Source organism: Corapipo altera, unplaced genomic scaffold (assembly GCF_003945725.1).
Source record: "Corapipo altera isolate COAL_440 unplaced genomic scaffold, ASM394572v1 50, whole genome shotgun sequence".
In the NCBI taxonomy this organism is placed as follows: Eukaryota; Metazoa; Chordata; class Aves; order Passeriformes; family Pipridae; genus Corapipo; species Corapipo altera.
Genome location: NW_020884889.1, coordinates 5,350,061 through 5,494,239, shown reverse-complemented (window position 1 = coordinate 5,494,239; position 144,179 = coordinate 5,350,061). Strand labels below are relative to the sequence as shown.

Below are 144,179 nucleotides of genomic sequence, written 5' to 3'. Positions count from 1 at the left end.
CCCAGAACCAAGAAGAGAGGTCAGACACAGCAATGGCTCAGCTAAGAGCACCATCTAGTGAAAAGCCACTTCTTGATGAGACTCAATCCCCTGCAAAGCTCCAACCAAACAATGACTAACTCAGCCCAGCCCAGCCCAACCTACCTCATCCCATCTGAAGCAATCGTGAGCAAGGTAGTGTGGTAACAGATAACAGCTGTCTAAAATTTTCCATAACACACACACACCAAGATCTTTAGGTCTACCCTCTTGGTTGTCCATCAATGGAACATTTCCTTGCTTGTCAACTCCAGCCTGGCAAGTCCACCTCTGCCTTCTGCTGCCATGCCTGGAGCTGACACAGCCCCAGTCTTGCTGTAGGTACTCCCCTCAATCACATTGTAGGGGGTCAGAAGCCCCAAAGAGAGAGCTCAGCCTCCCAGATGAGTCTGGGTACCAGATGAGTACCAGCTGTGTACCTGCCCTTGGATATGGTCTCATATGTTCTGCTCTTGCAAATCGTTTGGAAATGCTTTTGGGGAGTCTTTTCAGCAGAAGGGTGTGAAGGTCATGTGCCAGCATGGCTTCCCAGGAGCATTTACCGTAATGATAATATTCTAAACCTAGAGGGAAGGAAATTAGCATGGAAAATACTGAGAAAAGACAATGTAGAAGCTTAGCACCAAAGCAGGAGGATCAGCTGATGGGCCCCATTTATCAGAAGTGTTATGATCCTTTCAGACAAAGAAGGTAAATGAAAATACGGGCAGAGAAGGTTTAATTTTTTTTGTATCAGAAATATTCCCTGGGGATATGTAGGCAGCTGGAGAAGCCCATTCTGGGAGGGAATATTTCTGATACAAAAAAATTAAACCTTCTCTGCCCGTATTTTGATCAGACACCAGGAGCTGGTGGCGACTTAGGAAGGGAATTAGCAAAGGTAGACAGGGTTGTAGGGTAGGTAGGCAGCTCCCCAGACTGCCAGGGGTCAGACAAAGGCTCAGTTTAGATTTGAGCCCAGGTCTCCCTTGCCTGTGGGAGGGCTCCTGGTGCCCCAAGACCAGAGGCCACCAAGTATTTGCCATGAAAAGGCTGTATCAGCCATTTGAGATGCCCAGCCCCTGCTCTCAGTAGCACTTAACACATCTTTTTACCTCTCTTTTCCCCAAGATTAGTCTGCACTATACTTTAAATTATCCGCCTCCAAATTCTCAATGTCAAAATATCCTGTCTGCACCCACATATTACCACAAACCAAAACAAGGAGGCAGTAGAAGGAAAATTTTTACAGCACTCTGTGGATGCCAACCTCCTGAGAAATCATTTGCCTTCAGATCATCTCTGACACTAGTTCCCCAGGGTTCCACCCTCTGCCATATGTCCAAATCTGCTTTTCAAACACTATAAGAAATAATAAAATATATCAGATGTTCTTTTATTGCCTCTTTCAGGTTTTAATTTGTCACAAACTTTGCTGCAGGGCTCCCTGATTCTTGTTACGGAAACTGGATTTAAGTGCGAGTTACACTCGTGAATGAGACTGGAATTTGGTCCTGCACAACATAATCTGAACATTTGTGTGTAGTGGCATGAATTAGCAATATGAGTGCATTGTTCTCAGTTGCTGGAAATGAGCTGTCCTTGCAACTGAATACAAAACAGAGTGCAGTGCAATGATGGAAGCAGCAATTATTAAAGATTTGTTTTCATCATATTCAAGCAGCTACAGAACTGAGACACTGAGCATTAGTGTGCCTGACAACAGTGTGTGGTGTTTTCTTTCTGTCCTTGCTTGTTGGAAGCCAGTGCCTGGTAGCTGAGATAACAGCAGCTACACCTGAGGAGGTTTTAATGTCATTTTCCTTCTTCAAACTCTACCAATGTCATCTCTAAAGTCCCGTGAGCGGTACAACCTTTGCTGCAAAAATATGTACTGTGGCTGAAAGCAGCTTTTAGGAGAAGTTAACCCATTCCCATGTACTATATATATATCACAGTTAAAATGTAAAAGTTGTTAGTGTGTCACAATCATCAGACACTGGAGTTCGCCCTTGGGAAAGGAGATAGCCTGGAATGGTGAACTGCAGTAAAACCCACCCAAAACACAAACATTTAATGACCTACAAAATTATATTAATGAATTCAAAGAAAGTTCCCTGGGTTCTTCTACCCCTCTGTGGAAAGTTTGTGGGGCTTTAGTGGGAGAAGAAGGGGTGCAGGCTTGCATCTAGCTGTCACCCACCGTGTACCCCAGCCGCTCATCACAGCTCTTTAGGATGATTTCTCAATTCTGGGAGGCAATGCTTATCAGCTGCTCATGCAGATGTCATTTTAGTTGCTCAATTGATGGGGCACATCTAGCACGTCCACCTCTGCAACTCACAGGGCCCCTCCATGTGCTGATAAGCTGTGCTAACACCAAGCTCTCAAAACTCCCCCTTACACATATCACTGGATAAATACTGATATAAATACTGGTTTTAATTCTGGACAAAAATTTCCTGTTATAATGTTCAAAGGACCTTAAAACAGGTAAGGGAACTTCTCTGCTGAGAGCCTCAGCAGAACAACACCCACATGAATTTCTGACAGGCACAAATCATCGTATTTCACTTCGTATTTGCTATAAATATTCTCCAGACCAAAGAAATCGTCTAGTGAAGTCCATGTGGTACCTGCACCTGCTGCCCTGCTGGGTCTGTATCTGCAGATTCCAAGCAGTTCACACAGAAACAAGAAACAAAAGCAATGAAAGAATGAGATGAGCTCCACAATTGCCTTTGCCATCCCATGGGGATAAGGCGTGTGCAGGTGTCTTGCACATGGGGTGACATTTCATCCCCTCCTGCCTGGGCTAAGAAATAATATCCAGATTGGATGGGACTTTGAGCAGCCTGGTCTAGTGGAAGGTGTCCCTGCCCATGGCACGGAGTTTGAACTAGATTATCTTTAAGGTCACTGTGGTGGTTTGAGCCACTTCCAACATAAACCATTCTATTATTCCACAGCCTCTTACTGCCTCTGCCAGACTTTTGAAGATCTGACAGTGTTGGCTTGCCCCAGCAGGGGCTTGAACTGTACCTCTGGCCTCCCCCTCTCTTCAGCCCTGTAGGATAGGTGCTAGGGAGAGCAGAAAGGGAGGGCTGAAAGGGGACTTGCAGGCTGCAAACACTATCATTAATCCTCCTGGGACAGTTTCCTCTTCCACTTCAGCTTTATACTTCATGCTTTGTCAAAGGACACTGTTTACAATCATCTGCTGTAGCCATCCTGTTCTTTTCAATAATCTTTTTAATTTAATATGATTCTATTTCTGTCTTCAGCAAGGGTTGTTGTCCAGGTACGTGCAAAGCAAGGGATAGGCAAATCTATGCCAAAAGGCTTTATTGAAGTATCAGAAAACATCCATCAAATCAATTTATGAAACTGAATTATGTGGGACCCCAGGAGTAAAAACTGACAAACACAGTTAAATTGATAGCAGACTAGGATAAAAGCTTTTATCAACACAGGCTATAAAATTAATCAAATGCAGTATACATCCTAAAATTAGAGTAGTTCCCTAATCCCCTGCACTCTACTCAATTTCAGATCTAAATAACCTACAATGTAGATTAAAATTAATCAATACAGCAGATCCCACAGTAAAGCAACTAATCAAGAAAGCAACACGTGCATTTGAAACCAATTATTTATTGCCATCACCAAGTGTGGCCAGGATGTGAACGCATGTGGCATCCCTGGCTTCTCTTGAATCCACGCCAGAGCTGATGAGTGTATTTGCTTTTTGTGTGAGGCAGTAAGAGAAACTGTCAACATCTAGGTCACTTGGCAATATTTGCTTTAGTCTTGCAAATATTAGGAAGGGTGAAACAGGCTGAAACTAGATGTATGGTGTGGATGTGCAACATCCAGAAAATCTTTGTCTAGCACATGAGTGCTCCATCTTTGACTTCCACTATTCAGATTTTCTCAGTAGATGTATATGGACTGGATGAGACCTCCCAAGCTACAGAATGTGACAGAGTAGAGTCTTCTGGGAGCTGGAAACCAATGGCCCATAGGTGATGTGAAATATTTCCATCCTATCCGGATGTGACAAGAACGTTGTCCTATTCATATCCTTGAATTAAATATTTCCCAAGATTTTCCAATTGATGTTCATGAACATGCAAAATGAAAATAAAGTATCGAAAGGGATACCTTCCTGAGGAAGGCAATCAGGGATCATGTGTGTTTCACAGAGATCCAAGTGCAGCCTGGAAGTTCCCATCATGAACTGTCAACTTCAGGCATATTCACAAAACCTACAGGCTGAACATGAACTGCTTTAAAAACTGCTCTGACTTTCCATCAGCAGGCACCCTCCAGCTGTTTTGCCAATACCTGTGTCTTACAACATGTACCTGTAGCAGACTATTGTAGCTGGCTTCATATCTTGAGAACAAAATAGGCTCCTTTTATAGAGATTTCCAGTGATAGAAAGCCAGAAAGTTCCTCTCCTTGTGTCACAAAGCCCCATTTTCTCGCACACAAGTCCTGTACCCGTTGCCAGTCAGTCCTGCTCTGCAAGAGGACGTTCACCCACCAGATGGTCCTCGTACTTCTGCACCAGAACTGCTGATGTGCACAAGGGTCAGCAAAAATGCACTGTGGCTTTTCCTTGGCTTAACACGCTTCCAAATCACAGAAAAGCACAAAAGGCCATTGAACATCTCTGTTCAGCAGCAGGAACAGTTGGCCTGTTAACAAATGCAGATCTCTTGTGGCAGTAGGTTGAAATAACCTCAGTTCTCAAGAGGGGAAAAGGAAGCTGCTTTACCATGTGCTGTAAACAAATGCTATGTGGGTCATAGGATATCAAAGATATGTTGCCACAAATCCTGATGCCAGGAAGGACAACAGGGACTTGGACATTCACTGGGGAATGTGCATAAATGTGGTGATGAAGTATCACTCAGCATGGCAAGCATAATGCTGTGACACGAGGTGCTACTGGTCATCAACTTTTATTATCACACTGCTTCCCTCTGCCCTTCTCTGAGGAGTTAATTCTGAATATGCACAAGGCTTTGGTAGAGTGGTTGTCCTTAGTGTCGAAGGAAGTTCTCAGAGAGAAACCTGGCTCACAAATGCTCATCACTTCACATTCCCCGGATCAGCAGAGCCACAATAAAAGCATAATTTCTCTGTTCCCCTCTGCCTCTGGTTGCAAGAGCTCTGGCTGTTGGGGCAGCATGGGCTTGGCTGACTGTTTGCAGCAGCAGGCATGTGGGACATGCTGTGAGATGGACACATTGCAGGGTTGGCATTCTGGCCTGTCAGGGTCTCCTCTCACTCCTGTAATGCTAGACTGCTTCTCAATTATTTCTTAGCAGCTTGGGCTAAGAAGCCCATGTCAAGAATGGGATACGGCATCTCTGGCATCCCAGGCTGAGCAAGTCGTGTTTTGCAACACACACTGACGCGCTTTTGTGTGGAAGGGATCTCTTTCACATTAAGTAGCTGTCATACGGTATTTTTGATCACCACCTGCAAGCAAATCCAAGCAAAGCTCATTCCAGGGTCAGCTGGGTATTTTTGCAGACTTATCTCCAGCCTTGCAGGCTGCAGACCAGGCCGCTGCACTGGTCATTTAAGCCTCTGATAGATCAGAGACAGAACTGATCCAGACTGGCAAGAAAGAGATTAGGATCAAACAGCCTCCTCTGTCTCTGCAGCTCTGCATTGACAGGTGTCCAGGATGTCATTACAGTTGGCAGATGACTTCAGCTAATGAGGTTTTTGTCTTTACAACTTTTTTATTATTTTTTTGCCAACACAGAACAGTTAACCCATCCTTAGACATATCTGACCTTGCTCTTAGTGAAGCTGATTCAGTATATTATGGCTTTCCTGCCCTGGGTAGTGAGGTGGGCAGAGGCCATGGCTGTAGCTGTCTTGGGTAACCTGACAGCCTGGAGAATTTGTTTGTGACTGATTAAGTGGCCATGACATCTGAGAACTTCAGCAAAATCTGTATTTCCCTTTTTATTAGCTTCTCTGTCCTCCCATTGCCTGCCTGGGTTAGCAGAAAGTAACTTGTGTGCTTACAGTAACAGACTGGAAAGTCGAGAAGCACCTCATCAAGCAAGATCATTTAACAAAACAGGAGATTAAATGCCTCACATAATTAAGGATTCAAATATAAATAAAACCTTTGATGATACACAGATATAGGATTTGGTGGTGTTTCTCTTCATAAAATCCTTTGCTTTGATTTTGACTCTCTCTTTTGTACTGCGTTTCCAAATGTTGGCATCCATTTTCTCATGTTTGTCGCAAGCCAAGAGCATTGGTGCATGTATATATTCAACTCCAAACCACATCTGAGGGATCAGTGTTACATGGGCAGAGAATCAAATTAACATGCCTGAAAACAGCCCCTATTTATTACACCAAGATGGGAATAAAGGTGCCCATAACAAACTTTGTCCTGCAAAGTATTAAGCACCTTGGGATGGTGTTAACATTGGTGTTTGTCCTTGAAAATAGTCACACTTTTTGCAAATTGGGAAAAGTTTATTTGATTGGCTTATGAAGAACTGTTGAAAGCCTATATATATGTAGACAAACAGGTCTCTCCCTCTATCATTAGTCTGATTTACCCACTAATCCAAATATCAATAAAACTATTTGTAATTACTTTATAACTGTGTAATTATTAAAACCACACACACTCCTGCCACACAAAGTGTCTCATTCTGAAAACGAAACCAGGAGGCTCATCTCTCTGTGCCAATGTATGGCCACATCAGGTTACTCCTGTAATCACATTCGGTTCCTCTTCTGAGCATCTTTAAAATAAAAAAAGGAACTGAGTTTCTTTCCCAGCTGTTGTAGTGGCCAGAAGAATAAAGCAGATATTGCAGCTTATGTTGAAACCACTGGGCAAAGAAAATAGCTTGGGGTCAGAAGTTTACAACTGTGCATGAAGACATCTTGCTGTGCATATATAAGGCTATTTTGAAAAAATATGTAGTTTTAAAACAGTTTTATAACTGAGAATTCTTTGGCAGAATTTGCCTGCTCATTTACAGTGACTGTATACACTATCTGATAATTACTTTTGCAAATGTCTGTTTAGATATGTTTATTCTCACACAGAATTTAATTGTGCCAGATGCGACAGCTAGTGGTGGAAGAGCAATTGCTTCAAAATATTAGGGCCTTAGCTGATATATATCTACATCTCTGCATGGTGGCAAATTTTCCCATCTCTCCTTGCCTTCAGGTGAATCGAGGCAATCCCCTCTTCTCAGCTATTCCCATTGGTCAGCATGGGGAAAACCCATAGTGTTATCTGCTTCTCAGACCTGAGCATGCTGTTTTCAACACCCATCTGTTCCAGCACAGGCAGCAACAACCTGGAAACTCAATGCCCTACAAGCCTCTGAGGGGTTTTCCTACAAGCAGCAAACCTCTAACTACCCACCCTGTTACAATTTATCATAAGTTTAGAAGAAAGAACAAGAGACAAATCCAGAAACTTAACAGACTGTGGAGGCTTTAGATCTTTGTGCAGTGATGCTTTGCTGTCTATTGGAACAGAGCACTGGGATGATTATTATAGAAGTGAAAATGAAGATGTAGACTAATCACCTTCCCCTATTTATAAAGGGTGTAGGTAGTTTTTAGTGGGGTTTTGTGTGTATGGCTTGTGTAATACAGCAGATGGAGAGTGTGCTGAAAGACTGAGTGAAGAAGGGAGCTGGTTGTGTTTGGCAGGGAGATGCACATGATGTGTTGCATTATTACGGCTTTGTAGGATCACAAAAGTTAACGTCCATTATATCACGTATCAGGCTTCCCCACACCCTCACACTACTTCTGCTACTTCAGTTAGTTCCCTAGAGTCTATTTTTAGTGTTTTATCCATTAAACTTGAAGTACCTCAAGCAATGAAGTATCCCTCCTTTTTTCCCCTTGGAGATTTCTGTCATCTAACACCTTGCAGAGCTGTGTCTGACTCTCCTGCCTGAAACGCTTTTCTTTGGCAGCCATGTAGCCACTTGCATGTGACCCACACTCACTAGATGGAGGGCAGCACTTTATTTTCTTTGCAGCCATTATTGGGCTCTTGTTTAGCTCTGAGCCCCCCAGGGCTGGTCACGATAAAGCCATTACCTCTGTGCACATGCACACCACATGCCTTCCCTGGGCAATTTCCACTATAACTCAGCATCAGCTGCTTAACTCAGTGGTTGAAACAAGTACAATGAATTAAAAAATAGGGTAGGATGAAGTGTTATTAGTCCCCAGGGAATTTGCTGCCTCCTGAAGCACACTGTTCCCTAAAGCTTTTAGAGCAGATCTTGCTGCTGTTGCTTTCTTCTACTCCTGCTGTCATAAAAACCCCAGTGTCTTCTGCATTTTCTCATTGATTACTTCTTGACCCCTGAACTCCTGTCCAACCAGCCACTGTTTCTAGACAGAGTCTCTAAACCGAACTTACACCCCACACTTGTGCTGTGCTTCTAGCAATGCTGGTCAAAGGTCTCCACAGGAGTAAAAGAGTTAGGAGAAGATACACACTGTCTGAATCTGCAGTGGCAAAAGAACTATCACTTCTGGTGCTCTGATGCAACAGAAGCAACAGCCAGACCCATGCTGAGTTCAGTTTTAAGGGTTAGAAGTAATATTTTAGAATTGTCTAAAGTGGTTCAGACACAAGCACTGATGGTGTAGCTTCAGCTGATTAACACAGTTCTTCACCCAATACACCCATGCTGCTCAAACTGGACAAGCAGTGACTGCAAAGATACAAATATTGCCAAGGAATAAAAGTGTTGATAGTCCCCTTTGGACCTAATTTTCTGTGGAAGGGGACTGAAAGTTTGGACTTGCTATTTGCAACACAGTATGCTGTGGATAAGTGAGTTAGTGATCTTTTCCAGAAATGAGATACTTGCACAAAACAATTGAGTAGATAATACTTGTGCTGCTGCACATGGCCTTTCTATTTAGGGGTGGAAGGGAAAGTGATAATTGAGGATGGTTAGCTTCTGGGCTTGGCACCACCTTGGCAGCGGGTTGAGAAGTCACACTTTCAGTTATTGAATTGGAAATGAGACTTTGCAAGGTCATAGATGGGAAATGAATAGTGACCCACCTTTATAGCAAATAATTAACACTTACATTCAGAAATGTTGGAATAGCTAATCGAAGAAGCCAGAATTACTGAACAGACTGGTAAACTGAGGCAGAAAGTAGTAAAGCTTATCCTCATTTAGTTTCTGGCCCTAAGTGTCCTACAAAGTTGGTTGCAAAACTGAGAGTATTCTAGACTAGCAGCTTCTTCTTAGGTAACACTGCTAATTCAGTGTCTGGATCCCAGAGGGCTCATGGGGAAGGCATCTCCCCCACACATACACACCCTCTGATGACTACATTTCCACTTGGAGAGCAGAAAGAGGTATAACATCAGCTGGAACAAGCTGAATGTGTTCAGCCATATTTCATTATGACCAAGACAGACTGGGGCACAACATTTCCACCAGAGTACACTATAAGAGAGCACACTGTTCCCCCTGGTACTAGGAGCAACAAGATGATAAAACACAGGTACAAGGAGCAAGTTTATCTTTATAAATCTAAAAGGCAGACATTGAAAAAATACCAGATTTCTGAAAAATTAACACCCTCTTTCATTATTTAATGAAAAAAGCCTCTGTCTCTTTTAAAAAAAACCTTTTTAAACCATTCTAAAATTTACTGAAAGCTATTTAAAGAAATTAAGTTATTTTAGAAAGAACTGTTGACTTTATTGATCGTGCCCTACTTATATTTCCACATTGGTACCTTTTTTAAGAGCAGTAACTGGCATTTATAGTCACCTCTCTGTTTATTTCACTAGAGGCAGAGCTCAGCTTTCTTTTCACAGATCCAAGCCATTTCAAACATCAAAGGTACCTCACATATTGCTCCCCATCGCTGGGTACATACGAACAGACCTGAGCTGTGAAACTGCAGCAAGGCAGCAATACTTTTAAGGATTTCATTGTTCAGCCCAATTTGTATCATTTTTATATCATCTTAGTAAACATAGAGAAGGTTAAGAGCTTTGACAAGGATCAGCCCAAAGCAACATAGTTCCAGCTGGGCACGTGCCACGGACTGCAAAGAGGGCACAGACAGAGCACTCAGGCAGGAAAGCAGGCCATGCCCTGGAGAACAGTGGCCACATTTCTGAGGTTACCATGCCTGAGAGGCTCCAGATTTCATTTTGCTTGCTTTCTTATAGAAAATCCTTATATCACACCAAGATATCTGGGTTGGAGTGCAGTAGCCCCTTGGGGACCTGCATTTACTAGAACTGCTTCTGACGGTTCGTCTGGTGATGATGGTGAGTTTGGGGGTGAGGAAGGGAGGGGCACAGACACTTACATCACCCCTTTGCAGAGAGCAAAAGCAGTGGCTCTGACCCAGTGCTTTGCAACACGCCTGGGGATCCTGGAGCCAAGACATGACACCACAGAGAAGAGAGAAAAACACATACTGGAGTGAGGAGGATGCCTGGGAGTGAAGCCCACACCAGAGAACTCAGCCCGGAGTTATTTTTAAGCATACAGCAGTGGCCTCTGCCGGCTCTGGTCAGGACATCAGCTGTGTTTCCTTTTCCTGCTTCTCTCCCTGCTCTAATGGGGATGCCTCTGCAGTGACCAGGCTTTGCAGGGAACCCATTTCCCAAGGGGAAAGCAAGACAGAGAGATGAAGAAGTGAGTTTGCAAGATGCACAGCAGCACTCATTGGGATCCAAAAATGGGACTGACAAGGGGTTTGGTGACGCTTGGTCCAAGTTCTGTGCAGTTACTTTAAGTGAACCTGTGATGTGCTGCCTTTTGGGGCTGCACAGCCAGGACCATTCCTGATGTCTGAGCCCAACCTGAGCTCTCCTCTGAGCCTTTCTAGTCAGCCCAGGATTAGCACTGGGCCGCAAGGCAGGACTAGGGTGAAGCCCAGCTTCTTCCTTAACTCTCCCCCTGCCCATCCTTGGTAGGAGAGAGACTCAAGTGGAGTGGAGTACGAGGGCTGCCCTCCTTCCACCACTGATGGATGGGGTTTTCAGGAGCTGCCTTTTCCTCTGATGAACCTGCCTGTGTACCCCATGTCTCTGCTGGAGCTGCCTGCAGGCAGGAGTAACAGGCCTGCCTGGTTTCACAGGGCAGTGGGATGTGCAGGCAGCTGCTTTCTCATGCACATCTTCAGTTTCAAGATCCATTTCTACCCAGAACTATTACTCCAAATCATGGGTCCTTTGGTTACTGTTTTAGATGGCTTTAAAATCTGCTGTCACTGACTTTCCTGGCCTCTTTCTGCAGTTCCCACGGGGAACATCTCCCACTGTGCTGTGTTTCCAGGAGAGGAACAGGCAAGTGCCACAGCTGGTGTCACCCAGGCTGGGTGGGAACAGCACCCAGAGCTCACAGATCCCTCTTTAGTGCTTTGGCTGCTCCTCCCATCATCCACCATCACTGCTGTCACCCTTTCAGAAGCACAGCCAGGTACCTTCCAATGACAGCTACTCCTTTAAGACCAGGTTACTATTGTGTTTATTTATTTATGTATGATAAACCCTAAATGCAAGAGCTATGGGCAGACAGGCTGTCACGTGTCGAGGGCTCCCTGCATCTGCTCCCCAGCTGCTCTCTCCCCCGGGCCAGCCGAGAGGATATTGGGTAACGTGGCTAAAGGCTTGTGGGAGAGCTGTGGCAAAGCTTCCCCCCATATTAAGCAGCCTGTAATTTGGCCCTGGCTGGGAGGAAGTGACAAGGACAATGCAGAGATCAGACATTCAAAATTTTTGAGCTCAGTGTGAATATTTTACATGCTTGTCAAGCTGTGCAGTAAATGATCAAGGGCTGTAGCCAGCTGTAATTTAACACAGTGGGATCAATCCAATATGAAGAGCAACAGACTGTATCTTTCCTCCATATGGACATCTAAACAAACGTTTTATTGATTTAAATATTTCTCATCATTTATGGGAACAATTTATCACCGTGGCCTATTAAAGCATCCCATTTTGTACTTTAAAGCTATCAATGTGTTCAAGGATCATACAAGTTTTTTCAACTTAAAATGATTAAAAATTGCAGCAAAACAGGGGATGGCCCCACTCTGAGGGCATCTGCACAATTATTGCTCTTAATTACTTGCTTTGCACTCAAGTTGGTTTCAGCAGTTTATAGGACAAAAAATTGAAGCAGCTACAGATCCAAACAAGTTGCAATAGAAACAGGAGAGCCAGAACAGACAAAGGGTATGAGTCTGGGGGCTGTGAGTGCTGGAGACATCTGTCCATCCCTCTGTCTGCTTTGTAGGATTCCAACACAAGGCTTCTTGCAGCAAGCATTGCAAAATGGAAGATGCTGATCCCACTCCTCCTTCTAGAGCACTAATATATCAATACCATCCACATGGTCTAACCTTGGGGCAGAGACAGGGTTATCTGCTGAGCTTAGTTCTCTTTCTACGGAGTGTCAGTCTTCATATTTTGAATTTTAATGCTTGCTCTTGACATGAAATGGGCTTTGCCTTAGTTAGTGAACCCAGATGTTCTCCCTTTGCTGATCTTTCTGATATGATAAAGAAATGAAAACCTAAGTCTTTCTTCCTGCAGCATCTTCTCAGCTGAGACTATTTTTTTTAGCTCTTTAAGGGGCTTCTTTAGCTACTAACAAGTTCTGCTTTCCAAAATATTCAAAACTCTTCCTCCAAAAAAAATTGGCTTAAAAATTACCAGATTTGAAGTAGATACACTTGTTTATTTTCTCTGTAGGTTTGAACCTGTCCCACTCACAAGCTTTTCTTCTTAACAGTGAGGGATAAAACCTGTTATTAAAATCAAAAGCTGAGTTGCCTGCTTAATCCCATGACTCCAGGAGTTGGGGCTTAAGAAAGGAAAGCGAACACTGTGGGGTTTGTGATAAGATTGCAGGAGTTGGCAACAGCATTGGTGCTTAACAGTGGGTGTTGCTGGGAATACTGACTGCCATTCGGCTTCACATCTTGGCAGGGGATGGAAAATCCAGCAAAGCTCTTTTTTTTTTTTTTTTTTTTTTTTTTTTTTTTGGTTTTTATGCCTTTGTCTGTTGTTGCAGAAACAAAAGTGTAAATCACAAGTTCTTGGCACCAAGTGGGATTTTGTGCTGCACTGGGTCCTGGTGCTAAGTTACATTCCCTCAGATCCTTTGGTCCCCTGTTCATCAGCCAGCAAGAAACACGAGGCTGCAAAGGGTGTCTCCACATAGGAGTGTGTGTCTGTGCGTGACTGTGTGTTTGTCTTGGGTCCCACACCCAACATGGTCAGGCCAAAACATATCAGAGGAGTGTTTAAAAATGGTATTGTAATTTAGATCACTCTACCTCCATTACAGTGACACCAGTGTGGGGGAATGACAGCCTGCTGATCCAACCAAGAGTTAAAACATGATGCTGTGTCGTGCTGAAAATTGGAGATAGGCAAGTGTGACCAGACCTGGGACCCTCAGTGCTTTGTAGCTGTGCTGAATCATGTCTGACAATAGCAGAGATCACAGAATCATAGAATCACAGAATGGTTTGGGTTGGAAGGGACCCCAGAACTCATCTTGTTCCAGCTCCCCGCCATAGGCAGAGACACCTTCCACCAGACGAGGTTGCTCAGAGCTACACCCAACCTGGCCTTGAACACTTCCAGGGATGTCCAAAGGGTGTCCATGGTGGTCACTGTACCAATCTTGAAATATGATATAATCTTAAAAAATCACACTGTTGAGGGTCTTAATGTTTCCCCTACTACAGCCTGCTTCCCCCAGGCAGGTTGAGGTCCCCTTGCCCATCCCTGGCAGGATCCATGTGACATTGTTGTGGGCGAGCACCCCCCTTACCAGGGGCAGGCAGACACACACCTGCAGCTCAGCCCTGTCTCTGCAGCGACCAAGCTACTGCTTTGACCCAGCCCCACTTTAATCCTGTTATTCACCAAGCCCATTTTGCCACTGCCATGTTTGAGCTGTGCTTTGGGCCCCATTTACATCCAACCACCAGCCAGAGAAGATGAAATCTAAAAAGATGTTCTGAGTGTTCTGCAGAACCCCAAACTGGAAGTCTCAGCGGTCCCTGTGCCTGAACCAGCTCTGTGCAGGGTTTTGAAACAGCCTGAGGCAAATGCCCCTGAAGACCTGAAAGCTGAGGAAGGAACTGGGTGCATCCTCCCACTGCGTGTTCCCTGTGTAACCCTCTCAGTGCTGGCCCCAAGCAGAGCAGCAGCAGAGGCAGACAAGCAGGTGTGATGCCTGGAGAGAGTAGCCCCACCTGGCCAAGCCAAACCAGACAACACTTTCATTAGCCACCCACTGACCACCATTGTTCACCATTTGCTGAAGAAACAGCAAAATAATAACATTGGGCTGTGTTAGGGATGAGCCCCATGTAGGGACATCTCTAGTTGTCCCTGTTTGGATACCAGCAGTAGAAAGTTTTGGCACTTTTGGAGTTTAGGTAGCGCAGGCAAAGCCTGATGGGAGCTCATTCCCAAGTGACATCATTTAGCAACAATTCCTAAGAAATAGGTCCCAACTAGCAGCAAGGAGTTGTGCCTCCAGGCAAACAGATGCTGGTTCAGGGCTGTTATCAGGTAAAATGAGTGGGTGAAAACCTTCTCTGAAGCTTGTCTGTTGCCATGAGAAGAAGCAAACAAAGCAGGGACAAGGCTGGACTCCAAAAAATGAAGCTGCTGACTGGCTGGCACTGCATGCCTACTAGAGATGGTGATGAGATGCTTCCTTCTGGTGAGGGCTGCAGCATCCAGATGTCTCAGCTCTTGTCAGGCAGCTACTCCAGTGAGAGGAAGCACCTCCAGATCCAGGGACCTGGCAGTCCCAGGGAGGTAACTGGTGCTTAGATGCTTACAGAGAGAAGAAAAGGTGGAAAGAATTTGAGTTTACATTTGCTTCGTTTCTCTCTTCTCTCCTGCTATACACATGCAGCAGCAACGAGGACATTGGGCACTGCCTGTGGTGGGAAGCATCAGCCATCTCTTTTGTGTCCTCAGTTCTGCTCTGCAGCACAATTTCCACCTCTCTGATAATTCATGCACTGAATTGCTGCTGGAGCAATCCTGCCAAAGACTGAAGGTCATTCTGGAGTCTCTGAGCAAGCAGGTGGGTCCTGCTCAGTGTTGCCATCTCAGCCAGCTCCAGCTCTATCTGTATGTCTCAGGCTGAGAGGCTGTTAAAAGGCACCAGAGACTTATTTGTGACTCACTGTATTGATCCAACCAAAGGTCACATTTTCACAAGGGCATTTTGAAGTCAGAAATCCTTTTTGGTTTTTTTCTTAACAAAAAAGAAAACAATGAAAACATATTCAACATTTGCACGGTGTTGGCTTTTCCAACTCTTTTGCAGCACCTTCAGGCAGCCAAGAAGGGGAGAGAAAAAGAGCCCAGGAAGATGTTTTGCATGTGGAAGTGACACACTGCAAGGATTGCCAGCAAACTCCAAGGCAGTGATTTCAAGAAGTGCGAGGGGAGACCCTCTCCTTTGGCTCCCCTCTGCTCTTTGTGTGAGGAAGTGCTGTGGCTACAGAGACACGTGGGAGTTGATTGTTTGCAGCACTGGGAAATTGTGTGCATCGGAAGTAAAACTTCTACACAGCAAGTACACATCTGGACAGATGCACACATGGTAAAGGGAGATGATTAAGGGAGTGAGGGTAAGGAGGGCGAGCTTGGTGCATGATCTGCTTCCCAGCCTAGAAAGTTAGAGAGATTGGGCAGAGATGCAGCTACAAAGAAGTGCTCAAAAGAAAGCCAGAAATTGAATCTGAAGTGCCCTGGCAATCCCATCACACTCAATTGGTACTCAGATGTTGTCAGCTACTGTGTTTAAGTTTCTGCATGTTGCTTAACAGTTCCAGCTCTGTGTTCTCCACTAAACACAAATACTTGGTTGTTGTTCTACGGTGGTGCTGCACAGCTGTGTTTAGAGAAGCCATCTACAAGATGCTGCTTGACAGTGGACTGTCCTCAGAGATTGGGCCAGGAGCAGAAAGCCAATGGATACCCTAAAAGCTCAGAGCAGGACTGGGCCCTCTCTCTAATGTCATGTCAGATTATGTGATATGAAGAACATGGTCTGGAAATCACATGACAGCCAGCTTTCTCATGGGATATCCAGTCACTCCTGCTTCCAGCTGGACAAGACAAAAGCATCTTTATTAGTGTCAAGCAAGCCTGTGTGCCCATCCCTACTGAGAAGATCAAACCATGTGTGTCTTGTCAGTGGTGTTTGTGGTCACATGCTGACCTGTCACACTGTCTGATGAGAGCCTCTGACACTGTGGTTTTACATGTAGCTAGAGAGGACATAAAAATGAGTCATGCAACTCCCAAACTGTGTGTTTTCTTCATTAACTTCAATAAAGAGCCATCACACATGTTGAAAAACCCAAAGCTTGTGGGTTTCCTTTTCTGTCTTACCCTGGGGGCTGGATGAAAGGGGGATCCTATCTAATCCCTGCTAAGGAAATTCCTGTTGCAAGGCACACGTGCACATGCAACTGGCATCCAGCTGGATCCCAAGGAGAGGGGGAACACAGTTTGGGGAGTGGTGAGTTAATCACAGGGCTTTGGAGAGCAGCAAGTGCAGAGTTGCATCTAAATGACTTCCTAAAGGACATGCAGGTAACAGGAATGGCAGACATGAATGTGGATGTATCTCATTATGTTTGTTTGTATGTGACATTGATATTATGTAGCACAAATATGATACCAAAATCAGGCTGAAAGTAGGAAAGCAAATCTCCCTTCTCTTCTTCAAGTAGCTCATGTGCTGGCCCACGATTGCAGATGAATACTTGTGTTCTCACCTGTACTGGTGAGTCTGGTCCAAACAGAAACACTGGCAAAACACTGGCACAGGTTACCTGGAGACATAGTGGATATCCCATCCCTGGAAACATTCAAACCTGGGATGGACAGGGCACTGAGCAACCTGTTCTAGTGGAAGATTTCCCTGCTCATGGCAGAGGGGTGGGCTAGATGGCCTTTAAATGTCCCTTTCAACCCTAACTATTCTACGACTCTATATTTCAGAATATAAGCACGTCTGGGGCAGGGACTGACCTCCTCAGCACAACCCCACCTGCACCTCCCCAGAACTCACTTTCTAGTGGGTACCTTCACCTTTGTGAAAGCAAGTACAGCTCCTCCAGGAAACTGTGACATCTGGGCACTAGGACAGAACTACTGAAATAACCATAAAATAAAAAAATAACTTCTAGTGGTTATCTGCTACCTTAATAATGTGATGCTTCCAACACACCAGTCTGCTGCTATCTCAGTTCTTTATGCTGAGTGATCTGTAGATTTTGTGACTTCATTCATTTTTTCATTCTTTTTACCTTTTTGCTGATGGACAGAAGTTATTAGGAGGCTGATGAATTCCCCGAGGCCTGTGTGGAGTCCCATCTGCCTTGGCCACGGCAGCATTCCCTCCATCCATCCATCCATCCTTCCATGCATCCATCCATCCATCCATCCATCCATCCATCCATCCATCCATCCATCCATCCATCCATCCATCCCTTCATCCCAGCTCCCTGCTGCCATCTGCTGCAGGCGGGTCTCCACTGCAGCGCGGCTGCTCTCAGGCGCTGGCTCCTCACTGTCTGCTTGTGCTCTCAGAGTGATGCTTCTCCCTGATTTTCTCCACCTCCTCTTCACTGCTGCTCAGGGAAATTTTCTCCTTTCTCTCCATTTCTGTACATAATTTCTGCCCAGGTGCAAACACAACAAGCTCCCCTCGAGCCTCGGTGGTGGTCGATAATATCACAAAGTTACAAACCAGTGGTGCAAATACCTGAAATGTTTCTAGGATCATCAGCAATTTTTTTTTTCCCACACGGTTTCTAGTTGCATTCTGTGAAAATATTTCCCCATCTCTTTCCCCCTCCAGCTGTATTGTTGGGAAGCAGCCTGGCTGTGGTGTCTCCTGCCCACAAGGCTCCTGTCCTGTGCACATTAAACTCACAAAGTGCCTTCTGATACTGCTTAGAGCAGCCTTGTGCTTGGGATGTGAGGCAAAGACATGAGTGAACAGCTTAAGTGATTTTGTTTGGAAATACCAAAACTCCTTTTTTTCTCTACCTTTTATTGAAGAAGGGAGAGGCCCCTCTGCTTCCCTCAAGGAAATTCCCCAGAAAGCACAGCCTCAAGAATAAAGGTTCTTTTAGATGAGTAAGAAAAAAACTGAAACCTGAACCTTTGCATCTGAAATTACAGCTTTGTATTTAATTTCTCTGTAATGTAATATAGCACGTTGTCTCAGAACCTTAGATACCTTAAAATCACTCAGATGAAATGAGTACTGTACAGCAGGCTGAGGCCATTTGCTATAGTTACAGAATAATCATGGAAATATGGAAAGGTGCTGCAAGTGTAGCATTTGTGGGCAATTTAAATTGAAAAACAGCCATAGCTCTGGTATCTGGAAAACTACTGACAATGCTGATATCTGTTCTGTACAGGGGAGCAGGATGGAACCATCCATAACTGTCAGCTGTACCATGAAGGGTACAGAGGAAGAACAGATTTAAGATTAATTTTTATTTAATGTCATATATTTATCTGTGTATATAAAAGAGAAAAATGCCAATAATATATGATTCACATTCTTATTTTGCTTAGTTGTTTAATTCATAGGAAATCTGTATAAAAGATGGGAGATAGACTGTGCTATGGATGTGCAAGGTTGGCCTTTCTCTGAGATGTCTTATGTCCTGCTGTTACATGAATAATCATGAATTTGCAGGGGATGTGTGCTGGCTTTGGTCTGTTAGATTTTCTCCTTCATATCTCATAAAATTATTACCTCTGTGTGTGTAGAAGGCAAGAATAAGCAAGTAACGTTAATGAAATCATGTGGCAAAAAGCCAGAGTTCCATTGCAGTAATTTCTTTCATGTATTATACACTATACAGAAATGGAGTTTCTTGAAAATTGGGCTACCACACATAAAAAAAAAATCTTTTTTACTTTCCATTTTCCACACAGAGAAATCCCACAAATAATGCTTATTCAATTCCCAGCAGCTTCTGCTCTCCTGACTCAGCCCTCTCTGAATAACAGCCAGGCATGTACATAACAAAGGACGTTAAATATTAATGCTGAGGGGTTTGTTGCTGATTGTGCTATTAACATGTAGGGAACCATTCATCCTTTCCACATAAATAAACTCTGCCTAACTCATTAGAGCTCTGCAAAGTCAGAGTTAACCTGACAATATATTCTTTCATTTCGAAAGATGAAAATAGGGGAAGAAGGAGATGTGTGAACTGCTCTTTAATGGATCACTGCACTTGCACTTGGGATTTTCAACCTAGACTAACAGAACAATTAGAGAAAGAGGAAAGAAAGGGGGGAAAAAAAGAAAAAAGATAGTATTTAAGGAGATCCTGGAGGATGCAACTGTTAGGTGATGCACTGCCTTCAGCAGAGCCTTTCATGAGACAGTGACATCACCACTCTTGAGTGAGTCTAATGCTCTCAGCATAGGTCCTGCAGTGCTCCTGCAGTCTTCCATTAGCTTGGCCCTCACACCAAGACCTGCCAAGGTCCCCCAGTTTTTCCACTCAGACCCGTCTTACAGAATGGTTTCTGCTGGATTAGAGAAATTTAAGCACCCTCATCTCTTTACATTCAACCACTTACAGGCCATGATGCTCCTGAAGGACGTGGGCTGACATCACATCTCCTGGCCTGTCACAGCACATGCAGTGGCTCTCTTTAAAACTGAAGCTTTTATGCTACAAATAGTTTTCAGCAAAGTACTATTAGGTTAGTCTTCTATTTTTCTAGTGTGGCACAGCCTCGCCAGCTCACCTTTCCGGCTCAGGTAAGTTGATATTGCCATGGTGACTGTGCACTTTTGCCCTGAGATGTCACCGTCAGTGCTGTCATGTGGGTTTTACATAGTTCAGGAGCCCCTTTGGCTTGGAGGGCACAAGTGCAGATCATGTTTTGAAGCCTGTATGCTCATGAATCACCTTTCTGAGAAGGTAACAGGGCTGACATTCAGGAGTACAGGTAGTGCTGTGATTCCCTTGTCCTCCACAAGCTACTGGCTGTGCAGCCGTTTGGGTTGCCACAATAATCAGGAGCTTGTGTGAAGAAGAAAGTGACAGGCTAATTTAAGGAAAAAAAGTATTATTATGCTTTGTGAAAACAGAGCCTTAGTCAGATGAGCTCAGAATTTTGGAGGAAAATATAAGATGCATTGAGATGTTTGCCCCCCTTTCTCCTTGCTTCAGTAATTCATTTCTCCTGGTACTGGTAATGTGGGTGGCAAGGCTCATGCTGCAGGTGTTACAGCACCCAGCAAAGGTCTTCTGCTCCTGAGCAACACTGAACAGCATGGCCCATCCAGTAGGTATATGTGTTTATGTATATATCCACATATCCCATCCAAACTGTGGGCAAGGAATGCTTTCACAGACCCAAACCCTGACTTCAGCATCATTTCACACTGCAGTGTATTCCATATAAAGCCATTTTTTTCTCATATTTAGGCTGTCCATTTCCCCAGACCAGGCAGCAGCCCTGTCCCTTTCTGGTGGGAGGGAATGCAGCATTGCTTGCCTCTCCCCCTTTGCCAGGTGCTCTCTCCTCCTGATTTGTTTGTGGCAGTGGCACTTGGCAGTGCTACCCCTTTACGGTGCAGCATGGAGGACAGTTATTTTATTGATATCCAGATTGATTCCGTATGCATTATACTCTGTCTACCAGCAAGCAGGCAGCAATACCAATGATTACACTTAATGCCTGCATAGCTTTTTACATTGTATTCATTATCTGCACTACTAATCCTGCTTATCAGGTGTAATAGCAGGTGCCATAGAACATTGCCTATGATTCTCCCTTCTTTTAAGGCCTGATTCTGGCTTTTGTAAGCTAAGTTTCATTGGTAGAACTGGTGGAGGGAGGGGGAGGTAAGGGCTGTCTCTGGCTGGACGGCTGTCACCAGTGGAGAGCAGCAGCCACCAGCCTGCTATCACTGCATACCTTCGAGAGGTGGCAATGCCCAGCTCCTGCTGCCACCACCTTGCAGCCCTCAGCCTCAAAGCCCATCAGCTCAGGGATTTTCCAGGACATCCCTTGGACTTGTTTAACCCCTGCTCGACATCTAAGTTGGTTTCTCCTGGCTCCTGTTTGGACAAGGATGCCTCCAGGGCCAGGTCTGCTGGGGCTACTCGTGCAGACTATGCAAGAGGGCTCAGGGCAGGACAGAGGGACACTCTCTGTGCATGTGAATGTGTGCCCCCCTGCACATGTGTGAGTGCCTGTGTGTGGAGGGGACGTGAAAACCAGCCAAAAACCTCTGCCCTGCCCTCTGTTCAGCACCCTGTGATACTGAGTGCCTGTCACAGCAAGCACCCTGGTGTGTAAGCGATGAAATATGCATTGACCCATGAAATATGCATTGTTTGTGTGGTTTTAGAGTCATACATTTCTCTGATTATCTTCCTTTCACTTGACAGCCTATGAGCCACTGGAGAAGCTGCTCAATCACCACTTCTTTTGTTTCAGTTTCCCTTGTACACCCTCCCCACAGCATCTGACCACTCCTGAAGGAGGAAACTCTGGTGTGCCCAGATCTGCACCTCAGTGCAAGAGTCCCTGGTGTCTTGTTCATGCAAGGAGGCAAAAGAGAAACCCCTGATGCTGCAGGTGAGACAAAGAAAGGAAAATGTTTTGATTATGGCTGTGGGGCTCTGGTCCACCCATGCGGATTGGCCAGATTTCCCATCCCACCCTGCTCCTCAGGAGGTCTGGGGCTGCTCAGTGAGTTACAGGATCAGATGAAGGCCTCTTTGCCTGTGGAACCATGTTGATAACTACACCTGCATGATCAGCCTTTACAAAGACACCTATTTCCCTGGGATATAAGAGCTTATATAATTTTATTCATCTCCATGACAGTTCCTTATTCATTGCAGCTCTGCTTTGTTTTCCATTTACTTCTTGCAGCTCTGAAACAGTTGGATTGCTGCAGATTTCATTAATGTGCTCTTATGAACAGAAAGATGTTATGCCTCCCCATCCTAGTGCCTTGGATGTCAGGCAGCCCGTGAGGCTCAGGTTCCCTGCCGGCACCATATGGCACTACGGAAAATGGCTCTCCCTGGCTGAGGTACCTGGATACGGGCAGCAGTGATTAACAGAGAGAAGCACAGTAGGGCACAGAGGTAATTAGAAACACTGATAAACACAATACAATGGTAAGGAATGCCTCCCAGATTTATTGCCTCCCTCTCTGTTCATTCTGCTATGAGGTTTAGTACAAATTTAACCGGACTAGATCTACCCTGCATGGGAAGCAGTAAGCAAAGTGGATGCAGGGACTTTTCTGGGAATTGAGAAAAGCCCAGCAAGGACACTGGGGTGCTCATTTGGCCAGCCTGCCACATCTTTCCTCACTGCCAATTCCTTCTGCCAGCCGAAGGTGACATGAGGCAGAGCAGCCTTTTTCCAACAGCAACTGGGATGGAGCTGGAAGAGCATCTCCAGGAGTGCCCCAAGCCCTCTCCAGGGGAGCACAGGATGAACAGTGCTGTGCTTCCTGAGTACGACCCACACACAGATCTGAAACCTGCAAATAGAGCTCCCATGTTTAGAAGAATGTGAAGTATTAATGAGCTGGAGGACTCAGGAATGGTGACAGGCAAGCAAAAAGTGCTCAGTGCCATGGTGATAGACTGGCTCTTTTTAGCTTTGCCAAGGCCTTGATACTTGGCCTGTAGCATACAGGAGTGCTGGTAATAATTTGACTTCTGAAGAGCTCCCACATCAAAGCAATCAGTGCATTGTACCAAACACAAAATGCAATTAAGCTAATGTATTATGCGAGGAAGAATAAAGCTGAACTTTAGATTTAAGTTCCAATTTTTAAATGAGTGGGTGTTAAAAAAAAAATTGAATTAATCACCTACTGCATTTTCCCGATGGAAGTGATGCCACCAGTGCAGTCACAGGAACTGTATCAGCAAGCCATCGGATAAAGAAAGAATTTACAGGCACAATTTGGAATATTGTCAATAATTACAAGCACAAGCACATCTGAGCTGGAGATTCAGTAATTTTTATTACATGTGTCAAACTGCAGCAATATGATCCATAGCACCAAGATTCCATTAAAAATAATTGGTAAAAACTGGCTCCACAAGGATATTAATTGTCAGGGATGATCTCGTCTCAGGAAAAAATGGAAAAGAGTAACAGGGAGTAAGAGGGGAAACTGAGGCACTGAGTGGGAAAGTAGCTTTCTAGGGGTTACCTGCTGACAGAACCGGGATAGGTGATGGCTTTCAGTTCCATTTCTTTGCTCAAGTACAAGGCATTCACACTCCCTTGTAAATCCATCTCCATTTCCTTTCTAAGAAGCCTGTGGATCCATGCTCCTCCTCAGTTTTAGGTTAGGAGAAACAGCAGTGGAAAGCTGTCAGTGAAAATCTTTACTGCTCTCATTATAGGGACTAATTTGGGCATCTCTGCATGGAGAGATGTTGCAGGGTGTGGACATGCCCCCCATGTGCACTGACAAGGCTTTCTTGGTTAGGAGCTGCATGTGTTGTTCTTCAGTAAGACACCTCCTCATGTTATTGGTTATCTCTTTTAATAACACAAAATTATGTGGATGGATTTCCATGGCAGACTATGTTTCATGCTGCTGTGTCCACATGGTCTCTTTCAAGCACGAAATTGCATGGACAGTAGGATATTTCCTGCTACTCTTCTGGCAAAGGATTCCCAAATTATAAACATAAGGGGATTTTAAACAGAACAGGCTTATTCCACAGTAGGATTATCCCTGAAACATGCCCTGTCTTTAGCAATCCCGGGGAGAAGGGTCTCAAATGTAGCAATGGTCTAATATATAAAGTGGAGAGACGAAGGATGCCCAGTCATGCTGGGATTCCCCTCTGCTTACAGCTAGAAACATTCCTGTATGTCAGCAATTAGAAAAAGAAATAAAAATACCCTCATGTAATAAAGAACTCTGCTAGAGAGCTGCAACATTTAGACCCTGGGTTGGATTTTATTACCGTGATGAAATTACACAAGCATTGCCTCTCTCTCTGCCTGCTGTGCAGCTCCTCGCTCTCTCCCCTTCCCTTCGGCAGCCTCCGCACGCTCCCTCCGCGTTCGCTCCGCAGCCGGGCTGGGGGCGGCGTGGATTTAGGTAGAACACGGAACCCTGGGTTCCCTCCCAGCGCTGGGGTTCCTGGGCAGGGATCCCCTGGGCCGCATCATTGGCATGCGGCTCCTGGTAGGACTGCATCACTGCTAGAGGAGATGCCAGCGCAGAGCCGCGCTGCGCCGCTCGCCGCGCTGCGCCGCCCCGGCAGCCGCTCCGCCGACAACTTGGGGTGCCCGAGGTAAGAGCCCGTCGCTCCCCTCTGCTTCGCGGAAAAAGGGGTGAGAGCTGGCAGCCCGTGGGGACTCGGTGCCTGGGAGGCAGCTCCGGGGGGGCAGGGGAAAGCTCTCTGCAGAAAACTAAAACAAAAGGTGCCACTGAAAGCAAAGATGCTCAAGGGCGCAGAGTCGGTGTCGGAGTTGGGATGGATCGGTGGGAACTGTAGGGACTCCCCTTAGCTTAATGAGAATGGAGGGGTCAGAGCAGTCGAGGACGAGTAATTTAAACCAGCCCCGTTACGCTACCCTCGCTTTCTGCCAGGAGCTGCTGCGCTGTAGAGTTTTGACTTGGGCTGAAGCAATTTTTAGGAGTGCTCCCGGTGTGTGCTCAGTTTGCGGTGGACTCGGGGGAGGAGGAGAAGGTGTTTGCCTGGGGACAGGGACTGTCGTGTCCGGATGGAGCTGTGTGGGACTGTGTGGGTGGTGGCACCCCAGGGCTGTGTGTGGGTGTGCCGGTGCCCGCGCACGCCGGCCCCGGTGCCGCACCCACTGTAATTGTCCTCCCTTCATCATCCTCCCCAGACTCCAGTAGAGCTTACCTGCAGCTAAAGCTAAAAACTGCAGTTAGTTTTTTTCGACCTCCTCTGTTAGGAAGGGTTAAATGAAGCCACAGAGAGAAAGCAGCGATTTGGGAGCTGTCGCGGGATGCGGGTTCTGTGGCGAGAAGTTCCCGTGCATGTGTGTGTATGCTCACTGCACATCCTGTAACACATCCAGGCACACATCTCTGCAGGACTATTTTTCTTGTAGAGGACAAGTGTTGTTCAAGGGAAATTTTTATTACATGTGTCAAACTGCAGCAATATGATCCATAACACCAAGATTCCATTAAAAATAATTGGTAAGAACTGGCTCCACAAGGATATTACTTGTCAGGGATGACCTCGTCTCAGGAAAAAATGGAAAAGAGTAACAGTCTGATGATAATAATGTGTAGGTGAGGAGCATGCAGTGTTCTGTGTGTGCCGAGGGGGATCTCCCACTGAGTTTAGGTCAGGCACTTCTAAGCACATGCTAGAGCTTAAAGGGGTCTCCTGCCATTGGGAATCTGAGTAGAAATTTCAGATAGGATGAGATTAAATCTTGTGTCTGACATGACATGAAAATTGCTATTTTGTGTCTCCTGTGTATCCCTGATGTTATCATTTGGGGGAAGGGAGAGGAAAAGGGTTAATTCTGTGTCTTACTTAACTAGATACTGAATGTACAATAGTGCTGCACTGATCATCCCAGGCATCCAGCTGGATATTCTGCTGTGCATTTGGAAATACACCTTGGTGCCTCTGCCTTAAATGACATGGGACCCAAACACATCATGCAGGGGGATGTCCATGGTCAGGATAACCTGGAGGAAGGAGTGGGAACAGAGGCAGCATCCAAGTCTTTTTCTACTTCTTCACGATGGAAAAGCTCTCTTCCACCTTCCAGCAGAAGCAGAAGGGGAACATCTCCCTTCACTGCAAGAGAGCTACCACAGGTAGCAGCACCTACAGGGAGACCCTGGGTCTCAAGAGATCCATGAGGCCCTTATTACCTCCCAGCGTTCCCCCTCTTCATGGCTTTGTTGTGAAAGGCATTTCCACCACTATTAGATGGACTCAGCTGGAGATCAGATCTGCAATGATGCCTTAGGTTTTCCTAACCCAGCTTTGCAAATGCATGATGTGAGTGCTGGGGGAACCCTTCTGGAGCATTAAAGATAGACGCAGAAAACAGCAAACAGGAGACATCTTTCCGCTTCAGCTTACCCAGTTCTGAGAGATCTGTCCCATGAAGTACCATTTGTGTTCTGTAACATCTTTAAATGAAAGTCTCTGATACCTGGCAGCTTCTGATTGAAGGAGCTGAGCTGGATATGGAAGCCCACTCAGGTTCTGATGCAGCCCTGAAGCTGCAAGTGCACAGCTGGGTGCTTCCCAAAAGTCAGCCTTGCACCTGCAGATGATTTCTGAAAATCTGACTGCATGTCTGCAGGAAGGGTGTGGGCCCCAGCTTCTGACAGTGCAGTCAAAAACGGTGCGAAAAATCCCACAAGGAGAAGAGCACACGGGCTTGGTACAGAGGGTGCAGGAGTTTTGTTTCAAAACAGGAATTGATCAGCCTGTACCTGCAGGGAAAAGGCAGAATGATGAAAACACATTCCTTTCTTGCTCTGAGCTGGGAGCATTACTTTTGGTAAAATGAAGTGTGAGAGACAAAAAAGGCAGGAAAATCCACCATGATTCATGGTGATGCTGTCCCACCTGTACAGCACACATTTGGGCAAAACTTGATGAGGCAGGTCTGGGGTTTGAGGCTCATCCTGCAATTGATGCAGCATGAGTACAGTTCTTTTCCTTGCCTGAGCCAAATGAGAGCCCTCGGGTCGTCTCTCCTCCCCTCAGAGCTGTTGTGGGTGGCCCCTTCCTGGCCACCAAGTCACAGAGATGATAACAGTCCTTCCTGTTATCAGGAAGCCAAAGCCAGCCTTGAAAATCCTCTTCCCGCATTGCCAAGCCAGCAAATTGATTTTCCAGATCATGAGCTGAACCTCTGAAATTGTTCTCTTCTGAAGAGATTATGGAATTACTCCTGTGCTAATGAATACTTTAATGTTACGGTGACTAAAGTCCCATAAGGACTTTAACAGCCAAAAAAAAAGACACTCTAGGAAAGATGAGCCTGTGGTGGCTGTGTCAGACCTCACTTCACCATCTGGGGCATAGAGGAGAAGAAAAATGAGAGGAAGGTGAAGATGGACTCATGGTCTCCCAGGAAGCTGCTGAATCCATCAGGAATATCTTCTGCAGCTCCCAACTTTATCCCTCTGTCTTTGAGTGCAAGGAAGGAAACTATCCTAATGTTAACTATTGCTTTCCCTGTTCACCAGCTCTCTGGTAAATACCTGTCCCCTCCCTCAGTGGGAATAATCCAGCTCCTGGTGACCTGCTGGGAGAGCCCCAGGGTGGGCAGCAGAGCCAGGTCACTATTCCCAGGTCCTGTGTCAGGCTGCTGTAACCTGCCACGGGATTATCTGAGTTTAGCACTTCCCTTCTATCCTCCCAGTACATTACTGTCAGGCTCTGTAGTTTGGGATCATGGCACTGGTTTCCAAATATACAGTAAGACAATATATTCCCTGACATCCCCCCCCCCCCCCCCCCCAAGGAGTTTGGCATTTATCAGGGAGAAAATATGCTTGTGGGGATGAGTCTGCATTGATCCTGCTGGTGTTCAAAGAGCACAGTCTTGCCTCTGCTTTACTAACCCTGGTTTTATGGCGCTGTAACTCCACAGGTTAGAAGCAGGTTGTCCCAGTTTTGAGCAAGAGCAAAGTTAACCCCTAAGCAGTGCAGGGAAAGCATCTCCATGCCACAAGAGCTGCAATGCAAGGGGAAGGCTGGTCTATATTTAGGTTACGGTCTCTGCACAGAATGGGTAATCCTCTTTCCATGAATTATCCAGGGGATTAGACAGCTTTAAACTCCCCCAGGCCTCCCTGGCTACAGCCGGGCTCGATGGGAGCCAGGGGGGCAGTGGCCAGAGGGAGGTAGGTGCAGGCAGGTTGCTGATGACTCATTTGGCTGCTGCCAGCCTTGCCAAGCACTTCAGGAGGTCACCAGAGGCTCAGACGCAGAGTGACACAGGAGTGACGTGCAAACCAAAAGGGAACATCCCGATTAGGAAAGAACTCAGAGCTTTATAAATAATTGCAGAGACGAGGGAGTTGGCAGCAGGTAGGAGGAGGGACAGAAGACCCGAAGCAGCAGCTTTCCAAAGTGTAATATCCTCGCTAGACTTTTCCAAGCTGTTTCTCTAACCAGAAAAAGGGATGCTTTTGGAACTGCAGCCGATACAACCAAGGAGATGCTCCAAACCCACCTGCTTGGGCTGGCTCTGCAAATGCGGTTCCAGGGATGCAAGTCAGGTTCATCTATTTGGAGTGCGAATGGATCACTGTCAATACTCCATTAAAATATTGAAGGGAGGCCAACAGCACAGCTCAGGGACGGTGAGGGGGTGGGGAGGAATGGGATGCAGGGAGGGAGGCAGGCTGGATTGCACCAAAACCTGAATATTCCACTCAGTTATGGGGCAAGTGCCCATAACAGATTTCTGCCCTTTACTAATGCACAGCTGCTAGAAAAAAAAGGAGTCCTGTCACTGGGGGCCTGTATATGCCATAAAAGAGACATTCTTGTCACCCCTGCATGTGGGTCTTGGGACAAAGCTTTGGTGGAGAGATGAATGAGAAAGGCTCAGCCATGCAGGCTGGGCTGTAGTTGACACCCACTTGTGTAGGATGCCAAGGGGGTTCTTCCTCTGGTGCCAAAGGCAGTGGAAAAACCAGGGAAGAGGACCACGCCTGTGAAGCAGGAAGAGAGTCCTTGTGTGGGAGACTGAGCTAGCTGCCACTTCTGGTTTTCTATCTATGGGCTTGTGGTGCAGCCACTCTTTTCCTCCATTAGTCTCTAGAAGCTGAGATCTAGCTCAAAGCTAGTATGGTTTGTCTTCCTTCACTCAGTTTTCCAGGCTGTAACTAAGAAAGCGGTGCAGGGGTTTGATTTCCCCGATTCCCTTTGCCTTCTGTTGCTGCCAGGACATCTTGCCACCTTGTCCTGGAGTTACATTCCCCTGGATACTAACTCTGTGGACCCTCACAGTACAGCTGCCATCCCCCAGACTCAACCTTTTTCTGGACTGCAGGAAAGTAAGATTTATTCATGGGGAAGTTAAGTGCAGCAAGGCACTTTATTATCCCTGCATTTAAATCAATTTATTCTACTTTCTGCCGCTTATGCTACATACTCTAAGTCAGGATTTTGACCCTATTTTATTTTCCCCTGCCCAGAACTGGGACAAATTGAAAGCCTCACCCTGCTGTTCATCATTCCCTCTTTTACTCACATCATCTGGAGGATGCCATTTAAGTAATGTCAGGGGAGCTTGAGTTGAAGAGGGAATAAATGAGCAGTCTCCCAGCTCACTGCTAGGATGGGAAATTCTGTGGCTGGCCCTGCAGCTCCTGCCTTGCCCAGGCACTCGAGCAGAGTCAGTGTCAACCCTGGCTTGTTTCTGCCTGTGAGGGTAGGGCTAGAAATCACCAGAGAAAGCCTGGATGGAAGAGGGAAAGCAAAGAAGGGAAAGACCAGGGAAAGTCTTTGCCTTTAACGTGAGCTAATGTCTTTCCTCCCCGCGTCGAACATCCTCAATTTCCTGTTTAACTTAAAGTCAACACATCTGTCACGTTAGCATCGCCCGCTGCCTGGTTCCCCCAAGCCACCCCCCTCCCATCTGCTCTCCCTGCTGCCTCCAGCCTCCCTCCACTCCTATTGCTTTGTGGCTGGGGGTGTGTGCCTGCGATTGTGTTTTCTGCTGGCTGGTGGACTTTTCCATTGCTCATGATTCAGTACTTGGATGTGGTCGCAGTGGGATGATCTGCTTGGCTTGCAGAGCATTTACTTCTAATCTCCGGCTTGTGACATCCTAGCAGAAAGGGGTGACCCTTCCAGGACCAGCTCCACAGGCTAGAAAGAGGGGAAATGGCTGGTGAATGGCTGTGATGAAATATTTCCTAGTTCTGGTAAGCGATGATGCTTTTCTCTTTGGTCTCTTTCTGGACTATCAGTCCTGCTGCAATAGTAATATGGCTTGATGGGTTAAAAGCAAAGGGTGGGGAGCAGAAAAAGAGACAGAAAAAACAGTGAAGCTCATTTGGTTTGTACTGAAGCTTTTCCAGGGGTCAGTGCTCATCAAAGCAGTTTAATTACTGTTGGTGAGAGTCTGGGAACCGAGCGGATCAATGTGTGTGCTTGGGCAGTCGGACCAGCTCTCACTCACATGCAGTTCCATTGCTCACCCTGCATATTTTTTTCCTACTGGATTTCCAGCTTGGTCTTATGCTTTCCATGGGGTAGTCCTAGGTGAGCTCCTACGTGAGTGCTGCTTTTTCTGCCCTGCACTTGTTACTGCAGGAGTTATGGGAAGTAATTCATAAATTCCTGCCCCTAATAGACTGTCTCCATCATTAAGTCTAAGCGAATTTTTCACTGAAACCAGTCCCCTAGGTTCTGCCAGTATCTGTTATATAGAGAGGTCCAGATAAAGATGTTTGGGAGGAAGAGGGTCTCACTGGACTACACTCTGCTGGGACCATGAGCTATCTGGTGTCCTGGGCACTGGCTTACTCTAAATGAGAGGTTTGCCAGTAAATATATCTCACAGGACTCTCAAAATGGGCGTCCTGCTTCTTAGTCGAGTGACAGCAGAGCTCTGACACTAGGGATGAATTTAGGGCCCTTGTTTAAAGAGGATCAGGGAATAATAAACCTAAGAGCAGCCTTTGCAGTCTGGCTGTATTGAATCTGCAAAGGTCTGTACATAACAAAAAAACCCAAACAAACAAACAAAAAAAACCCCACACAAAAAACCCCACAAAAAACCACAAACAAAGGAAAAATACAGTGGTGAAGCTTTGGCAGGTTTTCTGACAGGTACAAAGCCATGACCTTCTTGGCAGACCTGTGTTTCACCCAAAAACTGACACAAAATACGGTTTGAGGTACCAAAACAATTTTTTTTTCTGGATTTCTTTATGACATGCAGAGTTAAAAACTGCTCCTGGAGAACGTTGCTGATATAACTTGTTTATAAAAATACTCCTCTCACAATGTATTCATACAGAAATCTCCACTTGCTAAAAACTCACACATTTCCTACCCTTTGTTGTTTAGATACTGTGACACTGAGAGTGGGGTGCTCTGGGTTTTGTGCTTATTCTAAAGAAACCTCGAAGTTTCAAGCACCAGTTACATTAAAGATTCTTCTCTCTTGAGCAGCAAGTTTTGACTTGGGGTTTTGTTTCACATGTGTCTCAGGATGACAATCTTTTGTGCCAAGTCTGTGTCTGGTAAACAGTGGGTGAAGAGGGAAGTGGAAGGGCTTTGCGTGACTGAATCCCAGCACTGTGCAAGAAGGAGAGAGGGCAGGAGTTGCCCAATTTGTTGTCTTTGGGGGGTTGATGATTGTATCTGTGAGGAAATCCTCTTAGGACAGCTTTTGTGTCCTTTAACCAAAACACCATGGCTTTTTTCAAAAGGCTGAAAATCCTTCGTTCCCTGTTTCCTGGAATATTATTTCTGAGCGCCAGAAATTTCTGTGAATTGTTTTTCTTGTTAGATTATCTTCTAACATCTGCAGTAATGTTGATGCCAGAGTATCTTTGCTGTCAATTTGGTGTTTGTGCACTTGACTTTTCTCCCACATTCAGTCTGGATGTTGGCCAGTGGTGACTGTGCTTTCCTGATCCCTGCTGCAGTGCTGCCTGGAAGGGTTAATTTCCTGCATTTAATTAATGACTCCGTAATATTTATAAAGAGAAAATCATCGTACCCATCTGTGATAATTTTGGTACTTTCGCCAAGATGAAATTCTAGGGCCAAATGAGTATTACAATATGCTGAATGTAGAGACTTCTATAATGTCCTGCAGTTATTTCCTGAGAGAGCCTGATTTGATGTTGGGGAAGGGAAGGACAGATCCTGAAGTCTTTGTCTCTGGGTAGAAACAAAATTGAATGTGTTACAGGATTAATGAATGTTATTACTTTTAACTTAACTTTAGTCTTTTCTCAGGGACATTTGGGTTATAAAGGATGGATTTCCCTTGTGAAAAAGATCCATTTGGTGAAGGCAGGGAGTCATATGGGATCCTAAGTGAATAATACTCCAGATCATTCCTGTCATGGCGCTTGGCATCAGTGTCATCATCTCTTCAGGGCAAGGCAATCAAGGAGATGGAAGATGAAACCTTTCCTTGCCAGGGAGACTTCCACATTATTTGATTGAAATTGGAATCCAGTCACCTCATGCTTGTCTCTCCAGATTTTTCTTACCACATCTGCTAAATTACCACCAGCTATTTGCGTTTTAAATGAGGGCTTCCTCCCGCACAACCCATCTGCTCAGCCTGTTTGTTCTTCCCGTGCAGTCACGACTTAGTGATCACGTTTATGTCAGAGGAAACACGCTGGTGTTGGGGGTAGAAGGAAGAGGGGATCAGGGTGGCCTTGAAGATTCCCTTGGCTGTGTTGAGTTTGAAAGAGGAGCTGGGTTAAAATTGGGGGAAGAACCTCTTATGGAAGAGAATTAAGCCAGGTCAAGGGAGCTGGGAAGCTCAGGCCACTTTGAGGACAATTCTTCTTGTTTTCTAGTACTATCCCAGGGAATCTTTACAATTGGACATCATAGACTCTCCCACATCTAAGGTGACATAGCTCACCTGGTTATGTTCTTGACTGCTCTAATGCCAGGGAGGTAGGAGAAGTTAAGGCCTTTTTTGCTTGGAGGTGGTTGAAATGTGTAAGTGTTTTAAGGTATTCTAATCTGCCTTATTAAAATGGAGGGACTACAGGTCTTCAGAGATGCTTTCTGCTCACCTTGATGTGACAAACCTGAAGATATGACTACAGATATAGAGGGATGTGATAGAGATCTACAAAGCTGTGAGTGACATGGAGACAGTCAGTAGGGCTGTTGACTGCCTCTTCCAGTCCAAGACCCAGGCAACATCAGAACTGATTAAGTACAGTTCCAGGATACCTCATTGGGTGGGGACTGCAGCAAGCCTAATACTGGGCAGGCTCCTATAGGAGATGCTGCAGGACTGTGCAGCAGCTGGTTCTCCATGATTCAGTGTTTCCAGTTAAACTTGGTGTTTTGCTGTGATTCACAACAGCTCTTGTGGAAGATGGGTTTGCAGGAAGCTGGAATTCATCCACTCCTGACTAGGTGATGGATGGATTTGTTCAAGCTCTGGTTCCCTCTGTGCTGCCAGCACAGTGGATGCCTCCTTGGCCCCCCATCCTCCCAGGCTGGCAGTGAGTGAGAAGAGTGGTATCCTCTGAGCACTACTGAAACACAGAGACTTTCCCAGTCCTGGCCTGAGGATAATGCCTGTGCCATGTTCTGTAAAATGTGAGAGGCTGAGTAAAATCCCTGCAGGAGATTTTTGACCACGGGGAAAGTACAATGGGAGCCAATCTACTCCTGGATGTAATATGCTTTACACCCATCCTACTCTCAAGGACTGAGATCTGGTACTGCAGTGGTAAACTGAGGACGGGTCCTCTGTCAGGACACAGGTGGTCACAGCCTGTCTCAGGGATTGCTCCCACCACATCCCTCCAGGCAGCAGAGAAAAACTTGCCTCCCTCGTGGGACATTTTTCTTGCCCTTTATGACAGGTGGTCAAACTGCTGCAGATTAACTGCTCTAATTAACTGCTTACAGGTTCCTGACCTCCTGAACTCATGTCCTTGTCGTTCTCAGAGATGCAGGACTGTCCTGGTGTCTCTGCTGTGCCTTGGCACTCAGAGGAAACCCCAATAGAGGAAGTGGTGGTGACTCTTCGAGGAATCTCAAAGATTTATGTTGCAGTCCTACGAGTAGTGATGGTCCTCCATCAAGCCCGGTGACATCTCTCAGGGGGATTAACACAGCCAGAGTATGAGGTTAGAGGCAGATTGAATTGGATGACTCCATGAGGAGAATTGAGGGACTGGGGGGACAAGAATGGATGTATGCAAAATTCTTCGCCAGCTGTACTTGGCACAGAGTATCTCTTGCACCAGACACTCATACTAATGGACAAAAGTTCTTTTAGATTTACAAGCTATCCTGAGTGGCTGGATCCTGATATTAGTGTCAGGGCTGTAAATCTAGTAAAATAAATAAAAGTGCTCTGGGATTTTTCTCCTCATAATGTCATAAACACAGAAAGTGATCATTCTGCTCTGTACACAAAGTCCAGGGGCCTCTCTGCCCTGATAGATGGGAGGGAGCAGAGTCTGGGGTGATTTGGGCTGATGGCTGCTTGGGGCCACAAGAGGTGTGGGCTTTTTGCAAGTGGTAACTGGTTCTGAAGTGCTTTCAGCCCACTTCAAAGGAGGAAATCTGACCCAAATTCCTTTCATCTGCTTCTACTGAAGCTGAGAGTGGGCACCAGTGAGATCAGCCATTTCTTGGTATGGGGGGGGGTACATTTGTCCTTCTGCACCCCCACATCACATTCACTTGCTGCCCAAATTGACAGATGTTTTATCAGGACTGTCTCATTTCAGGGACCTAGTGTACATTAATTATGAGCATGTGTAAATGAGGTGTTAAATGATTTATACGCAGACCCAGATTGAGAAATCCCAGTGGTTTCTTCTCTGGATGTGTAGCCGCTGTTGAAAAAGTCAGACTTCCTCACATTCAAGAGGAGCTGAGGAGCCTTTTCACTTGTGATACAGACCCAAAACTGCTAGTCTTGGTGGAGGCTGAGCCTCCCTGGTGAGCCAAGGGTCACCAGTGGGGCCAGCACATGCATGAGGAATCCCGCCATCACCAGTGCAATTCACTGGCCCTCTGGGGACTGTGGCAATGCTCTGATGTCAGGCCACCCTTGGGAAGATGGGGAATGCCTTTTGCATTCTCAGAGCCAGAGGATGGGAATTCAGAGCAGCAACATTTTAATTAATCTTGTATTTATTTTTATCACTAATTGAATATGCTTTTGGTGCTTTTTTTCTTCTTTTAGATAAGGGGGTTTAGGGTTGTTTATTAGTATCTATTTTATAATTGGAGCAAGAGAGGATCATTTGTTCTTAGTAGCTCAGACACTGCAAACCATTAGAGATGCTGCCTGTGCTGTGGCCATGCCTGGATTGGTGCCCAGGGGTGCTGGGCAGCACAGGCACCTCCAGCCCAGGGTGCCCAGCAGCAGGAGGGCAAGAAGCCAGAGCCTTGTTGGGCTGCTGGGGACTGCTGGGGACTGGGAAGTTTGCAGAGCTGGGGGTCTCTGGCAGGGAACACTCATAGACCATTTCTGACCAGAAGGCATTTGGTGTTTTGACATGTTTTTGAAAAGCCAAGTGTGACCACTGACTAAAGCGAGTCACTGGGTACTCCTTCTTAGGGCATAATTTTCAAGCAACTCTGCTTAAGCATGGTGGCCACCAACAGAGTCTGCTCTGAATGCTGCAGAGCCAGCCCACAGAAGACTGAAGTCCTTTCAGCTCCTGTAATCCCCCTGACACACGAAGGACAGGCATGAAGGGAATGAGAAAAGATTAGGAAAAGCCTAATTTTCCACACCCCCCCTGCAAGTTCTGCAAAGCCTTGTCTGTACCCAGGGCTTACACCCTGACTGCTTTACAACCAGAAAGAAGTGGGAGAAAGCTCAAGTCCTGCTGACTCACAGTTACAGGGCACTAAGCACAGCAACTTCCCAGCCATCAGTAGGAAAGAAAGATTTACACCTGAAAAGCAGCTGAGAATTTGGAAGAGAGGAATGAAAAATAAGGTGCTTCAAAGCCATGCTGTTTGAAAGCTGTTGGAGCTAAAGCAACAGGCTGAAACAGGGCTCCTACTTGGCTTTCTCCACAGCAAATTTGTAAAGGAGTCAAGTTCTCAGGATGGAGAGATGCTTGGTGAGGGTGGGAGCACTCACCCCCACTCGCCTGCTCTGCACCAGGCAGCTGCTCCTGGTCCCTGCTTTTCCAGGCCATGCAGCTGATTAAATATTGAAAGGGTTTGGTTGCTCTTGCTTGAAAAGCTTCTGTCTGGATGAAAATGAAGTTATGTGAGGACAAGTTTGTGCTGGTGCAATTAGTCTCTGTTTAAATACATCTGATCATAAACAGACCAAAAATAGCTTTGTGGGTTTAAACGTAAAGGCACCCTCGGGACGTGGGTTTGGGTTACTCCTTCTTGGAGCCATGTGGGAGAGCTCAGGGAGGGGGGTATTGCAGATGGAGGTCAGGCTGAGTTATCAGCAACCCTGTGGCATTCAGAGGTCGTTGCAGATGCTCAAAGGCTGGTTGTGATGGGAACCAGCACCTGAGGTTTGCATGTTCACACAAACCCTGCTCCAGGCTCACCTCCCACACACCCCCCAACACCCTGGGAGAGGGGGTGATGGATTGAGATGCAGGCAGAGAGAGGGGAGGGAGAAGGGATTTGTGATGAGTTATAGGATTCGGCAGAGGCAGGAGGGAAACTGGGGTTAAGGTAGGGGCCAAAATGTGCAGAGGATGAGAGAGTTGACATTTCTGGGAGGCTGTTCTTAAACTTCCACAGAGTTCTTCAGGAGCACTCTGTGGAAAATCACCCACCTAAGCAGTGGGAACAGGAAGCCAAGTGTGGAGAAAGAAGGTCCTGTACTGACTAGTGGCCCAGCCAAATCTCAAATATAGACAAGGAAAAGTTACATTCAGGTGGAAGTAGAGAAAGCAACCATTTTTCTGCTCTCCATCCAGGCCCCTGTTGCACTTTAATTTCCTGAGAGGACATGGAGGGCATTTTCCAGCTTCTTCGCTGTGCACAGGTGGGAGCCTCCTAAACTATATGTCTTGGTACCTTCCTGACAGAGCACCAAAGGGACAAGCCTTCACAATCCCCATTGGCGGTGGGTCCTAAAGATTTCCAGTCACCCCTGCTGAGCTTTTGGATAATCTGGGTATTGGATTCACCCATGGAGGTCCCAAAATCACTGGTACCACCCATGTGTGCTTTCATGGGTTTATATGAAGTTGTTTCTTTTCTCCGTGCAGCCTCAGTAAGGATGCAGGTGATCTCTGCGGGCTGTGACCACAGGGAATGGCACAGTGGGCACAGGAGCAAGGCTTGGCCTGAGACATTTAATCACTTTCAGCTGTCAAGAAAACACATTTGAGCTGGAAAAGAAAGCTCCCTTCATTGTCTGGGTGTCCAAAACAGATGTGCAAGTCTGTTCTGTGACCAAGGGAAACTTTGGGAAAATGTTTCTTATCTCGTTAGGATAAATATAAACAGAGAAAAGATACCAACTTGATTTAAATACTGCTATAATCTGCAGAGGTTCTGAATAATCTATCCTAAAAGCACCTGGCCACCCAGCAGGCAGAGAGGCCATTCAGTTTGGGGGAACAGGACAGGCTGGTTAAAGAGCTGCCGGTCCCTCTGGGTCATGTAGGGGTTCAGAAAGAGGAAGGAGAGACAGGATTTCCATCCTTCCTGCAAGGGTAATTTAGTTCTTGCATTGAACTGCATAGGTTTTAATAGATAATCATCACTGAAAATTGGTTTCTAATTGTTCTTATCTATAAGTTAAATCAAATTTGCAATAATTTTAATAAATATTTCTTGAGTTTGATGGTAGCATCCAATGGGAGAGAAGTCTGTAGAAACACCTGTGACTAAACAGACAAGCAAAGCTTTGCTTTCTTGGAGTCTGAGTGAACTGGACAATATTTGCTAAACCAAACAGGAAATTTAGCAGCTTATTTTTTTCTTTAAATGGTAAGGAAAAAGGGATCATATTTATCTTTTTTTTTTTGCTCAGAATAAGATGGTATGTCTGGAGCAGAATTTGCAGTTCACATTTTCATTATTCTTTAGACCTAATTGAAACTTGATTTCAAAAATTACATGAATCAACTCAGTTTATGGTAGTCATTGATCAGTTCCTAAGCATTTTTTTAATGGTGTTTCATGATAATTGTTAATTGCACTTGATTAGAAGTACATAGTCACAGTAGGGCTGATGGATGGATTCTCAGCTGAGCAAATCTGGATTAATTTACAGTCCTGAGGTTGTGATCCATAACATACTTGAAATCAAATTAAAAATCAAGACTGTTATGAGACTAGGATGTGTGTTCATGGTGAAAGTCATTTAATATAATTTTGGCATCTTTTTCATTCTTTCAGAGCATCTAGTTTAGCTGTTCAGTTTCAATTATTTTTTCTAATTGATATATAAAAAATATTTCCCATTTGCCCTGGGAAATATTCCATCTGGAAGATTTCCAAAAGAAAATATTTCCTTTGGTATTTAAAAATCAAAATCTGAAATGGATTTTTATTCCTACTAGATTTAGATAAGCAATTTGATTTAAAAAAATCCAGAATTTCTGTCTCCCAGAAGTGTACTGAACAATGTAGGACCTGATTGTAATTATTTAATTAACCATTGTTGGGGTTTTTTCCCCTCATACGTACTATGAAATAATGCTGTGATTTTGGCAGGCCTACAACATCTAAGCCCCTGTGGCTCAGCAGAAATGTATGGCAAGTAAGAGAGAAACGCAGCCTGTTACCTCTGTGCTACACAGGTTTTCCCTCAAGTTGGAAATAATGCCAGGTCTGACAACCCCAAAAGTTGCAATTAAGCTCCCCAGGTAAACAGGTCAGTCCCTTTCAGAACAGTCCCTTCCCAAGGGTCTTGATCTCCTGTTCATCTTCCTGGCCAAGGACTAGCTGAATGAGAGGATTTTCCCCTTTCGATGCTTTGGGAAGGCAGCAGCCTGAGGGATGTGGGGTGGGGGCTCAGGGCCCTGTCAGGGTCTGAATTATAAGAGACAACCTTTGTCTTCTTCCAGTTAATAAGTCTAGCTCTTGTTCAGCTTCTTCCTTTAATTCCTCCTTTCTATCAGTGTAAAGTGCGTGGGAGGGATTCACTGTGCAGGGATCCCTCCTGGATGGGAAGGCTCTCCGGCTGCAGGAACGGTGGTGCAGGGCTTGGGGCAATCCACCCACAGACATCCATCTCCCTGACGGGAAGCTGGTGGGAGCTTCAGGGGCCTTTCAACGGCAGCCAAACAAGCAGCTCCTTGCCCTGCCTTTACAGCAGGTGGGAGGTGGCAGCTGGTGGATCCCTGCCCTGTGGGGGTACAGGGGATAATGGAGCTGCTTCCCTGATTAACTCTGGCAGCGGCTGCTGAGTTAATTAGTGGGCAGATATAGGATACTAGGCATTACTAATTTTTTTCGCAAATGCAGCTTGGAGCTGAGTGGGTTTGGGGTGAATTTCAGTCCCGTTGTTTGCAAAAATAATTTTCAGGATCTGTTTCAAAATGAGCGTTTGAGCAGGAGATGCTTCAACTGTTTCCCTTGTGAGATTCCATTGTGAGGTTTAATCTGTGTGAGATGTCAGTGCAGAGTCTCTTTACATGGCTTCATTTTGCATCCATCTGGTCCTGTTTGCTCATGTTTGGACTGCCTTGTTCTTGCCAGGAGTGGTCATTCTGCTTTCATCTTCCCACTAGGAAGGGGAATCTTGCTTGCTCCAATTGAGGAGGATCCAGTTAAGCATGAGAGGCTCCTGAGAGGTGTCTAGAAATAATTTATATACTGTGGTTGCAGAAACAGAGGCTTGTTCTGACCAGCCATGCATGGCTAAAGCACAAAAAGGCAGAGATCTCTCAGAATCCAGCTGATAAAAAAAAAGGACAGCAGGACTGATAAAGCCTTTAGTAATTTCACAGGGAGCAACCACTCAGGTTTGCATGAACTCAGAGCATCCCAGTGAGAATTCTTGTCCTTGCAGCTGGAAAAGAGTCGCTAACAAATGTTCATTACAATAGTAACCACTTAGCCATTGGCTTGTCGCCATGCCACGATCTGTGCATCAGCAACTCTGTTTCCTGCTGGTTCAAGGTAGACAGATGTTTTCTTTGGGGGTATTATGGAGACTGTAAATGGCTTGGATCAGGATATTGAGTCTGTGCTGTGTTTGTTTTCATCAGATGCTCTTCCTATAGGACTTTGGAGATAACATATTCTGAGTGGGTGACAGAAAATAGGTGGAGTAAAAAGGGAGAAAGATTGAAAATGGAGTTGCTTGTAGTTACTACTCAGTTACTCAGCACAGAGGAGGGTTTTTCTTTCTTTTTTTTCTCAGTGATTGTCAAGTGTGCAGATCAGACTTTACCAAATGAACCTGTTCTGCATCCTTATGCAAAGCATTTCTTGCTTGAAGATGGAGTCAATTACCGTGCATGTATTTACCCTGCTTGAGGAGCCTGTCTTGTTCCCATCTATATTTCATGAATCTCAACACTCCCTGAGGCTTGCAGCACTCTGCTGTGCCTGCAGTGAAGGGCTCCTCCACTGCAAAAGCAACAATGACTCAAGAGAAGCACACAGATGAAGTTCCCTGGATTTACATCCCCTGGCAGCCTTGGCCTTATGCCCTTAATGCTGGGTGGCATTTGGATGCTCTTTCGGAGCCTGCCAGGAGTCAGGTACCAGCTGATGCTCAACCTACCTGCCACTGGGCTGATGTAGAGAACAAGCTGCTTCTCACACCCTGTGCAAGTTGGAAGTCAATAACAGCACTAACCCCCTCTGACAAGTCTGGTGTCTTTTCCATCTTTAATTAAGTAATTAATAATAAATTAATTAATAGAAGAGTTAAAGCAAGGTCTCTTACATCTCCTGGCTCAGCTGTGCAGTCAGTGCAGGTTCACTCAGGTAACTACCATCAGTTTGTCTTTGATTTTCAGCAACCCCATTGGTGAGGTTTCTGTTTTTCCCCTTGAGATCCTCTCCTACAGCCCCAGAAATGTTGCTGTCAGGAAGCTCTGCCTAAACTTCAGTATCAGTTTGAATTTCAGGCTTTCACATCTGCTGCAAATGCCCCAGCACAGCTATATCCAGCTTTAAACTATCCAATGAAGCCAGTGGGTTAATGGAGAAGTTCACTATCCCTCTTTGGAGAACGTTTCTTCCCTCTGGTCAAAGAATGTTCATCCAAACATTTTATTCTCAAAAGAAAAGAAATCTGTTCTGGACAAATTAGAAATGTTTGAGAAGCCAGTGTTTTCTTTTGTCCATTTTCACTCAATATGATTGAACCCACTGCAGAATTCTGAATCCTCAGGGAAAACCTGCCAAAATTTCAAGGAAAAGTATTACTTATATGAAGAGAAAGTTTATTTGCATCTCTTTTTTGTATAAAACCAGTCTATTTTTTTACTCTTTCTCCTTGCTTTATCTGTCTGGTGAAACAAACAGACAAGCAAGGAGCAGAAAACACTTCAGATTGATTTTTTTAACCTTCAAAGTTTCTAGTCAATTCCTCATTTGCTGGGCTCTTAGTCAGAATCATGTGGAAGAAACAATGTCTGTTCCTCTCAGCAAGGCTGTATTTTTAGAAGGGATGCAGAAAATAGAGGTAAGTTGTTTTTTTCTTGAACTGATATATGGGCTTCCAGTGGTGACCCCCTTTTTTTATTTTTTTTTGATTTTACTTTAGGATTGAAATACTGTGGGTCTTGGTGGTATTTTGAACCCAATTATGCCAATGTGATTTCTTTATATTTCTTTGTATTGCTTTTATTGTGGAAAGAATAAATGACACATCAGAGTTAAATCTTCAGTTGCTGATAGTGCAGCTTGCTTTTCTTGCAGTTGGGATCAAGCCAAAGGAATAATCATGTTTGTCTAGTCAATGCATATCTCTGAAATCTCCAGCCCTGAGATCCAAATGCAGGTGATTTTATGACAGCTAATAATCACTGTAATTAGGAACCTAATTAAATATGCTCTGATCTTACCCTTCTCAGAGCTGATCAGCTCAGGGGCTGATTTGGATTCTCCATCTCTTTTCACACAGTCTCCTACAGCAAGTAAAGCATGGGTGATTTTTAGCATCCTTTGAAGTATAGACACTGCATCTGAGCTTGGGGACAAATAGACCAGCAGTGTGAGCCAATGTCTCTAGTAAGTTCCTAAAAAGTGTACCAAATGTGTTAAAAAAAGAAATCACACAGAGTGACTGAGCTAGAAAGGAGCCAGGGAGGGCAGGACAGCTGGAAAGCTTTGCCACCTTTGAGTAGAGAAAGTCAGCAGTGCCTCAGCAATCTGTGGCAGCGCAGCATGCGATTTGTCAGGTTAGTGTTGAAACGAATCTGAGAAGGAGCTGATCTGTGCCTGGGAGCAGGTGCTGAGGGTGCTATACAGAAGGATCAGCAGTTTTGCCTTTACTTGGCAGCCAGGGTTACTCTACCAGAAGAAATCAGCCCTGTCCACGAGCCAAGGGAGCTCTCTGCATGATGTCATACCGCAGGGGAACCCCTCGCTGCTGAGACCACAGGCAACGCTTCCCTTCTGGAAAGCACCGGAGATGGGAGAAATAGAAAAGTCAGGCAAAAATTCCCTGCCTGTACTGGGGGCTGTGTTGGCTTAAACTGGCTGTCAAGGAGAAGTGGGTACCCTGAATAAGCAGGGTAGAAGTGGCTGTTGGGCTGTAGGAACAACACTGAGGCAGCCTTGGGTTTATACCAGGCAAATATCAGGGATGAATTTGAGTTCACAAAGCTCTCCTGTTTGCAATCCACGGTACTGAGTGGCAAATCTGTGCTGGCCACCCAAGTATGACCACACTGGAGTTCCCCCAGAATTTGCAACAGTCAGACACAGCAGCAGATTTGGAACCCACAGGGACAGACATTTTCTCAGTTTCCAACAAGTGATGACAGTAATTTCTAGTGAATTAGGGGCAGTTATTTCCCAGAGAAAATCCTGCTCATCTCACAGTAAAATTCCAAGGTATATTGCCTGCAAACAGGAAATCTGTGGAATCTTCTCAATTCTGCATCAAACTCTGGTACCCCAAATTCAGTCACCATGCGGCTGGTTTTGAACAGAGACCTCCCGCAGAGCCTGGATCTCCACCAGGAAGACTCTTCTACCTTGAAAGGAGAGTCTAGATGAGGACACATGACTAGATGGTCACGTGACACTTAGGAAGTGAGTAAAGCTGTCACCTGCATTCTATAGAGGAGGGACACAGCTTTTAGACACAAATTTTATGAGATTAAGGTCTTACTAAATACAAAAAAAAGAAAACATGATGGACCAAATGCGTCACCTGGAGGATGTTGTACCTGGCTCGGGTTAGTTGGGAGGTGTAGTGTGGGTTTGGCCCTTTTATTGCTCTCTAATCCTGTGGAAAAAATGCTTTACCTGAATCCTACATGGTGCTGAGCAGCCTTGCAGAGCAGCATGTGGCCATGGAAAGCAGTGAGGAGTGAATATCCATGTGTCACATCCAGACAGCTGTGGCAGGTGGCCCATGAGTGCCTCCACTGAGAGCCAGGGGAGTGCACCAGCATCACAAAGGATGGACATCTGGGCAGGACCCAGCCCTGGTCATATCTGATTAGTAACTATGGAAGCTGCCACTATCCAAGGCACGTCTGACCCTCTGCTTCTCTATAGGGAATAGAGAAACATGTTTAATTTGGAAATAAAAGATCCTTTTCACAGACCAGTTTTAAACCCACCTCATCCCAATCGCAGTAGCAAACCCATTTACTATGGAATAGAGGCAGGCGGTGCTTGGCCCTCTTCCAGCACTGAGCTTAAATCATAACAGGCACATCAATGCCTTTAGCTCTCAGCTTTGTGCCCATCACTAGATCAGTTGGTGATTTTCTGTGGTTTGTGGAACTATAGGGACTTGGAACTGTCCTCGTTCCATATTCATTGCCTGGGTTCCTCATATCTGTGCCTCACTGCAGAAAGCTGATGAGTGTATTTAGTGTTCAGGCAAAGCACCAACTCTACAGCCTTGAAAACCAACCTCCTCTACAGCACAAACACACCAGTTTTCCCAAGCGACAGCATTTTGTCTCCCCTTATCCAGCTGAAATACAACATAGTCTACCCCTGTTCCCAAGCATCTCACAGCACATCTGGAAAGTAGAAAGCATTCAATCCCATTCTCAAAATGGGAAATAGAGGCAGAGATAGCAGTCACACAGAACCTTATGAAAATTCTGTTGCAGAGAAAGAACTTCCTATACAAAATGTCCAAAATAGATACACTAATCAGAGGTCCATAGTCCTCTTCTATCATCACTTACTCCAGGGATCTCATGCAAGCAAGAGGGGAAATGGTCATCTCTTCCCCCTTCTGCCTGGGTTGCAGTGACAGGATCTGTTCCTGCTGGCCTGGCACCGTGGGCTTCAGTGGTCTGGCTGCTTATTCCTGGGTAACCAGAAAGATTTTGCAGCCACCAGCACATTTTACTTCATCACTAAAATGCCATCAGAAAGCAGCTTTTTGGCTATCCAGTCTGGGTTAGCTGAAAGGCTTGATATCCACCTGCTATCTGCTGACCATTCCCTGACTCCCTGTCGAGGAAGTGTGATGTTACACTTTGATAAATAACTTTTGATCATCACCTCCTTCTTATCACTTTCTTCACCTGGGATATTTTATCCTCTTTCCCCTGAAGAGGCACTAGCATGATCTGCCTTGAAGTATTTGTTATCCCCTTGAAATTTGCCAGCTAATCCCCCCAGGCTCATCATCTAGATGATCTTCCTGCCTTCTCCTATATATCATGCAGAATTCCTGCTTCCAGCAAAAACTCTCGAATTTATTTTATCCTAAATTTACTCCGGGTCTGATAGGCTGTGCCTCTCCCTTCCCCCTGGGGATCAGAAGCCATTTGCTGTGATATCACTGTCTTCTGGTGTAATTTCTGTGTCAGTAGTCCCAGTGTAACTGGTTAAGGGAAAGCCATTCTATAGCCCAGGGAATCCTCTAGCTTGGGATCCCCTCTCTAACAGTAATGCATCCAAGAAAACATCTTGGTGGATGGTTACAGAACAGCCTAAACCAGAGTGAAGCTCTTGTGATGTCTTGAAGAAGAACTTATTTCTCCCAATAGAAATAAAAGGTTGTAGAAACTCAAGTGAAACTCATGTTCTCCTCTCCCTTAAATACATCCAATCCCTGCTTTTAATGATATTAAGACCTTGCCTTTTATTACCAGGAGTCCCACAGGTTAGTGTATAGGTAGAGATTTCCTTGTGCAAGATTTCTATCTCTTCCCTTTCAAATTCCCTTAATGTCCCTTTGTCTCCTATATACGGAACTGCAAGCCCATCTCATTTACATTTTTCGTCCCCATAGCAAGAGATAGTTTCCATGTCCCAAAACATGCTTAGGAACAGAGCCCACACAGAGGGTGAGGAAGGCAGATACTTAGTGGAGACCCCTTCGAAGCCTGCTGCCTCATCGTGCATTCCCTTCCACACAACATGGGGCTGAGGTGCTGATCTGGCACCCACTTGGCCACTAGAGCGATCTGCCAGTGGGTGACTTCACCCAGTCCTGACAAGGCATCTCGCAGGAGAGTTGCCAGCTGACTTGGGGTTGCAGGGAGGAATGAAAACAGAGCCCTGTGCCAGCGCGCAGGACATGATCTCTGCAGCTTGGTGGGGAGGAACAGCATCAACAGTAGGAGTTACGTGTGAACCACACATTTCAGGCTGCACTGGGCTGCAGACACTGCCAAGTTCCCCTGTGAGACCTGGGGAAAGCAGGAGCTAGAGGAAAGCCCACGCTTTCTGATCCCACACATCTGCTCATCGGAAGCCAGGTGGAGGGACAGTGCTGTGGGCACAGCCAGCAATAGGGGGGGCACTTGAAGCCTGAATCCTGGCAGCCAGTCCCTAGCATGCATTTCAAGGACAGATTTCCATGCTCTTTGAGGCCCGTTCTGCCTGGCACTGCAGCTCTCCTGAAGTTCAAGGCTATCAAAATGACAGTCAAAATGTCCCTGAAGGAGCTTGGCGAGATCTGATCTCAGCGTGTGGACTGGAAGCTGGGTAATAACACGCTGACAGATGAAATCCTCAGAAGGGGCCATGTGCAGCTGCCCACCAATATCCCTCAATAGTCCTGCTGACAAGAAGAGCTGTGTTCCAGCTGAAGTGTGGAGAGGCATGAGAGGGAGAGGGTGTCCCGGTACCAAATAACATTTTGCAAGCAGGCTCAGGAGAAGTGGAGGCCAGTCAACATGTACATGAGGCAGGTCCGAGACTCTCGGCAGGAAGGAAGATGATGAAGTTCCTTATTGCTTAAATTTTACTAAAAGCCGTATTCCTCTATCAGGCTCACTTCCAGGGAGATGATAGCTGGAATTTCTGCTGTACAGTCCGTTTGGCTGGCTTGAGCTGGGTCAAAGAGACTGAGCTTTGGGAGCAGGTAGAGGGATTCCCCTCATTTCAGTATCTGCAGGAAGGAGGACACTTAGACCAGGGACAGTGAGGACAGGTCAAAATATACCTGTCCTCCTCTTCTAAAAGCCAGAGCATCTCCTTTGCATAGGGATCCTAGAATTTCAAGATCTCTCTCTGTTGCCTTCTCAGTTTTAGGAAGTCTGACGACTATTAGTGTCCTTAACACATCTTCTTTGGCTAGAGCTGAAATAAGAGGAACAGAAGGAGAACTATGAAACAAGATGGAAGTATTACTGATTTTGATTAGAAACAGCACATCGGAGGTCATTCACAGGAGACTCTGTCCTTGCCAGGATAATTTCAAGATCACAGTGGTCTTGGCAAGGACAGTCTGATGTCCAGAAAGGTGAAATTCTGAGTTCTCGATCAGTGGTTACAAGATTCCCTTTTCCGTTTCCCTATACAGTCTCTGACAGGTAGAGAAAACAAGTTATTACAGGTATTTTGCAGACAACTCTCCTAAGAGTAACTAAATGTCTTGTCTAGGGTTAATCGAGCCATTTATGGCATTACAGAAATCTGCACAGAGTTCTTGATGTTGCCCAAGATGCTAAACCATCTTTCCTCTAACCAAACCTGTCTGAGTCCTAACTCATGTCTGCACAGGCATGTATTTTTCAGTGTGGGTTTGTTGGGGTTTTTTTTACCCTTTTCATATTTTACAGAAGAATTCCAGGTAAAACATAAGCAGAAGTTGCCTGAATTCAACTCTCCTGGCATACATTACCCTGACGGCAATCTGACTTTAACTCCCATCTGTACTGTCGCGCCCCTGCCCACAAGCATGAGTCACACTGAGCAATAAATAACAGCTAAATCCTTCTTCTGCCTCGACAGGTGATTCTGAGGATTTTCTCTCTGCGTACACATGAGCTATAGTGCCATAGCCTGATGATGTATTATGGCTATTAATTTGGGGAGATGAAGCTTTTTCATCATTAATGTCCAGCCTGAACACACTAATTTATTATGCTGTTTGGGAAGGAAATTCAGAGCCTTCTCAGTGCTATGAAGTGGAAAGCCTAATTGTTTTTTTTTTTGTTTTTCTTCCTTTTACTGGCTCAAGGCAACATTAGTTTCCAAGACTCTGTACTCCAGCTACTGCTATGCCTTTTCCTCTCCCTTCCTTTCTGACCTTCACTATCCCCTGCCTTGTCCTGCCTCCTTTCCCATATCTCATGTTCTGCTGTTGCTTTCTCTCATTCTTTGGCTTCTGCAGTATCTGCTCCTTGTTTCAGTGGTTTCCTCCTTTCTTTCCCTATCCAACAGAGGTATGAGCATCATTTCAAGAGGCGGTGAGACAGTAGATGGCACAGCTGAAAACCACATGGCTTTGGGTTGTCACGATACTGCCCAAGCTTAAGGCTCTGTGTAAATGAGGTGCTCTTGCAAAGAGCTATCCTAAAGACTCTAGCAGGAACAAGAAAGGAATGTGGGATGCTTAGGAAAAACCACTGCCATGTAATCCAACTTCCCATAATATTAGGGGGTCCATTACATGTGCTCAAATTAGCCACACTCCTCTTTGCAAGTGCGAAAAAACCTGCCAAGGGCTCTTTTGAGTCAAAATCCTTCATGAGTATAAAACACAAGTATAAATGTAGACTTGCTATATGCAAGGTCTTATGTTGCTTTTAAGTCTGTGCCAATATATTCCAGGCCTTATGGCAATTTTAGTTTGTGCATTTAGTCAATGAAAAAAAAGGAAATTTATTTTTATGATTTTCTTCAAGATGCTGGTTTCAAAAGCAGGTTCTTCAAAGATCTGAGAATCTGAGACACTCAAGATACAGCCTCTCAGCTAAGACAGACTTTGCAAATTGCCTTCTTACAGAATAAGACATCACTTTGTGGGTATGTTTTTTTTTGTACTGCAGTGATATATGTGGGGCACATAGTGAATTTGATAACTAGGTGACGGAATCTGTTGAATGATCATGGTTGCTACAAGGTTCAGGTCTTCTCAGTAGTGTTTCACATTTAAAAAAAAGAGGTCAAACTAATCAAAAGGCTCTGAACATGAATGAAGCAAAACCAATTGCCAGTACTTTCCCTGCTACTTAACCTTGAAAGGTGTCTCAGAGTGAACGTCTCTTTAAACTTGCTTCTGCTTTCACTTGTATTTCTCCACAGGCAAGGTGTGTAATGAACAGCACATCTGCAATTTTGCAAGCTCTTGAGGCCACAAAACAATTGTGCTGGAGGGCTTATGCAGAAAAGAAAGAGGCTGGATTTAGCTTGAGAACCACCCCTCTTATTTGATCTCAGTCTCAGCACAATAATAACTGTCTTCCTCAGGCATGATGTTTGGGCAGCCCCAAAGGGAAACACAGGGATCAAACCTATTAAAGAGCATGATGGAAGCATAAGGTTGGCTGTGTCCGTGACAGGCTATGGGGGATTTCTTGCAATGAGCAAGAATTCTGGCATGACCAGTGCATTCGTACACTTCACTGGAGCTGGCAAGCAACTGTCTCAAGAGACTGATCATCCTGGGCTGGGAAAGAGCTGTTCCTGATAGCAGGAGCGGTTTCCGGCAGGGAGATCTCTCAGCCTGTGGAAATGTCTCTGCTAGAGCTCTCTGTTAACATACTCTGATATCATGCTGGAAAACAGGAGACAAACCCTGCCAGGACTGCTGTGGGGTGCAGTAAATGATTTGTCCTTCTGTCCCAAGCAATGGGAAGGTGATCATGGACAATAACTGATGATGCTTTTCAGTACCTGAAGCACTACAGTCACTTCCCGTCTGAGATCAGAAATGATGAGATATCCTGGCCACAGCACTGTGGTAACACTGGGCATAGGGTCATTTTGTGGCACAGCACACTGAAGACACATGGATCCAAAGGAAAGGGGGAACTTCAGGCTTCAGCAAGGCAGAAAGGAGAGAAGAACAAGAGCAGGGAGTAAGGGGAGAAAACAGACACAGCAGGCCCCAATGCTGTTCTCTTAGGTAGAGACAGGAGGAGGACTTGGGTATTTAATTAAGATACTTGCACAAATAAAGTCCCTTCTGAAAGAAAGCAGTACTTAGAAATCACTCAGGGCTGTGTCTGCTTTCATGACTCCATCACTAGAGCAAATCTATTCATCACAGGCATGTATTAATGAATTAGTTAATTAAGTGGCTCATTATTTAATAACTCAGGTTGCAAGTGTGATGAAATAAAAGTCCCGTTTGTAGCCAGAGGCACATCTTTGCCAACAAGCTAAGCAGTTTACAGTTAATAAGGGATGTTTGCTGTCTGACACAGGCAGAATCTGCTGAATTGCAGGCAGTTTATTTCCAAGGTTATTGCTTACAGTCTGCTCTGGGAGCTTGTCAGGTCTTCCAAGCCCAGTAAGGTTAAACCTAATAAGCTGTCCAAGGGCAAAGACATGTAGAAATGCTCAAATTCATTAAAGGCACCTGGGCACCATTGTTTCTGAATCAACACCAAATTACCTATTGGTTTATGCTGCCAGGTGCAATCCTCAAAGAAAGGTTGATTTATTAATAAACAGTAAAGTCTCAAAGATTCTGGCTTGCTATGATATTTAAAAAGACAAGGACATAACAGAAACATGTGCTGGATATTTAGCACTGATATTGCTGCCCCAGGTGATCTTGGGAAAACTCTTTGATTTATATCTGCGCTGGGATACTTCCGAGTATTACTTGGTATCCAGGTTGGGGGTTGTGCCTCATCTTCACATAAAGGAGAAGATTTGTGGGGCAGCAAAGCTCCCATTTATTTTGGTCATCACATCAAGGATAGCTGGGTGTGAAGGTTGGAGTAAAGCCTTAGCTTGCTGGTCCACAGTTGCCCTTGGAGAATGGGACACAACACACAGCATTTCCTTTTCAGTTCTCACATTAAATTATGGTCTCTCTCTGCCTCAAGTCATGATGTGCAAACCTGAGAACTTTTCCCAGCCTTTCATGGGAGCTGTGAGCACTGTAGGCTGCTTACATACCGTGATAATGAGAGAGGAGGAGAAGAGGAAATAGATATTTAGAAGAATTTTAGAGACTATGAGTGTTTTCTCAGGTAGAAGATTGTTAATCTCAATAGGATGGGCAAATTCTGGTTCAAGCATGTGCATTTCTACTTTTCATTGGGTAAATTATCAACTCCACAAAACTCTAGAACTATAAACTAGACATTGCTTTCCCACCAGTCCTCCTGCTGTGATTCTCCCCCATCCTCTGTGGTTTTATTCTTTTCCCCTTCACCACCTCCCTTCTGACTAAGCTCTCAGCTGCGATTTCTCCCTGCATTTGCTCCTTGAAGCAAGTTTGTTCATTATTTATTAGCTACCATACTCTTACACCATCTGTCTCAACTCATTATCCATATTCAGCTTGTCAAATTGACCTTTTATGGCCTTTCTCTGGAATCCCAATGTGTAGTCTGTCCCTCCATATATAGCTTTGTGTTGCTAAGCCATTGCTTTCCAACTCCTACTGTTAAATATTCCTCTCTATATCTTTCTCACAACACCCCAGCTTGCTAGTCTGTGTCCCTAACTTCAGAAAAGCTGTGTACTCTGCTTCAATGATGCTTGTTCCTTGTTTCATCTGCTATCTGAGGCAGCTTGCTGCAGCACATACTTAGATACGACCTTTAAAGCATCTGCATCAACAGAGTATCACACTTAAAGATATAATCTCCCTCTAACAGTCTGGAGGACTTTCTGTCCCTTAGTTCAAATCATAATATAGTGGATTACAAGTTGAATTCAGCCCACAGCCACTTGGCTGTGACAGTCACCACCACATAAGGCAATGGCATTTCAGTGTCCAATGTGCTGGAAAGCAGAAATCTCCCCCAGTGGGATGGGTTAGTGTGAAAAAATGTAATGGCCTTGGAGCAGTGCAGCCAGATTCTTACTCAAGATAAATCAGGACAGTTCAATCAAACGACTGAATTATTCCTGTTCATACCTCATCTGTCTCTGCTGCCAAATTCAGGAGCTATTGTAAATGCTTCATCTTCAAACGTGAGTTTCTCTTCACAGAAGAGTGTGTTGTGTAGCAAAGTAATGCAGGACTCTGGGGCCAAGTTACACAGTGGATATTTCGTCCTGGTGGAACAAACATACACAGAGTGCACCTGCCCAGAAATGTGTAAAACCAACCACAGATCAATAGAGGTTATCCAGGAACTGTAAGACAACTTCAGTTCAATAGATTCTGTAGCACAGAATTTTGAACTAAAATGCTTTCTCTGATAAATAATTGATCAGATCAACTGGTAACACACTAAATTGCTCCAGCTCTGGTTTCCCTGCATTTCTCAACATACCAGGGCTGCATCAGCACCAATCTTCTTCCAATCTACAGCATTGGAAAAGTGAATAAAGGAGTCCTGTCCTAGAGACCCTGGCAGCATCTTGGAGCAAATCAATGCTTTTTACACTGAACAGAGGACTTTCTACCCTGTGTGTCCTACCTGTGCTGCAGGAGAGCAACCAGTAGGTGCCATCTGTACTGCTGAAAGTCAGTTCTTTAAACCAGATGATTTCAAGTCAGTGACTTTCAAATATCTTGCTCTTCTTTACAGAATCTGTGGCACAGATAGCTTGCTTAATAAGCTCCATGGAGAGTTTTTGAACCTGTGTTACATATCTATCAAATAATTTCTTAATAATAGAATAAGTCTCAGGAGAAACTAGTTTTTATCCTCAGTCTTCACTTAATACAGTGCTCCCCTCTGAAGCTACAACAAAAGACAGCTCTTTATCCAGAGTTCAAAGCAAGCTCTTTTTAAGGTAGGCTCTGCTACAGACTTTGATTTTTAAATCTCTTGTTGCCCAGACCCAGTTACCCTCCTGTAAGTGTTTGCAGATACAGTTGATTGTTGTAGCCATTAACAAAACTTTATACCTGAAAAACATATATTGACATGCTCTCACATGTAATCTTGATGTCTTTGATGGCAAAGTAGCTCCTTTTTGCTTCCAGCTACCATGTCACTGATTAAGAGAACTAGAAATCTCAGATATCTGCCTTGATTTTTTGAACAAGAGCAGAAAAGAGTCCTCAGAAATTATATCTGGGGCTGATATTCCTCCAGCTGCTAGGGGTTTTCAACCTGCAACTGTGATATAGTCCTCTCTCAAGAATTCTTGATGACCATGGTTGCTTTTGGACATTAATTGCAATGATAAATTTTACTTCCAGTCTTATGATATGGGAGAGAAGTCAGATGGCAACTTTTTCCTAGTGATGTATATAGTACTCCCTTACCTGTCTAAAATCATGTATAAACTTGCATCCCAAGGGCTGACTTGTATTTAAAAAAAAAAAAAAAACAACTAGTTTTCAGCTGATTAAATCACTCTGATTCACTGGCCAGCATTCAGATCCTACTGAAAATTCCCCAGGGACTCACTGCTCGTCCCCACCATCTGATTAGGATATCTGATGGAAAGGCAAAGTAAGGAAAGTGACTGCTGAGAACCTGCAAGAGATGTGACCTATTTTGATACAATCACCCCCTCAAATAGCAGTTAATAATTGTTTTGGGTTTGGTTTAGTTTTTTGTTGGTTTGGGGGGGTTTTGGGTTTTTTTTGAATCAGTGATGTCCTCCACAGCCAACTTCTTCCAAAAGTGTCTTGAAGTCCTGTGTTCTGAAACTTTTCTCCCTGTTATTTTGGCAGTGAAAGAGAGATGCAAAAATTCGAGCAAGAATTAATAAGGCCTAGGGCTGAGCTCTAACAGAGATGGTACAGGATGCTTTTATAATCCTTGCATATGAAGGCAAGAGCTACTGTCATTACAAAGTGGTAACTGTCATCTTTTTTCCACAGTTTTTGGATCAATAATATGTCAGAGCTTCCATCTTTCCCTGGCTATTTCTTCATTTATTCAGAGCACAGTTTGGACCATTAATCCCTGTTCTTGCTCCTTGACTTCTGATTTTACTTGGTTACTACCTCTCTGCATTTGAAGCCCCCTCATTTCCTTTTTCTAATTTTCCTCACATATAAATTCTCTTCAGAGCCTGCTGCTTTTCCCTCTGCAGGATTCTTGCCAAGAACCCAGCGTTGCCATCTGTCCAGGAAAATGATGATACTTCTCAGCTCTCTTCTGGATGTTGAATTGTGTGGCTGCAGCAGCAATTTTAATGTTAGAAAAGAAAAAAAAAAGAAATCAGAACCCAGTGGAAGAAAAGCCCTTTTCTGCCTTAGAGAGGTCAGATACTTTTAGTCCTATGCATATAAATAGCAGGATTACTTTTCCTATATTATACTTCTCTATATTGCCTTCTTAAAGATGCACCTCATAATTTTACATCCATGAGAGCTAAATCAGAGTTCCTTGTACAGTTTTTGTTGATAAGAAAATGCTGGTTTTTAAAACCTGAATTATGTAGGGGGAAAATATCAGTTTCAACTAAAGTTTCTAATAAAAAATGGATCAAGCAGCTGACACTATGGCATTTCTTAAGTGAAATATTTGGTTTCAACTTGAAACAACTCTCCATGCACCTGCTTTTCTTTTTTTTTTTTTTGTGCCAATGAAAAGGGCAACCTTGTACAGTTTAAGATTAAACATTTCTAATGGATCGTATCTGAAGTATTATTTTTTGTGAATTGTGGGATTGCAGGCTAATTTTTTAGATTTTTAAAACATTATTATTATTTATACTGGTTGGAAAGAGGGAAAGTTTCAAAATTCTCCTGAGGGAAAATAGCAGTTTTCTTAGGGGCAAGGCGCAGGGGGGGAAAGCTAGACTGCAAGAGTTCAGAGAAAACCTGACAAAGACTCTAGACCACTTTTCCCCAATTTCTGATTTATTTAAGGTTTTGGGGGCACAAACTGCCATCTTTTGATATAGCCACAGCTGCAAGGGATTTCAGCAACAGACCTGCAATTTCCAGCAGGGTATAGCTGTGCTGTCCTGATGTACAGTCCTGAGGGACACAGAGATGCCAAGAACACAAGGGACAGAGCTGAGGGTGCTCAGCCTGCAACACAGTCATCAGTCACTGCTACAGTTCTCAGCCTGATAATACTGGTGTAATTGCTGGGTGCCCAAAATCCAGGATGATCTCCCCTGGGAGCTGTGATTTGTGAGGCACCTCAAAAATCTGGCACTTTGTGTGTATGAATGGATCCATTAATTACATTCTAGATAAGAATCTGAGATTGGAACTTCACAGAAACCCATCTACACCATTTTCTTTCTCCTTTTAGTGAGGGACATTTCTTCTCAGGAATTTTTTTACATTTAGCTTTGTGACTGCAGTGTCCTTATGGTCACTGTAGGATCTGGGCATCTTCACATTGCTGTCAGCAGAAAGCAGCTCTGGGGGTGAGGATGTTTTGCAAGAGGAGTCGTCCTTCAGGCAGAATATTAAACTGCTCTGCCATCTGTTTTACAGGGATTATTCTGGTGAATGATAAAGATCCCTTGAAAGCATTTTTATAGTGTGTCCCTGTACTGCTCCTTCTCCATAGTGTTCAAATAACCTCTCCCTTCAGCTGTTGATATTGAGAGTGTTCCCTTTCTGAGCATGCAAAGGCAAAGAGAAAGGGCCTGGACAGCAGCTCCCAGCCTTGGCTCTCTCCCCCCTGCACACATACCTTGTGTGTGCAGCCACTGTTCCTTTCAGATCATGTTCCCACAAAGCAACGATCTCACTCTCTTTACTTTTCCAGAAACTTCACCGTGCCCCAAGGTTCAATATTTCACAAGAAATCCCCACTCTATATCTGCCCTGCTCACTGATTTGCCATGATGTCTATTCTCTGCTAGAGCTCACCTCTCTGACAAGCCCTGGGCTCTCTTCATTTAGTGCCAGATACCAGACACTCACCCTTTTCTGCGTCCCCTCCAAGCTCTGCTGCCCTCCAGCCCCCAGTTTATCACCTCAGCACGCCAGACCTACCTTATGTACTCTCTCACAGAGGCAAATGCAGGTGTTAAGCTGCTTTTCTTAAAACGTCCCTTTTCCTAGAGTAGATACTGTTTCTATTATGAGGATATCTAAGACTTTAGGTTACTATTTTAAGTCGCACATCTCAAATGACTGAATGCCTGGCTAAGTATGCAACATCTGAGCTGACTAAAGAGAGAAGGAGTGCAAGAAAACTGCATGGTGGATAGTGTGTTTTAAAGAGCTGCTGTTAAATAAATTAGAGTGTGCAAGATGCAGGGCTAAGTGAAGGATGCTTGTAGCATCATGATAACTGATGCAATTGCCTGTTCGGTGGGGAAATAAGGTTGAGGTAAATGTGAAGCACAATACAGAGAAAAAGCTACAGTGCAAAATAAGGGGAAGAAAAAGCAGGGTAATGTATTGAGAAATAAATACTGTGCTATGGAGAATTACAAATGAGGAAAGAAACTAAATTCCCATGTATTCCAGGGTTTTGAGTCCAATGCTCAGTTTAATGGCTGCTTCAGGGACACCCAGAATGAGGCTTTCCTGCCTCTGCCTTCCCTCCCCTGCAGACTCTGCCTTATGGAGCCTGACATTTGTTGTGTGTTAAAACCTCACTTGCATGTCTCAGAAACTGTCAGTTTAAAATTTCCCAAGGTTGTAATAGAATCATTTAGGTTGGAAAAGACCTCTAAGGCAGTCGAGTCCAACCATTAAGCCAGCACTGCCAAGCCCATAACTAAACCACATCCCAAAGCACCACATCCACACATCTAAGTCCCTTAGGGCTGGTGACTCCACCACTGCCCTGAGCAGCCTGTTCTTGACAACCCTTTTGGTAAAGAATTTTTTCCTAATATCCAGTCTGAACCTTCCCTGGCTCTACATGGGCCATTTCCTCTTGTCCTATCGCTTGTTATCTGGGAGAAGAGACTGACACCCACCCTGCTACAATATGCTTGGTGTGGTGTGTATATTTGTCTCAAGCTCTCATGCATCACTGTGAAGGGTAATTATAGCAATCCAAGCCTGCCATCTCTAAGACACATCATGATTTTGCATCTAAATGCTAAATGGGGCTGGTAATGTGAGTGAGCGAAGCTCAGCTTGAGTGAAAGGGTGTTAAAGAATCAGGTCTAGAGTGAATCAGCCTGTGCATATGTGGCAACGAAAGGAAACAAGTGGTGTGAAATATGAAAGTCTAGTGTTCGAAAGTCTGAAGTTCCAGCCTGCCTTGGGCAATGCCCCTTCTCCTAGGGTGATCCTAGAAAATATCCATCCTACAAATTGAATGGGAACCCAGTGATTATTATTTACCACAGTCTTTTCTCTGAATTACATGTTCTTACCCACACAGGTGGCTGTCACTGGTCTATGAGGCTCATCAGCTCATGTCATTTTTTCTTAGGCTGCCCAAGATGTAAGTGATTCCATTCGGTAAATACCAATATTTGTGTGTCAGTGAAAGAGCACAGATGCTTCAGTAGTTTTTTTCTAAGTTTGTGATAATTGGTCCTGCTGTTGTGGGAAGCAAATAGATCAACTTCCAGCCTCAGCAGCATTTTAATAGAATAAAAAAAAGATTTCTAATGCTTGATCCTTAAGAACATATTTTTACCTTCTGGGAAAGCAGGTGTAAGGTGAGGGGTAGGGTTTGTGAAGACTGAATCTGATCAGTTCTGTTATTGGTCAGTAGTGTTATTATTGTTTCATTTCCTAAGATGAGTTTTCAATCTAGTTCTGTAGCAACCAGAAAGGGACAGATACAGTGAGGTCACATGCTCCAACACTGGAGGTTGCTTTGAAGCATAACCTGCCAGCAGATGATATTTAAAGGCTTCCAAACTAAGGCCTAATGTTCCTTAGCACATATTGTTCTTTTTTTTTTTTTTTTTCAAATAAAAGGCTCCTTCCCCTACTTTTCAAAAGAAAATATGTCTCTGTGGAACTACATTTGGCTGTCTTGGAGAACATGATGTTCAGTCATGACACAAGTCTTTGCGTAATCAAGAAAGTTGAACTTCAAGACTTGGAGGTTCTGAGACTCAAAAGTACTTTTGGATTATTTAACCATTTGAGGTGACAGTTCAGAATTGAAACAAGAGCTGTAGAACTCACTTAAGTGTTTCTGATGGCTCTCAGATGTATTAGCTCCCCTGCACATTAATACCTCCATTGCCAATGCAAATACTTCTCTTTACTGCTGCTTGCACTGTAGACTCCTGATCTTTATAACATAATCATAATGCCTTTGGGATCTTTTTGAGCCCTGGAAGAATACTCCACTGCCTTTTTCACTTCATGCAAAATGTATGGTGTGATTCAGCATAAAGAAAGGGAAGAGGAGGCAAATTGAATGCAGTAACATATAGCAGAGGGGCAGAGAAAAGGAAGATGCTCTGGCAGGGTCTGCAGAGGCCATGTTGTAATTAAGTGCCATAAATATATAGGCAGATAAACAGAAATGCAGAGGAAGCTTTTATGAAGCTTCTTGGAGCATCTCCCATGAACAGCACAGGCAAGGCATGGCCATTAATCCACGCAGAGAAGTCAAGCCTCTACTCCTTTCTTACTCTGAGCACTTGGGCTGCCAGAAAATCACAGCATTTGCAGCAGGAGCGATGCCCTTCTTAGCATTTTGTAAAAGTGCTACTGAATTTCTCTTCTGAAGTCATTTTAGCTGCATATAGCACTGTTATTTACAGTGCGTGCGTTTGTGTGCGCTTCTATAGGTCAACTGACTGTGTAGGTAACACCACCCACATATGGTGCCTGCCCATGTCAATCCATAGCTCATTTACACTTTATTTAGGCAAGCAGCTCAAAGCTTAAAGCAGAGTCCACGTTCTGTGCATGCCTACGCTGTGCTGGCTCCTCTAGCATGACTCCACTCTGTTTCCCACATGCGTCCCCTTTCAAACTCCGTGTCTACAGCTGTGTGTGTGGCAACAAATGCAGGGGAACACTGGAGAGCCAGCTGGCTGGAAAACACTTGAATAATAATGGAAATCAGGTGTCCAAAATGAGTATGTGTTTAGATGTGTCTTGGCTTCCCTTGCTTCTCCCTGCAGAGAGCAATGATTCAGTATTAGCTTTGTTTTCTGCTCTCTGTGAAAATCATCCCCTGTTGATGGTTAGATATGAGAAGAACAAAGCTTGGTGTCACTTTCGGTGACTTTATCTTGGCAGACACTGCGTGCTAGTTCTACATCTGTCATACAGATGGAGAGACACTAGGGGAAAAAAGAAACCAATAAATAAAATCAATTTTGGGATCTGGATGAAGAAGAAAACCGAGATCGTATTTTGTCTCATTATGATGTTAGGTAGTTGTAGGGAGCAGGGATGACTGTACTCTGAGTAGATGGATAGAAAGATATTTAGCAGCCTGAGAGGTCTATTCCAGCAATTCAACCCAATGCTGTTCTGCTCTCTGTGGAAACCAGGACCACATGTGGGAGGCAGGACTTCCAGGAACAACAGAAATTGGGACCACACGGTACTTTACATTCTACTTTATGTTCCCATTGAACTTGGTACACTTTATTGATAATTTTTTGCTGAGGTTTTGGGGTTTGATGATGCAAAACCATTTGTATGTTGCCATATTGTTTCAATGGAAAAGCATGTATTCAAAATGTTGGATGTTAAACTCAGTGAATGTGTGCTTGCAAGCTTACTGCTGTCTCATTGCTATTGTTTCCTCTTTCTTAGGACATGACTTTCACCACCACAATGAATCAGGAAAAACCTGTCAAGTCCTCCTAATTCCCTGGCTGTGCGATTTGCTGTTCCCTTGCTGTTCCCCAGACAGCAGCTCTTGTCACCCGAAACACAAAAGCCAGCAAGTCACAAATGACAGCTGAAAAGTGAAGCATTATCAAAAGCTGTGTGAGACTCTGTCAAAGAGAACCTTTATATAGTAATTCTCCTTCTGAGCCTGGAAAGCTGTGTATCCCATCAGTGCAAAGAACAGAGAAAAGATATGTTTGAGTAACCAACACCAGCAATTGCACAAATCTGTACATATTTTAGAGTCTCTACACGCTGTCATCTACAGCATTTAGAAATCTCCATTCAGAATGGATGATGGATACAGAAACACAAACCAAGTCTCAGATGACTACAGGTACCAGGATGGTAACTATGATGCTCCCAGTGATGGCTACTACCGTGGTGGGGATGAGCCCGCTCAAGAAGAAGATGCCCAGAGTGATGTTACAGAAGGCCATGATGAGGATGATGAGGTCTACGAAGGAGAGTACCAAGGGATCCCACACCCTGATGACATTAAAGAGAAGCAGAAGAAGCGAGCTCCTGCCGTGGCTGATGAGTACAGAGACCGTGCTGACCTTATGGCTGAGAGGATGGAGGACGAGGAGCAGCTTGCCCACCAGTACGAGAACATCATTGAGGAGTGTGGCCACGGACGCTTCCAGTGGACCCTCTTCTTTGTTTTAGGGTTGGCACTGATGGCAGATGGGGTGGAGGTGTTTGTGGTTGGATTTGTTCTTCCCAGTGCTGAGAAGGATATGTGCTTGTCCAGTTCAAACAAAGGGATGTTAGGTAAGTGCTGCTGGCAAACAGCTCTTCTTATGCAGTAAACAGCAGCTGGAACAGCTTTTCCTGGGGACCAGCTGATTTCAGCATCTTCTGATGATTCTCCTCTTGTGTTGTATGTCATGTGTAGTCATGCCTGGGTGGATCTGACTGAAGAGGAGTTCGTGCTACTGAGAAGGCAGCTACCCAAGAGCAGTGGAATTCTACTGAGTGTGCTGTGGGCCCAGTGCTGGTCACTGTGGGTGGGATCTGAGCAAGGCAGCTCCCAGTCTGCAGGTCCACAGGGCAAAGCTCAGAGGGGTGTTCAAGGACAAATAAGAACAGTTAAAGGTGGATCTAGTGACTCAGAATTCAAAGCTTTTAGAAAGTACAGATCTCCCTTTTCTTCAGCCCAAAGTCCCAGCTGGCAAATCATCTGTGCAGTCAGTTCCTTCTGCCTGCTAACTTCCCAGTCAGAGCAGTTTGTTCATATGTCCTGGATCAGATGTAGCCAATGGAGGTTTCTTTTTAGGTCTTTGGAATTCAATTAAAGTGCTGCATGTGGATCAAAGGCTGAGGCTACTGGCAACATCCCTTTTGCATCACTATTGACATCTCCCTGTGGTCAAAATACAAAGGCTTAGTTATTGGGAGTGAGACTGGGTGGAAAGGTTTGGATGAACAATATTTTCCTTGAACAATAGGCAAGCCAAATTCCATAAGCCAAAGACAGCAAAGCCTCCCACATTTCCAGGAATCAGGAAAATATCCAGCATGGCCCATAGTGAGAGCCAGTCACGCAATAGTACAGTCCATCTGGAAGGAAAATAAAGTAGCTCTTGGGATAACTGCTTTAGGAGGAATAGAGTGTGTTTTAATGGACATCTACTGGGATTGCAGGGAATCATCAGGTCCTGTTGCTCATACATTCTGGGCCAGAAGCCCTGCCTGATGTGAGGTAAATGCAGATTTGGGACCAGACCCCAGCCCTTGACTCAATTCTATTTGCATTATTTTATGTGACAAAGGCAATAGGTAATTTTCCCTATATAGACCTCTCCTCTTGGTGTTCTGAGGTTATAGACACATTTCTGTTTCTTCCTTTTACTTTGAACTTGAGGATCAGGATGTTTCTTGCTATAGTTAGCTAGGTTTGTTCTTAGTTTTAGTCTTTAAGGGTTTAATAACTATTTTTGCTTCACAAACCACTTAAAAATCTAGCTCAAAATATCTCAGGTCAGATATCTAAAAGCAAACCACTCACAATTGGATCCTAATTTCAAAGGGACTTTGGAATTCACCAGCTCCCTGTGGGACACCAGGCTTGGTGTCTTTTCAGTGATGAGACCTTTTTTGAAAAGCAGGTCATTTATTTTGGTGACTCTATGAAAGCTGAGATCTTCTGAAACTCTGACCCCATAAATATCTATCTCAGTGGAACTCAAGCTCTGGCAGGCATCTGAATGAGAAAACTTCAAATGTCACAAGAAAACCTATCTTTGAAGTATTTCTGGCCCAGCCACAGGTAAAAAATGAACACTAAATCTCCTCTGAGAGCTCGTTTTGCTTTTTCCAGCTCAGTATTTGCAAGGCTGAAAGTTCAGGGTGTTCTGATAAGCTCTGAATAAATAAGGAGACATTTGGGTCTGTATCCAATCCCAGCTCCAGCCTCCCGCGCACTAACCGAGCTAATCTGGGACTGCTAATGAGGGGAAGAGAACTCTTCTTGCTGCCTTTCCTGCCCACCTTTGAAGACAACTTGTGAGAACCTGATTTTGCAGAACAATTTTTCCTGTTCTCAGCTTGTTTGTTTGGGGGATCTGCTGTCAAAACTTGTATTCACACTATTTGATGGCTTCAATATGAGGGGGGAAAAAAGAATTTTCCTAAAAACAATAGGAGTTTTTTCATCTTAGATTGAGGCAGGGAGGAAAGTGGATATTTATGGCAGCACTCAGTTGTTATTGACTGGTGGTGTACATGGGGCAGATCGCTGATTCACTCCATTTTATTTGTTAAACACACTTTCTTGCCTGCTGGATATTTCTCTGCTGCTGGGTCTGAGGTTTGTGAGATGACTCTTTGTGAAAATGAATTAAGTGGGGCTTAGAAAGCCTTAGATTGCACAGAGGTGCACTGATACGAGTAATGAATGCCCAGGGCATTAAGAAGTGAGGCTGGAGTGGGTGCAGGGCTGCTGGAGGGCATAAGAAGAGAACAGTAAAGATCTCTGGGTCTGGGCTTTCTGCCAAACAAAGGGTGACAGCAGCAGGGGACAGAGGGTGTTGGAGGTTTGACAGGCTGCAGGACAGCTCAGGGACATGAAGTGTGAGTGCAGACCTGCCTCCAGCACAGCCTGGTGTCCCAAGTACTGCCCCTGCAAGAAGGTTTTGTCCCTTTTCTGAGCAGCTGTGCCATGATAAATATCAGCTCTTGAAGGAAAAGGCTAGAGGAGCACTGTTGCTGAAGACGAGAACATAATCTTCCTCAAAATATTTCCTGGGTTAGCTTCAGCACCCATCCACCTGCAAGTAGGAAAAAGGTATCTCCCACAAAGCCCAGAGCCTTCAACACATGCTCAGCTCCCCCTGTGATTCCATTCCCTCGATGGTCTGTGGTATTGCAAGTGGATCTCACTAGAACTCAGGGTTCAGTGACACTTAGGGGTTGACTTGGCAGCAAGTCAAAGAGCTCTTCACCTCAGTATCTGCCTAATGTGCGGTGACAGTCCTGCAAGAGTGTGTCTGCACAGAATGAACTGGTGGGTGATTAGTGAAGGCACAGCTTTCCCTCAAATTATCACAGAGTTTTACGGAATCAGGGATATTTACACATGAGCTACTGCCCCTTGCCTTGTCCCCACGTACCAGTAAAAGCCTACAGATAAGCTTGTGTTTATTCCCAAGCAACCACATTTATCTCACTATGTTTTTGCTAAGGAAACATAACCAGGTTTTCCCAGGTGCAGTTAAGAGGTTTCCAGGCAGCTGCTAAAATTTAAACACACGAGAAGGTCTCAGCCATAACAAGAGAGGCCAGGAGGGATAAAATGGGAAATAAGTCAGGTGAGTAATCAAAATCCAGCAGAAACAGGAAGGGACAAATAAGAGAGATAAAGTAGATAACTCCTAAAGACCAATTCAGTGAAGTTTAGCTTCTGTTAAAAGGACTTTTTGAATTAGACACTGCATATTGCATATTTTTCCTCCCTTGGAAAGCAACCATGGGAAAATATCAAGCAAACTATGGCCAAATTATGCAAAAATTACAAATAAACAGATGCCCACGGTGTTTCATGAAATGTGTGAAGTGGATATGACACATCTTAGAAAACGTTTACATTTTATTCTGAAAATAAACATCTCACCATCAGATGCAAATTAACAGCAATTTTCACCCTAAATATCCCTAGTGGGACAAAACATATATTTGGAATTTTTCTGTTATGAAAAATGCTATTTTAAAGATGATTTCAAGGGCATTACAAAAAAAAAAAAAAAACCAAGAAAAAAAGAAGAAACAACACTATATATATTTTAGCATTTTGATTTAATCAACTTTTAACACTAGTTGTTAAGAATAAGTTTGGTAACATATAATGACATTATTTTTACATATTCATTTGATAAATCTGTTTTGCTTGAGCTTTACCAGCAATAGTCAGAACAATAATTAAATTCTTATTTATACTGAAAGAGAATATTCCTTGTCAGTATGATACAGCCTATCAGAAACATAATTTTATTTGCTAAGGATAATCAGAAGAGTCATGAAATTTGTATTTACTTGTTTGCTGAAAGGCACACTATTATTATTTGGAGGAACTTCTTATAAATATATATCTTCAAGTGCTATAAATCACCTCTCAGAGGACTAAATATTATATTTGCAAGCACAGAGCAGTAAGTACACAGCAAGTATAAAAGATGGTGAAATAGTAATGTTTTAAACTTCTTCACATCCTGCATATAAAAAACTTGAGGCAGAGTTAAATCATCAGCTCTCCCAGATCCCAGAGCTGTAGTTGTGTTATCATCATTTCACAGCTCAGTAAACTGAGGAAATTTTTAAGGGCCTTGCCCGTAACTGTAAAACAGCCACACCAAGGCTGAGAATAAAATTACTTTTCCAGGCACACAGCTCCCTATTCCTTTTTATGATTTAATAATATTTTTTTAAGGAGAATATCATCTTACAGACTCTTAACCTCACAATGTTGGATTAAAAAAACTAGGAAAGAAGATCCTATTAGTAATTATGCAGTTATGTAGCAATTCAAGCTTGTCTATGTGAGTCAGGTTAAATAGGATGTGTAACAACATCCCTGCTTTTAGTTGTGTGAAGAGGATGTTTTAGTATCAGCTGAGATAAAATCTGGTCTCAGCTTCTCATTGACCTGAATTCACCTGATATGACAGTAAATCCTAATCCCCTCTGCAGAGCTCAATGGCTTTTCTCTACTTCTTTTTTTTTTTTCGTCTGGCTAAGCACAGACAAGCCCAGCCATGGCTGCCTTGCTCTACCATGGCTAGTTGCTGCCTTTTTTGTTCCTCCACAGCCATTAACCCCAACACAGCAGCCAGCTAAAGACCCCAGTGAGACCAGCCCATGTCCACATCCTGAGAATCAGGCACGGATTTCTGGTTGCAAATTCTCTTTTGGGCAGAAATGCTCCTACAGACAAGGAGCATCATCACCTATAGTGGCAGGGACATATTAGAGGAAAAAAAAAAAGGTTGTTTTTATGATTTGGGAACACCCCACACCTTGCACAGGTCTGATGTGGGGATGGCTGTGTCCCCGTTTTCATCTGGCGAGTTCCAGGTTTTTGTTGAACAGCAAAGGATTTGTTTGGCTTCCTCAGCTGAAAACTTAGCTTCAGCAGAGGGGTTGGGTGGAGAGAACCAGATGGTCCCACGAGTATTGTGGTGATGGGCAAGTCCCGTGGGGAGACTGTGAAGCCGCCTGAGCGTAAACAGCCGCCCACGTCCTGCTGGCAGCGCGGAGCGCTGGGCGTGCATCGCCCCGCCTGTGCTGCGTCACGGAACTCGTGGGCTCACCCTCCACCTTTGGCTCCAACATGCAGGATCCCATTCACCTGAGCAGCCAGATTCGCCCAATATCCACACACAGATCTCCGGGAATGGAAAGCTGCCTTTCCCATGGGTGATTCACTTCTTGGTGTCAGAGCCATCAGCTGTAGAAGTCCCACTGCTTGTACTAATCTACAAGGCAAGCGTAACGAGACAAGCCTTTCATTTGATTTCCATTTACAGGGTTAAGTTCATTCATGGGGAAAGCACTAATAAGCCTACAAGGAAGAGTACATTAGAAATTTCAGGAAGAAAGGGAAAAAGGTCACTCAGCCCTCATCTTGTCCTCTGCTGAGACCATCCCCTGTTCTGGCACACGCTGGCCATCATTATGGCACAAGAGAATTAGGACTACAACTTCTTTATCCCTTTCTTTCAGTTACTTACAACAATTGGATCTTGTGCCTTGTGACGTCCATGTCCCAAATTGTCCAGACCTGACTCACAAAATTCTGTTTATGTCCATAAGGTTCACCACTAACAGATTCTACACCACTAATACAGTGTTTGGATTTTGGTTTTATTACAGTTTGAACTGCAAGATACACAAGATCCTAATAATTTTCTGTTGTCCAAATGCCTTCCCTCTTCAACAGCCTTTTTTCCCATAGGGCTGTACTGGTAGTGGTCTGGGATTTGTAGGCAGGTAGGAGCTTTCACTTTCCTGTGGTTACTGGCTCCCTGCAGACCAGAAATAACCCTGCACTTGGACCTAGGCAGCCTCTTCACCTTCCTGGCAGCCCCAAGGACACTGGGACTAATTCTTCCCATTGAGCTTTTTGGTTTTTTTCTGCTAAAATTTTCTGTTTATTCCCCAAATCTTTGTCCTGTCTTAAAAGGGATTATTTTCAGATGTGCCTCTTCTTTAAGAACTTTAGTCCCATTAACTAACAATGAGAGAAATTCATGCTTGTTGTGGAGATTTAGGTAAACCTTGAATTTTTTGTTTTCTTTCTGAAACCCTTACAAGTCTACTTTTAATTATATTGAAATAGCAAAAATACAGTTTAGCAGACACATAGCTGTCTACCATATCTGCATTATATTCCTTTACATATTCCTAGAACTTCAGATCTTAAATCCACAATTCCTGTCTAACATGGTGCTCACAACTTCAGTAAAGGCTAATAAATTTCTTAGTGTGAAAATGCTGAATATGTTACTTCTTTTCTAGTGGGAATAAACCCAGTCAGTGGTCACATATTTTCCTTATAACTTCAGCATTGGATGAGTCATAACCCAAAATTTATTCTTAGAATTTCAGCTTTGGTTTTCCACCACTTTTATGGGAGGGAGGCTGTTGCAGACCTTCCCACAGGCATTCATTATATTCCAGCACTCGTGGAATAGTCTACAAATAATGGATTATTCAGAGCTGCCTTTACCATTTCCTCTAAGCACTGTATGTGTCAATCTGGAAGCTGAGCCCTCCTAGCACAGTGTAGGTCTGCGTGCTTTGAAGCTGAGGTTAGAAGTCAAGATTCTGGTGCAGACCACTGTAATGTTGTGCCGTAGAATATTTGATGGACAGAAGTAGCCCAGCAAAAGAAATACGATTTCGTGATCACTTTTCTTGGACTACTTCTCCTTAAAACTTGACCTTCCTTGATATGAGCTGGGTCTCTCTCAGAGGAAGCAACCATCACTGTGTTCTCCAGAAGACTATCTCTCCTGCAAGGAGACTGTATGAGTAACTATTCTGCTCCTCTTTGGGTCCCTACCACCTTCTTGTTACTCCAGGACACAGCAATCTGCAAAGCAGACATTGCTCTGCACTTTGGGTCCTGAGATCCATCAGCTGACAGACTGTTTTGTAGCAGCTGCTCCAAAAATTTTAATTATTTTGGCCAGAACATGCAATCTTCCCCTCCAAAAAAGACTTCTCCATTATAATGAAGTGTCCTTCTGATTTTGTTTCAACCCTGAAATACACATTTCCATAACCAGGATCCCTCCCCTCAGAACCTGGCCAAGCAGACAGTCCCTGGTTGTCCCTGAGGTTTCCTTTACTACAGATTTTCATGGTTTTAAATTTCTTGGCGATCATGCATTAGTTGGTTTATCATATATGATAACTAATTAAAGCAACATCCTCTGAATGAGTTTGTGACATTAACAGCTCTGCTGTGTTTTATGCTGCTCACTGTTTGATGGATGCTGTGTTGCAGAGGTGTAAACTTTCCTTCCATCACAAGTTTGGGCTCATAGTCAGAGTCTGCAGAGGTTTACCTAGAAAAGCAGCTTCACTTCACTTCTTGATGTCGAGTTTCAAGCACTGCCACATCCTGTGCTAAGCCCACTCTTACCCTGGCCTGTGCCAGTCACAGCATCCAGCTGCAATAAACCACCAGCTAGAAGACAGTAACAATCTCCTCCACCTCCTCCTGACCTGGGATGTTTTCTCTTACTAAGAGGATTTGGATGAACATCTGCCATCCAGGGATTTTCTCCGGAAAAAAAAATAAAAATTAAAAAAATTAAGTTTGGCAGATCATTTTTTCTTCCTCTTCAGGGTCTGGCAGTGCTGGCAGGAGTCACTGTCAGATGGGTGCCAGCGATGCACCAGAGAGGAGATACAGGGCTCATCATCACCTCTGTCTGCTGGCTGCCATCAGAGCTGCTCCATTAAATGCAGCTCAGGGGCTGTGGTAAAAGCATTAAGCCATACAGCATTGCATTAAGATTCTTCCTTCAGAAAGGTTTTGGACTAAAACAGTTTTTGCTTTGGCTCACCATTGTAATTTGCACTTCAGTGAGCAAGGTGAAGGTCAAAGTTAATAGAAATAGAGATCCCAGACTTTCAGATGTGTGTGTATCTTTGCTTCAGATCAGTATCCGAAACCTTTACAGACCTTCAGATCACCTCACAAGGACAGCTCTGGTCAGGAGGGTAGGGCAGGGAGAGCAAGCACTGGTTTCACAGAGCCATGTGCTCATGGTGAAGGTACAATTGGGATGGCAAAATCCTGTGCCACGGTTCTGGTACAAAAGTTTTTAATAGGCAAGAACAGATTTTTTGCCTTTGACACACAAAATCCTGACTGCCTGACAGGCATTGTGTGGATAAAAAAGAAAGAACCACTCAGAGAGGTGACCCTACTATGGAACAGGGAGATTTCAGAGTCTGAACTTTTCCACTTCTGATCAGTGTGAGACAAGTGTCCTTCAAATGCTGCAATGGATCTCTGCTGCATAGCTTTTAATTTAGTAATGCATTTTAAATCAAGTGCAGGCATTTGCAATCAGCTGCCAAGTAACTCTCTGCATTAGCCCTTTTGTTGGGTGGCATACAGCAGACTTTAGCCACCAGACTGATTGTTTTGTTTAAACAATGAATTGCAAAAATTTTATTGTCACCTTGTTTCCCAAGTGATGTGTTTGACAAAACAGGTCCTCGTTCAGGCGTTTGCCTCCAGAGAAGGTAAACTTGGTTCAAGGTGAGAAATGACCCTCCAAAGGGTCAATCATGCCTGAAAAATGTTTCTTTCAGTTGTATTTGTTCAGTCAGTGAATAGGAATGTTTCCTATTAAGGCAGTGTATTTACTTGCTCAGGATCCATTGCCTTCACTAGGGCCCAGGGATGCAGGAGCACTGCTGCTTTGCTTCAACCCCTGCTCAGCTGGGTCTTGAACCTGACATGCCCCCAGACTCCAGACATCCTCAGGCATCATTTTTTTTCCTTCAAGAACTCTCTGCACTGCAAGTTCTGCTTTCCAGCAAGCAGATGTTCTCCATCCTGAAATAGCTAAGTTCATCTGGATCACATCCAGCCATGATCAGGCTCCATCAGGATCTCCACAGCAGGACTCTGCATCCTATAGGCAAAGACTATAATCCTGGGGTCTGAGATGATACAGGAGGTATTCTTGGGAGCAGACTCTTGAACCTCTGTTTTCCCCAGGAAACACAGTCGTTGTCACCACTTTCTGCTGGACAACATCTGGAAAGTAGATAAAATAAATGAAAAAAAAATTCCTTAACCTTTGAGCATTACTAATTAGTGCTATTTCCACTGCTACCCTCATAAAGGAAAAGGCAATATAACCTCTGGCCTTTTTGGCAGCAGTGGCAGTAGAAGAGCCAAGGACAACTGCCACAATCTCCAGGCTAGAGTAGCAAGCACACAGTGAGATGGGTACAGAGAGACTGTTTGGAGAAGGAACCCATTCTCTCCTATTCAGCTGGGAACTAAATGAGTCATTGAGACTGTCTTTTGAGGACTGCATAGTAGAAGATCTAATGAAGTCAAGTTAAAAAGAAGAATCCATTTTTCCTAACAGTGACAGACTGATAAATCTATAGAGCAAACTGTCAAGACAAGTTCTACCTTCTCCTGAAATTTTCAGGTCAAGACTGCAGTCTTGAGCAAGATGTCCAATAGTTAGATGCAAGGTCTTGGCTCAGTAACTAAGGAAGTAGCTGTGCTGCACAAGGTGAGTCTGGGTAACAGGCTGATCCTTTCAGATGCAGCTGTGAAAGGCAGAGAGTGAAAGAGATGAAATAATGCAAAGAGATTTAGCTGTGCTTCACCAGTCCCTCTACTCTCACAGCTTTTTGAACTTAAACAGCAGCCTGACAGAGCCTCTCCCTACATATCCTCCATCCCACTGCACTCAGGGGGGTCAGAGGAGTTAAGACATTAGACTTCTGTTGTATTGTTGGTGGCACATAGCTGGGACACGTGCATCCTAAGCTGCTTATGCCTGGCCATTGCTTACGTGCAGGGGATATATGAGCAGTGAGGCTGGGGAGGAAAGATGTGAGTCTGGTCAAACGAGGGTATGTCCATATTGCATGTTGAGGTACAGCAGGGAGCGATGCAAGATCATGGGCATGAGATGGGAAAATTAGGATTCACCAATGGACAGAGTTTCTGGCACCTGAGATCTGAGGAGATGGGTCTATCTTTATTGCACAGTTTGCCAGGACAACATCAGCTGCTGTATGGGCACTTTAAAATCTGCTTCTACATTTCATGTTATTTCCACCCGGTTACCAAACTCACTGTCTCTCTCTCTCTCACTCGCAGGCTTGATAGTCTACTTAGGAATGATGGTGGGGGCTGTCTTGCTGGGTGGCCTCGCTGATAAACTGGGAAGAAAGCAATGCCTCATCATATCACTTGCAATCAACGCTGCCTTTGCTTTCCTCTCCTCCTTCGTCCAGGGATACGGATTCTTCCTCTTCTGCCGCCTTATCTCAGGCCTCGGGTGGGTAACTGGTGAATCCATCCCATGTCCTGGAGGAGTCTCACCACAGCTGGGCAGTTTGGGACTGTGGGGTGGGAGAAAGAAGGCTGCTCAGGAGAAACATCCCTGGTCCTGAGCCAGGATGGCACTGCTGTTTAGCATGTGTGGTTGTGTTACCACACTCTTGAACCTTAGAGCACTAGAGGTAGCAAAGTTTGGTCATTGACATTCTTCTGGTACTGCCCAAATTGCACAGGAAGGTGAGTGAGACTGATAAATGCCCATCTAAACTTACAATCCTGATTGCCAAGGCCTCCAGTGAGACCCTCAGCAGTTCCAATTGCCTGCCTGTATTTTGCCTCCCTAAAATGAGTGATCACAGAATTACAAGAGAAGATGTCTAGAAGAGCAGGGCATTACACTGACTTTGTACAAACTGTACAGGAAATTCAGCTTTTAGAGCATGAGAAGAACCCTGTTTATCTTTGATGTCTAAAGCTAGTTCAGCCAAAGAGAGATTTGCATTTTCTCTCCAAGCCTCACTTTTGAGCAGCATATCTGTGGTTGTGACCTCCCCTCTTGATATGTTCAACCCTAACTACAAAGACATTGAAGAAGACTCTCATTCCTCCCATGTGCTGTTTTTTCTCCTCAGTATTGGGGGTACCCTCCCCATCGTGTTTGCCTATTTCTCTGAATTCCTGTCTCGTGAGAAGAGGGGGGAACACCTGAGCTGGCTTTGCATGTTCTGGATGATTGGTGGCATTTATGCTTCAGCAATGGCTTGGAGCATCATCCCACATTACGGTAATTGCTTTGAGCTTTTGACTTTCTACAACACCACATTCCTGCATCTCTACACTACCCCAAGCCCCTGCATGGATAGAGATAGTCAGTCCTTACACATCCCAGCATAAACACCACTGAAAATAACAGATATCTGAAGTGCAGGGAAAGGTCTGACAAATTGACTGCATGACTGACTGTTTGATACTAAGGCTGTAAATAGGACTGATGAGGGCTGTTTTCCATCAAAAGTTTCAAACACACCCCTTGAATCACACTGCCAGAGCCTGAGCTCTTAATCTATATGGGAAAAATGGGCTGAGATTATATTGCAAAAATTGATCCAGTTATCAAAAATAAATTACTTTAATCAGGGAGTTACTGGGTACTATGAATGATAGCAGTGAGGAGAGCACATTTGCGTTCCCTTAGCTAAGTGTCAAACTCTCAGGGCTGTGTACCTGGTGACACATCTGCCCTGCATGGGATGGGCTGAAGTCACATCTGACTTCACCTAAATGTGTTCAGGAATGGAAGAGGTTCCCTGTCCAGACCTGGAAGTGGGAATGAAAAAGTAGATGGTTGTAAACTGAAACATATTTGTGCTCTGGGGGGCAAAAGTCTGCAAGTCACGTGGAATTCCTTGTAATTCTTAAATAACACAGGAAAACATCAGAAGCAAATATCTACTGGAAAAGATTAATTTCCTCAGTATTCAGTGACACCAGCTGTTTGCAAAATCCTGTTTGAGGAAAGTAGGACAGCCCACAAAAACCGTGAAGAGAACCACTAACATTTACCTATCTATCAATCCATTTTTAGCATGCTTAATGCACATTCAGTATAAAGAAATGTTCATGCTTTTGATTGATATGACAGAGTCTGTTGGAACAAATAGGCAAACTTAGTGCAGCAGTGTCAGATTAGAAATAATTCTATTATCTGCAACTACGTCTGCTTTAGTAAGCCCTTATGTATTTACGTTACAATTATTTTTCAGATGACTTTTTGATGTTATATTTTTATAGCTTCTCTTTTTTTTATTTCCAATGTTCTACCTACTATTTTGGAACTTCGTAAAATTGTTAGAACACCATGACTGGCTCAGATGAGACCTCTGCAAAAACCATTGCTTGATGATTTTCTTCTTATGTGACTAAAAACATTTATAGAAAAAAAGAATGAATTAAACATTACTGCTGAGATTTGAGCCTAGGGAAAGTAATTGGAGCAACGTAAGAATGATGCTGTACTTTCCAGTCCTTAGCAAGGGAATACCCAGCCTGGTCAGACATCAGGAAAAAAGCAGGAGAGGAGGAATCTCCAATGCAGGATTAGGATTTGGATTCTTCTAAATTTGAATACCATCTCAAGTTTTGTAGGTCTGGAAAAAAATAAACTTGCTTTCCTAGCTCATTTCCATGAAATGTTTAATACATATGTGATGCAGGAGATGGAAAGGAGCCTTATCTAACGTGCCTCTCAATCAGACATTTAACCTTTGTAAACTTTCGGTAACATCACTGAGCAGCAATAAATTATGGCCCTGATTCCTGTACCATTTCCCACCCTTACTTGCCTACAGCTACACGGAGCTTTTCTAATCACTGGGTGATTTCTAAACTCAAAGATAAAAGAATGTTTTTAAAAGGACAGAGCCCAAGCAAGTATGTTCCAATTTTTGTAATGAACATGAACTCGCTGCTACCTACTGAGCATGTTATTGAGCCTCCAAGAGCCATCAGCACTAAGAATAGAAAACTTTCGACCTGTCCTCATGTCATACAGAGCTGTAAAGTTCAGAGCTGCTTCAGGAGAGAGAAACTCAGAATGCCTGGGCAGTATTTTTACTTGTTGGCTCTTGCTGTTTCCAGGCTGGGGGTTCAGTATGGGAACCAAGTACCACTTCCACAGCTGGAGAGTCTTTGTACTCGTGTGCGCTCTGCCCTGTATCGCCTCCCTGGTGGCACTGAAATTCATGCCTGAAAGCCCACGTTTTTTGCTGGAGGTAAGATGATTCATCTGAACATTGCAGTCGGATATCAGTAGAGGACAGGAGGTCCCTAATGTGTCACTGTCTGTCTTTCTTTGTCCTATCAAACACACAGAGCACAAGCTCAGAGGCAGAGCCACTCCTATGTGTCTGTACTAGCTCCACAGACTGCTTAAACCCCAAAGATTATAGACTATGGGGTCAATCACTGATGGTTATTGTGTCACTGATGGATGGAGTTCAGAAAGAAGGTGGTGAGGACTGGGAATTTTATAAGTCCAACAAAGGCACTTTGAAAACATCTCACAGAATTTGGGCATGGAACTACAGAATCCTGGTGGAAGAGCAAAGGAAGGAGTACATTTTACTGAGTAAAATACATAAACCTCAGAAATCTTAACTAAGTTATTCTGTATTCCCAATTCACAGATATGAAATGTAGCAATATCTAATTCAACTTAACCCTGCAAGCCTTTAGCAGAGCTGGGGTAAGAGTCCAAGTCTCCTCATCCATCTCCTCTTTCATCTGGTTTTAAAGCTCTATTTTTGACCCCTTTTCTGCCTCAGACAGTTTTAGGACAACTCCTTTCTCCAGCACAGAGATGCTGCACTCTGTGAATACCAGCCATGCTTTCAGCACTTCACATTTAATGCAGCCAGTGCTGTCTGTGTGCTTCTCCACTGTGCTGGACCTCTAGAATTGGTTTCTCTCTGTGCTTTGATATATTAAAGAGCTGGTATCTCCAACATTTGTTTTCCTTTTCTTTGCTGTTTTCAGATTGGTAAACATGATGAAGCCTGGATGATCCTCAAGCAAGTTCATGACACCAACATGAGGGCCAAGGGCGAGCCAGAGAGGGTGTTTACGGTGAGTTTAACAAAGCCATCAGTGTGTGAAAAGAAAAGATGGACATGACCTTCTTTGGTGAAGCACAGCACCACTTTATTCCTCCTTGGGGCTCTTTCAATGTAATCTCCTCCAGCAATCAGAAAAGGGACTCTGAGATACATTATGTATATTTAAACTTAGGTGCCAGTCTGTTTTTTCAAGAATTAATCGAGTCTGGGAATTGCAGTGAGTACTCACTGTTCCTGGTGTTACTCTACATCATACAGACCAGTGATTTTCCAATTGCACACATGTTAATTGGTCTGCTCTAAGAGACTAAAACAAAATAAGAGAGATATTAGTCACATGGGAGACCTGAGTCACTCCTTTCTACATTCTGGCTTCTAATCAAACTCTGATTAAACTTCATGTACTTTCTAATGAGCTTTCGAAACTCCACCTGCCTCACACCCAGTCTTTAATCTCTCCAAGGGAAAGTGGGATGAGTGGCTGTTACTCATTAGTCTGCTCCTTGTTGTGAAAAAGGCCACACCAGTGGATTCATTAATAGTAGAATCAGGGAACAGGTTTTTGCTGGGGTTAGCTGCAAATTAGTATAATTCAGTTGTAAACTCCTGGTGAGCCAGCCAGGGAAGAGGTCTTGATTTGTGCTTTTAAAGATGAGACGACATGTACTTTTAAAGGATGGAGAAAAGAAGATACAGTTGTATGTAAAACATATATTTTTGATCAAGAAGGAGAGCAAAGCTTCATGTTCAAGCAGGGTTGTCAGGAAACTGGGCCCCTTGGGAATGATCCTTCAAGGAAATCAAAGTTTCATATCTGAACATGACAATTGTGTGCAGCTTCAGGTAGGAACTTAATGAGCATGTGTTATTTTTGGCTACCAACCATTTGACTAATGCAAACTCTGATAGAAAAGGTGAGAGAGACCTTCTCTTTAAATCCATAGCTGGCTTTGCTGTAACGCTGAGATGGAGACTGAAGCTCAAATATATATAGATATATATAATCACAAAGTAGGGCACTAGGAGACTGAGCTCAGTAGGAGGATGAAGAAGCAGCTGTACAGCACCCATTAGTGCTTGTTACTCCATCCAACAATGTCATGAGTGCTGCAGCAAGAGCTGATCTCAGTATCACACCTCGAGGTGCAGTGCGCCGGCTGAATCGAGATGTACTGACATGCGTTGACACAGGCAGATGATCAGTGTGGCTGGTGTAGCACAAACTGTCAGATTTTGTGTTTTTCTGATAGGCCAGAAGTTGGCAGTTTGTGGTGAGTCAGCTGGTACCGGGACACTTCCCAGATCTGACATTTAAACGGTGCCAGGAAGAGGAACTCAGAGACTCCACAGCTGAGCCAAGGCGCTCATTCACACCCAGAAATTTATTCAGCAAATTTTCACCTCCTTCATGTGTTTACAAACAGATTTGTTTTCCTTGAATGTATCCTTCACTTAAAGTTACTGAACAAATATCTGAGACCCATTTCTAAGGTTTTGTGACCAGTCCAGTTCAGATGTTCAGCTTTGAAAATTAAGAGTGTTTTGGTGAAGCAAACTGATTGCGTGGTGTGGGCTCACTTGATGGCAGGATGCATTTTCAGCTGCAGAGATTCCCATCTACACATTCATTTGTCATAGAAGTTCTGCCAGTGGCATTTAAAAGATGTTGAATGAGAAATATTTCGCTAGCTGTCTTAGAAGAGAGAGATCCTGAGGGCACAGTTTAGATAGAAGTGGCTGATCTTGGGGATCATTTTTACTATAATTGCCTACTCCTAATTTCTAGTGGGAATCTAAAGATAGAGAAATAAGGTAATATACAGGCACATTAGCTAATAAATGAAAGAGTGAAGTGGACATGATACACTTAAATATTTCATGGAAGGAGAGAGAGAAAGGATGAAAGGATGGATGAAAGGAAGAAAGGCAGGCTTATTTCTATAATAGTTTCTTACTGTAATTAAATCAATTAGCTCAATTGTTAATGCTAACTTTTAAGGAAAAGATAATAAGGGGTATCAGGTGGAAACACTGCCCAGAAGATGGTAGAATTTTAAATCCAACCAAGATCGATTCTAGAAACTTCAGTCCAATTTTTTTCTCTTCTTTTTTTTCTCCAGGTTTCCTATATCAAAACTCCAAAGCAAGTAGATGAATTTATTGAAATCCAGAGCTCAACAGGGACCTGGTACCAGCGGTGGCTGGTCAGAATCACGACTACTTTAAAACAGGTAAAGAGAAGAAAAAAACATCACACGGGATTTTGAGCTTTGGGCTCCGGTGCCTCATTGCTTCAGATCATTGTGCCTTAAAACACTGACTGTCATCCAAAAAAATCTGCAGTTTTTTTGCAAAGGGCTATAATCTGACTGTTCTTTCTGTGCATATGTGTTCATCTGCAAGCTGCCACGCTGTCAGCCAGGCCCCAAAATGCCCCTGGGAGCATCATCATAGTCCAGCAGTGCAGAGCTTCCAGGACCGGGACCAGCCACTGCCCCAAGCATTTGGCTCTCCTCCTGAGCTGATAAATATTAATTCTCTCTCCCCACGCCTGGAGAAGTGAAATTACCACCTGCAGTGGATTCAGAAAGGGTTTGCTCTTTGTTCCTGCTGTGACTGAGTTTCAAACAATGTATCATTCCCTAATTTAACCTTTCACACGTGCTATGCTGCTCACCTAATAACCTTGTAGGACTTTTGTTAGAACTTCTAGTCTCAAAGGATGAGCTGAATGTAAAGGAAAGTCATTATTAGTTAAAGTGTTGTACTATTACTATATTTATGTGGCAAGTAAAGAGCATGAGGAGTTACATCCCCTCATGTTCCTGGCAGTATATTCTGCAATGGGCCAAGAGGAGCAGGTCTTGGTTTGCCTCTTGCTTTGCTTGGCTTCTTCCCTACCTGAGTTCATCTTACCTCTCCTGAAGTGCCAGCTGTGTTTGGGTTTTTGCTCTTCAGTTAGCTTTGGAGCTTGGTCTGAAAATGCTTCTGGGTCTATACATATACTTGAAAAGATCAAGTTGTCAGAAGGTCTGGGAAGGGGCTCATAACCACATTTACTGATATAACCAGAGAGAGACACAGCATCAAACCAGCCCAGACCTAGTCATACACTCCAGCACATTACAGAGGGCTCAGATCAAGAACCCTGGCATACAGCTGAACAAGTGACCTTTTTGTAAGCCATTTATCTCAATAAATATAATTTTGAACAAACACTGAATATAAGCCTATATAACATCTGACCTTCCCCCAATGAACCCATTTGTCTCACATTAGATTTATGATGCACTCAGAGATTAATCTGTTGAGTGTCTGCAAGGGTGTCCTGACAGATAATTTCTTCTTGTGGATTTGTAGGTCTGGGACAACGTGCTATATTGTTTAACAGCCCAGTACAGGATGAACACGCTAATGCTGGCTGTGGTTTGGTTTACAATGGCCTTAAGGTAAGGTACTTTAACTTCTTCAGGAAACTAAAGGACCCTCAGAGTTTGAATAATTATTTGCACATTTAAATAAACTATTACAAAAGTAATCCTGGTCTTATTTTAAAGAGTCTTTGCTTACTAAGCTTTGCTCTCCTATATTGATCCATCTAATTGCTTATATGAGATACAAGGTGCTTTGAACAAATCAGGGCTTGAGAAATGGTCAGTAGTGCAGTAATATATTGACTTTCTCACCTCTACATCTTTCATTTGATCTTGTCCAAACACACAAAAAAGATACAACCTTGCCTGATTCTCAGCTGTTCCTTAGTCTAGATCAAAACTATTCAGGTGAGCCGAAATCTATAGTAAAGGTAAATTTTGTCTAATTCTCACTTAAACCTCACACTTGCAGAAATCTGCAGTTTCTTATTGCTCTGCTAGTCTCTTGGGCAGCAAGGATAGCACACTGCTTTATTCCCCAACCAAGGGGAACTTAATTGAATTCCCCTGCTTTAAATGAATGGGAATGGACAAACATGCTTCTGAAATTAGGGAAGTGTTTAGGGTGGAGAAACAATTTTCTCCATCCTGTGTCAGAGCTGAGCAAGAATTTGTGTCAGAAATGCATTTGCATTAGAAGTTTAACAAGTTTGCAAGTTATGAAGTAGATCATTGGAAGTATCTTGTATTCCTGATGTATTTCTCCTATCTTGCTTTAGTTACTATGGCCTTATTGTCTGGTTCCCTGATATGATTCGGTATCTCCAAGACGAGGCATATGATTCGCGAGTGAAGATCTTTGATGAGGAAGAAGTGTCCCACTTTACCTTTAATTTCACCCTGGAAAACCAGATCCATAGAAATGGGGAATACAGGAATGACAAGTAAGTGAACAGAATTTGGTTCGATGTATTCAAACAGAAATAAATGTCTAGGAAGCTCTTTCTTCCTTTCTCATTTTCCATCAACTTGAACCTCTCTGTTGCTCTTCTGGACACACAGTCTAAATCTCTCAAATCCCAAAGGCAGTTTTCCACAATCCAGATATCCTTTTTAGCCTGTTTTTCCACATACTCTGCTTCGGTCACTGGCACCTCCAGACCCCAGGGGGATGCCTGTTAAGAGTCCTGTTTCCAGCAGCCCGTTGTTGGGATCAGGGCAGGGGGTGCCCACCTGGCTGGGCTGGGGAGCTCTGGATGGAGAGATGATTTCTCTTTCCTTAGCCCACACTGACATCTACTGGGCTTGGGCAGCAGAGACCATCACTGGTAATAAAACTGCTCTGCTGCTATACTTCCAAAATAAAAAGCTATTTTCTCTTGAAGTCCTCAATATGAATTACCCCAGGCTCTATCCTGCAGCCCATTAGTGTGAGCTGTGCCATGGCCACACTGGTGTGCTTCTCCCATTCCAGCCAGTATCTCCCCACAGCTGAGTGCGTCACCTTCTCTTTTAATGCTTTGAAGTCAGTGAAGTTGCTCCAGCAGAACATCATTGCTTTCCTTCCTTTTTTCTCCTATTTGCGCTGAGCTTGGTGGGTTTTCTTCTGTATCCAGCCTGGACTCCAATCACTCTATGTCCTACAGTGATATAAATCCTAGCCATTCCATTACTACTTTTCAAAATCCCAATAAAAGGGTGGAAAAATACCCCTATGTAATTTCTGTGGAGATCCCATTGCCTCAGACAGACTTAAGAGGATGTTGCTCCAGCTGCCTTGCACCATGTGGGGAGTTCCCACTGTATGTTCAGTGTTACACAAAGCACTCATTGTTTTAATCTTCACAGCTGAAACCACATCTCATTGCCTAGCCAGATTGTTCCTCTTCCCTCAGAAACTATTTGTCTCCATTCCCTTGGTATATATTTGATAGATATTGGTGGGGGACCCCAATATGTGTCCTCCTGTCCTTCCAGAGACCTTCCCTGCAGCAAGGAGCTGTGCTTGGTGGTGAAAACCTAGCCCTGCAGTTCCTATTCCCCAAAAGAAAGTGGTGATAAGTGGATGTTGGTTAAATGTAGGGACTGGGGACGTTTTTCTTATGCCCAGAGGAGATGCTGAGCTGTCGCTAACTTCACTGAGAACTAGAGATGCTCAGCACCTTACTGGACAAAGACATAAACTGTGATGTACATCACTGTGCTCCTGCCTTGTCCCTCTCCAATTTAAAAACTCAGAACCTGATCAAGCTGCATTCCAGTAATGCCCAGAAGTATCTCAATGTGGTTTACAGCTGTGTTTTTCCTCCAGCCCTTGGCTGTGAGCTAAAAGTCCATGGATTACCAGGCCATTGCTATCTGACTCTTTTAAAGATGGATGTTAATAAAGCAAACTGCAGGAAAAACAGGCTTCTAGCAGCCTTGGGGAGCAAATACATGACAGGCTATTACTGAGCAAATGCAGAACAGTTTTAAGTTTTGCTATAACCTATGAGACCTTCTACATGGAGCAAAAGACTTGAATAGTCTTCTTGTGGTATTTTGTTCATTAATAATTTCTGTTAGTAGGTTCAGTTAAGAAGCCCTGCAGTGCTCGTTTAAAGGTGTAAATAGCCATCACACTGCACTGTGTTGTAAGTGCTCAATTCAATTAAGCTTCTGAATATATGTTAGAAGGTTTTTTTTTATTTGCTGACAGTCGTGGCCTCTTTAACTAGAGCAATAATGCATGTTCTTAATAGCTCCTTACATCGTCCAAACATGCCTGTGCATTACCTAATACATCTTCTTAGTGTTTCTGCAAAATCTCACAGGTAAATCAATATTGTGTCATCCTTCAGGCAGTCAGGTCAGACATGTCAAGCTTCCCATCAGAGGAGAAATCAATCACCTGACACAGTTTATTATTTTTAGTGAAATCTGTTTTCATTACATGATAAGCAATAGACCTCGAATATAGATGGTTGCAAGCAGAACTCAGATATCTCCCCACTCTTTCCAGAAACCCTACTGCATTTTCACTTAAAAAATCACTTTGAGTTTAAACAACTGTCAGAAACCTTTCACCAAATGGCTCGATAGGCTCCTGATAATGTCTGGTTTTATTTATGCTGGGGGAAGGGTCAGAATAAGGAAAGCAGCAGTGTCAGCTCATGAAGGAAATGCCCTGCATTGAGTGAAAGTCTATTTCTTCAGTTGGCCCAGAACTCAACATGAGAGGGTTTTTGTCCCCTTGGCCTTAGACGCACATTGTGTTAGATGTGATTATTTTGAGGAATAAACTGCCAAAGATCCTAAAAGATCCATATCTCTTTGAAAAAAACTGTCTTCAAATCCTTCTGTCCTACTAAAACACAAAATATGTAAGCACAGAGTTGGAAGAACAGTTGTGCAGCCAAGCAACACCTTTTCTGTAAATGACCCTAGAAATTGCCATTAGTGTCTGTCTCTTGAGACAGCCACTGCACACTAAACAGTGTAGAAAATATCTTAAAGCACAGAGTGAAGTTCTGTTTCCTGCCCCACAGATTTATTGGCATGAAATTCAAGGAAGTAAAATTTGAGGATTCGTTGTTTGAGGATTGCTACTTTGAAGATGTGACATCCAGTGAGACCTTCTTTGAAAACTGCACCATCATCTCTACTGTCTTTTATAATACTGGTAATGGGATTCCTGCTGTGGTGTCGTCTCCGTAACTAGGAACTATTTTATCAGAAAACTATTTTATCAGAGAACTATTTTATCTATTTTCTGGGAAAAAGGATGATAGGGATCTGTGAGTTTGAGTGTGTGCTGGGTAATGAGAGTGATGATGGAAAAAGAAGAGGGTGATACTCCTTCAGGTTGTTCGATTTGTTGATTTTAACCACATGGCTTCCAGTGTCACTGGCTGCTGGGTGGCAAATGCAAAATTCAGCACTCAGACCTTGACATCTTAAAGTAATGGCAAAATTCTCACCACCTTACAGCTTTATTCAGTAAATTTGGCTTAAACTATAATTTTAACCAATTGGTGGTTGATGATTGTAAGTAGTAAAATAGTCATTAATTTATCCTGAAGAAACTTTTCATTTCTACTTTAATAAAGAACAAACCATAATACCATGAAATCAAAGCCTGCATTACCCTGTCCTTGTGGCATGGGGATACTGGTCCGGGTGACTCCAAAAATAAAAGGAGTGTGTGATCCTGCATCCACCAGGAGCCAAGGACACAGCTAGAGTTTGCCACTGAAATAGAAACTCCCTGGACATTTGCATTTGAGGAGGAGCTTTTCTTGGGTCTTTGATTTGGCTAGATCCTGGCTCTGAAGGGAGTTCAGCCAAGCAGGGTCAAGACTTTGCTTTTTTCACTCACAGATCTCTACGAACACAAATTCATCAACTGCAGGCTCATAAACAGCACATTCATGAAGGAGAAGGAAGGCTGCCACATCGACTTCGAGGAGGACAATGATTTCCTGATCTACCTGGTCAGCTTCCTGGGCAGTCTGTCTGTCCTGCCAGGCAACATCATCTCTGCATTGCTCATGGACAAAATTGGGAGGATAAAGATGATTGGTGAGTGGGGATGGTGGGTGATGGCACAGGTCATGGGTGGGAACACGGCCCTGCAAAAACCATGGTCAGTGTGAAGAGCTCACTGCATCTGCACACCAAGAGGGCTCTGCTGGGAACGAGTCATTCCCATATCAAAAGGAGTAGAAGGGTAAAGACTAGAGGGTGAAGCAAGTGATCTACTCCATCATGGTATGCAAGTGACCTGCTCCCCACTTCCTCACTCTGATTTTTTGTGTGTCCATGACATCCTCCTTTTTATTTTATTTTGGCTTTTGTGTCAAATCCTTCGTGTTTATCCATGAGTCGGAGCTGAAGCAGGACCTCTTAGTGCTGTTGAGTTGATGCTGAAATCCAAAGTCTCTGTATAAATAAATGAACACTTTGCTTGTAGCAATGAATATTCACAAAGTTTATTTGATGTGGCAGCTTGACAGCCCAAGAGTTCCCTCTTTTGTTTTTTTCTGATTTTCAAATGATTGTACAAACAGCTTCAGGGACCATATGGTAAATTAACTGACCATGTCACAGCCAAGCAAGGTGCCACCCTTTAGCACTACGGAATAAGTTACTGAGTTATCACCTTATCAGCTCTGTGAATACTTTGAGAATTTCTGCTGTTGCTTCCTCCAGAGTTCAGACCTTTTTCTCCAGACACTATAGGAATCATGCCCAGAGGGACAGCTAAGGGAAGTTAATAAAATCAGGGATGTATCTCAGGGGTACGGGATGAATCACTCTCTTGAGCTCACCTCTCTCTCTTCTGAGAACAGAGGGAAGGTTAGTTGGTTTTGCTTCACCGTCAGACAGGTTAAAGTAGAGCAAGATGACCCCATTGGTGTGTCAGGAATGTACCTGGGGGGAAATGAGCATTCATGTGGTGAATTTGGAAAAGACCCAAACAAACTAGAGGGTATGTGGGAAATAAAGGAAGCTGAATGACAATGAGATTGTCCATCCTGCAAACATGTCAGCATTTCAGCATTTTCATCTGCAATTGAGATGACAACTGGAACCCTAAATGCTTATTTCTTCTGCAAAATGAAGAACACAGGACAAAAATTGGTGATGACACACTGAAATGTTTCACTATGGAATTTTCAATGTAAACAGCCTTCTGGCATCCCACCTGTATCACTCTGTTGAACATATTATTTCTGGCCAGCTTAACAGGAAAACTGTATTTTGCTTTTGTATTATTTGCCTTTCTGGCACTTCAGTTCAGTTTTATTATGTCCCTCCAAACCTTCTCTTGTACAAAACAGCAGATCTGGTACCCTCACGAAGACCCTAATGCTGGACTGTGCATTTTCAGCAGGGAGAAATATCCCACTGCACTGTGGGGATGTGGTTTGGCCATGTACCATGGAGGAGAAGTGGACATGGGGTCCTGCATGGCAGCTTTTCATAAGCAGGGCACTACAGTGGGAAGATGCAATGTAATGTCCAAAATGAAGCATTTTAGTTCCAGTTCAGCACCTGAATTATTTCAGATGGTGCCAAATTGGTTAAAAAGCCCCAAAAAAACAAAGAAAATTGTTTGGTTTTCAGGTAGTAAATGGAGCTATTCCAGTGATAACAGAACTTTCCAGTGAAAAATTGCAAAAATTGCATCTTTCAGGTGAAAATTCTCAATGGGGTAGAAGGCAGTGATGTAGCTATTAATATTTCTAAATCTGAACTGTGCCTAACTGAGCATGAATGCTCTCACTTTCTCCCTTGGTGGTGTTCATAAAATTATGGCTCCTGTGCAAATGTGCCATGAAATCTAATGATGTTCTTATAATTAAAAGAGACCTCAAGTGCTTCATACAAGTGACTGTAAATTATCCTAATTGGGACTAGAAATGCATCAAGTGACTTCAATATGATATGAAATGCACTAGCTTATCACTTGAAACTCAAGTTGAAAAGCCTTCACAATGATGCTTCCTCCTCATTGACTTTCATGTTTACTTGCCTCTGCTCTTCCTGGATCCCTCTGGAAGTATGAGATGCTGGAAACCTGCCTGGAAAAGCCTGTCTTCAGAGTCTTTGTAGAGCAGGACTATCAGCAAGATCAGATGATCATTGAGAACAGTTTCAAGCTGGTTTCCAGCATCAGAGAATGAGAGATAGGAAGCATCAAGGTATTTTTGGATTCTTACAGATTTAATTCCTATTGGAATGAAATGCCATTGCTTGAAAGCCATCTTTATCAACAAATGTGTTTGCTCAATTGTGGACAGGGGATGCTGGTGCCAACATTTTTCTCTTGTTTTCCCCCCCATAGGTGGCTCAATGTTGATCTCAGCAGTGTGCTGCTTCTTCCTCTTTTTTGGCAACAGTGAGTCAGCGATGATTGGCTGGCAGTGCCTCTTCTGTGGGGCCAGCATCGCTGCCTGGAATGCCCTGGATGTCATCACCGTGGAGCTCTACCCCACAGACAAAAGGTACTTAGAATATTTCCCCTTTGAGTCTCCACATTCTGACTTTGTCCTCTTGGTTTCTGATGCAAAAAGCCACTCTAGAGACACGTAGGGGGGGAAGTGGTTATTTTATTTTATTATTTTATTTTAATTTTTTTTATTTTATTCTATTTTATTTTGTTTATTTTATTTTCACCAGTCCTGCAGGGATGTGTAGTCCTGGAGCTACATGGAATCAGCACAGACACCTGCAAACATAATTCTGCATGCGTGGTGGGTTGTACACAGGGATCATGAGGGCCTGTGGAAATTACAGCCAGATAAATCATAGGGTCATGGAATCACACAATGGTTTGGGTTGGAAGGGATATAAAATCATCTAGTTCCAAACCCCATGAAGGGATACCAAATGAAAAAAGTCCTCTGTCATTTCCATGGATGTACATGGAGGTCTGACAGAAAGATTTGGGACACGGGGCAACACAGGAGACTTCAGAAGAGTATGCTGCAGATGAAAGCTTTCCTTACAACATCATTATAAGTGCCTTTTTGCCTTTTTCAGGCTGTTGGGGGAAGCAGAAGGAAAGGAGAAGGACTGTGCATTGAAAGTAGTGTGCTTTTAGCTGCTGAGTGAAACAGGATTTGGAGGAGAGCTGTGGTTGCTTCTGTGGTGACTACCTGCTTCAGGCAGCCCTTGGAAGAGTTTTGACAAGTTCTAGAGTAAGGCTGTGTCCTGCTGCCTTTAGGGAAGGCAAAGGCTGACACAGTGGGCCACTCTAGGGCTAAGAAGAATCTGAGATGGAAAAGAAAAAAGAGTGCATGCAGACATTCTTCTCATTCACAGAGATGTGCAAAACAACAGCATCTATTTATCTATTTATCTATCTATTTATTGTGCTAGGTTTTATTTCCAACACAAGAGCATTCACAAAATTACCCATCCAGACCTTCTGTAGTTATGCCAGAGCCTCCCTCCTCACCATTGCTTTCTGCTTTTCCTCCCCACAGGGCAACAGCCTTTGGCATCCTCAACGGGCTTTGCAAGTTTGGTGCCATCCTGGGGAACTCCATCTTTTCCTCCTTCGTAGGGATAACCAAGGTGGTTCCCATCCTTCTGGCCTCCTCCGCTCTGGTTGGAGGTGGCCTGCTCGCTTTGCGCCTGCCAGAGACTCGAGAACAGGTTCTGATGTGAGCAACAGAGGCTCAGGGGTTCAGGGGGGGCAGACACAGAAGAAGAACAAAAAAGAGCCACGTTTGGAAAACCCAAAATGTTCTGTCAATACCTCAAAACGAGGTGGCAGAGGGATTGAAGAGCCCGAAGGGATATAAACAAAACCCCATAGTTTCTGACCTTTTCACAGCCACAACTGGTGCATGCAGCTCCCACACACCCCTTGCAGAGCTTGGGTTCAACCTTGCCTATGCTGGGAGCCCACCCTGTCCCTCCCCATCCCACTGTAAGGACACCAGACGTAGCAGCGGCTCCGTGCATGTTTGCGCCTGCGTGGGCGCCAGCGTGTCCGACAGGAGAGCAGATCCTCACCCCCTCCTGCCTTTGCCGAGCTGTGAGATACTGCCCGCCCTGCCCAGCACTCCTTGGCAATCCATATCAGCTGTGCTCAGACACGAAGGGCATCCGAGCGGAGGCAGGTAACAAACTGCTGTAGGTGAGCTCCAGCAATAGGGGCAAGAGCTACAAATGTGGCCAGTGACCCACGGTCTTGATTTTCGGGTTACCACCCCAACCGCCTGGAATAGTGTGAGAGTCCTGATTTCCAGAGGATTCAAGGATGGATGCTTGGCTCTCTCAGAAGACTCAGAGTTTCAAAGCCCTTTACTGTCTTCACTTGGGCACAGAGAATCACTAGGCACCTTCTTGGTCTAAGAGAGAAATATCTACATAATTTTATATATATATATGTATTTACACATACTTGCAAACATACATATACACATTGAAGTGGTCAGCTACTAAAATTTAGAATTTTTAATTTCTGCGCCCTTAAGAGGATTTTAAGAGAAACACTAAAAACTAATCCCAATAATTCAAGATTATCTGGAGTCATGACCAACTTAGTGCCACTTCATTCTTTATATCCAGACACCAAATATTTCAATGTGTTGATGGCTGGGAATATATATTTCTATAATGATTAATTAGTTGTAGTTTTTTTCCTACAACTTTCACAGAGGAGAAATTGATATGCTGTTGGAGCATTCCACAAACCAAATGTGTACATATTATCCAGTGTAAATAAGGGATTTTTGCCTAATACCTAGAGTATGGTAACTGTGAATTTACCAGCATTTTAGCCATATTATTTAAAGAATATGATGCTTGACTTTCTAATATACTTGGGTCTCATTGAAATACTGTAAGCACAGTTACTTAAAGCCATTTAACTTGTTACACAGGGAATGCACACAGCAAGCTTTCACTGTACAGAACATTAAATTCTCCATTTAGTGGCACAGTTTAGTTTGATATCCTGTGAAGAACATTCTTGAAATTTGTGTGCCCTTTTTATCATACAAGTCCTGTTGCACCTAGAAGCAAAGTGAGTTGTGTATTTTAGAGTATGTTCTCTTGGGAAGTCAGAATAAAATGCATCCTGTTCAAAAACACATTAATGCTCACAATAGAGGAGATAACACTAATTAGATCCTTTCAACAAGCTCAGCAATAGACCAGAATTGATAAGAAACCATCATATAGCGCAGGGAATTTGTCGCACCAGGATATTTTGTGACATAAAAAGTTCTTTTGTACTTTTGTTCATGATCTTCCTATTTACCTTCCTTTGTATCCTCTTTGTTGCTTCCCTCCCCCTTGTTTGTTGGTTTTTGTTTGTTTGGGTTTGTTTGGGATTTTTTAAGAAAACCAAGGAAGGCTAGGCTGAAATCCTGCCTAGGACTGATGTCTCACACCTCTGCCTTTGGCTGCACAGGGACAGTCACTTGCACTCACTGGCACCAGCCCAGCCCACGCTGCAGCTGTGGGAGTCAGCGAGGTGCTGCTGCAGAGGGCAGCCGAAGGACACACAGCAGGGTTAGATCACAAGCAGCAAATCCTTGCTGATGAGGCAAAAGCCTCTAATGAGCATCACTTTCATCATTGTGTCAATCAGGGCTAAACACTTCTGGAGTAGCGAGGCTACAATGGGCTGTTTGGGATTTTTGACATTTATTCAGAGGTTTATGAAATTGATAAAATCACAAGCTGCTGTAATAACAGAACTTATTATGCGTAATTTCTTCATTTTATGGGTAGCTTAGGGCCTTTTTTTATTTGTCTTCAAAACAGCAAGGTTCCTTCTCTAAGGTAGGAGTGAATGTAATAATGTCCTTTGGCAGCAGTTCACAGCTTCTGTTCAGAATCCCAGCCCAGAACATATTTTTTTTCTCTAAGACTATCTGGTCCTTTTGCATGATAAGAAGCAGCTAAATATGTATTTTAACACAAAAGGTCACCATGACTTTTAGGTTTCATCCATTTTGTTCGGCTGTGCTTGCCAATTATCATATTACAATCGGGGGACAGGAGGGGAATTTTTGTTTCATTTTCTGGACTGTTCATCTGTGCTGCTCTGTGGAGTGAGAACCTATATTTAAATATTTATTTTACATAGCACTCTCAGTTACTTATTACCCAATGCTCACAGAAAATCTACTTTTGTTCTCCATTGCCATTGTGCAGTGACCTTAATGACATCATTTATTTTGCAAAACTTCTCTATTAATTTTCAGAGAAGGAAGAAATTGAGGTCTTGAGGAGATATAAATGGTAAGATAGTATTAGGAAATATATCCAATCTTAGAAACCTTTCCTCTTTACAGAATGTCTTCCAGGCTGCTAAACCTCACTTCATAGACTAGCTGGGACAAAGTAAATAGCAATAGGATCTTGTTATCAATGTTACCCGGGCTACCCATGTGACTATAGAAACTTAGCATCCCTAAAATCCATGGGTCAGTCACTTGAGGCTAAGGGACATTGCATGTGTGTTGGCACAAGGCTCCTATCCCTGGCTTGACCAGGGAGTTTGTGCCTAATAGTAGGAGAGAGCAAACACACACTGCAGCTGGTACAGGAGAGCCTGGGAAAGGACAACACTGAGCAGAGAAGGAAGAAATGAAAAGAACTTGCATCACCTCTCTGAGACACCTACAAGTCAGGGGTCTGTGGCTGAACTCATCACCCTGGATCCCATTATTCTCAGCTGAAAGGCAGAGGCAACACATATCACCATGCTCAGGCACGGTGCTGAGCTGAAGATGCCCTGGATAGCCCTGCTTCTTCAGGAACAGAGAAATCCAGGGCGACAGCTCCAGCTCAGGCATTTGCCTTTGTGACACCCGGGCTGACACCTCCCATCCAGCTTCAGTGCGAACAGGCGTAGTCAATACTCCTGATGTGTTTATTGTCCTTGTCATGGTGTAAATCAGTGTAGGCCTCACACTGCTGCTTTCCAGAGCAAAATGGTTGGTGGGTGCAGACCCCTCAGCATTGACTCTGGTTTGACTTGGGCTCAGTTTCAAGCCATGGGCTACCTGATAGGCTGAGCCTGAGTCAGAGTCCCAGAGCCCTGTTCAGGGGGAGATTTCTAATCAGGCACCTCCTCTGATGGCTCAGCTTTATTTCTTCTGTAAAATCAGCATTATACCTGCTGTGCAAGGGCCAGCATGCCTCTTCCATTGGTTCCCCTGCCCATGTTTGCCACAGTGAACAGTCTCTGTCTTGGATACACTGGACCATCCACAGAGAAAACTGCTGACCACAGGTCCCCTGGTGATCTCTGCAGAGCGCTATTTCCACAGATTCATGAACTTTACTGCAAGAGGGACACAGAGGACCAAGACAGAGGACTTGCCTTAAATCCCAAAGATTTCTGTTCTAGAGGACAGCTGGACCTCCTCGTGGATGCGTGGCACACCAGTACAGCCACTTATCCAGGGACATTGTGGCACAGGAAAGGTGAGTCTAGGGAACCCAAATGGACCTGCTGTGACTCAGTGTCTTCAGCTGTACAGCCATGTAGCAGGGGTCACAGGAGGAGTCCTTTGCTGAGTTTCTGAGCATGCAGACACAGACATTTAGAGGGACACCAAGCACTGTTGATTATAAAAGACCAGTGGTATTATAATGAGTTCTGCCTCCTTATACTCCTGTTGATTTAACAGGTTGTCGTATATTAATTTATTTACTTCAGTTGTGCAGGACAGCTCCTGTTACTGCCTTTGGCTATGCTATGTCCTAGTGATGGTGGCTTCTGCTTCTGCTGGGTGGGGTGATCCCCTCCTTGCCCATTTGAACATCATTCTTTGAAATTCCTTGAAATGCTACATGATTTATAAACAGTGGTGTATGGATCTTTTGGACTAAGAAAAGGATCATTCTTGGAGAACCTATACCCAGAGCCAGGTGTTCTGCACACTGGGGAGTGCTCAGGCATCCTGATGTCCTTCAGTGATATTGAAGAGGGGCACTGAGGGATGTTCCCCAAGCCTGGGAGTGGTCCAGCCCTAAGGTTGGATTCACAAAGGGACACAGAGTGAGGCTGCATGGAGCTGAGCTTTCTGCAGATGTGCAGGTCAGTCTCCTCCAGGTCCTGCTTTGAGACCTCCAACAGCAGAGTAAACTCTGATGCTCTTAAGGAGGCCTTGGGTCCATTTATATTTACTGCTTAAAGTCCTTTGACTTTCCAAAGGGCACACAAAATCCAAGAGGATATTTTTAGGTTACGTAGATTTGAGCCCTATACATTTTATTTTTCATTAAGTTTCTACCCGTTTCTCACCCTTGTATTAGTAAATGCTGCTTTTAGGAAGAATCACGCCTGGGAGCTATGAAGGAAACAAAATGAAATAAATTTCTTTGCTGTATGTGATGCTAGTGCTGTATAAATGTACACACACTGCAAGTCCCATTGTAAATAACACCCAGTGTCGTGCTTTAATGCAAAGTTTCATTTAGATGTTCTGTCAACTCTGTGTGTGAAATAGCCAGTTCCAGTCCCTTGGTTCCTTTTCTTCATTTAAAACCTTCTTTTATTTTTTTTTATTTGATCTGTGTCTGGTTGTCACTGGAAATTGCAGCTGTTCCAATGGACTTTGTTTTTGTTCTCTCTGTCACATTAAAAAGCTGGAAGAAAAAAATGGCTCTTATAGTGTTGGTGTTTAATGTGCACTTTGAGGATTTTTACAAGGGCTGTCATGAGTGACTTTGTATCCTGACAATGTGGGGGCTTCCTCTGATGTTTGCTACTTGTACATCCTTCCTCTCTCAAACAATCCCACCTCAATTAAGTCTCCCTTCTTTCACAGTCCTTTCACACCGTGGACTTCCAAACACATTACATGAGAAAATCTTTACCCTGAAAAGTTTTCTGGTAGGAGGAAGCATGAAATATCTTTAAAGGCTGCGCAAGACCAAAAAGCTACACTCTGCTTTGTAACAAGAATACAACCAAAAAAATCCCTGCTACTTCTTGAGGCTTGGAACACCATTTGGCCACAGCATACTCCCTTATTGGATGTGTTTCTAAGGATGTGAGCTCTTGCTTTTTATTTGCAGCTTTTTGTATAAATCTAACTATCCAGCCCATGCTTTCAGAGCAATGATAGAGACAACATCAGCTGTGTGGGAAAAGAGCTCATGGCATAAGCAGTGGAGGCTGGCAGCCAGACTATGGGTTTATGTATTAATTTCCTTATGTATTCCATAAAATGCAGTGATTTCTCTTCTCCAAGACCCATTGAAGATCAGCAGGGTTTTGATTCTGAGTTAAATCTAGCTTGTTGTTAAGAAATCTAAGTGCTGAAATGTTGTCAGGTCAATCAGTGATTAGTTAGTTCTCTCTTCACGTACACTGCACATGCAACATGCTAAAGGCAATATTCACGTGAGAGATAAAGAGCCAGAGAGATTGGAAATGTAATAAAGGAACCATGGAGGTACCTCCATCATCAGGAGACTAAACCACCGTTTTTCCTCAGCTCAGGTTCAGCTGGGTCCCACAGGATCCATCTGAACTGGGTGAACCAAAGCCAGCAGCAGTCTGGGGGGACTGGTAAGGACTGTTCTAGGTGGGAGCTGCCAGCTGTGAATTTTGCAGTGCTCACATCTGACTGCAGAGTACAGAGCTATGGAGTCAACATTCTGTAAGCCCCTTATGTGTGTTCTGCCTGTAGGAAAATGTGTATCAGCAAACACCATCAAAAAGCATTTTCTATGACCTGAGTTTTTAGATAAAGGTCAGAGATTTGCACTGAAAGCCTTGGAGGTGCTTTCGAGTTGTCCTTTCTCCAGGCTAGTTGACATTCTGCATAGGACTGAAGTCTCAGCAAGCAGGAAAATCCCATATTTGAATGTTCAGAGAGGGTTGCTGATAAAAGTGCATAAAATTGCCTGACTAATTTTAAAGTAGGGAACAGGGAATTTAAAAGCAGGATTATGTGACGCAGCTGCCTGAGATCACATAGGATGTACTGGATGATAAGAAAACCTTTTCAAACCTGTGTTCTTACTTTTCCATATTGTTGTTTCTACCCCAACCAGCTCATGTTTCTCACTATGTGGAGTTACTGGCACAGATTCTCAGAGTTACTAATAAATGACCCAGATTCCCTGGATATGCAGGTTCATCCAAGCTGTCACAAAGGGTTACCTGCTGGAGGATGAAGGCTGGAATTGATAGCATTCCCAGCAGCCACTAAATCCGGCTGTAGGTCTCAGTGATGCTTCTGAATTGTGAAGTGACTTCGTACTGATAATATGATTTGAGTTAGATTACGGTAAAAAGGCAAATCATTTTACCAGTGTGCCTATATCTCAGATCCTCCTATTTCTAAGACCAGTTTCTTGCAAGCAGACATGTATAAAACAGAAAGAACTAGCCAAAGAAGTTCCCACAGATTTTTATTTTTTTTTGCTGTTCTCAGTGGGCAAGGAGAATTAACTGCAGAACTTTCAGCCACCTTGTGCCATGATAATACAAACAGTTAGGGGTTATATATAATTTTAACATTCTAAGTGTACATAGTTATTACTGAACTAACCCATAAAGTAGTTTGAAAAAAAACTAAAAGTCATATTTAAATGTATTGCTCAGCGCTTATTTAACCTCTAAAAACACGCGTGTATATAAACATACATATGCATCTACGCATGCACATGTGTTTGTGTTTAAAACTAAATGATTACACCTGACCTTACTGATCCTGCCTCAGGTTTTTTGGGAGCGAAATTAGCCTCAGTAAGACCAGGAGATGGCAGCAGTTGCCCACAACATAGACCGGTCCCTGCTTATCAGTAGCTGCTGGAGTCTGCGCTTAGGACCCACACCATGCACAGACGAGGTGCTGCAGCAGTGCCATCGGGTACAACTCACAGGGGTCTGACCCCCAGGGAAAAGTGTGTAAAAAATAATAATAGTTAAAAAAAAAAAAAAAGCAGTGATTAGAAGGTTTAGGGAAAAAACAGCCCTGGCTAGTGTCAAAGCTTTTGAAATGGGAATTGTGCAAACCTGAAGCAAAGCAAATGTAATTATAGGGAAGAAAATAAGAATTTCTGCTTCAGTAGGCTAGTGCAATGGTTTTCAGACTTTCTCAGCCTGCAGCTCCTGAGTGTTTTCCAGAGAAGATATAGATTCCCTGCAAAAATGTGGTGAGTTAGAAAAGCTGTGATCTGACCAGTGCCTTACCTGCAGAGCTGGGAACAGGCTGGCACCAGTGGTGTCTTTTGGGGCAGCTGCTGAGGTGCTGCAGGGAATGGGGTTTGTAGACAAGGTCTACAGCCCAGCTAATCATGGAGGAACATCACCAGCATTGCCTCATGGGTTCCTTCTTCTACAGCCTCAAGCACAGGCAGAACCTTCTGCTGTTAAAATCTGAGCCATTAAAATGAGAATTCTCATCACAGAGTGGTTTCATGAACTCCTCCTCCATCTCTGTATGAGGAAGGTAAGTCAAGGGACAACACTTATATTTCTAAGTGTTTTGCTTCTCACCTGGAAGCAACCTGGGGCCACAAACCCTCAATGCTTTCCCTATATGGGTGATTCAGATCAGAGTTCTGAGCCTGCTGAGAATTACCCAAATAACACCAGCAAGCATTGTAGCTGTCCTGCTCACAGCTCTAGAAACCACGGAGCCCAGCTGAGACTTGTGATCCTGCTAAGCAGAGCTTTGGCCCAGCCTTATGAACTCTCTCCCACCACAGCTGGGTACAGCTGCTGTCTGCCATGGGTTTTGTGTTGATGGTTTCTCTCTGAGAACCAGAAGTTTAGAATTCCCTGGAAAGCTTTTGCTTCACCATAGAAAATAAACAAAGGAGCTATTCAGTAAATACAAACAGAGTTAATTGCGAGGAGACCAAAGCCAGCTCTCAAGTGGCTTCATTCCTTGATTTTGTTGCCCCGGCAAAGTAAAGAGACTTACTCCAGGGAGGATCTATCTTCCCAGGGTTGTAGCCTGTCTCACGGTGGAGTGCCACGGGCAGGACGGCAGCTGGAGCGGGATCCACTCTGGCTTTCAGAAGAAGTTTGTAGAATTTCTCCAGAGGGAGCCGTTTCTCAGCCTTGAAATCTTCTGCTTCAGACTGGGAAAAGAATATTGTACCCAGCTCTTCAAAATACATCTTTGAATTATAAATTCAGCTCTTTTATCCTTTTGAGTATAAGAGCTTTGAAAACTTCCCTGCAACCCTATTCCTTCCCTTAGACCTCTGAACAACAAACTGCTCTGCAGAAACTAGCCCCATACTGAGCCCTTAGGCCTATAAATATTTCAGAACAACTATTTACAGTCCTCTTTTGACCCTATCCAAAGAGACCACAAAGAGTTCACAGCCCTGGTTCAGTCCAGCTGTGGGACCCTGCTAAGTTACTTTGTCCTCTTTCACATCCCACCTGGAAGAGGACAGGAATAGGACCAACACCTTTGTGTTGGTCTCTTGCTCTGTGTGGGGTCATCCCTACCTTAGGGACCCGAGAGACCTTCTTGGGCAGATTTTCCAAGGGTTTGGGGTGCCAGTTACTATTCAATGTCCTGAAGCTCTGATATGTTGTTGACATTTACCTCTGGTATTGCAGAATATCCCTCCTTGGTCGGTTAAAGGAGCTTCTTCTTTTAAGTGCTACATATTTAACTCCAAGTAACCAGTTTGCCTGTTTCCTCAAGTCAAGGTTCAGTATAAAGCTTATGTGGGAGAAATGCTGGTTAAAGGGAAAAAAAAGAACTAACCCTGGATGAATACCACATCCACCGCAGAGAAGTTCAAGCCTGAAGTTAAGTGTATCCCTAAATCATGACCATGGTTATTGCAACCTTCCCATGTCCGCTGGGGATGAAATACTGCCTTAGATAGGCTTTAGAGATAGCATTTCACAAGAAGAGGAACTCCAAATAGAAAAATGATGCAAAGAAATGTTAAAAAGCAAACAAATAAAAAACCGCAAATTCAAACCCAAACCCTTTTCTAACCTTTTATGGTCTTAAAACAGTGTTTTACCAATTGCAGCTCTTTAGGGTCATTCCACTTTTGGCTCCAGGAGAAATTCTTGTCTGGACATGCTGACAGCTCAGCCTTCTCCTCTGCAGTGCACAGATAGCTTGAGCAGCCTAGAGATACTTGTCTCAGACTGCTCAACCAACAGCAATGAGAAGATAAACCCCTTATACCCTCTGAGAGAAACAAGACCAAATCTTAAATCCACTTTTGCAGGAGTAAATTATGCCACAGACAAGTTGAAAGAATTTCCCAACTCACACCCTGTGCTTATAGAGGAGAATTCCTGACTTTTTGCTGGAAATATTGTTCACATGGGGATGGTGTTTTGACTTATAGAATCATAGAATAGTTTGAGTTGGAAGGGATCTTAAAGATCATCTAGTTCCAAACCCCTGCTATAGGCAGGAACACCTTTCATTAGACCAGGTTGCTCAGAGACCCACTCAACCTTTTCCCAGTATGGGTCACAGTGCAAAGCAAAAGCAGAGGCCTCAGCCTGGATCTCTGCTGTGTGTACAAGCCCCAGGCTAGCAGAGGTGTGGGTGGCAGGTTCTCTGAATGAAAATTAGGGTGCTGGTGTGGCTCACTGGAAAGCTGACAGTTCCTTTCTCACTTCAGAAGAAGACTTTCTGATCTAGATCTCTGAGGTGCCTCACAGCACAGCAAAATCTGGGAAAATCACCTTCTGTCTCCTTTTCCTTCTCTTTTTCTCTTCATCTTTAGGTATGACTTCCATAAGTATCCACCCTTGCTTGATGCAGTTGGAATCTGGTGACATGATGCAAACGAAATGCTGATTTTTAAGCAAGATTATGTAAGTCCAATGTGTTCAGTCACCGTGGTACTGGGAATCATTGAGAATTAATTCGAGAATGAATTCCTCCAATCTGTGAGACAGTGGCAGGGAAGGAATGAGGGCAGAGCTAATCACCAGGCATAACTCAGCCAGGACTTCCTCATAGATGTCGAGGAGCGAGCACAAGGTGAAATGTTTGTACCACAGAGATTTCCACTGCAGTGACCCTGCTCTCAACAGGCATCTTGTATAACTGCACAAAGCATTAAAGCCAAAGTGGAGGACAATCTAGATCTTTCTGTTTGACACAAAGGGATCCTGATCTAGTTTGGTGTCTGCCCTTGAGCTGATTTAGGGATAAAGCACTAAAATTTTCTGTCCTGAGCTGCTTGGTGGTCATAGCCCTGAGCTATTAGTTCTTGTGTTCCCCTTTTACTCCACAACAAGAACCTGTTGCCTGACATTACAGTTATGAATAAAGTCCTTGGGTGGTGGCCTGATTAATCTGGTTTCAAAATGAGACATGGGGAATAATGCTGCCTACTCATATTATGTCCTTGCTACCTTCTTACTACCAATCTTTGCAACCACAACTCACAAGTGACTACTTTGTTTTCCTCTGGGCATGATTTAGCTTTATTTATTGACATCGTTGTTATTACTATTCATAAAAGAAATTATCAAGGTAACCTGGCTGATGGACTTTGAAGCATTGGGTAATGACTTCTGCAAATCACAAAGAAAAATGTACCCTCCAAACTGAAGGCATAAGCAAAAACAAGGCAAGGGGAGGATGAGCTTTAAAGAATAGGTGTCCTTTCAAGTCAAAGATTAATTCCAGATTGAAATTATCAGGCAGTAAATAACACACCTGAGTCTTTGTCAATAGGAAGCAAATTTACCCTGCTGCAAATATACTAATCACTAGTATAGCCAGTCACATTATAAGCTGAGAATAATTATTTTCTCCAAGGAAAGTATAGACCTTCAAAGGAGATAACATCTTAAATCACAGCAAATTTTAATTTAAATTCAAAGTGTAGGAATACACACAATACTTCATCTCTTTCTTATCCATTCGGGATGGTGCCATTACAGTGTTTTAAAGACATCCCCAATCATTGAACTAAATACCTGCAGCCTAACACTTTGCAATTTCATTTTCTCCTTGTCAGACTGTGTAATTGATATTTGTACTGGAGGAAACAAAACAGAAAATGTGACGGTGTTGGTAACTGTGCCATTACTGTCTCTTAAACTGCCTGAGAGATGGGGAGGACTGGGTGACAGTGAGGAATTGGTGCCTTTGTAATTGGATACAAAACCTATGTGGCCTAAGCCTGTAGTCAATGCCTGCTTGGATTGGGACAGGTGTGAGTTCTGACACTGGGTTGTCACTGGTCTTGTGTGACTACTTCTACTACCTGAAAGCCAAGTCCTGCAAAGAACCAAGCCTACTGATTTCAGCAAGATCTCACCTTACTGCAGAATATGACTGAGTATGTGGAGATTCAGTCTCTGGCATGTGGCAGAATTTGGGGCTCTTCAATGTATCTGCAGGGACAGACGGAAGAAGCTGAAACATTCCTTGTTGACTTTGCTGTCTATCTTCCACATTTGCACTGTCCTGAGGACTGACAGTTCCCATCTACAGTCATACCTGGGGAAGTGATCAGTTCTGTTCCCCTTGTTCCCAGCTCAAGGACAGGGTAATGGGATCTGTTTCATGGGCTTTTGGCTGAGAGTGAATTCACCAGGTGAATTACAGCGATCTTTCTGCCTCTGTGGGAGTTTGTTTTCTCCACTAAATGCCTTGGGTTCAGTAAGAGCACTTCCTCTATAGAAAATTGCTTGGAAGTGTCAAACTATGGTGAGGGCCAGGTAACTGCAAAACTTTTCTCTGAATAAGGCTCACAGACTCCTGCCTTTCCAGGTACCACAGCAAGCTTTGCCTTGGCCATCATAGCTCTGAAACTACATAAATGCCCAAAGACTTAATCTTCTCCATTGTTTTCTGATACTTTTCATGTTTTGCTTTCAAGGTTCTGCAATCACAAAGTGCAATAGGGCTGATGGGTTAGAGAGACATAAATGCCCTGAAGAGGTGACCTGGAGTCTGAACCCAGAAAAAACCAGGACTTTCATGTTGAAATTATCACAAAAACAAAAGAAAAGAAAACACCACCCCAACACCCTTCAAATGTGAATAATTTGTTGAGAGCATCTTCCGGAGTGATAGATAATTGTATCTGTTCCACCTCCAAAGCAGCTCAAATCAGCCCAGTGACATTTGTCACAAGTGGAGGCAGTTATTAATAGGCTGCATACTTATAAAACTTCTTTACAATGCAAATTGCTTCTTTCTGCCTTTATCCCAGCTTTTAGGATGTTTTATCCATGTAGTCCTGACATCTCACTCCTCAATGGTGTCTGAATATCCTTAGAGGAAAAAGGAGTGAAAGCCCAGTTGACTCTGTAGCTTGGGGCAGCTACAGGAACTCTGGAGATATTCCAGTAGGGATGTAGGACAGTGGTTCAGCAGGATTTGAGGGCACTGATGCCTCCCTTATTGTTAAAAATTTACCAGAATAAATCCCCAGATATGGCCAATCTACTTGCTCACTACTGGAGATGCTTGTACCCATTCACTTGGCAACCCTGAATAAGAAGTTTAATTTATTTGGATTTCAGAGGTGCTTTGGCAAATGAAGAGTGGGAATCACCTTGTCACCTTTTCAGCTTTACACAAAATGTATATTTTTAGCACTTGAGTTCAGAACTACTTTTTCAGGAATTTCCCAGCTTAAGCCTCTTGATTGGAAAAATAATCAGGGAAACATTAAGAAAGGCTGAAGAAGTTAACAGGGCTGTGAGCTCTTACCAATGTCCCATGTTGATTGCTGTTTTCATCCTCAGTGTTGGGAAAAAAAAACAGGAGAAAGCAAATACAATGCAGCCTCCAAACAGGATATGTAAATGTAAATCAGCATATAACAGTAGCAGTGACCCAGGGGCAAGCACTTGCTGGAGAGTAGAGGCTTTCAGACTCTCAGATGAGATTTAAAATCAAAGTCCCGAGCTCTTTTTGTCAATAATGGTTTAATGAAATGAAGAGACAAACTGTGCATTCTATGGGAAAATGTCAGAAAATTAAGTACTGAAATCCTGGCTGTATTTATGTGGGCAGCACAGTAGACTGAGTTGCTCTAAGAACTGAACTTTTGTTTCTCTGAAAACATGTCCCCACACAGAAAAAAAATGCCCCTATACTGCAATATGTACATTACATAAGCAGACTCTGGTAGATCTTGGGGTCAGACGTGATTTAGAAATGCAGATTACTGTTATTATTAATTAATAATTATCATTAACTATGATCATGACCAGCGGGGCTTTATAATTTAGGATATACTAGTCCTGGTAGTCTGTTACTAATGTATGTGTCCTGATCATTATCTTATAAAACAGCCAACCAAAGTGCTATACTGTGTGTAGGAAATCATTCCCTCTGCACTTCTAAGTGAGCTAAACACATAGGTACCATTAGTACTCCATTATATACTCTTCCAAGTGCAATTAAGTGCAGACAGGGTCTAAAACTGGGGCCTGTTGTTTTTCCCCTGTGCATGATGTAGGTGGAGTTGGTTTATTATGCCCATTTCAGTTCTTGTTTTTTTAAAAAAAGAAATGCTAAATGGTCTCATTAAAACCTCATAGAGGAAATGTATTCATCTTGCTGAAATATTTTTGGGCTCTTCCAAAACCAGTAATCAGCATCTGAAGACAGTCATCTGCCTTGCTAATGGACCACAGTTATATGTGTAATTGATTAATTAAGGAACGAAAATCACTGCTGAGACTAAGGGAGGAATCCACAACTTCAGCAGGCATTGAAGTGAAATAGCAGCTCCTCCTGGGCAAAGCAGGAGTCCTGAGTTTGTTTCATATGTTTTCGTCCATTTTCAACTGCTCTATCTTTTCTCTACAGGTTCTTGTTTGGAATCCCAGCACTTGCTGTGGGGTAAAAAAAATAGGGAAAACGAGAAACATCCAACCTTCCTTTTTCCAGCTGGCAGAAGGAACATAGCTTGGTAGGGTTTGAGCATGTGTGTGTTTATTCCCATGCATTTACTGGCTTTGTGTGTGTGAGCAATCATGTACCTGTAAAAAGGTCACGGAGGGAATTCAAACAAACGAGCTCTTTGGCAGCTTTAGCTGAGCATGATGGCACCTGCTCTTCTTTGCAAGCTTTCTTGACATGATTTACCCCCCTGTGGAGGTTGTGCCTCCTGCCTCACCACTGGTTTCACCAATCTGGGGCTTCACTGATGCCTTGTAGCAATGCTTTTTTACAGAGTCCTGGCTGAGGAGAGATTTCACACATAGGCAGAGCCAAATATAAATTCCTCAGCAGATATTTTGAACAGGGGAAGTGGTGCAGAGTCACCTCTGGTGAGCTTATGGTGATGAATTGTGCTCTACTGGGGTTCTTTCAAGGCATAAGACTTCTTCAAGAGCAGAAAGAGGTGGGACAGCAGGAGATGCTGCCTGCATATAGCATGGCTAGCGCTGAAGTCTTGCTGCTTCTACATAATACCTGACCTGAGAGATTCCTTGCACTTTGGAAGAACTTTTGGATGCTTTCAGTTATATCAGCACTAGTGGCTGCATCTAAGAAAAAATAAAAGATAGGCTTAAATGTTTCCCATCACTAAATCTATTGTTTTTCTGTGGCTCTCATTGCCTTAGCTTGATCTTGCACAAAGCTCCAGGCAGATCCAAAGATCAGAAAGATTTTTATAGCAGGTTAGAAAGAACCAGAGAGTGTTGAAAATTGATGAAAAGCCCTAAACCTATCTATAGATAAACATCTTGAGCCTTCTAATAGCTGAAGCATTGGCAGTTTAGCCAGGCAGCCCAACCAAAGCCAGTTTTTAATAGAGACTGAGCTGTTCAGCTTGGTCTGTTCACCTGCTCATTAGACAGCTCCCATTAGGCATTGCCACTCCAGTTGTGCACTGGTCAACAAATTTCTGGAGAACAGATGGCTCAGAAAAATTTTCTGCAGACCAGAAGCAGGCAGTTTTAGTTCTTTTATGTTCTTGGGGACATGGATACTGCAGGTACAGCTTTGGACTCCTCACTTCCAGTACTCTGGCATAGACCCTCTCACAGCCAGACCACTGCATGTCCTTCAGGAGGTTATTTCTGCTGCTGTTGATGTGCACATGAACTGTTTGCCTCAGTGATGAGTTATCTCAGTTGCTCACGATGAGTCAGGATCATAAGTGAGATACTGAATGGTTTCCACTCAAATCATTTTATTAGATGATGATTTTCAAGTGTTGGAAATTGTAGGTAGGCAGCTACAAACCAGCATCTCTAAGTTACCTTCAGGTTTTGTAACATGTAAATTTAGCTTTTAGGCAGCTAAAATGAAATTATATGGAAGCTGTCTGGGTTTTATGGCAGCTGGGAGTGATGGCTATCCTCAAGACTTTAAAAGCAGCATTTTCATGCATTTATTCCTCAGAGCTTATGTGAATTTTTGAGAGCAAATTGAACCTTCTCCTCTCAGCTCCCTTGAATTTTTGCTTGTGATTGGCAAAGATCTGAAGTTTGGTACATTTCCTTAAATGCACCTTAAGGTATTTGCCCCTACCTCCTATGAACAACTGTAATAAGCAGCTTTTTGGAGGTCATTTAGGCCTGCATTGCTATCCAGTGCCACATAGAGATTTGACAAAGCACTACTCAACTGGGCTGAATTTTAAGCATGAAATTAACTGTGTTTAACTCTGCTTGGTATCAGTGGGGCTTACAATGAGTTTTAAATGTTTCACTGAATAAGGATGGATTCAAGCAGGTGCTTATTGTTCAGCATGCACAAAAGTACCTGACTGATTCAAGTCCTAAGAGAGATAAATGGAGAGAGTTACAGAGCAGCTTCTATCCCTTCCTTCCTAGCAGTGCAATTTCCATTCAGGGAGCAGGTGAAAAGGGAAAGGAATCGGAAAAGAGACAAACTAGGTTAAATTAAAGAAGGAAGGGAGAAAAACAGGCGTTGGCTGCGTTGTGGGTATGCTCAGAGTGACACACTGGCTCCGTCTGACAGATCCCTGTGTATGATGTGTCCTTTGTGGTTATGAATGATGGCTGAATAGAAGGATCATCAGGATAAATGCAATCTTATTCATAGTCCATAAACTAGCATAAGAGAAGCTCCTGGTCTCCTGATTTATGTCAGTTTTGAGACTAAGCCAGAAAACCTCTTATTATGGAACGACTTTGTATGCAAGTGCATGCACGTGTGTGTCTGTGTATGCAAAATCTGTCATTGTCAGACACAATAATGGCATTTTATTGGAAAGAAATTAAACTTCTGTTGTCTGTTTGGATTTTGATTTTGAGAGGCAAAACTGAGAGACCTGCTGCCCCCTCAGCTTCACTGGCTTATGATTGAAGCTTATTTTATTGTAGATTTTGTTTTCTTACACATTCAGATGTAACATGGTTGAAAAGGGAGAGAGCAAGAGTGACATCCAGAATTCCTGTTTTCTTAAGGATTATGTAGTCTGTCTGTTGTTTGATGTCTCTCAAACAATTTCACTTCCATCATGGATTTCTATTTTATCTATAAAATAAACACTACCTACGAGGCCCCATATAATCACAGACTGGTTTGAGTTGGAAGGGACATTCAAAGATCAGGTAGTCCAAACCCCCTGCCATGGGCAGGGACATCTTTCACCAGATCACATTGCTCAAAGCCTCATCCAGCCTGACTTTGAACAATTCCAATGATGGGGCAGCCATGGCTTCTCTGAGCAACCTATTCCCATGTTGTACATAAATGCAATTTTGTGGTTTTCCTGTCCCTACAGGATTATACCAGTAGCTCTGTATTGAACAGTCATTTCCACCTTATCTGGATGGAAATATATTTTGTGCATGAACACACAGGCAGACACACATGACTCCATGTTTTCATCTCTCAGGGATATTTAGTCTTCTCATGATACCCAACCCAATTCAAGGAAATCAATTAATTGTGACTCGTGAAGACAATACTGCAGAAGGAAAATAGATGAGTAGCGGATGTTTAGTCTAATGGATGATGAAAAGCTGAAGTGTTTTAAACACTAATTTATTACCTCTGAGACTAACAGCGGGATTTAGAGGGAGGAAGAACTGAAGCTCATGAATTAGAGCCCAAGGTTTGTACCAGCTGGTTAACATGGACAGTGTCAGTGAGGCAGAGAAGATAGACTGTAGGGCAGGATGGCTACTTAAAACCAAGGGCCACATTCTACCACAATCCAAAGAGGGGACAAAGGTGTCATGAAAGTGCTTTTGACTTAAGACTAAATTAACAGAAAACAGAATGGAGGATAAAAAAACAATTAAGTGATAGCAGCAAACATGACAGGCAGAGACATCTGCAGAGCAACTTCTTCAGTCGTGGTTTGCAGAGGGTAATCATATCAAACTCCTAGTTCATCCTCATGTAATTAAGATCTGCTACCACAGATGCAGTCTATGGTTTCCCTGAAGCTGTTACAGTGGTCAGAGACCACCTGGTAGTATCTCACACATGTTTGATCCAGCATGGGATTGTCTGAGTTTCAGGAAAAAGAGAGCATGAATCCCAGGCTGAATCTGAGGGACGAACACTTTGCTAACACAGATACAGCTGCTGCAGCTTCCCCTGGTAAACTGCACTTCCAGGAGCATGTCTCCTTCCACCTCCTCTGCAGAGGTAAATGCAGAGGATCCCTGGCATCTCTCTGGCTTCTGTAGAAGATTACAAAGTGCAGTGAAGAGCAGAACCATTTTACAGCCCTGACCATCCCAGCTGCAATGAAAAAGATTAGCAATGCTTCTTGTGCATCCCTTCCAACCCAGGACATTCTATGATTCTGTTTATTTTGTTTTATTCTTCATTTAGCTCCTAAGAGAAGAGAGAACAATCTACTTTGTGCCCTTGACTCTGTTTAGTGGATCTAGGGGAGAGATCCACACAAACTCGATCTCCACAAAGGAATTTGGCAAAGCAAGCAGGGACACAGATGACAAAGTTGATGACTACAATCGTCATTTGATTTTTTTATTTGCTGCTGCCTAAGAAATTATGCTATTGCAAAGGATTTGTGTATTGATGATAGCCATCAAAAGCAGAAAGTGTATGAAATACTTAAATTTGTAATTACTTACTGCAGTAAAATGCAGTTTAAGTGCTCATTCCCCTCTAAGCTCCTCCTCCCTTTCATATGCCTTCCTCACCATCCTGCAAAGCACAGCAAATTAGCAGCTGAAAGGGTTAGATCACAATAGTGTCCCAGTGAAGAAAACCCTAAAGCAGTTGGTCACATTAATGTGGATACCTGGGCTTGAACATGGGCTCTTTCCTACTGTAGATGCAATGTTCTCATACTTCCTTAACACATGCAAAATGAAGCACTAGATGACATGGTCAGCTTCACTAACTGGATTTCCTTGAATAATATCAACTTTTCCCCCTCCTCCCTTTCATTATGCCCCTCCTGAAGTCATTATCTATAGAGAGGAATTATTATTTTTCAAGTAGGAGCCAAAGAAAAAGCCTTTTGAAGACATCTTTGTCAAATTTGTTTAACTGAGTTTTTCTTTTGTATAGAGGAGTTTGGGCTGGGAACTCCCAGTGAGGGTATGCATTTGTGTGTTCCCCTCTCCTGTGAAATGTGCAGGAGTCAATGCTGAGGGGCAGATGGGGAAAGCTGGTTCCACTGAACTGTACCACAGGCAGGGAGGCTGTTCCTCTCTGGGCTCACTCCTGCTTCTTTGAGGTGAGTGGCTTGGCTACTATGCCAAAATCCAGTCCTCAGTGATGGCTCAGGACTAAAATGCTCACATGTCACGAAATGCATTCTTCAATTTCACTTGTCAGCTTTAGGCTGGATGCCAGTGTTACTGCTGTAAAATGTGCTCTTTCTTCATACCTTTGTTTAATTGTTCTATGGTCAACTGGTCTGGAACAGCACTAGGACCATCAGGGACCACAACCACTGCTGCTACACCAAAACCAATTAAACTCTGCCAGTTTACCCCACTGGAGGCTTGAGTTGTCTTTTCCATTTGTCCCAAACCTGGCAAGTTTCTGGGTTTATATATCTGTCCTGAATCAATCTGACATCTGAAGTGCAGAGCTCTCAGCACCTGCAAACTGAGCCCCCAAAGAGGTATATTCATCTGACAAATATAATATTTAGTATCTGCTAAGACAGAGACTCACTAGAACAGACCATCCACTTAGGCAGAGGAAATATAAGAGATTGTGTTCAATGTACTGTATACAGGAGTCCCTTTTTCAGCATATATCCTATTAAATTAACTGGAAATGAGTTTTTATCAGTCTCTAAGGGAAAGAGCCTGAAGCCTTTTCTTTTCTCTTCACATCAGACATTCATCAGGCCTTTGATCTTACTGCTCATGACTACGTTTGCTTACAGGAAAGGTCAGAAAACAGCTTTGCAAATACAAGTTGGATTTCCAGAGGTCAAATACCTTAGTCCTTAGGTGGGATTTTCTCAATAAAATAATGGTCAAATTCAATAGGTCAATCTTGTTCTTTTTATTCAGTCAGTGTTGTTGGGGTTATATGGAGACTTCAAATTCCCCATTGCTTCTCTTCCAAAGGAGGGTGAATTCAGAATCAAGGTAAAGTTATCTTTTTTTGTGTGTGCTCAAAACCTTCAGGTCTTTCTACCTATTCCTTTCCTCTTCAAGAAAATTCACACTGATGACTGTCAGATATCCTTCCAGTTTTTGGCAAAGAGCTAAGGATTTAATTTAGGGAAAATGGCTGCCCTCAGCAATCCTTTTGAATGCCTCTTCTTACTTGTGGTGGAGATTGAATATCTCCTCTGGTTTGGTGAGAAGGTTAGAGATACACGTAAAGCCATTTGCTTATAGACATGAAAATAAAGTCCAGGCTTTGTTTTGTTTTATTTAAGTGTCTCATTTTAGTCCCTCTTGTTATGTAATACTCTACATAACTTGGAACAAACCAGTCATAGAATTCTGCTCTGAGAAAGGTGAATCAGACGAGTGCATCTTACTTATGGTCTTCGTTGTTGAATTGGGTGGCAGAGTCTCTCTGTAGAAAGCAGCTCAACTCTCCCACTTCTTCAGCTTTTATTTCTAGAATAGATTAAAAGCAAGCTCCTGAACCCAGGCTCTGGAGAGAAGTTTAAAGCCTCACTTGCAATCTGCATGTCCCCACTCTGGGGAGGGAGAGCCATCAGGCAGGCTCTATGGCAGATGACATCTCCTGCAGTTATGACTTCATAAAGGGGCCCTTCCTGTGCATTGTGAAGCTTTTCCAAGCGATAAATGGTGCTTTCCTGTCTCTCCAAATCCATCAAAACCCTTTAATGAATTTGATTGCACTCTGAAAGTGCACCCTTGCCATAGAAGTGAATTAATATTGAGGGGGAAAGTCAGTTTTCTGCTAATTCACATCATTTTTTCATTTGTCACATTATCTCCTCAGCTTTAAAATCCCTAATACTCTGGGTATAAGCTACTGATTAATGAGACAAACTTTCACCGCTCATCTAAGCGCTTGTATAAAGCATGAAAAATGCAAGGAAAAATCAGAGCATCTACAGAGCTTCTCTGCCCTGCCCTTGATTCTCTGCGGTGACCTGCACCAGCAGATGTGTTTTGGGGGATGTCATGGGTAAGTTAACAAGTCTGAGCGATTTCAAGTGAAAATCTGTCATGAAGCCAAAGGAGGAGCACTGTACTGTCAACTCCTGCCTTCAGACTGAGGATGATCCAGCCCGGTTTCCTTTAGCAAACACAATCCTGGTGTTACAGCACAAGGAAGGTTTGCTCTAAAGACCACAGAGCCTTCAGGGCAACCTTGAGATGCTTCCAGAGCAAATCCTCTGGCAGACGCATATTTGCATTTGCTTTTGCAACGGCTTTTTCCTCTTGCTAACTTCTTGCATGCAGAAATCTGTCTAAATGTTTGTAGAAATCAATTCTAGGGGAATGCGAGCACGAAAATGAACACTTTTTCTTCCAAGGGAAGAGAGCAGAGTGTCTCAGACTCCAACAAGGAGCAATATGTAAAAGCATCCATAACAGCCCAGGTTTTTGCCTACCTCCTTCACAGTTAATGCACTCAGAATAACATCAAAATTTTGAGCTGCTGCAGGCCACCTTATTTCTGGGCTATACTGCTTTTATGGGAAAACTTAAAAGACAGAAATACTTTGTCCCCTTATCAAATGCCTCATCACTAAACAGTTCTGTCTTGCTTAACTGCTCTAAATGATACTCCTGTTCTGTCACACTGACTAATGGGCACTGTGGCCGCTATTTTCATTTTTAAACTAGAGCCAAACTCAAGTCTCCATGGATGAATAAATGAATTAATTTATTTTATTGCAGTACTCAGTCCTCAATAAAATGTCAGAGGTAAAGTGGGGTTATTTTTTTTTATGTTCTTGGGTAGGAATATTCTGAGTACATGCTGTACACCAGCTTCCTGAGGAAATTAATTATTGTTATTTTATTATTATTACCGTTTAACACTTGTATGGAGTTTTACATCTTCAAAGCACTTTGCAAACATTTAGCTAATTAATTAAAGTGCATTTCATGCAAATCCATTTCCATCTGGATTTACAATCAGCCCTCCTTTATGGGGAAATTATGTCACATATAAACTAAACTGAAACTAAAAAGGCGGTTGTAGCTCGGAGCAGTAGCGGTGGGAGGTAGGCACTAATGATGCCTCCACAGCTGTCACCCTCAGCCAAGGTCCTGGCAGCTGTGGTACCACTCAGACCCAGAGACCCACAGCTCACAGCTCCACACACACCCAGCACAAGGTTTAGAGACAACCCAGTGGCCTTATTTCAGAGGAGAGTTTTGGAAGCGCTGACGGCTGCCTGTTGTCAGCAGCGCTCCTCCACCCTGTTCTCATCACGGGATTGACAGCAGTTATTTCAGCCTTACCCCGAGTCAGAGTGATGGCAATGACATCCTCTAAACATCCCTGTCCTGGAGATGAAGATCACATTTGTTGTAAAGACTTTTTTACCCCCGTTGGAGTTCAATGAGGCTTGAAAGACAGTGAGTGCGAGTGACTAAATGGGAACATTGCTTTTGACAATGTGGCATCAGGGAACCTGTGGCTTGTTGGTCAGCCTTCTCCAGCACCCCGTGACAGGTCTGGCTCTGCCTGCCTGTCTGTCTGCCTCCTACATCAAGCTGTTAAAAGCAAAGATGTGCTCAGCCATTTGGATGAGGAGGAAAGACAGTCCTTGCTGCACCTGGAGATGCCTTTGCTGGCTCACGAGGGATCAGTCTTGGTACCTCCAGAAGGTATTCTGCCAGTGACTTTGAAATTCTCTACAGCATTTACTCAACAACCATCACAACCTCCAGAAGTACCAAATACAATTTAGTAGATGTAAATAGGGCCCTAAAACTGATAAGCTCCTGATGTCTCAAATAGATAAGGCCGGAGTCACCACCCAACAGCCTCAGCTAAGGACATCTTGACTTAACTGGCAGCCAGCTGCAAGAAACTAAGCATATATAACATATATTTGCATATTATATATACACGCAAAGAGGTCTGGTCAACCATTCCATTAAGAACTGTGGAGAACTGATGTGAGAATGGAAAGACAGCAGAAAAAAAATCCACAGCTGGCAGAGGGTGGTTCTGGAGAAAACACTCAAAAGAATAAATGTCAAGCTGCTAAAAAAATTCAATCCGAACACAGGATCCAAACATTTAAACAGAAAGATAAATTAAGCAGCAAAATAATTTAGTGTCACAGTTGTCCCATCTTCCATGTTCTTGAAAACAGGACTGGATGCTCTGTTGGAAGTTTTATGTCAGTTGAAGAGTTTGTACACCCAGTTCCACTGCATGAAGCGTTGAGATCTCTGAAACATGAGGTTTGCTAAGAATATTAAATCTTTTGTCCTTGAACTCTGCAAATAGCAGAGTGAAGGACAACTTCACTTAGAAACTGATGTAAAAGAAAGAGTTCAGCAGGGAGGATTCTCAGCTGACAGCACAACAGATCAGCAGCATCTGGGGCTTTGCCAGGATTGTGTTTATCTAGGGACTCTGAAACTAAACTTGCAGGGGTGAGTATTTCTAGGGAAAGAGCAGAATTGGAAAGAGATGTGCTGGAGCAGTCAAGGAAGAGGAGAAAAGGAGTATAGTTTGTACCAGTGACCTGGTAACGATAACCTAGAGGAAGAGATGAAGACCTCATCAAACATTTTAATATTTTTTTTTCCTCTTTCTGTATGAAGCTGAAATCTTGGCACTTTGTCCAGTGTTTTCCAGCTGAAAGTTAACAATCCATTTTTAGGACTCCAATTATTTTTTAGAACATGACAAGACTTTGAAGGAAAAAAGACACATCTTTAGAATTTTTCCCTCCAGTGAAAATGAATGTTCTCTTAAAAAATAGGTTTTAATGAAAAACCTTGATTGCTGTAAGAATCTGTACAGTCACGGTAACATAAGAAGTGTGGTAAATTGTGTCTATAATACTTCAAAGTTATTCTGCTTCTTTCCTATGTCACTGCTATTGGACTATGTGGTCATATGCAGCACAGCTATGGCCCAAGTCTATGAAAATCCTGATCTTTCACTTAAGCAAGAGCAGAAAATATTTTTGACCATTGGTGCAGTCAGGAGAGCTGTGTTTTCCTTTACAACCTGTTAAAGACCTAAGACGAGAGAACTAGAGCTAACGAGATCTCAAAATAAGCAGAAGCTCATGGCTGTGTTTGTTTTTTTAATTCTAACACAGAAATTGCAACATTAAATTCTAATGCACATTTTCCTCAAAGGAAAGGGGGATCAGGTGAAAGTTAGCCCTGAATAGGCATTTTTTGCATCACGGCTGCATTCCAAAGGGAAACCTCTCCCTCCTTCTAATGATGCCCTTTGGCTCTTTATATCTATCTTGGTTTTCCACTTTGATGATCATTTCTAAATTGCTTATTATTGTAATATCAGTTCTTTGCAGAATGCTTCAAGCAAAATGTTTTAAAATACAATGCATAAGTACTGTTGTAACTACCACTGATTATCTCTACCATGCCTGCAAGAGCTCTCCCAGACTGGGAAGTGAGGAAATCCCAAAGGTCCTGCAGAAGGATAAATTATCTTTTTTGAATATTTGTGAGTGCAGAAAAGTCATAATCAAACTTTTATGTCTTCATAGGACAAAGCAGAACTCGTCATACTGAGTCCTGACCTGACTCCAAGGACAACACAGAGCTCCTGGAGAACCACAACAGCTCCAAAGTAGGTGACAGCCCTGGAAATTAAAAGCACCCTGTAGAGATGTCCAGTTTGGCTGGGGTCTCTGTGCAACATGTGGGGTGGGGGAACTATTTATCTTCCATCCATTCCCTCTTCAACCCTAGTGATAACTGAGCACCTACTCCTGGTAGGTGAACATCTCAGTGGTTTCAAACTACCATGCACTGTCCATTGCCCTCAAGATCCCTGATGTGTGCAAATCATGCCCCAGACTGAGCTTTGTCCACCCAAGGAGGGAAGGACTCTGGCTCCTAGAAGAACAGCCAGCAGGATTAGTCAGGAAATAAATTCCTCAGCCATATAGTTCATACTTGGCTGCTGGGTGCTGGGCTTGCAAAGTCTGGCCTCCAGTGGCTCACTTTCCTGAGCACAGGAGGCAAAGCTATGCATGGATTATCTCTTGGCAAACACTGCCTTTAGCTAGAGGAATCAAAAGTGAAGATATTTAAGAAATTATTTTCTTTTCCCTTTATACCTTGCTGCTTTCTTGCCTTCCTGATACTCAATTTCTACAGCTGAGCTTCAATTTTCAGCGCTGTGTCACCTCTCTGAACTAAAGATTAAATTTAATGCAATCGAATCACTAAAGAGATTGACCCATCACATTCAGATCTTGGTCTACTTTCATGCTTCATACTGCTCCTGTGTTTTGGTTTAGCTTTATATTCGAAATGCCTGGTGAATTTTCAGATTGTCAGTGCAGTTCAAGACACTTCTTGCTCCTTCGATCTCTTTTTCTCAAGTCAGAGTCCAGCTAAGGAATTTCTTCTGTGTGCTGGTTCTAATGAAGAGGCCTTCTTTCCCCAACAACATCATGTCTTCTCAATCTGATGAAATCAGCTTGCTCACCTGGAAGGATCTTCTCTGGAGGCTTGAGGTTGCAGCAGGTTTGGAGGGACAGATCTAAGTAGGGCATCAACATAGTCTTCTACTTTGTCTCCATCCCCTTGCTCCACCTGGTCTTTCCTTTATTCTTGAATGCTGAATTGAGCAGTACAGGTACCTTGTTCACACTGTTCCCTCTCTAAACATCTGGGGGAGGCAGTAAATGAAGATTTCAGTGGCCTACACTCTGCTTTTATGTAATGAACAGACATCACAAGAGAACAGTCTTCAGAGACTGATGCCATGTCTGGCTGGGATCAGCTGTACAGATGTACATATCAAGGCATCCTTTGAAGAAGGGACTTCGTAAATCATTCAATCATCACCATCTTGATGGTGTTCACCCCTCCTGGCCACAGGGCAGGAACAGAGCAGCTCAGGGGATGCAGAATGTCTTTATTCAGGGGGTTATTTTCATTTCTCTAGGCTGTCAATATCCTGTAACATTTCAACAGCCAAAGAACTATTTGTTCTTGGGCACCATTTGCTGAACAGGGAATCTGTCAAGTACATTTGCATGGTTTAATTTCAGTGACTCTTTGTTTGTTTAAGCTCTGATCCCCTCCAGGTTTTGAAAAGTCACTTTTTCTCTGCATTTGGTAAAGGCTGATTTCTTCCATCCCTCAAAAAATCCTGTGAAGCTTAATATGAGCCTTCCTTTTCAGTCCAAAACAAACAAAGTTTGTGTCCTTCCATACTCAGCTGCCTACCACATTCTTGGAAGCAGGTCTGTTGCTTACCTCGCACTCCCAGACTGTCTGCTTTTCCTCCTACAGCACGCGCCAAGTGCAGGCACAGGATCTTCAGGGCTGGCATGAACAGGCTTCCTGGCAGGGCTTGTTGGTGATAGATGAGGGGAAAACAACCCACACGAATTTATGAAACCTCTTTCCTGCCATTTTGCGTCTGGTATTTGGATTATCCTGGGTTTAATCGGTTGGGTTGTAACTAAATGTGAGCTGGTAGCATGCCCAGGTGGCCAAAAAGGCCGACAGCATCCTGGCTTGTGTCAGCAACAGTGTGGCCAGCAGGACAAGAGCAGTGATTGCCCCACTGTGCTGGGCCCTAGTGAGGCTGCACCTTGAATTCTGTGTTTGGTTTTGGGCCCCTCACTACAAGAAGGACATTGAGGTGTTGGAGCAAGTCCAGAGAAAATGGAGCTGATGAAAGGTCTGGAGCATAAAGAGCAGATGAGGAAGCCATGAGGGGTTCAGCCTGGAGGGAAGAAGGCTCGGGGAAGACCTCCTTGCTCTCTACAACTATTTGAATGAAGGTTGTAGCCAGGTGGTGGTTGGCCTCTTACAAGCAACAGGACAAGAGGAAATAGCTTCATGTTGTGCCAGGAGAGGTTTAGATTGGATATGAGGGAAAGTTTCTTCACCGAAGATTTTCAAGAGCCAAAGATTTTCAAGCAGTGGAGTCATCAATCCTGGAGACATTTAAAAGATGTGGCACTTGTGGACATGGGTTAGTGATGGGCTTGAAGGTGCTGCATTAATGGTTGGACTGAATGATCTTAAAGGTCTTTTCCCAAATGATTCTATGATTTTTCTGTTGCTGGGATATTAATAACAGCTCTGGCTTATGTTGATTCTCTAGTATCTAATAAGGAACGTGTGTTCAGCCCTAGTATTAGCCTAAACATAGGTACAGATGCTTTTCTACTTGCTGGCCTATTTCCTTCTGGGACTTTAATATCTTTCAGAGTATTCACATGTCTGGTTCAAATCAGCCAGTGGACATCATGATTTTTGCAGAGGCAGAGACAGACAGTCACACAGCATGGATCACATAAACCTCATTTTCTCAGGTACACTGTCTAAAGAATAATCCATCTGTCACTGCCTTTTTCCACCACAGCTGTGGCAAGGAAGGACTGTGGTTAAACCACCTCTATTCATCTGAATCTAGATCTACCAACCCATTTTTGTCTTAAAAATAAAAGAGTCAGAAAAGAGTCCCTTTTCCTTTGGTCTATGTTCCTAATTCATTCTTAAAGCAGCAGCAAATCTCACCCTCCTCAGCCCCCCGGGCTCCAGAGGAGCAGAACACTGTTAATTAATTCTAATGAACATCAGACAGCCAGCTCCTCTCTCTCTGCATTGGGACAGGGGTTACTTTTATCTCCATCATTTGCCTTCCTTGATCTGATTTCCCCCCAGCTAAATTAAATCTCCATCCTCTGTTTCAATTGATTTTTCTTTTCTTGCTCTCTTTTTAACTGAAATAAGTTTACATAAATGTAAAACCAACAAGACAAGGTCTTGGAACAGACACATCAACTGTTTAGTGTGGTCCAGGCTGTTGTAAATCAATAGTAGTGTAGTTTAATTTGTATTTTCATAACTCATTCAGCTTCCCCTCCCTTCTCCCCCACTAACCCTGAAAGCTAAATTTTATTTAAATGTCACAGGGTCCTGGGAGATTGGCTGAAGCTGCCTGACCCACTGGACCATTCATTTGATGCAAGAGCCATGAAAGACTCAGAGTTATGTCGCAGAAGCAATATTTCTTGCATTAGCTATTTATGGATTTACACATCTTTTCATTTCTCAACAATAAATAAAATAAATAACAGGCACCAAAAGCCTGGCAGCATGACAGGGACCTTTATAGGATGCAGAACAAGGACAAAATTAAGAGGGGAGAGTGTAAATAAATTTGTGGACCTGGTTTCTGACACATGCATGGGTAATTGCTGCACTCTGTGCTTTACAGTCATCATTATATATGTATATGGTCAGAGAAGTTGGTATTCTACAGAGAGAATGAGGTTTTTGCTGTAAGAGACCAGCCTTGCATGGGATTCTGGCATGGGCAACAACCTGGGGATAAGATAGGAAATAGCTGGAGAGCTAATGGCACCTTTGGTTATGAAAGCTATTTCTTATGTTCACCTAATACACTTGGAAAGACTTGGCCAAATGTGATGGCTGCCAACAGAAAACTGGCTTAATTATCTGAAGAAAAAAAAACAAAAATAAAATTTGGGGGGTTATGAATAATGAAGGGCAATATTTGTATCTATTTCTATAAAAATATAACTCAACAAGCTTTTTGGATTGTGGATAAAATTCATAAGTATTTAAACTGTCTGTTGGGTATAACTTGGAGATGGCCAAGGAAAACCCCACTGACCTGGGAGATTCCTTGGAGGGCACAGTGGCTCCAAGACTGCAGGATTTGGCCCTGTTTGCCTACAGTACCAGCCATGCCTGGGAAGCTGTGATGGAGTGTGACAATTTCCACTCATTTGCCCTAGGTGATCTGACTGCTCCTGGCTTTCTGACTGTCCTTGAGCTCCCAGTTTCACTAGGATAACAAGGTTCCTGTCGAGAAGCAAGTTTAAGCACGTGTTTAACTTTCACCACATTCAGCTTAACTCTGTGGTTTTAGGTTTCTGGAACTTCTGGCATTGAATTATTGGATTTAGGCCCAAACCCTGAACAGATGTGTGCGCACAAACAAACATGTATAAAAACTGTCTAACATTTGCTCTCATGGTAGCAACAGGATGTCTGTGTGCTGCTGATGCCTTGGTAACAGCGTCTGTGTATGTCTCTTCGTGTATCCTGAGTTGTCATGGGATGGGGTATGGAACATAGTGGAAGAGAACAAGTTAAAAAAAATAGCATAGGAATAAGAAAACCAAACAAAACATCCATCTGCCGAATCATTATCCCTTTTACACATCTCCTTACAGCCTCTGCATGCAGTTCTGCTCTTTGTTATGACTAAGGAAGACTGAAGGCTCTCCAGAGCATCCTTTTTTTGCTGTGCTTGTCCCCAAAGCCCCACACACAGTAGACAAAGGATTAATAAAATTTAGGGGGAAATAATTGCATTACAACAAAATGAAATGTGTACAGGAGTGAAAACTGTTTTCTTCAGTGAATCCTCTTTTTCCCTGAAGAATCAGTGTAACAGAACACCAGTAATAACACACCAGTGAGAAAAAAAGCAGTGCAAAGTCAAACCTATCTACCTTGGTAAAATCATGGTCTAGTCCAAATGCTAAGAAATACCTTTTCTCTACAGCAGCTATTAACAGTTAGAAATAGTTCTGAATTCCCAATTTTCTAATTTAATAGTTAACAACACAGAGAGCTGAAACAAGCATTGATACCTAACCATTGCAGTAATATTAATAAATTTGTTGGGTGCCTCCTGAACAGAAATAACTCAGGCTTCTCACATTGATACCCAGAATTCAAAGCTACATTGGCCTTTTTCTGAAAGCCATCTTGAATCATTAGGTCCAGATGTATCCATAAGTTATCTTGACACTAAGTAGTTCTCTGGATTTCAGAAGAAAAATCCCAAATCCCAGACAATAAACATCAAACCATTATAAAGAAGGACTATAGGACAACTGCTACTGTGTGAGGGTCATGAGAATACTGCTCATATCATATGAAATCAAAGCTATTATTTCCATCCTATGCTATCATGCCTACAAACTCAGGGATCCTTGAAATTCCCCTCCTGCATTTTTCTTGCATTGATTTAACAGATCATTCTCACTGGTTTTATTAAACTGGAAGAGTAAACCTGGCCTGACTGCCATTGCAGCTCAGTCAGTAGGAAATTATTTTCATCAGTGATGAAATTAATGCTTGAAAGGATACAATAAACCACAAAGGAAGAGGAAGAGAAAGACAAAATATCAGGGAAGGAAAATACTAACAAAAAACCCCCAAGAGGCAGAGTTACATTAGGCTGTGTTTGATTGCAAATACCACTCTGATGGCAGCGCTCAGCTTATTCTTTTTCTAAGTATTCATGCAATCAAAATGTGGGAAGTCTGCCTTTGGAACAGGGACAAACTCTTCTGCAGGGCTGTCTTCAGTTGCAGATGAAATGGACTTTTTTTCTATTTCAGAAAGTTTGATTAATGGTGCCTGTCTTATATCCCTGCCTGTACCAGTGACAGTGTTTTACACTGTCAAACAGACTGATTTGCTGGTGAATTTGGCCAAGAGGTGCTGTAGACTCATGACACATGAACTGGTGAATACCCAGTGCCCAACATATCATTTCATTTACCATTCTAGTTCTTGTCAAATACCAGATTTCTATAGAGATGTGTGATACCAGCTCCTGGAAGCCTTTTCTAGCAGCACACAGGGCTGGGTTTAACCAAATCCTGTTAACAAAGGGCTCTGTAATACATCCATTGAGCCTCAGAAGGCCCCATCTCTAATGTGATCGTGTATTTAAAATGAATCTAATTTTAAAAGCAATGAGCAATTATATGAGCATGAGGAAAATCTTTTAAGAATGGCTGATTTCTGCAAACTTCTTCAGCTCTTATGGAAAAATTCTATAGAGATCCATAGGAAAAAAAAAATAAACTTCTCTGAAGAAGTTTGAGGTGGGGAGGTTAATAGAAAAATCATATCTCTGGTGTGGAATTTATTTTTTTTCCTGTGCACCTCAGTATAGCATTCTGTAGACAGCTAAAAAGGAAAAAAAAAAATCTATCGCAAAGTAACATTTTCTAATCTAGTTGACTACAGTTCAGCCCTGCAAAGAAATAAAGACTCTCTCATCCCAGGAATCCAGCAAGTGTGAAAAGCAGATAGGAAATAATTTGTCAATAGATTTGCAGATATCAAATGGATGCGAGAGGTTAGAGCAGGCACAAACCTCTGCACAGAGCTACAGCTTGTCTAACATTTTCTTCAGCAGCTCAGGGAAAGCAAATAGTTTTCCATGAACCTTTTCAGTGGAGGGCAATAAAGAAGCAGGCTCTCAGCAGCTGTTGCCTTTAATTGCTTTTCGGGCCTTCTCAACACTGGCACCTCTCACCTGCTGCACAGACCAAAGGCCAAAGGCAGATTTTAAGTAAGACCCCAAGGAAAAAACAGTCCCTCTAGTTCAGAAGTCTATTGAAAACAGGATGTACTTTTTCAAAATTTGCATTTGTAAGGTAAACATAGGCATCAGAATGGCCAAAATAAGTCAGTGTGGGCATCTAATTCCTTTCGTCCCCTGCAAATTCACCCCCTGGGATCAGTGATCCAACAACAAAGGGAATGCTGGGAGTTGGTCCAAGCATAGCTTTCATTTAAGCTACTATACACCAAATTACAACAAACACTCCAGTGATTTCATCTGCCATGAAAAGAAAGTCCTACGCACCCTAAATACAACAAGCATTAGCCTTCCCTGGCAGAAAGGTTTTGTGGGTTTATTTATAGCCTATTGTTGCTCGTGGAAGGCAAGGAACAATAATGTAAGCCAGAGTCAGCAGCTCTGCTGCTAGTTAGAAAATATGCCATTTTAACAATCCAGCTTGCTCCTGGAGCAAATCCCCCTTTTCCTTGTCCTGCTCTCCCGGCTTCTCGTTCTCATGCACTTCACACTCTCCAGCTGGACTATGGGGTCCAAGCTCAGGAACTTGCATTACTGTTGAGCAATGTATCCAAAACACAGAGAGGACAGAACTATTGAGAAAGTCCAGAAGGTGATTGTTCTCTCTCAGAAATACTCTGGTACAAGTAACATTCTTTTTCCTTTCTCTTTTGGATCCAAATTTGCCTTGCAAAACCCTCAATATTTTAGGTGAAAATATTGTGTTTCTATGAGAAGGTCTAGTATATCAAAAAAGCCTGTTGAGAGAGAACAGACAGGCTCCAAGAGATAATCTCAGATACTATGGGTAGTACACAGTACTGTCAAAACCCCACACCTCAGTCCCTACCTAAATAATTCCCTTTCTCCACCTAGCACCCTCCACCTCCAGCTTTTTGTTCCTCAGTTTCCCTCTGAGAGGGAGCAGCGGGTCATAGGGAAGCTATAAATGTAGCTGCAACAGGCAGAACCAGCATTCTTTACCATGGGATGAAAGATGAGTGCAGTTGTTCTTAGTTACTAATTGAATAACTGATTTACAGGGGCACCAGAAGCCCCAGGGCTGGGTTAAATGATGCCCAGTCTGCTGTGGAGGAGCTCTTCCCTCTCTCCTCGCCTTTAGAAAAGGAAGGACCCCAATTCCCATCAGTTGCTGTCCATGAGCGTTAGGCAGTAAGAGTCAAGGGAGAAAGAAGTTCATTTTTGCAGTTAAGGCTCCGAAAGTGATGCCACTGTGTATTTAGAGTTGACTTCTCCGGACAGACATTTTCGCTCCTGCAGCAGAGGTTGGATGCAGTCTGTAAACCATACTAGGCTTGGCCATGAATTCCTGTCAGTGCACCAAGGGATATTCCTAGGGATGACAGTGAAGATGACTCCAGACTGGACTGAAACCTGCTGGAGAGCTTCAAGGACAGTGGAGCATTAGGGAAAAGCTGAGCAGCTTATACACCTGTTCAATTAAGGTTCAGAGAAATGCTGTGTATATCTTTACTCATGATTTTCCAGGGATACTTAAAGGTTAAATAATATTAATGATAGTAATAGTCAAGACTTTCCTATCCCTATATCCACCTGTCCTATGTTGTATTGGATCTGAATTACCACCCTTGGCTGGCCCAGACCTGCATTACAACAGGTTGGTTAGGGCAGCAGCAGAAAAAGGAGCAAGGAGATGTGTTCCCTGTCTCCATGGACTGGAGTAAAGCTGAATGCCTGGAGCCTGTCTGCTTTTGGCTGAGAAAGGGGGACAGAGCAGCTGTACAAGGCAGATTGTGAAGGGCTGTTTGGAGAAGCTGTTGGATGAGAGCAGTGTCAAGGGCTGCAGGGTAAGTGAAAAGAGGAGTCCACTGGTGGAAGATGGGCTTTAGGATCTCATTGATGAGTGTGGCAGAAAAGGATTGACAGGAAAGGCTGACCTGTAAGGACAATTCAGTTTAAACAAGAGTAGTCAATGCAGAGTTACTCTTTCCTAACACCCCACTTTAGCAAACTATGAGTGGAAAAACTCTTCCAAGATATAAAAACTGTTTTAAATTCCTGCCATGCAAACCTGCTTTGAGCACATGAAGCTCCAGGCTCCTGAGACAAGGGCTTATACAAATTACCTGCTATACAGCAATGAAAGCTGCCGTAGTCATCCTATGTTGCCAAAAGTGTTTTAGAACTGTATTCCCAGAAAAGAGTGGAGAAGTAGATATGCACCGTGCATATGCAGACCCATCACAGCACATGGATTCATGGGACAGGGAGAGATGAGGAACATGTGTTGGGAGGAGGGAGGAGGCCCGCAGGAAAGCAGACTTGATTGAGTATTAAAAAGGGATCATAGGTCCTGAGATATAAACCACTGTCAACTTCAACCTCTATAAAATCTACCCCGTGCATACCTGGGCTCCAGTACAATTCCCAGTAAGCAATGTCTCCCTCCATGAATTACAACAGAGGCAGAAGGACACATCAAGTCCCACTTAGACTGAGCTACAGCCCAGAGGCTCAGCTGTGTGCCAGAAGACATCTATACCACATGCCAAGTCCTCCGAAGTCTTGTTCTTAACCTCAAACTAACCTCTTCCCTCTCCCACTAGCGGGAATAACGTTGGGTAGTTTCTTTTCTGTACACCTGATTTTTCTTTGCTAGAAATCTCAGATTTAAATTGTCCTGGAGCTCAGAGATGTCTGGCAGGTTTAATCATGAGCTATGCCACATGTGAGATGTTGAGATTGTGGAGGAATAATTCTGGAAATGGCAGCTGGGACCCAAATTCTGGTGATCAATGTATTATCTGTGTGGCCCACAGAAGAAAATGCTTTGGATGTTCTCATTTAAGCTGCAGTGAGCAGCAGAGCATAAGGAAAGGAAATGTAAGATCTTAAATGAATCCAATTACTCATGCCATTAATTTAGATTTACTTGAGTAGTTAGAGCATGCTAAATAAACAACAATTGATTAGCTAGATCATGTTCATTTGAAATTTTACCATGAGTGGATGGATATTTATTTTACAGTCTAATGGTAAAGGTCTGCCAATATGTTTCCATGGCATTTAAAAGAAGGTCACTCAGACTTTATCATCTTGATTTTGCAATTATTCCAAAGATCATTTTCATCTGCAAGTCTTTTTTACTGGAGAAGTGAAAATGCTGTAGCGATGACAGGTGTAGGTGATGCTGGTTTTGCGTGTTTCAATCAAACTAGACACACCTACAAAAGAGTGTGTGTCGAATGAACCCGAAGTTTTGCCCCTAGCACGTGTGACAATCAGCTATTGCCCACAGGACCCAGCACCGATTTTTACTCTTGAGGGAAAACAGCAAAATTTTACTTGAAACCTGCATCGGTTGCAGAGAGAGAATAGAGTCTGCATGGCCTTTGCAATGAAATCAAGCCAAGAAAGAGCTGGTGGAGCAAACGTGCATGCTGAAGAGGCTGAAGAACAGTATTTCATATTGTCTGCATCACATGCATTAGGAGGTGGGGGAAAAAAATGGATGTTTTTATTTGGAAACAAAAAATATTTCCCTAGCTCCCATTTCCTCTTGATAAAATCACTGTCAGCCCTGTAACAAACACATCTGGAGGTGGGGCCTTTCTCTCTTCCCTCACACACAAAAAAACGGATGCAGCTTCACCCAACGCTTCCCTGTGATGTGTTCTACCACAACCCTTTCCATATGTAAAACACAGCAAGTAGTACCTCCCCTCTGAATTTTTCTAGGTACTCAATCTCTGACAAGAAAAGAGTAAGAAATCACTTCTTCTGTAACTTAAAAATCTCAATCTGAACCCAGGTAACATGATTATAAAATAATGTGCTTCTTAACCACATTACTATCAGCCAACATTTCCTGTCAATTAATAAGTTTCTGAGGTTGCCACACAGATGAAAATGGAATTTAAAAATAATGTATTATTTCCTTGAGTGAAAATAGAGTTCGGAAGTAGATATATGTAAAAATAGAATAACCTCTTATGACAGGGGCGAGGGGGGGCTACATAATCTTCTCTCCAGAAGGTACATCTTGATTTTCATCAGACATTTTTGAATCTTTGTGGTTTTGGGGTTTTTTTTCACCATTCTGTATTCAGTTCCAGTCAGCCTGGTCTTTTAAGAAGCAAACACTTTGACAATATTGAGATAAAGCCCAGTTCTCCCAAACTTGGAATACATGTGTAGAGAGACGAGAATATTAAAAGATTAAAATAAATAAATAAATGTATTGTGGATCGCAGTTGCATTCTGTCCATGGCTTATGGAAAAGTAACAAAGGTTTAGATGGCAAAACTAGGCTGTTCCTTTGCAGGTTTATTTGCTTATTTCATGTGAAGACCTTCACTGTTTTTCAACTCAGATTTTTTTATCTTTTTCATTTTCTATGTCTTGGAGTGCCTGAGTCAGTCTTCCTCAAAGAATGTCCCTATAAATGAAATATTATCCTCTCCAATATACTTTTAAAGAAATTAAAGTACTCTTAAGTTCATACTTGGGAAAAAAAATCAGATCTGTCAACTTTGGAATATTTCAGTTGTGTCAGGTTGTATTTCAAGTAGACAGCTCTATGTGCAGTCTTCTAATTAAAATGAAAAGATATTATCAACTTATTCAATTAGCTTCCCATCTGGCAATTTTAATGTTTAAAATAAAATCTTTTCTGCTTAGAAAAAAATCTGAAACCAACATAACAAGTGTTAAACTGATCTTGATACTGTCACTGCAACAAAAGTCTTCAAAAGATGAGGGTGACATTGAGGGAATAGAAGAGTACAGAAGAGTTGATAATCCTCATACAAAATCTATAATAGAAGATGAGGGCTTCTTGGTGGGGAAGGGAGTGACAATGATCCTGAATGTTTTACTGACTCCAGATCAGGTTTTATTGTAAGAGTTTGCCCTGAAAGTGCCAGAATCCCCCTTCCATCACACTCTGCATCTCACGTGAATGACTCCTGCCCCTATTCTAAATAGCATGAGTATATTTAGAAATAGATTCATCTCATCAATGTATATCACATATCCAATATACCAAAAAGGGGGGGAAGTTCAGCCCAATAGTCAATTTATTTCATGCAAAGCCATTATCACATCCCTCAGTTTGCTCTTGGTACCCTCTAGCATTGGCAACAGTGGCCATTTGGAAGGGGAGGTGTGGGTTCAGGCTTTCAGACCTCGTCTCAGCTCATCACCACGTGTCCCCTCCAGACAGGGAAGTCAGCAGTGTTGCTTCCTTCCAAGCTGTGGCACTATGAGCTGCCAATACTCAACCTGTGCTCATCCTTGCCCCTGCCAGGGCCAGCAGCAATAACACACACTCCAGACCAATCCATGTAATTCTCCTCTCCTTTATCCCAGCACTAAGGGATGTGCTGAGAGCCACATCCTGAGAGCTGAGATGTCTTCAACTGCTGAGAAACAGGCACCCCCCTGGAGTCCTGCTCCCCAGGGAGGACAGCAAGAGGAATTTCTTCTCAGCTCTTGTTCCAGAATGTCCTGACCTTCTTAACTGAAGGATTGTCTAACTTTGGAAAAACAAATGCTAAGAAAAAATTCCAAGGACACTCCAGTGCAATGTAGCTACGTGAGTTATCACTTATAAAAGCCTAAAAGAAGGTTTAACTTTGAATGCTCTTTAGTTGAATTCATCCTTCTCCGTTTTGTTTGTTTGCATCCATGAGAATTTATGCGTGCAGCTCAAAATAGCTTTTCCCTTAATTTCTTCATACTTCTCATCTGGAAAATCAGTTCCTGATGCCTTGAAGACTCCATGGGACTGGAGGCTCATAGATTATCAAACATTGCTCTGGCCAGCTCCATAGTCATTCATACACATTCCCACTGCCAAAAGCTACACAGCAGGGAAGAAAGAGTGGATCAAATAGGGGTCTACATTCCTGAATGTTTTATGAATCAGAATTTCTAGGAAAGTAAAATCTAATAGACAGCATCTGCTATACCTGGCAGCAGTTGCCTAGAATAGATTCAAGTTCTTGCAAGCTTATTGCCTATGACTCAAAGCCACACTCCTGAAGGTGCAGAGGCTGTAGGGTCTTGGGGAGGAAAGGACTGGAACCCAGTGCACCAGTTCTGGGAAGCAGGGTGACAGGATGCCAGCCAGGTGATAAAGACAGATCCATCCTGTCAATGTTTTCCCTTTTCTTGGCTTTCCACTGCCTGGAGTCAGTAAATAAGGAAAAAAATTACAAAGGAACATCTACAGACAACCATCTGCTAGAAGAGAAGGGAATATAACAGGAAGAATTACTCAGCTTGCTGCAAGAATCACTTTTGGCCAAAGGTCCTCCCAGACAGCTGTGTTCATTTCTGAGAATGGAGATGCCTCAGCTGAGACCAGGCAGAGTGAGACGGACAAATGCAATCCCACCTGGATCCCACCCGGATCCCACCCGGTCCTGGCACAGCCAAGGAGCACTGCATTGTTCCCTGCAGTTATTCTCCTCTACTAAACTGTCAGCAAGGGCCAACAGCTCAAGCTGCACCTTCACTTGTTAACAGATTCAGGAAGATTTCTGGTTACACTGATCCTTGAGGTAGCAGCTAAAACCAGTGTAGTTTGCATCAGTGATAATTTTTGCCCATTTATTCCATGAGGACAACCCATTGACATTTCTATGGCAGCTTAGTGGCCCTTACCTTGTCTGAGTGGCCCTTAGCAAAGCCTTCACTTTGTCAGAAGAGCTGTTGTGTTGAGGGAGGGATGACTTTACTTCAGCTTTTTGTTTCACTTACAACACACTTTTTTCCCTTTCAGTGAGTGCCTCCATCCAGTCATAAAGTGAGTGCAGACTCAGAAGAATGTGTCTCCTTCCAGTAGTGGGTCTGGGAGACCTCATCAGTCTGATATCCAGTTGAGATTCTGGCCTAGTAATGATGAGGTGGTAACATTAATGTTGGATAATAAAGCAAGAAAGAGATTTTTAGCCCTTAAATTACTGTGTTTCGCTCCCTCCCCAACAACCCTGCCTCCACAGGAATGGAAAAAAATAAAATCAGAGAGAAGAATTCTGTATGCAGACAAGGCAAGACATTCAATAGAGATGACATTTGCTTTGCAAAGCAATAAAATAAGCTCAGTCTGTTTAACCGTTAGGTACTTTCAGGTAGGATTTAGCACAGAACATTTTCAAAATATAGCAACGTTAAACACTCAGCCTTAGGACAGATGTGGGGTGGAGATGAGGAATCAGAGGCAGAGAAGTTGAGAGAGACACCTCAAAGATGATTTGTTGCAGAATTGCAATTAGGACTCTTGGCTTTTGGGGTTTTATCCCAGGAGCAGAATATGTCTGATCCTGCTTTCCTGGGTGAGGTAACCAGCATGGCAATGAATAATCAGCATTTCAGCAGTGAGTTGGGCATCTTTTAATATGTGTTCTCCAACACAAGAGGACTGGGATCTCAGGGGGGTGGTCCTACGTGACCCATGATGGCTCACACCTACCCAGCTATCAGGATTGCTTGGGTCCCAGGGCCATGGAGCATCTCATGCTCCTGTCTCAGCACTACTGTGTTAATGGCTGCCAGTGTTTGCAGCCCTAACAAAGACACTCCTGCAGGTGACACCGCTGTTCCTGTCTCTTCTGCTCATTCTCCCAAGACAGAAACACCAGAAATCTGCTTTAAACAGGGAGCTCTTTTCTTACTGCAAGGGAGTGTACCGGTGTTTAGCATGTCAGGGCGAGTCATCCCCACAAAATGCACACCTGCTTTCTCCTGAGATAAACTGAGATCACCAATTCAGGCTTGTGTCAGGAAATAATTCAAGAAATTATATTCAAAGGGCAGCAGCTCCCACTTCCCTGCATAGGTCAGTGAGGTTCTATGAAGGGCTACCAAGGAACCAGAGCAATTAGCACACGAGCACCTAATCAGTTACTGCAAAATGGCCTGAAATACAAAGGAGAATAAAGCCGTGGTACATGATGTTTCTGACACAAACAAAAGATTCAATTAATATTAGAGCAGTATGCAAAATACCTATCACAGTTTCATGGATATTCAGAAACAACAGCTGGTCTTTTCATGGATGCCTGTGGTTGAGACCTAGCAGAGGTTAAAAGTTCATTGTTCCCACTATCCTCTATCTATATGTATATATACATAGCAATTCATGGAAGTATGGTGATGCTGGGTACATCTATTGGCATTCTCCTCCTAGGAGGGGGGCCTGCCTGTGTGTATCTGCATGATGGAAAGATCTTGTTCATTAGCTCAGGATGCTCATATTATGTATATTCTATTAAGCACATATTGAATATGCATCTCATTTTCATTTCAATTAGGATCTGAGGGCTGAATTCATTCATGACTATTGATTCCTTCCAGGCCATTTGCATTTTATTCTGTTCATTATTATTTATAAGCTCTGTGCTCTCTGAGTAATTTAAATATCCCTCTCGTGATTGCCCCCAAGTGATGAATTATATACCGTCCTTCAAAAACCAACACAACAAGCCCTACGTTAATCCTCTGCTCTTTCTCTGTGTATTTATGGGGCTTCCAGTACTTGGGCTCTAGTGCTTTCTGTTGGCTTAGGAGCAGGTGATGCATTGCACAGTGAATTCGATTTACTGCATGACAAGCTTTTGTACCGCCTGTAGTTTTCCAGTAGAAAGGCATATTTCGCCCCCAGCTCTGGTGGGTAGTATTTCCCTGCCCTGTCAGGGCACTGGGTCTACAGGAACAGTTGACAATGTGACAGCTGAATCACAGATACCTCCTCTCTTCAGAAAATCACTCCAGACTTCTGCCCTTGACTTGTGAACCAGGACAGCCAACACTTCATTCCCAAATCCTCTCCCTCTCCAAGGACATCCTTTTGCCTGGCATTTCTTAGTGTCATAGGATTAATTAAATCTTCTCCCCCTGTTTTTGTAGGAAGGCTTTGTCCTTTCAGGCAAGATACTGTGTTTTAAATTTTGTAGAGAGAGGTTTTAGTTCAGCGGTTTGTGTACGCAGATAAGTGTGACTGAATTTGCTGGTCCCTGAACTCCACGGGGGCGAGTGAAGAATTGGAGATTCTTCCTGACACGTGGAGGCTCCCCAATGCCTTTTGATGATTTGACAGGTACTGTCTGAGATCAAATTTGCACAATCCCTAGCTCGGAATGAACAGACAGGAAACTTCAAAAGAGCTGGAATTACAGTTTAAATTGCAAAGAAGTTGTCTTTTCGTTAGAAGAGCTATGCCACAATTAATTGCTTCCTTAAATGTAGATTTACATCTGAAAAGGCTTTTGGGAAATTTAAGAAGGTCTACACATTGAATCTGATAGGAACATATGCTCCTAGATTGTTTTGATCTACCCTAACAGAGCTGGAAAGACACAAAATGCAATAGAAATAAAGTACAAATTTTTCTACACGTAAAAAAAGGTTGTTTTCTTGATTGAGTTTTGATGCAAATGGATAAAAAGAGGACAGAAAAAAAGGAAAAGCCCATACATTTTTCTTTTAACAAATTAACCCCTCTGTCCAAAATTCAGGCTTTTATCCACCTGTCAACTAAAGCAATGGCAGCACACCATGTGTGCAGTCAGATAGGAGAAAATGAAACCCTGGTTATCAGCTCTGACACTGTTTTTCTCCACTCCCTTGGGGGACCCTGTGATATCAAGGTGTAACAGAAGACACGAAGTCCCAAGACACTTCTCCAGCACTTGTGTTAAGGAGAGATTTAAGTTGGATGGATGTTATCTAGAGATTACATTTCTGAGTCTCCAGTGACCAAGTTAACTGATTGATAATTACCATCCTGCCTACTCCTAAGGGGGATCAACATGGAAGGAAAGAACTCACAGTGCAAGTGCAATTGAAGTGCTGAGGATTCCCATATACATCAGCTTCTCAGCGCATCAGGCATGTAGGGTAGATGGATGGGACACATAACAGAGAGGAATAGTAAAGCTTTGAAAACTGTATCAGGCATGCTTAAACAGAACAGAGAGAATGAGATGTTGGCCAAACTTTTAATTTCTTAGAGCGAAAGGTACATAAAAATACATATACTTGCATTTTTCCCAATAAAATTACTTAAAGGAAGAACATTAATACATTTAGCAACATAATATTAAGGTTGATGACCAAAGCAAACCATTTCACATTGTGTGTACCTAGATGGAGTTTCAGCTATTTATTTTTATCTGTAAAACCTCACCTGCCTTGTGATTTAGACACACAACTGTTGGATGCCCTTTCTCACCAAGCTGCTGAAATCAGCAGAACCCTCTTAGCTGAGCTTTGTTTATCTTTCTTCCTTAGAGAAGAAAGTTTAAAATCTACCCTGTATCTCACTGGAAAGCTGGCACAACCTGCACCAACTGGCCCTGCCCTGGAGTTATTTGCAACTATTGACTCTACTTCATCTCTATTTCAGAAGACTAATCTGAAGTATCCTGTCTGAAAACACAGGCAGAATGTGAAGATTTTGGCTTTAACCAGTAGATGACAACATGAATTCAACTTCCAGAGAGGGATAGACCTGTATTTTCCTTTAGGGGAAAATATGTCAGAAGCTGAAGGACACCCTTTGGTAAAGGTTATTTTCATGGCCAAAGACCTGTTCCTTGGGTGGTTGTGGATATGCAGGTCTTGCACCAATGAGGACTCCTGGTGTAAATCAGAATTGGATCCCAGCCTCTATCTCTATTCTGAGATGGAGTTCCATTCCAAACACCTGGCCATAGGGTTGTCTATAAATTAGCAATGGCATTGCCAGAGCTACTCACTTGATTTCCATACTGCAACAGGAGTGTGTGCGATGTAGGACACACGGTGGAATAAATCCCACCCTCATATCTCATTACCTGCTACCTGCACACCTCAAATTAATGGGAGTCAGTGCATGAGGTGGCCAAAAACCTGTCATGAACTCAGAGCAACTCTAATTGAGGAAAAGGAGGGAGGCAAGGGCTGGATAAGATGCCTTTGGAGTTTGCTCTTGCTGCATCAAGTCAAGGAGAGTTAGTTACTAGAATTCTTGTTGCCAGTTGTCAGACACATCCAGCTCTAAAACCCAAGCCATTTTCTGGGTCATATTTTTGAAGAAATCCATCATATTATTTGGATTTTCAGGATCTTGTAAGCTGGAGAAACCGGCCTTAATTACAACCTCCTACTATAAAAGTTGCTTATTCCCAAAACCTTGGGAGGGGAGGATTTATTTCCAAATAAATTCCCAACTTTACCTGTACAGAGCTGTAGCTGAGGAACTCACCTATTTACTGCCAGCTTCTGGGATAGGCCCAAGGAGTCCCTGGGTAGATGCACTTCCCTATTTTATTGTAAAAGTAAAAGCCCATTTATGTTAACATAAAAAAGGCCCCATTGACACCAGAGACTACTCTTGGTGGTCAATTATGTTGTACATACCCTCTAAAAAAAAAAAAAAGTTTCATGATTCTTTCTTATGTAAACTGGGTATTCCCTAATTTGTCTTGAAATAAATGCTATTAAGCAGCCTGTAATGCAGCAGAGCAGATCAAAGGGCTCTCGTCCTTGCCTCTCCACAGCAGCCACTGAAGATGCCAGAGTGGTTCACGCTTCCCAAAAACCACACTGTTCAGTTATTTTACTCCTTGAGTCTAAGTTACCACCACCCTCTACAAAGGCTGTGGGCTGTACGATGGAGATAAGACCCGGAATGAAGCACTTGCAGATGGCAGTCGCCATAGAAGAGCACAAAGGATTCTTTAATTAAGTCTTCCCTTCCCCTTATTAAAATTCAGGAAAGATTACCAAGGAATTTGTACTGTATCCGGAAAACAAATCATAACAATTACAGCAGGCTGCCCCAGGCTGGCTAGATTGTAGCTTATTATTCCACAAAGGCTTGATAAATGTGTAAATTTATATAGAAGCCTTCTGCATGGCATCACTGCTGTGCAAAGACTCCCTGCTTTCTGTATCCAGTTTTAGAAGGAAGACCAGCTGGCTAGAGTCCCTTGAATTATTTGCTGTTGTTGCTGAATTTTTAAAATACATATAAATTATATCTCACATCTACAGTTTATCTACAAGCTGTCAAACAGGGACTCATTCCTGCTCTTTTTGATGCCGACTGAAAAGCCATCTAACTCAGTTAACCCTCTGGCCCCACATTCCTTAAACATCACCAAAAACAACAGCTTTCAAATTCTAAATTGCATTTTTAAATGCCACAGGCTTCCCTTTAAGCAAAAACCAAACTTTAAAGCGTAATAGTTCATACCTGTGAGCTTAATTGCCTTAGAGGCATAAACCAGGATGGTTTGCATATGTGCATATCTGTAAGGACAGTCTGTGTTTCCCCCCTAAATGATTAAGTGGTGGGTCAAGGAGAAGGGGGCTGGGTGAATCACTCATTCTATGCATTTCCTCTTAAAAGGGGAGCTTTGAACAAAGGTCATGGCTACATTTGATCCTCTTCATCACATCGTTTGCATACATGAATCCATGGTGAATGCTGGAGCAACAGCCTGATTTATTGACCAGGCTTATGAGTTACAGTGCCAGAAGGGACTGTCAAGATGATCTTAACCAACTGCCCTGTACAAAACAGACCAACAAATTTCTCTGAATTAACATCTGGGTGAAGATCAGAGGCTGGAAAACATGTCCAGTCTTAATTAAAATATATCCATCACTGGATAATCCACTAACAACCCCAGGAAAATGAAGCAGGAACATCATTCTGGGACATGCACCCACCCAAGCCAACATCCTTGCCTGATACCGTCTCTCTACTGTTACTATTCTCCTGCTTTCATACCTGAGACTTCAGGCTCCAGTGTTGTATGGGGAACTCCCTCACTATGCTCCTGCACATATGACTATTTTTGCAAGTTTAAAGTAATTTATATGAAACTGGTTCAGTGTGAAAGATACCTTATGTTTGTTCTAGAAAAGAGGAAAATGTAGATTCTTGAAAGATAGTGTTCACGTGTTCTGTTTCCCAAATACAGTGAAACAAATGTGAGGTTCTCTGTCTCCTGCCTGGCTGTGGTGACTTCACCTTTTCCTGAAAGATTTTAAATGTTCAAATACATGCAAATCCCATTTGCAAAGAAAATACCAGGCACTTCCACGGTGCCTGAGAGCTCACGGCACCATGTGAGCACTTTGCAAATATTTTAAATTCTGCTCATTTTACCAATGACACCTTGAAGCCAGAACTCCAGGGTCTCAAACTACCGAGCTGGCAGACAAGCTTAGCTAAATCAAACAAATCTGAGGTACAGCACTCCACAATCTGCAGGTAAAGGCATAGGCTGGAATGTGATGTGAACAAGGCCATAATGAGAGATTTAGCAGAGAAAATGAGAGCCCTTCAAACTTCCCACAGACAGGAAAAGGACACAAGGGATTCTGGCTCTGTAGTGTTTTGTTGTGGTTTTTTGTTTGTTTGTTTTGTTTTGTTTTAAATTACATTTGTCATTGCATCTCTGTGTAAATAACCAAAAGGAGATATTCATCAGCCTTCTCCAGGGCTAGTCCTTATTCTTGCTTTTATTCAAAAATGCTCTGGCTGGGTTTGTCCAATAAATCAAAGTCTTCAGCTGATCATTAAATTAATAAATAAGGTGACACATTTGCTCTCCGCTGCAGATGAGATTTCCCATTTCATGCTTCAGTTGCCTCAAGTAAGAATGCAAGAGAGGGAGATTTTTTCCCCGCAGTGGTAAAAAAAGCTGATGAAAGATTACCTTAAAATCCCTCATAAGGGAAAAACAAGTAAGAGGCATTTTTTTCTTCCCTTAAAAAAGATAAAAGCAAAGAAATAAATAAAATAGAAGGGGGCATACTTTGTATTGATTTTCCTGATCTGCCTGCATTAAGGCATCGTTCCCACAGGGACTGCAGGGACACACAAGCTCAAATGAGGGGATGAGCAGATGCCACTGGGGCGAGGGCTGGATACCGACACCCAGCGCGGGTGCTGTGACGTTCACTGTGCTGCCCTCCCACACCTCCCAGGGCTCCTGCCTGCAAGTCCTGTCCAGGCAAGTGAGCACTCACAACCCCGTTCCTAAAGATGTGTTAATTTTTTAAAGAAGGGATTAAAGAGGGAGGCTTCCAGTATTAAAATAAGGGGGGAAAAAAACCCAAACCAAACCAAACCAAAAAGATTGTTGCCGGTTTGGCCAGTTTGGAGGGTTTTCTGTACACTTTTGTAACATGTGGAAGGCTAGAAGCATGTTTTGAATTTCAGCTGGACAAAGGAGCCTCCAGTTCCCGGGCAAAAATCGTTCCGTGGAGTTGTAGGGTAGCATGAAGAGACTGATGCACTTCAACAGTTCGATAAAGAAATTCCAGCCCTGACACACGTTCATGAATATACATACATGTGACCCAGTCCTGTATTCTTTATTAAAATTATCTCATTGATAAACAGTAAGTTGAGTAAATAAATAAATGTCTCATCAAAGCAGCTATGGCTTTTTAAAAAATTTCTTTTAAGAAAGGGAGGCAGGAGGAGGTCTGTGAGTTCTGAAATATATTCTTTGCACAGATGAAAGCAGCTGGGAAAATACAGGAGATCCATTACTATTACTTAGAAGTTGGCTTAATTATATTTTTGACTGAATGTTTGAAGTTGGATGGCGTGGTGCACTCTTCAGCAGCTCATAAAAGATTGCAGCTTCTCCTTCAGCTTCATAGGTTTACAATGTCGGTCCTATTAGTGCAAGGAGGGAAATACTCGATTATTCTGTAAAGTGTTCTTAAGGCAACAGAGAACTTCAAAAAAGAAAAGATCTCTTCCACCTCCAGGGTAAAAAAAAATTGCATATGGTCAGTGTTTTCTTGTTCAGAATACCAAACTGTTCATTGACACACAAATCTGTATCTCCCTGATATAATAAAAAAATATTTTTATTAAGAAATAGCATTTCCCTTTCAAACTAAATGGAAGAGGTGGATAAGATCACAGAGACCAGTAAAGTCATCTTTGAAAGAATAGATTTACATTTTCTTTGCAAAATAAGACAGGGCAGAGAGGTGTGATTTTGCAGGATTTTGGTCACTAGTGGTCATAACAGCCAGAAATGGTGCTGCTGAGAGGCTGCTTCTCTGGGGATGTTATTTCTTCCTTTCTCTATACAAAGCAAGTTAATTCTGACACACAAGCCCCCTCCCCCCATTTTTATTTGTGATTTGTATAAAAGACCTTGAATGCTTGTTAAATCTTAATTTGTAGATTAAAATGTACACTGAGTGCAAAAGTTTTGGTAAGTCATTTCTGAGACTGAGACAACCAAAATGATTTTGAAAAATATTTCTAAGATCACTGTGATATTAATCATTATAAGAATTAAGAAAAGATGTTATTACAAATGAATTAACGAAGTAGCAAAATAAGATATCCAAAAGTATGGTGAAATAATGGCAAATGAATATGTAAATTCAATTATTCTTTTCTTAGAAGAAATTGATTTAGAAAATATTCCCAAGATTTTGTTGCTCTGCTCTGCCAGTCCAAAGAGACTGTGAGTATGAAAGGTTTAACAAAATGTTGGAAAAGCTTTGATTAGTACTAGTTCTTCTTTGATTAAAAGTAATAAAGTACATTAGGTCCACATTTTGATTTCTGTTTGAAACACTTTTCCTTTCAAATTTAATATGGTTCATTATAGATACAGTTAGCAAAAATGACAAGGGTTACCTTATTTTTTCCATTCTCAGTCTAACCTTAATATAAGGAAGAATCTGGATTTCTAGACTCTCCTTCACCAGGAGCTGCATCCTACAGCAAAAGGCTTATTATCACTCACTGTGGTGATGAATTCGTGAGCTGAACAGAAATTTCTCAGCTGTTGAGGAATGTATTAAATGCTCCCAGTATACATTCTAGCAAGTTAATGAATATATATATATGCGTGTGTGTGTATAAAAATGTTATAAATAAATTTTTCTCCCTTCCATGAGTCTTTATGGCATAGTATGTTAACCCTATAAGCTCTGGTTTATATTTTATAGAGTATGGAGGGGTTTTCTGTTTATGTCAAAGGAATTTCAGGCTGGTTGACACAACCCTCAAATTGTGCCACCACCTGGACTGGGTGAAATGAGGGATTATTGAGTCTGCTGTTCATGGGAGCTTCCGAATTCAGAAGCTGAATTTAAAAGACAAAACTGAGGTTAACAACAAGCTGCAGGATAAAAAGAGACAGGAGTCTCCAGCCGTGGAAAATCCCCAAGCTAGTCTTGGCCACCTTGATTTGCAGCCCGTCACTCATATTAATTCAGCTCCTCTGCATAAAAACATCAGGCTGCCCATGTGACACTCCCTGTTCCCTTGGATGTCTAAACTGTACCAACAGCTACAGCAGGATTCTTCCATCTGCAGCCAGGCAGGAGATCAAGAGCTCTCAGCTTTAGATAAATCTGATACCACCCTTTCTATCTGTATCTGGGGTTTCAATACTACTGACATAGTATTAGTGACTGTATCTTCTTTGTAGTCTACTTACACAGCAAGAAATCAACAGCACATTTAGACTATGCTCAAATAATGAAACCCAGAAGTGGTCCCTGCATCCTGCTCTTACTCCTGGCTCCATCTGAACATTTGTTTTAGGACAAGGCCATTTCTACAGAGCTCATGCACTCTTATTCCAGATTTCAGCTACTCAGCTGATCATAGTAAAAATAAGCCAGTCTGTTCTTTAGAAGTAAATCTCTTTCTTCAGACTTAACTCTGTCTTGGAGCTTAATGTGACTCTGAGACACCTGAAGTCAGGTCTATCCTCTCTAATAACAGATAATGTAGAACAGATGTCAATTATTTTTTCCTTTCCCTGGATCTATTGAAACCTCAGTTTTTCAGAAAGTGGAGTGTAAATCAATGGTCCTTTTCCCTATAATTATCATCAGTAGCCGCACACCACAATTTCCAGAGCAGAAAGCAGACTGTCTTTCCTTTGGTTTGATCCCTTCTCCCTGCACGCTGCTGCCTGCAGGAGATTCAGAGGGCTGCAAGGCTGTGAAAACTGCGTGGGATGAAACCCCAAACAGGAAAGAATCTGTTGTGCAAAAAGCCTTTTGTCAGCTGAAAATTGCACTTGTAAAAAAACACAGAAACCCCAAAGCTTGTAGTTAAAGAGTAACATCTTTAGGTCTAATTTATATTGACAGCGCAATAGAGCTATTGCTCAGGCTCTGTCTCCTCTCGCCCCATCACAGCAAGGGTGTTATTAAGTGATAAATCAATTTCTACAAGGCAAACTGAAGATTAAGTCCTTACACAATGTTCATTTGCAATTGAAAGGAAATAGAAATACCCTGGGACAGGGGCTTGGTGACCCTTTTCAAGGGCCAAGCTTGAATAAACACCCCACATGCCAGCACAAGGCTGTGATCAGTATTTGAAGTCCTGAGTGAATGCTATTTCTCAGAATCTGATCCAATAACGATTTCTTCTTTAAATTAATAAAGCCCTTGAACAAATAATTTGGGTTTAAATGGTCACTGTAGGGAGAAATGTCATTCTTTGGTTCTGATGGCAGCTCTCAGCTGTTGCAAACCGGTGGCCAAACAGCAAGATTGGCTTGGACCACGACCTGCCTCATCTCAAATCCTTTGCCAGGTGAGGGGCAGGGGTTAATTTTGGTAATCCAGAAGAAGACATAGGGAAGCCTGGCAAGGAGCAGACCCATAAGTGATGGATTTGGTCTCCAGGTACAGCATAAATTCTTTGTCATGTGAGATGAGAGCATCTCCCTTTGAGCTGTGGCTGCAGTGGTTACATCCTCTCCTGCATCCAGGGAAAGCTGGAGTGGAAAACTCACTACAGCTGTTTACAGTGCCATTAACAAAAACCAAATGGGAAGAGCCCCCCATCCCAGCTTCTTCTCAGCAATTTAACTAACAGTGTCATACACAGAATGGAAGCAGGGGGAAGAAGTGGAAAAAAATAAGAATTTTTCCATTCAGCCTGGCAAGAGTTCTATGAAAGGGCCTCCACAACTGCCCCCTTTGAGGTGGCATTGAGTGCTCAGGCAGCAAACACAGCTGGGAGACGACAGGAAGTGATGCTTAATGGAAATGCAGTTACTCAGAAGATCAAGGTGAGCTTCTGAGATGATGCCTGCTTTCTTCTCCCTGCCAATACCCCCTCAGCAGTGCTGGAGGAACTGGTGACAGGCTAATACCTCTTTTACCCTTAGCATGAAGTCAGCTGCTCCAAAGATGTGATCACCCTTCTCCTTTGGCTCTTCTTTGCTCTGAGGAGGAATTTTGGTACGGTTTGTCACCTTATCAGTTGTGCTTTCCCCTGGTTCAGTGACCTCTGTAACATCTCATCCAGCTCAGAAGTGAATGATGCACATATTCAGCCATTGCAGAGTTCAGCTGACCTTTCGGTCAGCTTTAGCTGCAGGTTTACTCTTAGGATCTTTCACTAAGCCAGGTGAGTTTTTAATTTTGTTTAGGGTGGTTGGTTTCTTTTTTTTTTTGCAAGGCAGCTTGTAACTGATCCATTGACTGTGGTAGCTGTAGAACAGTGAGAAAGCAAGAGGAAAAACTGTCACAGTATGGGAGAATGAAATTGTTTAGGAGCAGAGGGATTAGTGGTTTGCAGGCAAAGTCATTTCAGAAGCCATCACAGGAGAGAGGAAATCCTGCCTTTCCACCTCTCCCTCAGTGTGCCCTTTGCAGAAGGACCAGGCTTTCAGTAATCCCAGTCTTTGCACACTGGAATGGGTTAGGGAGGGCTCTCATGAGCTCTTCAGCTGGGAGGTGTGAGGGGGTGGCAATCCCTGCATGTCAGGGGCTGAGTGGAAACTTCTACAGCTGGCAGAGAGGATGTGAGCCAAGGGCCTCTGAAAGCAGCGGGTGCTCAGCTCCCTGCAGGCTCTTCCCTGTCATTAATGGGCTCTGTGTGTTTCCGTGGTCTCATTAACAATGCAGCAGCCATACACAGTATCACAGGGCCATTGCTGCAAATGGCACTACTTCAGATCATTACTATAGATTGCTGTAGCATTATTTCTCTCCCAGCAACAGTTTCATTTCAGTTTAACCAGATTCCATCAAATATTCAAATGCAAACAGATATTCAGCTGCAGTGGAAGGTGGTTTGCTGGCATCAAGTCAAGGCTTTCAAAGGTTTTCATGTTTTTTCAATCATTCCCTCCACCCATGAGATGTTTATTGCTGACTACCAGGAGAGAAGACATAACAATGAATGGGGGAAGAAAAAGGGAGCAAACCTCTAAACCACAGCTGAGCAATAGGCAATGTACTTTGTCCCCAGAAAGCTGTTTTCAGTGTTTCTGTTTGTTTTAGAGCTGGTTATATTACGATTTGAAGAATAAAAATGCCATAACCTTGTGGCTGGTGTCTTTATCTCTTTTCATCTCACCTACTACAGGTTAACACTAGTTTAAAAAAAAGTTTTTACTGTTCTTCAGCACTTCATAAAAGCACAGAAACCTTGAGAAAAATCTCTTGGATTCCTCCAAACCTTGTTTGTTTGCATGTTTTCCCACTCATCTGGGAGCTGCCCTTGCTGGACTTATCACCAGAACAAGCAGGACTTATTGTCAGGGACAAAAAAAGAGTAATAAAGCTCTAAAAGATAACAAAATGACACTGAATCCCTATGAAATTCAAAGCACACTTACATATTTTCAGGTCTCACTGTCAGTACAAATGCCAGGTTACTACAAACCTGGATAATTTAGCACACAGGTGATGGTGACAGCCTGGGAGGTGGCAGCAGGCAGGACTTGTCCTGGGAGCCAGCTGAGGTCAGGTGCCCCCCGAGGAGCAGAGAGACGGGGCTGCTGCTACCCTAGAAGCCCATGGCCCCACTGGGCAGCGAGGGCTGGCAGAAAGAGCAGCAGCAGCTCCACTGCTCGCCAAGGAACAGCAGCAGAGCAAAACTGAGGGCCAGATTCAGGCCAACAGTCACACTGCACACAAAATGTGTCCAACTCAGACTCCACAGCTTCTTCGTCACCCGAACAGGGGTGGGCGGCCTTGGAAAGTAGGTGACCTGAAACCACTGAGCTCCCACTCCTGCATTTGGGGCATGATTCTTCACACCTCCAATTCAGCAGCTAAACCAAGGTGAGAAGCTGTACCACGGCTGCCTGTTCCTGGTCTCACCCCACCATCCACCACTCGCTCCACTGTGCCAGCAGGGCAGGGGGGTGACATCCTCTTAAACTGCCTTCACCTTCAAACCTCATCTCACACAGCCACTCACCACCCTAGGCACCGTGCACAGCAATATCCAAGACTCGAAAAAAGGCCGTCCTCCTGGAGGTATACCTGTTGTGGCACAAATCGTCTAGGAGGCACCTTGTAGAACAAGCCACCAGCATTATCTGTGCCCATCAAAGTCCTTTATCAGAGATGCAGTCTTCCCCATTCATGTAACACAGTAATTTGTTAACTAACAGGTAGAAGACCATCAATAAAGAGCACACAAAGAGGGGAAGGGAGATATGGAGAACAAAGGCACAGCTGCTGCTGCTGGAAATACCCATGTGATAGCATTCCAGCATGCGGGACTTTGAAGTTTTGCATCTTTGTGTTGGACAATTTGTTGCACAAAACACAACAAAAAGAATTCAAAGCTGGTTTGCCCCCATTCTCTTCATGATAGAAATCTGCTCCTTTTGCAAATAAACCGTGTTTTCCCCAGCTCATCCCTCTCTGAATGGGGGAGCGGGCAGAAACAAATTAATCATGCTTACACTGCCTATTTGGTTTTTGCTCATTGCTCTAAGCTCCTTTGTGATCTCTCTCAAAATATTTTCATCTGCTTGTTTAGGGAGAAACTTTCCTCCAGGCAGTAATGCATAATATAGTAATACAGGACATTGCAGCAAATTTCTTCTTGTCGAAAAAAAAAATCCAAGGTAGATTTGGTCTCCCATTTGAATTCCCATTCGCTTACCTAAACAATAATGCTCTTATCCCCACTGTGAAAGGAAAGTCAATACATTGCACTTAATGATGTTTTTCTGTGGTCTGCCTATTCTCTGCATTCTAATTTTCAGCGTTAACTTCCAGACACATCTAATGTTTCATAAAAGGCAATGATCCATCTCAAATTTCTTGGGACATGTCTCATTTTCTGAAAGATGTGTGGTGTTTACTGCTGGCTGAGGGGAAAAAAAAAATCTTATTTCTCTCTGTTGGCCTTTATATCCCAGATTTTATGTCTTTTTAAACCCAGATGGAGAAAATAGAAAAGGTGTTGACCCCCATTTTATGGAATTTCTACCCAATCAGTTTTTCTCTCGCTGATTTCCTAGGGTTAATTGTACATCCTGAAAGTGAGGTTTTCAAATTGTTAAGGGCAATATTTTCGTAATTGTAGCATTTAGATTGATGCTTGGGGTCCTGGCTGTGTTTAGTGACTGTGTTTATCTGGTTTGCCATCTCTGTCTCAGCCCTGCAGAAGGGCCGGCTGTCTTTCATCTGTTCCCCTGCTGCACCACAACTGCTCTGCTCGGCTGATTTAATGAAAGGTATCGTTTCTCCCTCTGCATCTTCCCTTACTCCTCTTCTGGGAAACATTTCCAGTTCCTGATAATTACAGGAGGGATGCCTTGGGCTTTCTGGATATCTTTTCTCAGTTAAAGTCTTGCCTGGATATAAAAGGATCCATTTGCCCAGGGACAGACCTTGGCCTTCTCTGAAGGAAGTGGAAGTGGAGTTTACAGCTAATATATTCCCTGTGTTTTGGTGTAAATGTCTAGACCCACCTCACTTGTCCCAGTTGAGCCCGCACAGCCTTTTCCACTTATTTCCAGCCCCTAGGGAATACATGCTGGATCTGCCCAAACAATATGCTACAAAGCCCTGATAATATTCTGGGGAATGCTGATTCCAGGAGGGCCTGAGCTGTTCTGTTTTATTCAATGCAGTAATCAGAGCAGTATAGAGGAGCAGGAAGGGCAGATGAAGAATATCCATGCAGGATTCCCATCACAAATGCTGCTCAGCACACCTCCACAACCCATGACCCCGATGAAGCTGCATGGCTTGTGCTGACACAAGGATACATGTAGGAAGCCATAAATCCAAGGCAGTACACCAGCTTCACTGCTCCATTACACAGCACAGAGACAACTCTTTACACCCACAATAATGCTCAGGAATCAAAGTCAAATAAGTAAGAGCTTTGTGGAGGATTTCATGTATTGATTTGTAAATAGACAAACCAATTTTGCCTGACTCCCTTAAGACATTATTGATATTTCCTGCTACAAAATCTTCCCTTCTTTTGTATGTATTTATCAAGGACAAAGCAAATAAATGACAGGACTTGTGTTTCATAAGGGTATCTATGGAATGAACTGTCAAGGATTTAGTTTCCTATTTCCCTTGCTCCAGCTAAGTCTTTAACTGATACTATATAGCAATGAGTAGAATTCTTTTATCCATTCTTTATTGGTTTGGTTAAATTTGGGACTGACACAAAGCTCTGATAGGTACTCAGCCTCTTATATGACTCTTTCACATTTGCAGATTCTTAATTATTCATACAGAATGTGTGACCTCGCATAAGGAAACAGAAATCAGATTTAGGGTATATCTCTGGATCTTTAACCACCACTTTCAATAACAGATGGACAATCACTTGGTGAGGAGGTACCTTCTGGTGCAGGAGACCCAAGATCTAATGGTCCAGTGCTCAGCACCTCTGTGTGATTCCTCTGTAAGCAGGAACCAAAGTTAAATAAATACAATAGCACTGAGCAATGAGAGAACTCATTTGCTCAAAAAGAAATTTTAAAAAAAATAATGACCTATAATATATTAACAAAATGTATTTAAATCTGTTGTGCATTCTACAGGAACTGATTAATCGGGTTTAAAGGAAAGTAAATCCCATTGTGCTGCGTCTGTGCAGGGCTGTGGAGGTATCCAAACATGCCAAAGCAATGCCTTGCTGGATATTGAAATACAGCAGGGAGTATAATTCCCTCTGCTGCTGTGTATTAGATTAAATCCTAGCCTTTTGTGATCCTGGCAGAGAAGATGTTCTAGCTGAGAATATCCCAAGTGTTTTTACTAATTAACCATTTCCAGAATTTACCATCCCTAAAGCATGAGTCAGATTCCAAGAAAGTGTGATATTTAAACTTTTTTTTTAATGCACCTTCTGCTTCCTAAACCATAGCATTGAATTCAGGCTTTTCTGTGCAATCCTGTAGCTGAGATTTCTATCTAATCGTGCATCTGCAGGAGTTTCAGTGCTGAGAAAAACACAACATATTATGAGAGTCAGTGAGTTTCAGTCTGTTTGGCAGCGATGAAAAAATGTATTTCCATCAGTTTCCTTCATGATGCGGGTTTTGCATTACTATTCCAGGTTGTTTCAATGCATAAAAAAATGGGAAAGACCTTTACTGAAAGAGATTCACACAGTTTATTCCAAGTGGTTTGAAATGATGCAATAGAAATCATCCCCCTGACTGAGCAAGACAGCATCAAGCCTTATGTGGGCAGGGTCCCCATGAAAAGCTCTGTGCAGGGTCTCAGCCTGTTTGTTTGGTTCCCAATTACCTGAAACAATAAGGTGAGTTCTTTTCTCTTGCTCTTACCTCTTCTGGACCAAAAGCAAATACATTTACAAGAACCCCAAGTAGCCAAACCCCTCACATCAGAGAAAACATCAAAGTTTGTAAGATACAGGCTCTGTTTGATGCCAGCAGCTCACAGACATATTTTTTTATTTCCATTTGGACAATTAACTAAAACAGGACTCTAAGGGGATGGAGAATTAAAACCAAAAGGCAGATGTTCTGCATGGTGTGGGCTGTGCTTTCCTGTCTCATTATCAGCTGCTTTCTGGTGGAGACAAAATGTTTCTTCATCTCTTGAAGAGCTCCAGCCCTTTGCACACCACCTCTTTACCTAGGAAGGAATTAATGACTAATGTGGATGTTTTGGCAGTGATGAAAGCTTCAGTATTCACCATGCCAGCTCTCGTATTCAGCCAATCCATGCTGCCAGAAAACTCCACCAGCTCTACCTCTGTCAGGTGATAGTGAAGTGTGTGTGAACAAAGTCACTGTGGGTTCATCTCCCTGCCCTGCCCTGATTGCATGAGCCAATTCTACTGAAATCAAAAGCGAATGCGAAAACCAGGAAATCAAATTAATTCCTGGGAGAGATCCATAAAGTGAAAAACTTTAAATGAGACATTTTTCATCCACAAAGGAGAGCACTCAGGGTCACACTGTGCCATCTCTCCACATTAAACATTTTATTGGTTTTATCTTTCCCAAGCTTGAAGGGTCTTTTAGATGATTAAAATTTCTGGTGAACACGATCTGAGCGAGGGGAAGGTGTGATGAAGCCAAACTTCCTTCCACAGGGCAGGCACATCAAAATCTCTACATAATTGACATTTGGGAATGGTTTCTTTGGAATCCTCGAAGCAGCTTAAAAAATAATGATGACCCTCTGTCCTTCTGCTCTATTACCCTCAACATACTTTTTCTTTCACATGGATGTGTGCCATAACATGGACAAATACCAGGGAAAGTTAGTCTGAGGAAGAAGTTCTGTTTAAATCCAGGGCTAAGCCATTTCCACATGAACAGGCTAAGCAGTACAGAGGAATCTGAGATGAGGAGGATGTTAGTTATCCTGAAACATTCATCAGCACTGCCAGCACAACTGTTTGACTAGGAAGGAATCTGTGGAGCCATTGCTGTTGCTCTTGGCTGCCAGTTTGGAGCTCATCAGGTGGAGACAAAAGTAAAGGCATTGTGTGCAAAACAGCAGATGCACAGTGACTCCCTCAAACACTGCCAGGTCAGGATTAAGGGTGTTTTGCTTCACTGCCCTGATCCAATCTCACTCAGGAAGGGGTGACTGTGGGACTGTAATTCTCCCGACAGCTGCTGCAGGTTGGCTCATGCTGCTGTGCTGCCCCGGGTCAGGGCTCCACACCAGGATGGTCACAACGTTTTTGTTGAGGAGAAAATTGTCTTTTTGGGCTGCCAGTGGCTTTACTGCAAATACAGCACCTCGAGACAAACTTTTATTTATGAGAACAAACTGTTGCGATAGGGCAAGAGGTAATGGTTTTACACTGAAGGGGGGGGTTGATTTAGATTAGATATATGGAAGAAGCTTTTTGAAACACTGGCACAGGCTGCCCAGAGAGGTGATGGATGCCCCATTCCTGGAAACATTCAAGGTCAGGTCGGACAGGGCTCTAAGCAACTTGATCGAGTTGAAGATGTTCCTGCTCACTGCAGGGGATTAGATGGGCTTTAAGGGTCCCTTCCCTCTGCCTGTTGATGTTCACAGAGAGACAGAGCAGGTTTAGAGTTTAAGCATTTTTTTTATTTCCCTGAAAGATGTGGGTGTCCTGCTAATTGCCAGGATCTGCTTCCAGGGGAAAATGGAAACTAAGATGGATAGCTGCTGTTAGCAATGTCTGCTTCATTTTCAAAAACAGCTTTTTGTTTTCTTTTGGTCGCCTGTCTAATAAGTGCAGAGCAACTACCAAAGTCATTACACACAACAGGAAATGGCTTTGGGCCATGGCAAGCTGGGTTGTTTTTGAGCTGGCAACTGAAAATGAAATTTCTATGTGCTGTTTACCAGCCCTCTGTGCCTCTCATTCCCCCCTCTCCTTCCTCCCTGCCTGCCCTTTATCTCACGGTGGTTTGAATCTGTCGTTGATGGATGATATCCAAAATCAGGTCCTGTCCCCACTGCCAGATGTGAGTGTCAGGCAGACCGTGACTGCTGTGCAGAAAGTGGCCTCAATTTTAAAATGTTGAACAAAGGAAAATTCTCATCCTCGGAAATAATGACTAAAAAGAGAAGAAAAATAATGGTTTACTGCTGTGGGTTTGGCTCCTTCCTGCTTTCATGGCTCCTGATTCTGGCACCACCACCATCCTGCCCTGATGGTTACTGAGCCTGGGGCAGCCTGGGGTTGATGGTACAATCACCCTTTCCACACACTCCTCCATTGGGCTCTTCATTTTCTCCATACAGATCATTTCATCAGCCAGCATGAAGGGAAGAAATGATCTTCCCTTGGAAGGACTGGAATGTAGAGGGTCTCCTCTGCAGCCAGAGGCTTTTCTGGCCCCAGCCTGGAATGTGGCTGAGTGGTAACAGGGTTCCAGGAGCTCAGTGCAACAGGGCAAATGTTCATGTTCCTGGGCTGTAAGGGGGACTAGATTTTTGATGTTCAAGATCAGGTCGTGGAGGAGGAGAAGATCAAAAATTGGTAGGATGTAGTTGAGGAGGGAGCAGCATCTGGAGACAGCAGAAAGAAGTAATGGGGTAGTAATGGCTGGAGGGAGAACAGTGACATAATGGTGGCAGGGAATGGGGGGACAGTGCCCAGAGCCAAGCAGGAAGCAAATGGACTGTTCAGAGCACACTTGCTCCTTTTGGCTCATAATGCAGTTGATAATCTTTTTTTAATTGCATTTTCTTCTTTTTTCATCATCTGCCCATACTAACAGCCCTGCTTCTAATCCTCAGAAAGGTAACATTTGGGAATAGTTTGCTAGCCAAAATACTAGGGGTGAGAAATCTAACAGGTTTCAGGATGGAGTTTGCTAAATTTATCAAAGATATTAAGCAGTGGATGTGCCTATGAGATTCAGTACCCTTGGAATCCCCTTTGGGCCTGTTTCCTAGGTTCCTATCTAAAAGCACTTTGCAAACATTTAGCCTATAAGCCTCAACAACTGGTAAGCTGATATTATCACTTTTATTTTTTATCTAGGGAACATTAGACACAGAAAAGAGTTGGTCAAAAATATTGTTGCCAATGAATTTAGTGGAATTACTAACTGCTTAAAGAGAAGTATGTGCTTCAGTGCTCAGGGTCAGAGCCTCCCTTGTGCTCACTTAGACCCATTTGTGCCTTACAAATGACACCCTCTTTAGGACGCCAGCTGGCCCCTCAGCTTCCTAGTTGCCTAATGCGTCCTGTCTTTCCACCACTGCCTTTCACATTCCCAGTCAGATGGCACTGGGCATTTTAATACCTTTGACAGCTAGAGGAGTACAGGAATGCATCACACGTTATTCTAGATAGTTAATGGAGAACTAATGAGACAACAGCTGCCAAACACCACCGTGTCCTGCTCAGCACACCCACAGTCCTTCTCGCTCCTTTCCCCTCTCCGTGTCGGCAGTAGGAGCAGGTCAGTGACGGAGATGGTGGTGATGGTGGTTTGGGTCTGGCTGCAAAGTGGGAGCAGAACAGACCTTCACCCAAATGGTTCTGCTCTACAGATGTATTACCTCATACAAATGGATTTTTCCAGCTGCCTTGCAGGGATTGTGTATCACTTACCAGGGAGAGTATGAGCTAGAGAGGGAAAGGGAGAAACTCAATAGACTTACTGCCAGTTTTAGTCAGGAGCAGACAGCCATTTCTATAGCCAGAAGAAGCAAAAATTAGTGAAAGCCCAAAAATTATTTTTTTTTTCCTTTCCTGCTTGCTCAATGATTTTTTTTTTGGTTGTCATTCCTAGCATCCAATTTTGAAAATAGAGTCTGCAGCTCCATAAATGTTCAAAGCTCTTCACCTCCAAACATTGTTACTGCATGCTTTTGGGGAATGAGCAGACACAGCCCTCCACTTCCACCTTGTAGAGCAAGAATGTCTGATCAATAAATTTTACTGCTGTAGCAGTAACTGTGGTAGTAACTAAACTAAACTACAGGAGCTGACAGAATGGCTGGATTGATATTCTGTCAGGATGAGAAAGAATTGCTACATAGAAAACTTTAAATGTTCATGAACGATCAACCATAAAATATTTTTTCCATAAGACATTTTTTAAGGACAATAAA

The 144,179-nt window shown here is 43.3% G+C and overlaps 1 protein-coding gene across 2 annotated transcripts; it reads left to right on the top strand.

The window, feature by feature from the left end:
- Nucleotides 1–24,269: 24,269 nt before the first annotated feature.
- SV2B (synaptic vesicle glycoprotein 2B) lies at nucleotides 24,270–90,131 on the top strand. Of its 2 annotated transcripts, none has more exons than XM_027644524.1 (13): nucleotides 24,270–24,438; nucleotides 58,892–59,743; nucleotides 69,840–70,020; nucleotides 70,655–70,806; nucleotides 72,660–72,793; nucleotides 73,557–73,646; nucleotides 75,757–75,867; nucleotides 76,997–77,085; nucleotides 77,790–77,954; nucleotides 80,538–80,671; nucleotides 81,370–81,570; nucleotides 83,840–83,999; nucleotides 84,984–90,131. In XM_027644524.1, exons 2-13 carry the CDS (start codon nucleotides 59,260–59,262, stop codon nucleotides 85,165–85,167), a joined length of 2,085 nt encoding a protein of 694 aa, XP_027500325.1. In that variant the 5' UTR covers nucleotides 24,270–24,438; nucleotides 58,892–59,259; the 3' UTR covers nucleotides 85,168–90,131. The 2 variants fall into 2 exon arrangements, with proteins under 2 accessions (XP_027500325.1, XP_027500326.1); XM_027644525.1 differs by lacking the exon at nucleotides 24,270–24,438 and adding an exon at nucleotides 29,832–30,038.
- Nucleotides 90,132–144,179: the final 54,048 nt, after the last annotated feature.

What these genes read in the sequence shown, in the direction of transcription:
- SV2B (XM_027644524.1), top strand. Translation starts at nt 59,260, where the DNA reads ATGGATGATGGATACAGAAACACAAACCAAGTCTCAGATGACTACAGG. An exon ending in GCCCACGTTTTTTGCTGGAG is followed by an intron (nt 72,794 to 73,556) that starts GTAAGATGATTC and finishes TGCTGTTTTCAG; the next exon opens with ATTGGTAAACATGATGAAGC. An exon ending in AGCCAGAGAGGGTGTTTACG is followed by an intron (nt 73,647 to 75,756) that starts GTGAGTTTAACA and finishes TTTTTTCTCCAG; the next exon opens with GTTTCCTATATCAAAACTCC.